At 38.8% G+C, this 144,179-nt stretch overlaps 1 protein-coding gene and 3 pseudogenes across 1 annotated transcript; 1 reads left to right on the forward strand and 3 right to left on the reverse strand.

Moving 5' to 3' along the window:
• Positions 1-20,728: 20,728 nt before the first annotated feature.
• On the reverse strand, positions 20,729-21,167 carry LOC130707176 (60S ribosomal protein L32-like; annotated as a pseudogene).
• A 12,362-nt stretch (positions 21,168-33,529) lies between these two features.
• LOC130706542 (protein FAM170A-like) lies at positions 33,530-39,016 on the reverse strand (annotated as a pseudogene).
• A 4,431-nt stretch (positions 39,017-43,447) lies between these two features.
• LOC130706532 (60S ribosomal protein L21-like) lies at positions 43,448-43,933 on the forward strand (annotated as a pseudogene).
• Positions 43,934-44,163: 230 nt separating this feature from the next.
• On the reverse strand, positions 44,164-111,240 carry LOC130707177 (peroxisomal multifunctional enzyme type 2-like). Its single transcript, XM_057540386.1, has 19 exons — positions 111,162-111,240; positions 93,340-93,447; positions 91,350-91,409; positions 90,050-90,071; positions 89,903-89,949; positions 88,305-88,389; positions 87,027-87,214; positions 80,470-80,561; positions 77,838-77,862; positions 76,125-76,253; positions 72,821-72,924; positions 71,140-71,376; positions 68,582-68,633; positions 62,366-62,437; positions 59,374-59,477; positions 54,943-55,008; positions 46,874-46,943; positions 46,066-46,172; positions 44,164-44,265 (listed from the first exon to the last, which is right to left on the reverse strand). Exons 2-19 carry the CDS (start codon positions 93,422-93,424, stop codon positions 44,164-44,166), a joined length of 1,647 nt encoding a protein of 548 aa, XP_057396369.1. The 5' UTR covers positions 93,425-93,447; positions 111,162-111,240.
• Between the last annotated feature and the right edge of the window lie 32,939 nt (positions 111,241-144,179).

Genomic DNA, 144,179 nt, shown 5'->3' on the forward strand with positions numbered 1-144,179 from the left:
TTTCCTAACATGGGAAAGGAAATATCCACCCAAGTCCAGGAAGCACAGAGAGTCCCATACAGGATAAACCCAAGGAGAAACACACGAAGACACATATTAATCAAACTAACAAAAATTAAATTCAAAGAAAAAATATTACATGCAGCAAGGGAAAAGCAACAAATAACCTACAAGGGAATCCCCCTAAGGTTATCAGTTGATTTTTCAGCAGAAACTCTGCAGGCCAGAAGGCAGTGGCATGATACATTTAAGGTGATGAAAAGGAAAAGCCAACAACCAAGATTACTCTACCCAGCAAGGATCTCATTCAGATTCGATGGAGAAATACAAAGCTTTACAGACACGCAAAAGCTAAGAGAATTCAACACAACCAAACTAGCTTTACAACAAATGCTAAAGGAACTTCTCTAGGTGGGAAACACAAGAGAAGAAAAAAACCCACAAAAACAAACCCAAAACAATTAAGAAAATGGTAATAGGAACACATATATCAATAATTACCTTGAGTGCAAATGGATTAAATGCTCCAAACAAAAGACACAGACTGGCTGAATGGATACAAAAACAAGACCTGTATATACACTGTCTACAAGAGACCCACTTCAGACCCAGAGACACATACAGACTGAAAGTGAGGGGATGGAAAAAGATATTCCATGAAAATGGAAATCAAAAGAAAGCTGGAGTAGCAATGCTCATATCAGATAAAATAGACTTTAAAATAAAGACTGTTACAAGAGACAAAGAAGGATACTACATAATGATCAAGGGATCAATCCAAGAGGAAGAAATAATAATTGTAAATATTTATGCAGCCAACATAGAAGTACCTCAATACATAAGGCAAATGCTAACAGCCATAAAGGCAGAAATCAACAGTAACACAATAATAGCTGGGGGGGAACTTCCCTGGTGGTCCAGTGGTTAAGAATCTGCCTTCCAATGCAGGGGACGCAGGTTCGATCCCTGGTCAGGGAACTAAGATCCCACATGTTGTGGGGCAACTAAGCCCATGTGCCGCAACTACAGAGCCCATACACTCTGGAGCCCATGTGCCACAGCTAGAGAGACTGCGTGCCGCAACTACTGAGCCCACATGCTCTGGAGCCCTGCACCACAACTAGAGAGAAGCCCGTGCACCGCAACAAAGATCCCGCATGCCACAACTAAGACCCAATGCAGCCGAAAATAAATAAATAAATATTTTAAAAATAATAATAATAATAGTGGGGGACATTAACACGCCACTTACACCAATGGATAGATCATCCAGACAGAAAATAAATAAGGAAACACAAGCTTTAAATGACACAATAGACCAGATAGATTTAATTGATATTTATAGGACATTCCACCCAGAAGCGGCAGAATACACTTTCTTCTCAAGTGCACAGGGAACATTCTCCAGGACAGATCACATCTTGGGTCACAAATCAAGGCTCAGTAAATTTAAGAAAACTGAAATCGTATCAAGCATCTTTTCTGACCACAACGCTATGAGATTAGAAATCAATTACAGGAAAAAAACCGTAAAAAACACAAACACATGATAGCTGAACAGCATGTTACTAAATAACCAAGAGATCCCCGAAGAAATCAAAGAGGAAATCAAAAAATACCTAGAAACAAATGACAACAAAAACACGATGACCAAAAACCTATGGGACTCAGCACAAGCAGTTCTAAAAGGGAAGTTTATAGCAATTCAATCTCACCTGAAGAAACTAGAAACATCTCAAATAAACAATCTAACCTTACACCTAAAGCAACTAGAGAAAGAAGAACAAAAAAAAAAAAGCCCCAAAATTAGTAGGAGGAAAGAAATCATACAGATCAGAGCAGAAACAAACTAAATAGAAATTAAGAAAACAATAGCAATAAATAAATAAGGTCAGTAAAACTAAGAGCTGGTTCTTTGAGAAAATAAACAAAATTGATAAACCTTTAGCCAGACTCATCAAGAAAAAAAGAGATAGGACTCAAATCAATAAAATTAGAAATGAAAAAGGAGAAATTACAACTGACACCACAGAAATACAAAGGATCAAAAGAGACTACTATAAGCAACTCTATGCCAATAAAATTGACAACCTGGAAGAAATGGACAAATTCTTGGAAAGGTACAACTTTCCAAGACTGAACCAGGAAGAATTAGAAAATATAAACAGACAAATCACAAGTAATGACATTGAAACTGTAATTAAAAATCTTCCAACAAACAAAAGTTCAGGACCAGATGGCTTCACAGGTGAATTCTATCAAACATTTAGAGAAGAGCTAACTCCTATCCTTGGCAAACTCTTCCAAAAAATTGCAGAGGGAGGAACACTCCCAAACTCATTCTACGAGGCCACCATCACCCTGATACCAAAACCAGACAAAGATATCACCAAAAAAGGAAATTATAGGTCAATATCAATGATGGACATAGACACAAAAACATTACAATTTGCATTTCTCTAATCATTAGTGTCAATGTTTTTCAAGTTGCCTAGGGCAAACAGGAATTCACTGAAGGGCAGAAAACTCATGTCAGTTTGCCATTCTGTGTTTTTTTTATATGTTGATCTTGCTGTTCCCTGAACATATTGTTCCAGAAGGCAGTATTAAAGGACAATTTCATAGGAGGTTGGAGCACTATATTTTCTTCATCGTGAATATGCTTTCAGGGTTCACACAGATGCAGGTTTTTTTGTTTAAACAGAAAAGAAGGAAATAATTAGTCCTTCCTAGATGCAGAATATAGGGATTTTGATCTGAAAAGAGTGTGAAGAAGTTATGGGGTATCACCTCACACTGTTCAGAATGGCCATCGTCAAAAAATCTATAAACAATGAATGCTGGAGAGGATGTGGAGAAAAGGGAACCTTCTTGCACTGTTGGTGGGAATGTAAATTGGTACAGCCACTATGGAGGACAGTATGGAGTTTCCTCAAAAAACTAAAAACAGAATTACCATATGACCCAGCAATCCCACTACTGGGCATATACCCAAGGAAAACCATAATTCAAAAAGACACATGCACCCCAATGTTCACTGCAGCACTATTTACAATAGCCAGGTCATGGAAGCAACCTAAATGTCCATCAACAGAGGAATGGGTTAAAGAAGATGTGGTACATATATACATTGGAATATTACTCAGCCATAAAAAGGAATGAAATAGTGCCATTTGCAGAGACGTGGATAGACCTAGAGTCCGTCATACAGAGTGGGGTAAGTCAGAAAGAGAACAATATCGTATAATATCTCTTATATGAAGACTCTAGAAAAGTGGTACAGATGAACTTATTTGCAAAGCAGAAATAGAGACAGAGATGTGGAGAACAAACTTATGGATACCAAGGGGTTTGGGGGGGGGGATGAACTGGAGATTAGGACTGACATATATACACTACTGTGTACAAAATAGATAACTAATGAGAGCCTACTGTATAGCACTATAGCACTAGGGAACTCTACTCAGTGCTCTGTGGTGACCTAAACAGGAAGGAAATCTTAAAAAGAGGGGATATATGTATACGCATAACTGATTCACTTTGCTGTACAGCAGAAACTAACACAACATGGTAAAGCAAATATACTCCAATAAGAATTCATTTTAAAAAATAACACTTTTTTAAAAAAGAAAAACATTAAGAAAAGAAATAAGGAAAAGTGACTCTGCCAACCAAATGTAAATTGGAAGAAAATCACAACGTGCTGGAGCTAAAAGCAATCTTAGCAGTTGAAATACATGGCATTAATGTCCTCAATTCTTTACCCTGCCCTTATCCACATCCTTCACATACCACCTGGCAGTACCTTCTCCCAGGAAAGAGACAGAAGATACTTCCCTACCCCTTGCTTTCGGGTTTGCCACATGATCTGCCTGGGTTAATGGAATGTTAACAGAAAACTGTTTGTGCTATTGTGCCTGCTCTCTTTCACACCTGTCAGAGCAGGAGAGTAAGCCTGGGCTAGCTGAGGAGGAGGATTAGAGACCTACAGGGCTGAGCCAGCCAGGGATGTACCCAGCCTAGAACAGGAGACCCTCAGGTGACCTATGGATTTGTGATCTAGGTAAATGCATGTTGCTGTGGGATACTGAGATTATGTGGTGGATCGTGCCATATATTAGTTGATGCCACACCCAACAACGTCAACTCCTTCAATTTATAGAGGAGAAAACCAGACCCCCAAGTGGAAGCAGATGGATAGTAGTGGCAGGGCTGGAAGTTAGGCCCTGAAACAGAACCTTGACTATCTGAATATTTACTCCAGGCTCAGATATGCACTGGCCACATGGACATTGGAAAGCCAATTAGTTTGTCTGAATCTCAGTCTTTTGTTTGAAAATGAAGGTAACATGTACCCTAAATAAAAACTAGAAATTGTCTGGTCTAAATAAGGTATTCGATGTGAAGACACTTTGTGAAAAAGGGATAAAGACGCTCAAGTGGTTAGTGTTTAATGGATGCCAAGTGCGTGATGAAACTTTTGCTTACATGATATTATTTTATCTCATTTAACCTTTTAAATACCTACCTATTAATAAGGTAGGTGTGCACTCATTTGTTGAAAATCAGGTGATTACCATGTGCTTACAGAGCCAGGTCCTGTGTACACGTAACGAATAAAAAATTCATGCTGAGGGAACTTAAGTAACTTACCCAAGTAACTTAACCTCAAAGAACTTGGCACGTTTTTATTAATCAGTAGGGAGCCTGATGATTGTAGCTCAGGAAAACTGTTAACTATTGCAAAATGACTTTCTGCTACTCGTCACCCAGAAACATACTACAAAGTTATTCAAATTAGAGTGTCTGCTTTTAGAGCTTTGATCTGAAAATTTTATTAAAAACATCTGTTTTTACTATCCAAATGTCATGATATATATGCCATGCCACCTACCATTAACAGTCACTGGGGTCTCTAATCACAACATTCCATCTGCTCTGGAAGATGATTACCCCTCTCTCTGGGGCACTCCCAAGGGCATAAGGTGCATTTCAAATGTGCCACATGGCCTATATTTTGATTCAAACTCCACCCAACATACCTTTAAAACTCAACAATATGTATCTTAGGTTTAACTTCTCGGCATGAGAAGGACTGACTCTCTTTTAAGGTATCCCATAACACTTTTCAAAATTAAATACATCAATATAGGCCCCTGCAAATGTGGGGGGGAAAACATAAGAGAAAAACAGATTTTATTTGCACCAACAAATATTATTTGGGAAAACAGGAGGTCAGTGCCCTAAATTACTGGGAATGCTTATTAGCAATAGAGAATCTTGCCCTGAGTGAGACTTAAGAAAAGCCACAAAAAGAATGAAAATTGTGTAAAGGCAAATAAACTTCTTTTCTCAGCTTCAAGAGTACTGAGCTCAAACTCCATTCCTGGCTTCCTAATTGCAATGTAGTTTAACATAGGAGAATGTTCTCTGAGGTGAAATCTCATGTAATTTCTTAGGGTCTTCAGGGATTTTAGTTAATCCAGATTAAAGTAAATCGATCAGAATATGAAAGGGTTAAGAAAATATGCTTTTATTCCACCTCAAAATCTCTTTCCCAATAAAACATATTTGATATAGATTCTACTAGCAGGTCTTAAAATTTACAATATTCCAAAGAAAATGAGGGATGATGCTGGAGGAGGACAGTGGAACCCCGCCAGCATTTGAGAGGACTTCCCTCTGGGCAAGGTTTCATTCTGATTATTTTCATTGCACTGAGTCACAAATTTCAGGACACAAAGAAATGAAGGGGCAAGGAGTAAGGGCTTCCTCTTCAACTTCCTGCAAAGCTTTAGTTTTGAATAGAAACACCTTGAAGTCATTATTGCTGAACAAAAATGTGTTGCGGACAAGAAGTCTGCAAACATTTCATATTCTTTTCCTTGTTGAAATATTTATAATGGGTATTGTGGAAAGAAGCACACATTTGGAAAGAATCTCTTTGAAAACTTGCTTAATTGTGATAGCTAAATAGCTTAATAGTAAATAACTAGTTTAATAGTAAATCTATTATGTGTATAAAACCACATAAATATAATAGTATATATAATGATATATAATAGTATAATAATAGTAGTGTAATATTAGTGTGTGTGTGTATATATATAGTATATAGGGACAGTATTCCTGTTCAGAAAGGGAATTTTAACTTAAAAGGTCTTCATTAACAGGCAAAATGCATGGAATTTTCAGCAGGCAAATATTAATACACATTGTGAAAGACAACTGTGACTTTGTGGTAGTATCCTACTTGCATTTTGTAAACTCTATGAAGTGCTTGCTTATCCCCTGCCTGCATTTCAAGCAACACTTACCAGTGACTGTACCAGATTTAAATCATAATTTACAGTCACCAATACAAAAGTGCTCCTGAAAAAAAATTATTCTAGTTTTTAGCATTACTGAGGTATAATTGAGAAATAAAACTAAGATATTTCAAGTGTACAATGGGATGATTTGATAAAAAATATTTATTTTAAATGGAACTCATCTATGGGTAGGAAAGTGAGTTTTGTATTTGTTATGTTTAATCTCTGCCCAAATCAACTTCCCTTTTATTTGAGGTTAAGGAACATAAAAAGTAGAGCTTGGGCTTTTATATCTTTTAAGTGGGTTTCTGCTTAAAGATACTAAAAGACAGCATCTACACTAAAATGCCTTCTTCAGTCGGCATGGTATTTATGTGGTGGCACAATATTTTGAAATATCAGCAGAAGTTCTCCTCTTTTAGTCTTTTTTTTTTTTTTTTTTGGTAAGACCGTGGCCTTTTCACCATTCACGCACCTAAACTGTGAGACATTCATAAAGAAAATAATTTTATAGCAAAAAGAAGCCATTTGGGATTCTAAAGGCAAAATCCTGAGTCTGAATAGATTTGAAGACAGAGAGTTAGAGATAGACTTCCTACCATGACACCATGACAGCCAAAGATTCTCCTGATTTGATGGTGGCAGGCAGGGGACAGGAAGGGCAGTAAAGAGCCCAAATGGAGAGGAAATAGGAAGTAGAACTTACAGTTCCCTAAGAAAGGTGAGTCCTGTTCCCTGGCCACAGTAAGCTGAATAATTGAAAACCAGATTGTTTGAGGATGGTGATAGATGCACCTGGAGATCATTAAATCTATTTCTAGTTACCATTAAAGGCAGGTGGGAAGGCAGCAAAGTATTCTAAGGAGCCTCTATTCCCGAGGCCAGCATGATATTGAGATCTACTTAGGTGAAACCTGAAGAAAGAAGCACACTAAGGCTTGGCTGTTAGCCTGCGCTGCTCCAGAAATAGTTCTCAGCTACAGAGACCACAGCAAATAAAAAAGGAGAGGACACAGGGTAGAAAGTGAAAGGTTTTCAGTTCTTCTTAAGGTTCTTGGCAACTGGTCTGCAATCCACAGAGACCCACCTTGGTGTGGGGTGGGTGGAGGGATAATTTAATGAGAAAGGGAGAAGCAGGCATGAATCCTCAAATAGTAAAGGAGATATTTGCATTTGAAAGTGATCGGTAGGGCAGCAAGCACAGAGCTGAAATAGGTGGAAGCACTCTAGGCTGGTGTGTGTTATGCCTCCCTTGAGGGTGACTTGGAGGCTCAAAAGAGCCTGACAACCAGGAATGTGTTGCTTACTTATGCTAATTATGAGCAAGAGCTCAGAGTTCACTGCCCCAGAGAAGCTGCTGAATAAATACAATTCATTGCCTCTCATAAAGCACAGCTGTGTGAAATACCCTGCAGAACCAGATAGAAGTTTGGGGAACTAAAAGGGAACAACTTTCTATTTTTCAATCTGGTCTTTGAAAATAGTTTTTATATTTAAAAAAGAATCCACTAAGTACTTTTCAAATGATGCCAATAAAATTTACCTGGGATTCTCTGTAAATATCAGACAACCTGTCCTTTTTTTTTTTTATCATAGAGACAAAATAAGCCAGACTATCTAATAAATGGTCAAAGAATTTGACAGCTCAGAGGCACTTCATGTTAGGAGCATGAAATATTGTACATGCTTTAAGAGGGGTGTGAATAGAGATTGATATTGCAAAAAAAAATGGAATTGTCAGTGTCAAAAAACTGGGACAGTGTCAAAGAAAAACTGCATTGATGGGGTTAAATAGGCAAGGAAGACTTCATTCAAGACTATTGCTTAGGGACTTGCCTGGTGGTGCAGTGGTTAAGAATCCACCTGCCAATGCAGGGGACACAGGTTCGAGCCCTGGTCCGGGAAGATCCCACGTGCCGCGGAGCAACTAAGCCTGTGCGCCACAATTACTGAGCCTATGCTCTAGAGCGTATGAGCCACAACTAGTGAGCCCACGTGCCACAACTACTGAAGCCCAAGCACCTAGAGCCCGTGCTCCGCAACAAGAGAAGCCACCACAGTGAGAAGCCCACGCACCACAGTGAAGAGTAGCCCCCGCTCGCCACAACTAGAGAAAGCCCGTGTGCAGCAATGAAGACCCAATGCAGCCAAAACTAAAAATTAATTAAAAAAAAAAAAAAAGAGTATTGCTTAGGGGTCAAGACTACTGCAATCACGGAGAGAAATTGAACTCAGCTCCGGAAACAAAAGGCAGGAGAGAACATTAAGGCCACCTTGATCAGAAGGTAGAGTTGAGTTTGGAGAGAATTCGGAAATATGTTCCCCTCCTAGCAGAAGCACAGTCATAGGGAAATGGGAACTCGGGACTTGTAGTGTCCTATTCTGTTATTTGGGAAAAGAAAAAAGAGGATTTTCTCTGTCTCTGCCTGGACTCTTGGCAGTGGTGTGCTAGTAAAGGGTTAACAATTTTTTTTCTCCCTCCAGAAGAAAACAGAGCCTTTTTTTGTAGTGTTTGTTAATTTCCACGCTATAAATTTTCCCAAGATGACCTATTTCAAGCTATCAATTTAATGACACTGCAATGTGAATTTGGGAATAAAGGCTCACAATCAGGTCTTCAGAGGTAGAATCAGCCAACTCAACCACATCACACTGCTTTTTAGCCATACACACTGGCAAAAAACGAGAAGCAACTAGAAATAATAATAATATATTCTAAGGATCCAACTCCTCATTAATGAGGTTTTACACACGTACATAAAGAGAAGACGTTTAGGGTAGGAATAGCTTAAGAATTATAACACAGACATTAATTTATAACACCTTACAAATTGCAGCTGATTTAATTCCCATTACTGAATTCTGATGAGAAAACCGAGGGTCTCAGCTTCACATAACTAGTAAATGGCCAAGCTGGGAATGGACCAGAGGACTAACTGCTTCCCAAACCCTCTCTCTCCATGAGCTCAACTCTGAACAACATTCACAAATCCTTTTCTCAAGACCTACATCCTCAAAAATATGTCTTACCTAGAGCCCACAATTCTTACAGGTAGATATATCCTTTAAGGATAAACACAACCCAGGATGCTAAAAATATGAAAATTTGTCTGTGAGGGACATCCTTATTCCATTAGCATCCCTTGCACATAAGTGGGACATATTCTGACGTGATCCAATGGAAGAAGAAAGGAGTAACTTTTTGATTTGGAAGGAGACAGTTACAGAAACTTCAGTAGTTTGAAGCCCTGTTGTGATAGATGGGAAAGCAAATGTTAAGTCTAAAATGAGAAGAGAGGCAAAAATAAAAGCCCCTGGAAACAATAATCGGCTGACTTATTCATCTTTGTATCCCTCCGGGTCAGAATGTGGCTGAACTCAGAGCAGGTGCTGGCTACTCGTTTGAAGAAAGGAGAGAGAATTGGAGGGAAAGCCAGATGGAAGGAAAGGTAGAAAGACACAAAGAAAAAAGGGAAGGAGAAAATTCAGGAGGGAGCGAGGGGGACCTGGTGGGTGTACTTTTAAAAATGTGAAGAGTGTCCAAAACTGGAGTAGAAAGGCTGTCGTCACAGCTGGGAAACGTGGCCTGACTTTGACATTCACCTGAGCACTGGTTTCTGCAGGCCCACAATTGACTAAATGTTATTTGTAATCTTCACCTTGCCCACCTTGTCACAACGTGGCACTCTCTTGGTCACACCCATTTATAGGACATAGTTATTAAATATTGTGCAAGACAAAGTGGGTTCTCATGTTATGTCTTTATATTTGTCTATTTAATAATAATTAAAATGAAGTCAATAAAATATGTACATATTTTTATTTTAAATTGCATAGACAATGTACATGTGTTTTTTTATTTTTCTATGAAAAATAAGGGCAATTGTCTTATTTAAAGCACATAGCAATGAGGAGTGAAATAAAAATGCTATAAAATACTCTCTTTTTATTCAGTTAAGTAAATGAACTTTCTACCTGGAAGATGATACTCTCCTTGGCATCACTGTCATAGATTAATGGCAGATTTTTGGATGCAACCATTGATAAAAGATTTTTTCTGGCTTTTAATAAAGTACTGTTCCATGAAGGATATTATAGTCTCCCAACATGGTTCTTTTGTAGAGTGGTTCAGTTTTTTTCCACTTGCATAATTTTCATTTGTTATCAGACAATAAAACATTTTGCTCAGAATATTTCTCCCCTCATCTTGCTTAATTGCAAATAAAATTAATGGGGATAGTATTGGGGGGCAGGGAAGAGAACCAGAATGTGAATACTCATATCATAATTCCTGTTACACACATACATCTTGAATGTGATTATCTAAACTGACTGAGATAGTCATCCCTGAAGGGGTCTTGCATGTCATAGATGTTGAACGTGGATTTGTGGGGAAAAAAAATGAACAGAAAATAGTTCTGTCTAGGAAGAGTTCTCCATTCACTAGACACCTCTGCCCTTCCCAAGTTATCGGCGCTACGTCACACTGTGTAGTCAGCCACGAGCATAGTCAACTATCAGAACTGGAAAAGAAACATTAATGAGCCAAATTCCTTTAGACTCACAGATGTTTGTTGCATACATTCTAGAATGGCAGTATTTTTTCCTCTTTTAACTGAATCTCCTAGGATGATAGAGTTAGTGCAAAGCTAGAGAAAAAAAAGAGCATTATTAAATTCACTCAGTAAACACTTTTCAATACCTACGATGTGCTGACACTAAATCACTAAAAATCCTTTTGAGAAGTAGGTAAAGAAGGATGCACCAGGCACTAGTCAGCCATTAGAGATGCTAGACAGGCAACGACGACTATCATACAGTATTGATAAGTACCAAGATGGGGATAAATGTTTGGGTATTAGCTATCGGCACAACACAGCATGACAGTGCATGCAGGGATAGGGGACAACTTTGGAAGTTTTTTGGATTTACTGATGCTGAGCTGAGTGAGTAGCAGTGAGCCCCTCAAAGGGAAGAGGGAAAGGGTGCTCCAGGCAGTGGTGGTTTAAACTAGTTATAAAGGAAACAGGCTGTAAAGTTATAAAGGGCAAAGGAGGATCAGAGTCTGAACTCCCTGGTTTAATAACTATTGGGTCTGGGCAGATGACTTTTCTTCTACGCATCTATCTACTCATAGGGAGCCTTAGAGAGAATGAGAGAGTAAAAAAGAAAAACAAAACAAAAAAGAGTACTTGGGGACTGCCCTTGTGGCACAATGGTTAAGAATCCGCCTGCCAGTGCAGGGGACATGGGTTCGATACCTGGTCTGGGAAGATACCACATGCCACGGAGCAACTAAGCCTGTGTGCCACAACTACTGAGCCTGCACTCTAGAGCCCACGTGCCACAACTGCTGAGCCCATGCACCACAACTACTGAAGCCTACGCACCTACAACCCGTGCTCTGCAACAAGAGAAGCCACCACAATGAAAAGCCCGCACACCACAATGAACAGTAGCCCCCGCTCTCCGCAACTAGAGAAAGCCCGCGCGCAGCAACGAAGACCCAACACAACCAAAAGTAAATAAATAAAATAAATAAACTTATTTTTTAAAAAGCACTTGGCAGCATGTAATTACTTAATAAATTGTAAAATCATCAGAGTACACCCAGAACTGTCTGTAAATGACAAAAGACTTAAAAATGACCATGGTTAAAGATTTGATGAAAGTTCATAATAACGCAGTTGACAAGAAAATTAGTTATTTCTGAGATATACATTTTAAAGTAATAACTAGGATTATTACTTATAACATTATACCAGAACATATAAGATTTTTAGACGTTTCCTGTAATGTCTGAAACATTTATATTAACATATTTCCATACATATTTCCATACAAATACAAATATAAGATTTTTAGAAATTTCATGTAATGTCTGAAACATTTATATTAACATATTTCCATACATATTTCCATACAAATACAAATATAAGATTTTTAGAAATTTCATGTAATGTCTGAAACATTTATATTAACATATTTCCATACATATTTCCATACAACTACAAATATAAGATTTTTAGAAATTTCATGTAATGTCTGAAACATTTATATTAACATATTTCCATACATATTTCCATACAAATACAAATATAAGATTTTTAGAAATTTCATGTAATGTCTGAAACATTTATATTAACCTATTTCCATACATATTTCCATACAAATACAAATATAAGATTTTTAGAAATTTCATGTAATGTCTGAAACATTTATATTAACATATTTCCATACATATTTCCATACACATATAAGATTTTTAGAAATTTCATGTAATGTCTGAAACATTTATATTAACATATTTCCATAAAAATAACCCAATGAAAGTTTAGTATTAGTTGTTTTGTTTGTTTTTTTATACTGCAGGTTCTTATTAGGCATCAGTTTTATACACATCAGTGTATACATGTCAATCCCAATCGCCCAAATCAGCACACCACCATCCCCACCTCATCGCAGTTTTCCCCCCTTGGTGTCCATATGTCCATTCTCTACATCTGTGTCTCAACTTCTGCCCTGCAAACTGGCTCATCTGTACCATTTTTCTAGGTTCCACATACATGCATTAATATACGATATTTGTTTTTCTCTTTCTGACTTACTTCACTCTTTCATCTTCAAGAAATTCATGGAAAAGACTCTGACAACTACAGGTTTCTGGTAACTGACTGTACTGCTGAACTGAATAAATAAGCATTTTCAGAACTCTAATGAAAAACTGATGAACTCATAAAAGTGATAAGAAAAGATCAAGATAAAAAAGAAATTAATTACATGGGACTGAGTGAACTGATGAGGATGAGTATAATTTTTGTGACTATCTGTCTGAATTAAAAAAAAAATCCCACAAGGACTCAGAGGCAAAGAATATACAAATCAATTTTCACTGCAAAGTAAAGGAGCTGTTACAGTGGAGGATTACTGGACTGAATGTCAATATTATGACATAGTATGAGTGTGTTTCATGTTTGGTAATTGCAATCATTGTTGCTTTTGTTGTGGTCATCCATGTACAATGCTTGGTGTCAGTCTATTTATCTCTTGTAAAAATAAAATACACTGTGTGTGTGTGGAAAAAAAAAAAAAAAAAAAAAAAGACCCTGCACTCCCAGTGCAGGGGGCCTGGGTTGGATCCCTGGTCAGGGAACTAGATCCCTGATGCCACAACTAAAACCCGGCACAGCCAAATAAATAAATAGTGGGAAAAAAAATTGAGGGACTTCCCTAGTGGTCCAGTGGTAAAGAGTCCACCTTACAATGCAGGGGATGAGGGTTTGATCCCTGGTCAGGGAACTAAGATCCCACTAAGATCCCAACTGAGCACCCGGGCCACAGCTACTGAACTCCGGCACCTCAGCTAGAGAGCCTGCGTGCTGCAAACTACACAGCCCACATGCCCTGGAGCCTGCGCCCCACAACTAGAGAGAGAAAACCCACATGCCACAACTAGAGAGAAGCCCATGCACAAAGAGCCCACAAACCTCAATGAAAGATCCTGCATGCCTCAACAAAGATCCTGCATGCCGAAACTAAGACCAGATGCAGCCAAAAATAAATAAAATAATAAAATAAATAAATAATTTTAAAAATTGGATCTACCAACATATTTTACTTGGATCGCCATTTGCTTCTTTAAAATTTTTATTTTAACATTTGATTTTGGAGAATTTTAAACCCAAAAAAGTAGCAAAATGTACTTCATGCCACTAAACTGTACACCTCAGAATACTTCAAATGGTAAATTTTATATGATGTATATTTTTCCACAATGAAAAAAAAAAGTAGATTGTATAACATGAACACCAGTTATCAACTCAGTCTTGTTTCTTCTCCCCCCAGATTCCCACTTCCTCCCATCTGGATTACTTTGTTTTTGTTTTTGTTTTGTTTTAAGTGATATTTTGGTGAAATCACATACAACTTTTTAAAAATAAACTTATTCATTTACTTTTGGTTGCATTGGGGCTTCATTGCTGCACACAGACAGGGCTTAGTTGCTCCGCAGCATGTGGGATCTTCCCGGACCAGGGCTCAAACCCGTGTCCCCTGCATTGGCAGACGGATTCTTGACCACTGCGCCACCAGCGGAGTCCCTGGATTATTTTGAAGCAAATCCCACATGGTCCCTCACCTGTAAATATTTGAGCATGCATTCTAGGAGATAAGGACTTTTTTTTTTTTAATCATTTCTTTTTAAAACACCCATAATAGCATTATTATACTTTAAAAAGTTATTATCATCAAATGTCCAGTATGTGTTCAAATGTCTAATTGTCTCATAAATGTTATAATTTGTTTTGTTATCTTTTGTTTTATTATTTTAGAGATGTTTTGAATAAAGATACTTAAATATCAAAAATAAATAAATAAATAAATAAATAAATTGTATTTTATCTGCAAAATTTTGGTGATGCATTCAGGTAACTGTATTTCTATAAATCTGGAGTGAAAAATTATCAACTTAGATAATGATCATTGAGGCAGAAAAGAGAGTTGAGGGTTAAAGGACTTTCTGCTAGAAATTACTAGTTGTTGCAGGTTGTAATTTCCAGAAGCAGATACCATGTAGAGTATGCGGTACAAGATGTTCATAAAGGATCAAAACCTATGAAAGAAATGGTGAAACAGGATAGAGAAGAGGAAGAAGTCAACTGTGAAGCAAGCACAAGGAAGCCCTGGCCACCCCAGCAGGGAGTCCTCAAGTGAGCAGCGCCTCTCGGAGTTATGTGCATGGGCCAAAACGGCCATGTCTTTATCCCTCTGCCTCACTCAGTTACAAGTGGGCTACCCCAGGAAAGTCGTGACCTCAGACAAGGCAGCTCTCAGCCACTGAGACAGACAAGTTCTCTGAAATTGGGCAGCAAGCCCTTCCTTGAAGGGGGATCTGGGAGGCACATCTCTGGATCTATTACAATAGTGTTCCCTAAAAGTATGTCCTCCTCCCCTTCCGGGTGAATGCCAGATGGTGCTTCTCAGCCCCTTACAGATGGGCTGGGCACCCCACTCTTTGTGGGCAATGGAGACCCTACTTGGGAGTCTTCTGTTTCTCTCCTCCTGCACCAAGGGGACTGCATGTTCCATACGGCAGAGCTGAAGGACAGAGAGCCTCCCTCCACCTGCACTGAAGAACAACTACATGGACATGATCCTGAAGAGTTCAACCTTCAGATGTAATGCAATGAGGAACTGTGATAAGCTCTTAAGGAAGATGGTGACATGATTAGATCTGCCTTTAGAAAGATCAGTTTGGGGCTTCCCTGGTGGCGCAGTGGTTGAGAGTCTGCCTGCCACTGCAGGGGACACGGGTTCGAGCCCTGGTCTGGGAAGATCTCACATGCCGCGGAGCAACTGGCCCGTGAGCCACAGTTACTGAGCCTGCGCGTCTGGAGCCTGTGCTCCGCAACAAGAGAGGCTGCGATAGTGAGAGGCCCGCGCACCGCGATGAAGAGTGGCCCCCACTTGCCGCAACTAGAGAAAGCCCTCGCACAGAAACGAAGACCCAACACAGTCAAAAATAAAAATAAATAAATAAATTAAAAAAAAAAGTTTAAAAAAGACAGATCAGTTTGGCTACAATATGAAAAAATTTTGAAAATCGATGAGGCTGGAGGCAGACAACTCATTAGCTACCACTTTTTGAGACAAACAGGACGACAAGGGAAAAGGATTTACAGTCAAGGAAAGAAAGTAAAGCTACAGCTAAGGGGTTAACTGTACTATTTGATGACAGATTGGATGGAGGTCAGAATACATAGTCTGGGGTGTGAGGCTGGGGTCTTCTATTGTGTTTCCCAGAAGAGCGGCTTGATAGGACAACAATAGCAGCTAATATTTACTAAATGCATTTGGGCACCAGCCACTCTGCTCATCACTGCGCATGCATTGCCCTCTCTTCTCAGCGGTCACAGTTATCCTTTCTGCTCTGCTGGCAGAAAGCCAGCTCTATTTAGGAACTAGTTTTTTGTGTATCTTTAAGGGGCTTCCCTACCCCCAGGGGTAGATGCTCATCAGTCTATGCCAGCCATTATAATTTCATTTCCCTTATCAGTGATTTGTTACACATGGTCAAGTATTAGAAAAACAAGACAAAGAGGAAAGTCTAGTGAGAGGCCTCTGGGATTGTTTTCCTCATAATTAAAAAAGGAGAAATAAAATAGGGACTTGCTTGTTCCTGCCTTTGACACTGCCACGTGAGGCCTTTATGTTAAGACCTACTTGTATTCTTTTTGTGCCCAAAAGGGGAAAGTCAAGAGACTCCCAGAGAGAGTGACCAGGAGCCCTCACATCATGGAGCTGAGGAGGTAACCAACTCTGATAGCGCCGACCTTGGGACTTCCTGTTATGCGAGGTAGCGAATTATTCTCGCTGTTGAAGCCACTTTTCATTTATTCAGCGACTTGCACCTAAAGGATCCTCGCTGATACACCTGTTTTAGTGTTATTATCTATGTTTGAAGGAGGTAGGAGAAGGAGTGAGGGGGTAGCCCAAGCTCCGCAGATCTACCAGCAGGAGTAGGAGATCCTCTCACGACCTTGGTGGTCACCCCCGTGGAAGTACTAGCAGCTTAAATGCCAGTATTTGGGAAAATAATCTGCTTTTTTCACTTTCTTTTTTCCTGAGACCCGACCTCAGGCTTTCACAGTCTCAAGTTTTCTTCTCATTTGTAAGACATCCTTTGTTTCTGGGGATTTTAAAGTCACAGCTTTTTTCCTCACTTCTTGCTCTGGCCCTTAAGTATTTCATTAGCTCCATTCACCACATTAGATGAAGAGTGTCTTTAGCTCCGAATGATTATTAGTGGCTGTTCAAGAACTGACAATAAAAAGTCAACATTTCGGACTTCCCTGGTGGCCCAGTGGTTGAGTCCGCCTGCCAATGCAAGGGACACAGGTTCAATCCCTGGTCCGGGAAGATGCCCCATGTCTCAGAGCAACTAAGCCCATGCGCCATAACTACTGAGCCTGCTCTCTAGAGCCCACGAGCCACAACTCCTGAGCCCATGTGCTGCAACTACTGAGGGCTGTGCACTTAGAACCTGTGCTCCGCAACAAGAGAAGCCACCACAATGAGAAGCCCGCGCACTGCAACAAAGAGTAGCCCCCGCTCGCCACAACTAGAAAAAGCCTGCACACAGCAACCAAGACCCAAAGCAACCAAAAAAGAAAAAAAAAAAAATTCAACCTTTCACTAGTGACTGGCGTGCAATGGTGTATAATTTTGTGACACCTAACAGGGTTCTATGCTCTGTAGATCACAGGACTGGGAATGGCTGTTACTATGGCTGCAGATTTTTCAAGGACGGTATTCTTTTGAACAGAAGACCCTGCAAACAAATTCTCAGATTCTGTCTTTTGTTTCCAGTCTCATTTGTGGCTCAGGTGAAACTATTTTTTCCATCAGGATAAAACTGTTTAGAAGTTTTTTTCCTTCAATAAATACAACCTTAAATAGTATATAACCTTTAGAAAATGCTCTCTTTTCATTTTAACTTTAGAGTAGTTATCTAATGAAGGCAAGATATTCCTGAAGGATAGGCAAAACTGGGAAAATTGTGTGTTCCAAACCAAAAAAGAAATCACAGAATGTTAACCAAATCTTAACTTGAACCAAATCTTATTTTGCTAAGTCTTCTTTTTTAGTTCTAAATTGAGTATTAAAGCATAGAGCGCAATGACATCAATACATTCTCTTAGCATAATGCTATGTATCCCAAAATGAAGCATGGTATTAAATACGAATTCCTCCACTTGGGGTTTGCATCCCATGTTTTCTCAAAGACTTTCCTCAAACACCCCCTCTCCTGCTTCAACCAATTCTCAGTTCTTGATGGAATATTACCATCAGCATACAAACAAGCACTAATACTGGTTTTTTTCAAATCAAATCAAATAAAACCTCCCATGACTTTGACCTGAATCATCTTCCCACCACTCTTCCATTCCTTCCCAATTCATTGTACGTTTTCTTGACAAATATAGAGTCATGTCAATATGATCTTCTACATCCAGTCCAATCAAGTTTCCACCCCTTCTATTCCAGAAAAAGATCTTGTCAGGGTCACACACACACAAATTTATCCAGTGGTCACCGTTCTTTCCTTAACCAGACCTTTCCATTGCTTTCAACATAACTGCTCACTTTTCTTCACAAAACTCTCTCATCTCTTAATGTCTAGGACCCCATGTGCTTGTAACTGAGTGCCTGCATTGTTAGCTGCTTCATCACAGTCTCCTTCGCTGGTCCTTTTCTCCTCCTCCACCACTAAATGTCCTGGGCTCTCTAGGTGACATTTTTTCAAGCCTATGGCTTTAAATAGAACTTGTCCGCTATCACTTCCACATCTGTACCTTAAGATTCAAACATGCCCTAGAACTCCAGAATCATATACCCAACACCCTGCTGGATATTTGTCCACAGGTTTTTTAAAAAGCATTTTAAAATTAACACAGCCAAAATAGTACTCTTGATTCTCCATAGAACTCAATTACCAAACTCTTTTCTCACATTAACTGTTCTGAATAAATAACACTATCCAATTTTTTAAGCCAAACTTTCAGGGATTTTTCCTTATTTCTCACTGTCCATCAGAATCCCCACTCCCAAATGTACACATATAAATTATCCACGTATCATGTAAAATTTGCCTTCAAAACATATCCTAAATTTATCTTCTTGTTTTCCATTTCTACTGTTTAAACCATCATTGCTCAGATTATTCACAGCACTTTAGCTAGTCTCCCTGCTTCCATTCTTCTCCCTACACAATAGTTTTCTGTTTGTTTTTCCTTATTAACTTTATTGAAGTGTGACTTACATGCAATAAAAAAGCACCTATTTTAAGTTTGCCGTTTGATGAGCTTGTCAAATGTATACACCCATATGATCATCAACCCCATCAGGATACAGAATATTTCCATCACCCCCCAAATTTTCCTTGTATCCATTTGCATTTTACCCACCCTCACCTCTGGCCTAGGCAACAACTGATATGTTATCCGTTGTTGCCTAGGCCAGAGATTACTATAGATTAGGTTTACCTCTTCTGTAATAGTATATACATGGGTTCATATGGTATGTGTTCTTTTGTGTCCTAGGTAGCTCAGCACATTTTTTGAGATTCGTCAATGCTGTGTGTCTAGTAGTTTGTTTCTTTTTATGGTTTGGCTATACCACAATTTGTTTAAGAAAATATCAAAGAAAATCTTTGTGATCTTAGAGGATGAAAGTACTAAATAGGCTATAATAAAAAATTAACACCATCAGTTCATCATGATGAACTGCCCAAAATTAATGTATTAAATAACTTAGAGCCCAGGGAGATGATGCTAGGAAATCTACCAAATAAACCATCTAGTCTAAAAATCATATAATCATGAGGAAGTATACTTATAAGCCCATTCTTCAATGGGGAAGTACTAAGGTTCAGTAATTAAACATAAGAAGTACATAAATAGTGAGTTTGGGGGAAAAGAGATTGTTTTCTGGGATAATCACACATAGGTGACAAGCTAAAAATGGCATAAAGTCCATTGAAATTGGTTACATAAAATTACAAGGTATCTGAGGCATCTGCATTCGAGACAATATTCTCCTCCAGTTAAGGTATGGAAAATTAGACATAGGGCATTTCCAAGTAATGTAGTCAATACTACTGTAGTATTAAGTGGACAGGAAGTCCTGCTTTTAAACTGAAATTGTTCCTATTAGCTTTAATAACTGATGTGAGCACTTTTAAAGTCTGGATAGCCATTAAGGATTCATTTCCACAATATGCCTCCATTTAATGTGAAATCAGATGGAAGGTGTCCCAAACAACTGTTCAGTTTCTTTTTTTTCAGTTATTCATTAATTAATTTTATTTTTTGTTCCCCCTGTTGAATGTGCTCTTTAAAAAGACTTTGTATGTTCCATTGTTCAGTGAATTATTCTATAAATTTCAGGTATGTCCTGCTGGTTGATATTTTATTCACATCTTTTATATCCTTAGTAATTTTCTGCAGAAATTTCAACTATAATGTGGATTTGTCTCATTTTGTTTGCAGATTTTTTGCAGTTTTTGCTTCATAGATTTATGAATCTCTGGTACTAGGTTCACAGGGATTCAGAATTGACACTTTTATTTTTATGAAATTCCCCTTCTCATCTTTGTCAATATTCCTGGTTGTGAGGACTTCTCTGTATATTTTCCCATTCTCTTACTGTTGGACTATCTGTAACTCCATATTTAAAATGCACTTCCTCCAGATGATATAAAATTGGATTTAGCTCTTAAATCCAGTGTAATATTCTTTGGCTTTTTTTAAGAAAGTTTAGAGCATTTATAATTAATCTAATGATTTACATGGTTGTTTCTAAGTGTACCATCCAGCTATTTGTTTTCAATTTGTCCCATACGTATACTTTTTTGAGTTTTATGGTTTTATTAACACGAATACAATGTGCACACAAGCTGCCTCTTCATTTTCTTCGCTGTGCAGCCTGGCATTGGGATTGGTACTGACAGCCAGCTAGGCTGCTCTTTCCACAATGGCTCTGTGGTTCTTAGAGGAGACGATGTGAGAAATCACAGCCCAGTAATATATGTTCCAGATCAGCAGCATTTCAAGCTCCTTGACATTGTGGACAGAAACTTTCAGAAGTCACTGGTCAGCAAGTGCTTTGTTTTCTTGTTGTTCCAGTAACCAAAGTTGGACATCAAAATCTGGCCCCTGAATCTCCTGCACACCCTATTGTCATGCCCCTGGGCTTCTGCCAGTTCTTAATTATGACATATCGGTCTGACTGGTGCTGGATGGATTTGTTGGTTCTCTTTTTGAACTTTGGCTTCATGAGAGGTCTGAGGGTGGCCATGATGCTGAGGAGGACGTGTCCCATATATTTTTTGTTCTCCGTCCCTGCATTTTGTATGACTATTTAAATATTTTCAATATTCAGTTTTTCTTTACCATGGTCTTACTAGCTATAACTTTTACGTTTATGCAGTAGGAGCTCTAGGGTTTGCAATACGCATCTTATCACAGTCTTTCTTCAAGTAATATTATGCCTCTTGAGTTTTAATGTAAGAAATGTATAACAGTATATTTCTATTATGCCCTCCTCTTATTTATACTTTTATTGTCAAATAATCTACATCTTCATATGTCATAAACCCCACAAATATATTATTTTATAATTTAAACAATAAAATACACTTTAAAGAAATTTTAAAATGAAGGAATTTTTAAAAAATTTACCTACATAGTGACTATTCACAGTATTTTTTATTTCTTAGTAAAACTCTGGTTTACTCTTTCTTCAGCCTGAAGAAATTTACTATAAATTTTCTTCTTGTGCAGATCTTTGGGTGATGAGTTCTCCAAGGTTTTCTTTTCCTGAACATATTTTTATTTTAGCTTCATTTCTGAAGAATATTTTTTCTGGATATAGAATTTTAGGTTGACAGACCTTTTTTCAACATTTTAAAGATGTTGTTCCAAAATATTCTGGTTTGCATTGTTTCCGATAAAAAGTCAACAACTTTCTTATGGTTATTCCCCTGCATTTAATCTCTCTTTTCTCTGGCTGCTTTTAAAATTTTCTCTTTAACAATGATTTTATAAAATTTGAATTATGTGCCTTTGCTTTTCTTTTTCTTGATTAGAATTTTTTGAGCTTCTAGGACATGCAGCCTTATAATTTTGAACAAATTTGGAAAATATTAGCCATTATTTATTCAATTCCTGTAAACCTCCTTCCTGGAACTCTAATAACACTATTGTTAGAGTTCTTAGTACCATCCCATATTTCACCAAAGCTAAATATATCTGTATGGATAATTTCTATTGTTATGTCTTTAAGCTCACTGATATGTTTTCTGTGGTGTTTAATCTGCACATAACGTATTTTGGGTTCTAGACATTCTATTTTGTTCCTTTTAATATATGGAATTTCTTCCTCACTATGTTCATGTTTACATCAAACCTTGAATGATCTGGACATTTCCCTTTTCCCAGTGCTGAGGCACCTGAATTAAAGTTCAGGGGTCACCTAGGTAAAGTACAGGGGAATTACTGTTATACATTTGTCACAGTGAAAAATGATCTTTCATCATAGGCCTCTCTTCCAGTCAATGGGTTCATGGTCTGAGAATCAGATCACATCTGGAATCTAGGGGGAAAAACTTGTGGGCAGCTTTTTAATGGGCAGCTTCCCTCTGCCTCCTTATCATTTATTTTTATTTATTTTGATTGTACATATTATGCAAAATGCTTGCTTGCTGCATATTCAGATTTCTGTAAGGACTAACATATCCTGTTAACCATTTCTATATCTCACTGTGAGTCAAGCTTCCTCATCTGCCACACAGATCTTGTTGCTCGTTGTGATCATTGCACTTACCTTGCTTTTCATTGCTAAGCACTACCATCTCCGCTTTGTTATTTTGAGATGCAATCAAATTAATTGCTATCAGGATTCCCAGTCCTAAAACAGCATCTTTTACTGTCATTCATAGCCTAGAGAGAACAGCCATCCCTGAGCTCCTAAACAATTTTTGTTCCCCTTTCACCAGTTACTTGCTTAGTACTGTCACCTGGCATGTCCTCTAGGCCTTCGCATGAAATACTGTCAGCTGTTTATCCAGCTTTATGTAATATATCCTACCTACCTCTCTTTCGGAATCCTTTTTCCATCATCAGCCCTGATAACTCCGACATTCCTACCTAATTTATTTTGTGTCACTATTTTTTTTTTACATGTTTCTAATAGCTATCCTAGGAGAGAATAGCATGATCTCCCACTGTAGATGCCAGAGTGTTAAATTCTATTTCACAGGACTATCTCCCATATTGATAAACTCCCCCATCCCCAACTTTCTTTTTTGTTCTGTTCCCCCTCATTCAGCATCCTCAACATATACAATCCTGTGCATCTACTCTTGTCTCCTCATGCTATATTGGTACATATTAGCCAAATCCTGCAGCAACGGCAGCACATAGTTTTCCTCATTCCTTAGCAAGCCTAATAGTTCTCCATATGGATGTTCTGGGATTTGTGCTGGTACTATCTTAGATCGGGTTTCCTGAAAATGGGGCTTTTTAATGGGAAAGTTAATGGACAATGCTCTTAGGAAGTTCACCTGGAAGAATGTGAGAAAGGCAGAATCTGGCAGAAGGAGAAGCTGAATCACAATGTACAGTTGACCCTCGAACAATGAGAGAGTTGTTGAACAACCCTCCACACAGTTGAAGATCTGAGTATAACTTATAATTGGCCCTCCTTCTATGTGGTTCCTCCTTATACACAGTTCTGCATCCATGGATTCAGCAACTGCAGATCGTATAGTACTGTAGTACAGTAATGACCTATTTCTGGATCTCAGTGCTGGTTACACAGTATGTTTAGTGTAAGAAAATCCACTGAGTTTTAAATTAACAATAGATGGAAATTAATGCAGCATATTGTAATTCAGTGAGTTTTTTTTATGGGTTAGAGGTTTAGAAAACAGTTTTTAAAAATCTTTATTAAAAGATACTTTTCAGAGCCAATTGTTTTCAGAAAAAATAGTTTTCTTAAATGAAAATAAAGATGAAAAGACAAAACTTTAAATACTCTAAAAAATTTCCCCAGAGTTGGATTTTTTCAGTTTATATAATGCAATCTGCTTAAGCTGATCTATTCTAAACAGTCTTTCACCACTGTGACAGTCCAAAGTTAACAACTTTTATTTATATATGTAAGGTCCTTCCAGGGTACATTTGAATCATCAAAGACAGACAAAGATGTGTTTAATTTCATTTAAGTCTATTTGGTTAAATTTTCTCTCTTTGAACATCAGTAGAGCCATGTGTGATATCTAATGGAAAATATTTCAGATTATTTGCTTAAGCAGATGGTCATGTGTGAGTCTATCGTCTATTATTTATATTTTAAAGTCATTTAATTTTAGAACTATATAATTTTGTTCTCTATTTTCTTCCTTCCTTCTTAGGTGTACACCTAATACATAGATGGATTACAAAAGTATAGGAACTAGAATGTTTATAACATCACTGTTTATAATAGGCCAAAACTGCCAACTACACTATTAATGCTTATCAGCACTAGAAGGGATAAATAAACTGTGGTATATGTCCATAATCGTAGTATGTAACAATGAGAATAAAAATCAAAATCCACGTACAACAATATAAATGAAACTCACAGACATATCAATTGAAAGAAGTTCAATTATTCATGAAATACTCATGAATTCAAAGTTCAATAATTCATGGCTGAATAATATTCTGATGTGTGTGTGTGTGTATCAAAATTTGTTTATCCATTTAGCTGTCAACACTTAGGTTGTTTCCATGTCTTGATTATGAAGTAATGCTGCAATGACCATGACACTGCAGATGTCTCTTCAACATAATGATTTTGTTCTCTTTGGATATACACCCAGAAATGGAATGGCTGGATCATATGGCAGTTCTGTTTTTAATTACGTGAGGAAACTCCAAACTGTTTTTCATAGTGACTATATTAAAACACTTCCTGATGTGAAATTCCTATACACTAGCAATGAAAGATCAGAAAGAGAAATTAAGGAAACAATCCCATTTACCATTGCGACAAAAAGAATAAAATACCCAGGAATAAATACCTAAGGAGGCAAAAGACCTGTACTCAGAAAACTATAAGATACTGATGAAAGAAATCAAAAATGACACAAACAGAAGGAGAGATATACCATGTTCTTGGATAGGAAGAATCAATATTGTGATAATAACTATACTACTAAAAGCAATCTACAGATTCAATGCAATCCCTATCAAATTACCAGTGGCATTTTTCACAGAATTAGAACAAAAAATTTTACAATTTGTATGGAAACACAAAAGACCCTGAATAGCCAAAGCAATCTTGAAAAAGAAGAAACGGAGCTGGAGGAATCAGACTCCCTGACTTCAGACTATACTACAAAGCTACAGTAATCAAGAGAATATGGTACTGGCACAAAAACAGAAACATAGATCAATGGAACAAGATAGAAAGCCCAGAAATAAACCCACACACCTATGGTCAACTAATCTATGACAAAGGAGGCAAAGATATACAATGGAGAAAAGACAGTGTCTTCAATAAGTGGTGCTGGGAAAACTGGACAGCTACATGTAAAAGAATGAAATTACAACACTCCCTAACACCATACACAAAAATGAACTCAAAATGGATTCGAGACCTAAATGTAAGACCGCACACTATAAAACTCTTAGAGGAAAACATAGGAAGAACACTCTTTGACATAAATCACAGCAAGATCTTTTTTGATCCACCTCCTAGAGTAATGGAAATACAAACAAAAATAAACAAATGGGACCTAACGAAACTTCAAAGCTTTTGCACAGCAAAGGAAACCATAAACAAGACGAAAAGACAACCCTCAGAATGGGAGAAAATATTTGCAAACGAATCAACGGACAAAGGATTAATCTCCAAAATATATAAACAGCTCATGCAGCTCAATATTAAAGAAACAAACAACCCAATCCAAAAATGGGCAGAAGACCTAAATAGACATTTCTCCAAAGAACACATACAGATGGCCAAGAAGCACATGAAAAGATGCTCAACATCACTAATTATTAGAGAAATGCAAATCAAAACTACAATGAGGTATCACCTCACACCAGTTAGAATGGGCATCATCAGAAAATCTACAAACAACAAACGCTGGAGAGGGTGTGGAGAAAAGGGAACCCTCTTGCCCTGTTGGTGGGAATGTAAATTGATACAGCCACTATGGAGAACAATATGGAGGTTCCTTAAAAAACTAAAAATAGAATTACCATATGACCCGGCAATCCCACTACTGGGCATATACCCAGAGAAAACCGTAATTCAAAAAGACGCATGCACCCCAATGGTCATTGCAGCACTATTTACAATAGCCAGGTCATGGAAGCAACCCAGATGCCCATCGACAGATGAATGGATAAAGAAGATGTGGCACATATATACAATGGAATATTACTCAGCCATAAAAAGAAATGAAATGGAGGTATTTGTAATGAGGTGGATGGAGTTAGAGTCTGTCATACAGAGTGAAGTAAGTCAGAAAGAGAAAAACAAATACAGTATGCTAACACATATATATGGAATCTAAGGAAAAAAAAAAAAGGCCATGAAGAAGCTAGTGGCAAGACAGGAATAAAGACACAGACCTACTAGAGAATGGACTTGAGGATATGGGGAGCGGGTGGGTGAGATGTGACAGGGTGCGGGAGTGTCATGGACATATATACACTACCAAATGTAAAATAGGTAGCTAGTGGGAAGCAGCCACATAGCACAGGGAGATCAGCTCAGTGCTTTGTGACCACCTAGAGGGGTGGGATGGGGAGGGTGGGAGGGAGGGAGATGCAAGAGGGAAGAGATATGGGAACATATTGTATATGTATAACTGATTTACTTGGTTATAAAGCAGAAGCTAACACACCATTGTAAGGCAATTATACTTCAATAAAGATGTTAAAAAAAAAAAAAACCAAAAACACGCATGCACCCCAATGTTCATTGCAGCACTCTTTACAATAGCCAGGTCATGGAAGCAACCCAGATGCCCATCGATGGACGAATGCATAAAGAAGATGTGGTACATATATACAATGGAATATTACTCACCCATAAAAAGGAACGAAATTGAGTCATTTGTTGAGACGTGGAGGGATCTAGAGACTGTCATACAGAGTGAAGTAAGTCAGAAAGAGAAAAACAAATATCGTATATTAACGCATGTATGTGGAACCTAGAAAAATGGTACAGATGAGCCGGTTTGCAGGGCAGAAGTTGAGACACAGATGTAGAGAACAGACATATGGACACCAAGGGGGGAAAACTGTGGTGGGGTGGGGATGGTGGTGTGCTGAATTGGGCGATTGGGATTGACATGTATACACTGATTTGTATAAAATTGATGACTAATAAGAACCTGCAGTATAAAAAAACAAACAAAACAACTAATACTAAACTTCCATTGGGTTAACTGTATGGAAGTATGTTAATATAAATGTTTCAGACATTACGTGAAATTTCTAAAAATCTTGTATGTTCTGGTATAATGTCATAATTCATAATTCTAGTTATTACTTTAAAACTTATATCTCAGAAAAAACTAAATTTCCTTATCAATTGCACTATTATGAAGTTTCATCAAATCTTTAACCATGGTCCTTTTGAAGTCTTTTGTCAGTTACAGACACTTCTGGGTGTACTCTGATGCTTTTGCAAATATGTTCCTATAAAAGGGTTTCATCTCCAAGGAATTCATAGAAAAGACTCTGACAAGTACAGGTTTCTGATAACTGACTGTACTGCTGAACTGAATGAATAAGCATTTTCAGAACTCTAATGAAAAACTGATGAACTCATAAAAGTGTTAACAAAAGATCAAGATGAAAAAGAAAATTAATTACATGGGACTGAGTGAACTGATGAGGATGATTATAATTTTAGTGATTTTCTGCTTCAAATTTAAAAAAAAATCCCCACAAGGACTCAGAGGCAAAGAATATAGAAATCAATTTTCACTGCAAAGTAAAGGAGCTGTTACAGTGGAGGATTACTGGACTGAATGTCAATATTATGACATAGTATGAGTGTGTTTCGTGTTTGGTAATTGCAATCATTGTTGCTTTTGTTGTGGTCATCCATTTACAATGCTTGGTGTCAGTCTATTTATCTCTTGTCAAAATAAAATACAGTGTGCCTGTGTGAAAAAAAAAAAAAAAAGAGAGGCGAACTCATAGAAACCGAGAGTAGAAAAGTGGTTGCCAGTGGCTGGTGGTGGGGGAAATAGGGAGAGGTTGGTAAAAGTAAAAGGGTATAAATTTTCAGCTATGAGATGAATAAGGCCTGAGGATCTGATGTAAAACGTGGTGACTCTAGTTAATAGCACTGTATAGTGTAATTGAAATTTGCTGAGAGTAGAGCTTAAATGTTCTCCCACACACAGAAAAGGTAAATATGTGAGGTGATGGATATGGTAATTAACTCACTGGGGGAATCATTCCACAATGTATATGTATATCAAATCAGCACGTATGCTTTAAGTATCTTACGATTTTATTTGTCAACTAGACCTCCTTAAGGCTGAGGTGGAAAAAAAGAACAGACACACGGGAGGAAGCCACAGGTGAGTGGGGGAGGAGCCTTCCAGGCAGAGTCCAAAGGTGCTCTAGGTAGAGGCCTAGAGGGTTTTGAGATAAGACGTGAGAGATAACGAAGGCATCAGCCATGCAAAGAGCCAGGGCAGAGGGCCCTGGGCAGAGGGAACAGCGTGAGGTGTGTTCAAGGAACAGAGAGGGTCCAACCAGGAGAGCAGCGTGGGCAGCTCTTGGTGGGGATCCTCCTCTGCCCTCTCCCCTTGGGCGGAAAGACTCGCTCCCTCTCCAGAGTGTCCTCACTGACGGAGCTCCAGCCACATTAAATAACAGTTAGTCTAGTAAGAAAGACAGTAGTTTAATATCCCCAGCAACCGCTCAGTGCCTGGAGCTTAGCAGGTGTCTGTAAGATGAGTGTTTGTTGACTGACTGACTGATGGACTGACTGGTAGATGGCAGGCTACTTCTATCTGACTACAGACAGCCTACGAGGAATAATGTCTGGCTCTAGCTTTACTCTCTGCTCTTGATATTTTCCCTTGTGAGAGCCTATTCCCCTGAGGCAGAAAGCAGCCAAGACACCAGCATATTCCTCCCTTTGAGCGTCCTGCCCGTGGCTGGAGGAAAGGCAGCAGGTGTACGCACTCCTGTGTGGAGTTTCTCTCCTGCCCAAGCGGCAGTCATGACCCCACCTCAGTCCTGCCCTTGTTCCAGGGTTTTCTGCCTTTTCCGGTCCTACCAGCCCTCAAACCGCCAGCTCCTGCCCCTTCCCTGCCTCTTACTGGTGACCAGCTTTTACTGCACAGAGGAGGCAGAAGCCACTGGAGGGAAGCCCACAGCCCCTCTCCCGCCCCCTCCTCTGCGCTCTGCCTCAGTCCCCTCTCCCTCTGGTACCGGAGAGGGACCTCCGGCCCGGGTCCCCATCTCCTCTCTCAGTGCTTAACACACCAGCAACTCTCCCCTCTCCACTGCAACCTTCCACCGCCACACAAACATGGTCTTATTTCTTCTCTTTAAAGGACAACGACCCTCTCCTAGCCCACTTCCCTCCCAGCTGTTGCCCCATTTCTCCTCCCCTTTGCAGCCCCGTCCTCGAAAAGCTGCGTGTAATTCTGTGAGAGAACGAAACCGCCCGCCTCGGCCCGGCACGACGATGACCACTTGCCTGAGGCGTCTCACAACAGGAGGTCCCGACACGGAACACGGTGCTGCCGAGGAAAACTAACCAGCAGGACTCGGGAGGGGCCAGAAGACGGCGGAGACGACCAACCTCGCAGAGCCCTTCGCACTGGAATCCATCTTGGCTGAGAGATGCGCGCGCCACCCGGAAGGACCCTGAGGCCGACTACAGGCCAAGCGAGGTGATGGGCCGGAGGCAACCCGGAAACTAACCCCGTTACCGTGAAGCCCGAGACTGCGAGGCACGTGGCAGAGCAGTCCGCCTGGGTTCCCTAACCCTGCTGCTCTCCGCCCGGGCGCTCCTTCCCAATAAAGCCTCTTGCTGTGTCAGCAATTAAAAAAAAAAAAAAAAAAGTCACAAGACCTATATAAATTATTTAGAGTTAAGCATATGTAAAAGTAAATATAACAAACTGAGTATGACCAATTAAACTCTGCCCAACCCAAGGATTAAAAAAAGACTGTTCTTACTTTATGAGAACAGACCCTCTTCTTAAGTAGCAGATCAGAAAGTGAGAGTGAATCAAAGAAACACAGCATTTGAAAAGTCAGCTAGTCCAAGCCTCTTGATCACGCATACAGAAGCTGAAGCCCACATAGGTTGAGTTACTTGGTAAAGGGCCCAATGTCCTGACTCAAGGACTAGCATTTTTCACTAATTCATAAGACACAATCAAACTCAGTACCTTGGAAAGAGATGGGAAAAAATGAAGAAATCAATCATAGAGTTACTCATCTTTAAGTAGAGAAATAGCCATGACAAAATTACAGGTATTGAGGGAAAATTGAAGTGCAGAGTTTAAAATGTCAATAATCCACAGGGAAACGGGAGACTATTTAAAATATTAATATTAAATCCCTATCTAAAAGACATTAAAAGATCTCCAATCAAAATGTTAATTTTAGAATAGATATGGTATGATACAATTTATAAATCAAAAATACTTAGAAGAAACACAATCTGGTTAACAGGTTAAGTCACAAGGCAATTGCAGGAGAAAAAGAGTATCTTTCTCGAAATGTCCATCAATAGGGGAATAATTATATTATGATTTGTCACTAGAAGTAAATAAATAACATTGGCCTAAAAAATGGGATAGACCTACAGCAAAGATTTTTTTTTTTTAATTTTATAGCTACTTTATTTATTTATTTATTTATTTATTTATTTATTTATTTTTTTGGCTCTGTTGGGTCTTCGGTTCGTGCGAGGGCTTTCTCTGGTTACGGCAAGTGGGGGCCACTCTTCATCGCGGTGCGGGGACCGCTCTTCATCGCGGTGCGCGGGCCTTTCACTATCGCGGCCCCTCCCGTTGCGGGGCACAGGCTCCAGACGCGCAGGCTCAGTAGTTGTGGCTCACGGGCCCAGCTGCTCCGTGGCATGTGGGATCTTCCCAGACCAGGGCTCGAACCCGTGTCCCCTGCATTAGCAGGCAGATTCTCAACCACTGCGCCACCAGGGAAGCCCTACAGCAAAGATTTATACTAAATCTCTATATTAAAGACATCAAAATATCTCCAATCAAAATGTTAATTTTAGAATGGACATGGTATGATATAATTTATAAATAAAAAATCTCTGTAAAGCTATAAATCACATATAAAGCACCTACATATGTAAATTCATGGACCAAAAGTCTTGAAATCAGACAGCTAGTGATCAATAATCTCTACAAAAGGAAATAGTCTTGACAGTGGGGTTGGGGGGTTATGAAGGGAGAATTTTATTGTACTTTTATACATTGTACCCTTTAACATAATTGTTTTTTTAATTAATTTATTGATTTTTGGCTGCTTTGGGTCTTTGTTGCTGCTAGCGGGCATTCTCTAGTTGCAGTGAGCGGGGGCTACTCTTCACTGTGGTGCACGGGCTTCCCATTGCAGTGGCTTCTCTTGTTGCAGAGCACAAGCTCTAGGCATGCAGGCTTCAGTAGTTATGGCACGGGGGCTCAGTAGTTTTGGCATGGGGGTTCTAGAGCGCAGGCTCAGTAGCTGTGGTGCACGGGCTTAGTTGCTCTGCGGCATGTGGGATCTTCCCAGACCAGGGCTCGAACCCATGTCCCCTGCATTTGCAGGCAGATTCTTAACCACTGCGCCACCAGGGAAGCCCAATAATTCAGTTTTTTTATAAAGAGAACATTCCTAATATTATTCCTAATTTTTAAAAATATATAGTTGGATAACACTATGAAAAATTAACTGATATATTTTTTATTATTTCTCTTTGCTCCCTGGATTTTTTTCCCCCATCCAGTCAGCTAGGCACTCTGAGTTCACTGCATTAGGAAGGTAAAGACTCAGCAGAAATGAGGGAGAAAAAAAGAAACTTCTCAGCTTTGGAATGTTAAAAACGGAGGCCACAGTAGAACAGGTGAGAATTCTGTGAACAAAATATAAATCTCATCTCAAATGTAAAAAGTATTCTCTGCACTAGGAGGCAGGAGAGGGAGGGAGGGAAGGACTGAAGGAGGGAGATCAGTGTGGCCAGGGACATGGAAACTGTGCTTGAGGACGACATGCCCAGGAAGAGAATCAGAATCTGGAGGAGATCCAGCCTGCACGTGATCATTGCCTCCAGCCAGCACCCCCATCTCAGGCCTCGGGCAATTCACAGAGTGAGTGGGAGTAAGTCAGGAGGGCCACGCACATAGTCTGTGTGGCAAGGGTTGTGGCCATTCCCTATTTGTGAGAAGTCCCCAGCAGTTTTCAGGCCTCCTTCTGGAAAATGCTGGTGGACGTCCCTAGTGCTTATGTGAAAGCTTGTTCATGAACCCTGAAAGATACAGATGTAGATGACTGATAGATAGATGCATAGATAGATAAATGTAATTAAATGAAACATCCAGGAAAGGTTTGGAAAATGCCCTTTATTGCCTATGATATTTAGACTGTCATATGATGTTAGACTGAGTGCTGGGCCCTTCATCCTCCTTCAGACCACTGGCACTCTGTCTGCTACTACTATCCCGAGGGTCCTTTCTTCTCCCTGGAAGGGATAAAACAAATGAGGCAGAACAGGAAGAGACAAGAAGCACTATAAGCTCTGCTGGTCGGGGTTACCCTCCAGCGTTGCCTTAAAGCTCAGAGCCACACACACCACAGTGAGCTTGGCTCCAGATCAACTACCGCACAACGAAGCTTCTGGAACATTTCCATATCTCGGGGGACCTCATTTCCACCTGACTCCCTTTCACATTTCCCTTTGTCCCAGAAGGCTAGGTACACTGGTCAGGGTGAGATCTCAGCTCAGGCCACAGGCTCTCAGACCTCAAACTTCTGGTCCTGCGGGGCCCCCTGTCCTCTCTTCAGACCACCCCTGGCTCTCTCTGCCGAGAAGGAGCTGCTGGCAGTACGTCCTCTTAAGAGCTGAGGTCCATCATGCAGACCCTGAGAAAACTCCTAGTCAAAACGCTCCACATTCTTGTTTAAGTCAACAGAGGTCAATTCCTTTGGAAGTGCTGGGTGTGTCCCAAGTTGATGCAACTGCAGAGCCATTAGATAAACCAGCACATCTCTGCGGCCCCTTCCCTTACACTCCTCGGGGCCCTCGTGACATAGGCTCAGAAGACTGTGCCAGCCTCAAGCCTTACCTCTTCCAACAGAAGGCCACACCGTCTTCTAGGATCTTGTCCCATGAATCTCAGTTGCTGTGTGGAAATCAAAAGAGAGAAAAACACTTCTTCGCTAAAGAGAATTTCCTGTGGAAGCTGAAAAGCTCAGGATCAATTCCCACTTACAGTCATGACTTTATTATTACATGACTGGGCCAGAAGCACGGGAGCCGGTTATCTCCCCTTCAGGTCCCCCTGAGGTGCTAAAGCCCCCAACTCTCCCTTTTGGAAGCATGAGTCTGGGGTGGAGAGATGGGACTGGCTCGGAGAAGGTACAGCTCCCTCCGCAGCCCCAGCCCCTGCTCACTTCCTCTCCTTCGGAGAATGTAACACGCAGCCTGGACATTGGCTCCACGGTCTCCTCGGGCTGAGGTCTTCCCCCGTGGGCTGCTCCTCCTCATTCTCCTTTGCTCCTTGCTTCTCCTCCTCCTCTCCTCCTCCTCCACCTCCTCCTCGGTGGTGCTCTCGGATTCCACATCGCCCATCATCTGGGCCATGGTGAGATGGAAGACATGGCAGCTGAAGCCCTCCTGGACGCCGTACCGCACGTGCTGCCGGAGGATCTCCAAGGTGGGGAACACCCGGCAGCAGGCCATGCACCTGAAGCCGGCCTCCATGGTCACCAGCCAGTCCGGTGTCTTGGCCCTGGGTCTCTCCTGGACTGCAGCTGACCCTGATGGGCTGTATGGCTCTGCCCTTTCCTCACACTCTTTCTCCGCCCCAGTGGGCTCACTGTCAGACAGGCGGTTTCTGGTGGACACAGCAGAGCGGGGAGAACCTACCCGCACATCCTCAGGAAGGGTCACTTCTTCTATCCTCAGCCGCTTTTCTAGCAACCCCAAGGGTTTCTCTGTCTCCCAGGAGACAGCTACACCCTTGATCGTTTTCACCCGCATGTAGTATATTTTCATGCCTCTTTCCTCTTTGTTTGTATACAGAGAGGTCTTACTGAATGAAGGGGATGAGAAGGCGACACACTGTGGTGGGGGAGCGGTCTCCCCTTGTTCCTGAACCCGGGCTAGGGCTGCTCTAGGCCGGGGAGTGTCTCGATGTAATCTCCAGATTCCTGGGAAAGGAAATTAAAAACATAATAACATGCGCGGGCCATGCTGGAAGCTGAGGGAGCAGGTGTGGTAGATGAGAGAGGGACATTTGCATGACGTAGCTGTGTCATGAGCTTGGTGTCTGTTGGCCGTAGGATGGAGTGGTGTATCTGGTGTCATCTGTGGGCTTTTCATCTGCGTGTGGGGGGATACTGGAGCGGTGTCTGTATACAGGGGTGTGGAGTATGGTGGTGAGGGCTGTGGTATGTGAGGGATGTGGGAGGATGCGTGTACTACGAGGAGTGTGAGTTTGGGAATATCGGTGGTGCATTACTTGTGGAATGGGGGTGTAGGAGAGGAGCACTGTGGATCACGTGCTTGGGGTTTACGTGTGCACTGAGAATGGCTGTGCCTGGAGAGCGGATGTATGTGTGAGCTGGGTGGACCTCAGCTGGATGGTCCTGCTCTCAGGCTGGAGGTCTATGATGAAGAACTCTGTCCTTCTCAGGAAGCAAAGGCAAAGGCAAACCCTACATTTTCCTCTGAAGATGCTTAATCTGGTCCCTCTGCCCTCCACCTCAAGCCCAGACCTTTCCGGCCCCTGCTCCTTAACTTCCCCACCATGGTGGTACCAGGATTCACACGCCCCCCGACTCAGCTGAGATCCACGCCCTCGTACAGCTCAGCCATCCTGCTCAGGCTCCTCCACAGAGCCCTCAGCGCCTCTGATGACCCTGGGTTTCCTCTCAGCCTCCCTGGGATCTGTGTGCCTCCTGCCTCCCAGCCAAGCAGCCCCTCACCTGAGGAGCCCCGCGCCCTTACCACCACGGATGAGCTTGCGTGGAGAAGAAGCACAGAAGTATTCAGAGGCAGAGGGGACCTCCCCTGCCCCTGGGCTGCAGCCTTGGGCCACCACAGGAGATCCAAGCTGAGGGGGATCCTCTTGTGACTTCGAGATTCCTGAGGGAGGAATGAAAGGCTCAGGGTGGGTTCCTCAATCCTCTGTCCACAAATATTTACTGACGGTCTGACATGTGTCAGGTGCAGTGAATACACACAGTTGAGAGTGTGGCTCCCAGTGGATACTCCAGTATTTAATTAAAATCAGTACTTATTCTGTCAGTGTCTTGTGGGTAATGTGGGCCTAGGTGGTGACTGTGAGTATGTGTGAAGAGTGAGTGATGTCTATCACTTAAGTCTGTGGTAAGTGTGGGGTTGGCGTGGGGAGCACAGTGCAGATGTGTGTATCTGTATCTGTGGCCTCTGTGTGCATGATTTCTGTTCACAAGTCAGGAATTCTGGGACATGTAACTTTTCCTCATCACACGGTGTGGCTTGTATTTATGGTGTGTGTTCATTCATTCATTCACCAAGGTTCAGTAAGCAGCTACTCCTATGTATCCGGCACTCTTCCATTGTTCTAGTCTCTGGTAAGGCTGCACATTCTAGTAGAGGAAGACAAACACTAAACAACAATACAATCAATATAACACATCAGCTGGCGGTAAGTATATAAGGGTTGCCAGACTTAGCAAACAAAAATACAGGGCACCCGGTTAAATTTCAATTTCAGATAAACCCAGAATAATTTTGTAGTGTAAGTATTCCCATGCAGTATTTGGTCTTACTTATTTTTCGTGTAAGTATGGCCCATACAATATTTGGGACATACTCATACTGAAAAATTACTTGTTGTTTATCTGGAATTCAAATTTAACTGGACAGCCCATATTTTATCTGGCAACCCTGACATGGGTTAGTGAGACTGTGCTTTACTGTGGTTTGTACAAAGCGGGTCTGGCATCACTAAAGAATGTGTTAGAAGTGTGGTGTGTATGACATGTGACTGGTTCTTACAGAGGTATTTAGAGATAGCTGAAGTTAGCTGTGTTTGCGAGAGTTGAGGAGATACATATATATATAGTGTGTGTGTCATATATATATAGTGTGTGTGTCTATATACATATCTCATCTCCAGCGTTTGGTGTTGGAGGAGAGGATTGTGACACAGGTGGGTTGTATGAGAACGTAGTTCAGGAGTGATGCGTGTATATACCTACATGTGCTGTGTGTGGTTTGATAAGGAAGTTATATGTGGGGTGTGTGATATATTTGCTGTATCAGAGTGTACATGGGTGTATGAGTTACTGCCTCATAAAACACCCCTAACAAGAATTCTGTACACACTCTTACATACACCGAGTGTCACCCAGCTCCAGGCAGGGTGACAAGAACTTTACCATGCAGACTTTATATCTGATGAGCACTCTACCCCCATTCATCCCGCTCTTCTCTCCACTACCACACACACACACACACACACACTCACACTCACACACACACACACTGGAACATAGAGAAAAATATTCTGAATGGTGAGACAGGGGCAGTCATTGCCTTCCCCAGCCTGTCCCAGCCACTGCCTGAAAATCTGCCTGCTGTCGAGACCTCCACTCCCAGGGCCCATCCTAGTCTCCAGGACCCTAGGCCTGGTAGGAGCTACTGGGCTCTAATCTGGGGCAGAGGCCTCCAGCTGGAAGTCTGGGGTAGGCTCCACTCTGCCCCACTTCCTCACGTGACCACCCCTCTCCCAGGGCAAGCTACTCGCCTACGTTTAAGGCACGCAGGCACCAGGTGGCCCGTGGCTCTCAGAGCTCCCCGCAGGACCCTGAGGACATCTCTCACCCCCGCCCATGCGGGCTCAGTCTCTGGAAAGCCCTTCCCTTCCCTTGATCTCCTTTGAGAAATTCTTCCTGTCGAAGGAATAAAACGTCCTTGCTTTCAATGACACCATCCCTAGACAAACAATCTCCTTTCGAACTGCATTCCACTTCTCAAGATACTTTTCAACAAGGCCTTCAACTCATGGGGCTTCTCTTTCCACTTTGGCAAAAGGGGCCAAGCAGCTCATGGGTCTCTCTCAGCATCCTTGCATCCTTCACACCCCCCACCTCGTGACCCCAGGGGAAGATCAAAGAGAATAAGAGAGAACTCGGGGACTGAGAAAAGCTGCACCTCTAGGTCTGTGCAAGCAGGATGCAGCCTGCTGTGAGTCCGACAAAGCTCCAGGCCCGGCAGCCCCAGGAGAGGGTCCTCAGACCAGCGGAGCTGACCTCCCATCTCCCAGGGGCACCTGGCCGTTCTGTGCCGTCTCACACCACAGGGACCCTCTGCGTGGATACGGCAGCATCAGTGAGACAAGGTCTCTCGCACCCTGCTTCACAGGTGACACGTTCTCAGTACCCCCCTTCCTAGAGAAGGCTCAGTTTGGCAGAAACCCATGTTCCCCCCACAAGTTGCCCCCCACATACCTCCTCCCTTCTCGGCAGTTTCCTGGGACTCTTCACTTTCCAGATGTTTCCTCTTTTGTCGCCGTCTCATCGTACCAACTGGAAGATTCCCTTAGAAGATGCCTCACGTCCAACTCCTCCTCTTCCCTACAGGTTGGCCCTTCTTGGCTTTTGGGAAATCCGTTGAAATGATTCAATACAAATAAAAATAGTCAAGTCTCCTAAATGGCTGAACAACTTGGACCACTTAGTGAACAAGCAGTACTGCTTAGTGCTCACCAGGGCTGTTAAGTTTCAAAGGTTGCCAGGCCTACAGCAGAATTCTCTAACCTCAGTGATGACATCAGAGCATTCTGTGGACCTAGGTTCAACAGTCTCTGCAACAGCACAGACCCCATTTTCAAGAACAACTCCTTTTTCCCAGCAGAACCTTTCCCATGAATTCAACTCTCACATCTTTCAAATGTGGCAGGATACTTTGAGATGTTAATCTGTTCCTGTTCATTTTTTTCCTTTTCTTCCTTTATTTCACGTTTTCCCTTCTGCATTCAAGTGGGTAGCAGACCCTATGTTCACTGGCCAGTGGAAGAGCCCGGCAGGGCATAGCAGAAATAGCATGCTGATCATCTTGGCTTTTATTTCTAAAATCGCAAACTCCATGGAAAAGAGAGGATACTTGAGCAGAAACATAACAGAAGCAGGTTTTTGAAATTAGGTACTGTCTTGTTTCCCTACTGGAGTGTTGAAATGTGCTAATTAAGTCAGAGAGAGATGTCTGTAAATCCTGGAGGAGAAAAGGCCTCTCAAGTGTGGCTGGAGGGGTAAATGGAGCAAAAATTCCAAAAGGAGATGGCTGTAGTGTGCATACAAGCAGAATCATGGCAACCTGTCCCACGCATGGCACAGGAGCCACCAAACCTAAAGGAGGCACGGCCCCCGAGCTGATGGGCATCTACACTTACAACTGTGGGCTCCAGTCAACAATGATCATGCTTCCACCCACTCTCTCAAAACCTTGGCCCTGTATGACTTCCAAATAGGGATGGCGGAAATCCAAACAGGACACCAGCAGGATCAAGGCTTCAAATACAAATTACATGGAGTTATAAAAAAATTTTCGTACTATTTCTTGCACACCTCTGCTTGTGGGCTGTAATTTATACCAGTTATAAGTGGCAATGCATCTGGATCCTCCTGATTCCACTCTAGAATTAGAGACACCTCATTTTGAGGTAGTGGCCAGGATGATCCAGTGGGAAGATTGGTGCACGGGATGAGGTAGCCTCCCAGAAGTCACTGCTTTCATTAGAAATACCACATGGACTGAGGCGGGTCCCAATTTGAAAAGGCACTGCAGAATGACTTAAAGTTTCAGGCACCGAGAGAGTGAAGAGAGGACAACTTCAGCCTTGTGAGGGTTTGCTGATGAGATTCAATCTTCCTGCTTCTTGGAAAATCTCTAGAAAAGAAGGGACAAGGAGGATTTTTTTTCTTAATTTTTTTGTGGTAGAAATTTTCAAACATACACAAAGTAAAGAGAATGATATAAAAGGAATGCAGCACCATTTACCCATCACCCAGTTTCAACAATTATCAAAAGTCTGCCATTCTTCTTCTGCTACACACACACACACACACAAACACACTCACTCACTTGCACACTTTCATTTCTTTGTGTATTTATTTTGGTTTAGGAGTTTGGGGAGGGTGGGGGAAGTGCTGTTTTTTATTGTAAATCTCAGACATTATGTCATTTCTCCTTACATGCCACAGTATTTACCTCCAACAGATAAAAACTTGTTTCTAACATAACATCATTCTCTCGCCCAACAAATTTAATCATCATTTCTTTTACCACAATAACTAAGCCATACTCAATTGCCTCCAAATGTGTTTAAATGTCTTTTTTATACATGATCTATTGAAATCAAGATCTAAAGAAGGTCCACGCCTTGCAATATGTCCATGTGTCTTTTAGTCTACAACAGTTCTCCCTCCCTTTGATTTGGCACCGATTTATTGAAGAAACTAAGTAATTTATCCTGTAGAATTTTCCACAGGAGTCTGTTGATTGTATTCCTGTGATGTCATTTAAGATGTTCCCTATTACCTCGATTTCCTTATAAACAGGTAGTTATAGCTAGAGAATTAATTAGATTTAGATTCGATTTCATGTTACTACAAGATTATTTTATAAGTGATGCTGTGTACCTTCCTATTGCTTTGCAACAGTAAGTACAAAAAGTTGTCCGGTTTTTAATGAAGTTAAGATTGATCAGTGAGCTCAGGTACTGTCAGCTTGGTCCCTCCATCCATAATGATGAGGAACCACAATGCTCCTCACCAACCATTCAACAAAGAGTATTAACAACCGGTGATAATCACCACTTCCTTAGGAGCTGAACTTTCATTAGAAGTTCTAATGCCGTCATTCCAAGGAGGATGATTCTTAAGGCATCTTTCTTAGACCCTGAATTTCTGAAAGAAATGAACCTCTCCTCAGAAAAGGAAAGATGATTCCAAACGTACCAGCTCAGGTTCTCCAACCTAGAGCCAATGGGTTCATCACAGCAAGCCCCAGCTAGGTTGGGACATACTTTTGTCATTCCTTCATTTCTCTGTCCATTCTTCATTATAGAAACCGTTATTTAGCCCCTACTATATGCCAGGCTCTCTAGATTCTGTACTTGAACATTTAAGAACAAAAAAGATGCAAAGAGTTTCTCTCAAGGAGCTTAATTCTAGAGGAGAAGATAGACCATTTTTTTTAAATAAGTAAAATACCTAGTAGGTTAGATATTTTCAAGTACCATGATGAAAAAGAAAACAAGCAACTGGATATGGGACTATAGGAAATAGGGCAATTTCTATGCTGAATGGGAGATCATGGAAGGCTTCACTAAAAGGGCCTCATCTCAGTAGTACCTGAGGGCAATAAGGGAGCTTAGAGCCAAGGTTACATTTTTCAGGCAAAAAGAGACTGGAGTCTGGGTCAGGGGTTGCCTGGCCTGTTTGAATACCAGGAAGAAAGCCAGTGTGGCTGAGGGAGGGAGAGAGTGGTAAGAGGGGAAGTCAGAGGGATAATGAGGAACCAAATTATATAGGGTTTTAGAGGCTACTGCTCAAACTTTGGCTTTTACTCTGAGTGACATGGGAAGCTTGGAGAGTTTTAAATGAGAAATTACATGTTAAAAGATCACTCTAATTGCTTTGTTAAGAACAGACTTTTAGGAGGCAAGGTCAGAATCAGAGAGAACAGTGGGCCTATTGCAATAAACCAGGAAAGAGATGAACCATAAAAGGAAAAATAGGTAAACTAGACATTATCAAAACTAAAATCATTTGCTACGTGAAAGATTCTTTTAAGAGTATAAGAAGTCAAGCTAGAGACTGGGAGAAAATATTTACAAACTACATAGCCAACAAAGAAGTAAGTCTATAACATATAAAGAACAGACATATGGACACCAAGGGGGGAAAACTGCGGTGGGGTGGGAATGGTGGTGTGCTGAATTGGGCGATTGGGATTGACATGTATACACTGATGTGTATAAAACTGATGCCTAATAAGAACCTGCAGTATAAAAAAACAAACAAAACAACTAATACTAAACTTTCATTGGGTTATTTGTATGGAAATATGTTAATATAAATGTTTCAGACATTACATGAAATTTCTAAAAATCTTATATTTGTATTTGTATGGAAATATGTATGGAAATATGTTAATATAAATGTTTCAGACATTACAGGAAACTTCTAAAAATCTTATATGTTCTGGTATAATGTTATAAGTAATAATCCTAGTTATTACTTTAAAATGTATATCTCAGAAATAATTAATTTTCTTGTCAACTGCATTATTATGAACTTTCATCAAATCTTTAACCATGGTCATTTTTAAGTCTTTTGTCATTTACAGACAGTTCTGGGTGTACTCTGATGCTTTTGCAAATATGTTCCTATAAAAGGGTTTCATCTTCAAGAAATTCATGGAAAAGACTCTGACAACTACAGGTTTCTGGTAACTGACTGTACTGCTGAACTGAATGAATAAGCATTTTCAGAACTCTAATGAAAAACTGATGAACTCATAAAAGTGCTAAGAAAAGATCAAGATAAAAAAGAAATTAATTACATGGGACTGAGTGAACTGATGAGGATGAGTATAATTTTTGTGACTATCTGTCTGAATTAAAAAAAAATCCCACAAGGACTCAGAGGCAAAGAATATACAAATCAATTTTCACTGCAAAGTAAAGGAGCTGTTACAGTGGAGGATTACTGGACTGAATGTCAATATTATGACATAGTATGAGTGTGTTTCATGTTTGGTAACTGCAATCATTGTTGCTTTTGTTGTGGTCATCCATGTACAATGCTTGGTGTCAGTCTATTTATCTCTTGTAAAAATAAAATACAGTGTGTGTGTGTGGAAAAAAAAAAAAAAAAAAAAGAAACTAAAAATGCAACTACCATATGACCCAGCAATCCCACTACTGGGCATATACCCTGAGAAAACCATAATTCAGAAAGACAAATGTAGCACAATGTTTATTGCAGCACTGTTTACAATAGCCAGGACATGGAAGCAACCTAAGTGCCCTTCGACAGATGAATGGATAAAGAAGATGTGGCACATATATATAATGGAATATTACTCAGCCATAAAAAGAAACGAAATTGAGTTATTTTTACTGAGGTGGATGGACCTAGAGTCTGTCATACAGAGTGAAGTAAGTCAGAAAGAGAAAAACAAATACCGTATGCTAACACATTTATATGGAATCTAAAAAGAAAAAAAAATTGGTTCTGAAGAATCTAGCGGCAGGAGAGGAATAAAGATGCAGATGTAGAGAATGGACTTGAGGACATGGGGAGGGGGAAGGGTAGGCTGGGACGAAGTTAGAGAGTGGCATGGACATATATACACTACCAAATATAAAATAGATAGCTAGTGGGAAGCAGCCACATAGCACAGGGAGATCAGCTTGGTGCTTTGTGACCACCTAGAAGGCTGGGATAGGGAGGGTGGGAGGGAGACACAAGAGGGAGGGGATATGGGGATATATGTATACGTATAGCTGATTCACTTTGTTATACAGCAGCAACTAACACAACAATCAAAAGCAATTATACTCCAATAAAGATGTTAAAAAAAAAAAAAAAAAAGAAATCATGATACAGTAAAAAAAACAAAAAAAAAAGTTAGGGCCTAGGAAGGAAGCCTTGAGCCAGGCAGGCCTGGGTGTCTATCCCAGCTCCACCACTTTCTACGTGACCACGAGCAAGTTATTTAGGAGGCCTGAACCTAGATTTTCCTAAATTAAATGTAGAGCTGTTACGCATAGTAGAAATAATGGGATAGCCTGCTTATAGGTACTCGACAACTTTAAGCTGTTATTATTGTTGGTGGTGGTATTTAAACTGCTCGACACAAACCATCAATGTAGTACAAATGATCAGGCCAAAAAGTGTCACCCTGGTCAATTGTATTAACAAAAATAATCTGTAAAAAACTTATAAAAGGCTGATTGCATGTCCTTTTAGTATTTTACTGGAGCACTGCTAACAGCCTCACCCCAAAATTACTTAACTCTATAGGGAGATATACTCTGTCTTGTTACTTACTATTAATTAAGCCCAGACTCTGTGACATAAGATGTTAATTTGTGTCACATTTTCATTTTATATCTGTCTGAGAGTCATGCCTTTAATTTTCTGAAGATTATATTCTGACAACAACTTGAATGATGGGTTGAGCCAAAAAGATATGGTTGGTTGGGTTTTCAGAAATGCTATGTAGACAGGCACCAATTTAGCTGAGAATAAAAAACAGAAAATAGCTTCTTTTCGGCCAGAACCTCCATCTTCCAGTAATTCGCCAAAATGACCAACACAAAGAGAAAGAGGAGGGGCACCCGCTACATGTTCTCTAGGCCTTTTAGAAAACATGGAGCTGCTCCTTTGGCCACATACATGCAAATCTACAAGAAAGGTGATATTGTAGATATCAAGGGAATGGGCAGTGTTCAAAAAGGAATGCCCCACAAATGTTGCCATGGCGAAACTGGGAGAGTCTACAATGTTACCCAGCATGCTGTTGGCATCATTGTAAACATACAAGCTAAGGGCAAGATTCTTGCCAAGAGAATTAATGTGCGTATTGAGCATGTTACGCACTCTAAGAGCTGAGATAGCTTCCTGAAACGAGTGAAGGAAAATGATCAGAAAAAGAAGGAAGCCAAAGAGAAAGGTACTTGGGTTCAGCTGAAGCGCCAGCCTGCTCCCCCCAGGGAAGCACACTTCGTGAGAACCAATGGAAAGAAGCCTGAACTGTTGGAGCCCATTCCCTATGAATTCATGGCATGATGGGGGTAAAGAAAATAAAAGACCTGGACTATAAAAAAAAAAAAAAAAAAAACAGAAAATAAAAAACAAGGTACGGAGGCATCTTATTTTCAATTAAAAGTTACTACTGCTTTTTTAAAAAAAACTTTCTAAGTTTTATCTCATATCCATAATATTAACCAAAAGAATGCTAGGATGGAACATAATTATAGGATACAGTGAAGAGGGTTAACGAAACAATGTACCTCTAACTACATTATCCATACCTTGGTTTGGAAATGGATTCTATTTCCTTCCTTCCACATCTCAGTTTGTAGAGTTTGTCCTGGATATACTGGTTTTGCAAAACGAACCTTTCAAAAAAATGTGTTTTAGGGTTAAGAATGTTTTAATATGAAACTTTTCCACTTTGCAGGGGGGTGGTATTTGGGGGGAAGGTTGGAGAGCATAAAAGGAAGAAACAGAGACTGGACTATACTTAAATTCATAAAAATAGTAGTATGATAAAATTAGTAGAGATATAGTTAGTAAAAGTTAATTCTTTGTCTTTCAAAATATAGAATCAATAAATAGTTTAATCTTGACAAATCAAAACACAGAAGAATAATCATATTAAGTAGAGTTATATAGGTAACCACCAAAACAACTTAAGAGAAGCAGTTAAAAGTAGCACTAGGGGCTTCCCTGGTGGCGCAGTGGTTGAGAGTCTGCCTGCCAATGCAGGGGACACGGGTTCGAACCCTGGTCTGGGAGGATCCCACATGCCGTGGAGCAACTGGGCCCGTAAGCCACAACTGCTGAGCCTGTGCGTCTGGAGCCTGTGCTCCGCAGCGGGAGAGGCCGCGACAGTGAGAGGCCCGCGCACCGCGATGAAGAGTGGCCCCCACTTGCCGTAACTGGAGAAAGCCCTCGCACAGAAACGAAAACCCAACACAGCCATAAATAAATTAATTAATTTAATTAATTTAAAAAAAAGCACTAATTAAGTCTGAGGAATAAGACCTGGGGTTGTTGTATAGGACAGAATAATTACATTTTTTATTTCCTAATTTTCTATACTATTTTATTTGCTCTGTGTATATATTATTCGCTGGTTTTTAAAATAATTATAGTAATAACTATAAAATAGTTATAATAATGAGAATAATCAGTGTTATCAAAGGCAAGACATCAGAAAATAAATTTCCACTGCTGCAAGGAGCACAAACTGATAAAAGCTTTTGGAGCTATTTGACACTGCCTTAAAGTTTTGTTTTGTTTTGTTTTAAGTGTATGTCTTTCGATTTATGCAAAACTGTGCAGAGTCAGTTTTCTTTGCAATTTATAATGGATGAAAACTTGAAGCTAACTTAAAAGTGCAAAACTAGGGCTTCCCTGGTGGTGCAGTGGTTAAGAATCCGCCTGCCAATGCAGGGGACACGGGTTCGAGCCCTGGTCCAGGAAGATCCCACATGCTGCGGAGCAACTAAGCCCGTGTGCCACAACTACTGAGCCTGTGCTCTAGAGCCCACGAGCCACAACTACTGAGCCCGCGTGCTATAACTACTGAAGCCCGCACACCTAGAGCCTGTGCTCCGCAGCAAGAGAAGCCACCGCAATGAGAAGCCCGCACACCACAATGAAGAGTAGCCCCCACTCGCCACAACTAGAGAAAGCCTGCGCGCAGCAAGGAAGACTCAATACAGCCAAAAAATAAAGAAATTTACAGTGACCACAAAAAAAAAAGTGCAAAACTAAAATCAATATGCAACCAACATACTGATATAGGTGCATGTTTATTAGAGTTCAAATGCAGCCACTTAACATTTTCAATTAAATTAAGGCAAATTATAAAACTGTAAAACATGAATAAATAAATTTTTAAAGGTAAATCTTGAGTTTGTTAAGGCATATATGCTGATATATGTATGCTCCTAATTAATTTACAAAACAATCAAATCAATCTGTTAAAAGTATAACTGTATATAATATCCTTCATGATGCATGTGTAATAGAGGCATTTATAGCTACAAAAAGAGAACTTGCGGATTGCCAAGTCAATGAAATAATAAAAATAATAACTTCGGATAGTACCTATTTTTAAATGAAGTCACTAAGACTCCTCTAAAACTAAAAAGGAACAAGTAGTTAAATTATTAATAATTTACACATACCTTAATTGCTTTGAATCTTGACACATCATTATCTGCAAACTGCTGTAAAACATGCCTGGCAGAAAATCCAAATGTACATAATCCATGTAATATGGGCTTGTCAAAACCTAAAAATGAGAGAGAGAATTTAGTTAGATAAAGGCACATTTCATGTTTAAAAACCAAGAACAGTTCATTCAGGACTTCAAAAATACATTTTTAAACTGCATTAGCCTGACTCATACCACCTAATTTAACACATTATTGACCAGGGGGATTTTTGCAGAAACTAACGCCTATGGCGTTAATACATCTCCAGTCAATAATGTGTTAAGAAACATGGAAAATATTTTATAAATAATACTTCCTGGGAAAAAAATTATGAAATAAACAAAAGAAGAAAAAAAAAGGGAAGGAATGTCAGAGATCTGGGGACACAAATAATTATTTTGTTTCGCTTTGGTTGTAACCACGAAATCATCCACAGTGATTTCAATATCCATGTATGTAGATGATCCTTCTTCAACCTTTCAGTTCTTTGCTCTCCCCTCCAATGGCCTTGACCTTCATGATAACTCAGACACCCATCCCCATGGTCCCATCCTAGACCTTGCACTAGCAGGAGCTACCTTCCACCATAATCTGAATTTCACGTACACCATTTTCTGAACACTACTTCCCACCTTTCCATGTCTTTTGCATAAACATATTAGGAGAGGGCTATTTTTAAAATGTTACTCAAACTTCCAGTCATAAGTAGCGACGGCTTTAAGTATTATTTAGATAACTGAGCTAATATTTTCATTGGCTCACATTATTAGCAACTCACCTGCTAAGTTAGCAAAGTCAGGATCAATGTGTAAGGGATTCCAGTCTCCACTGAGGCGGTACAAAGCAGCCTGTGGAGAAAGAATTATAAAAGAAACTAGCACCCAGTGCCTTCTTAGAATACATTAAAATAAAAACAGGAAATATGGCTGATTATTGCATAAGAAATGCATTATAATGTACCTCATAGTAGCTTTGATTAAAAAATAACTATTTCTAACAAAAAAAGATTAAGTGTAAATCAAATGCTTTTTGTAACACCTGCCACTGAGATCATAAGGCGTGAGGACTGTCAAATAATAGGAAGGGGAACCAAGAACTACATCTGGGAACAACACTGGTTACCACTGCCGAAGGAGAAATTCACAAAAAGGAATCCATCAATCTACTCTCGTTAAAACACAATGAAGGGCTTCCCTAGTGGCGCACTGGTTAAGAATCCGCCTGCCAATGCAGGGGACACGGGTTTGATCCTTGGTCCGGGAAGATCTCACATGCCGTGGAGCAACTAAGCCCGTGCGCCACAGCTACTGAGCTTGAGCTCTAGAGCCCGCGAGCCACAACTACTGAAGCCCAAGCACCCCAACTACTGAAGCCCACATGCCCTAGAGCCCACGCTCCTCAACAAAGGGAAGCCACCACAATGAGAAGTCTGTGCACCACAACGAACAGTAGCCCCCGCTCGCCGCAACTAGAGAAAGCCCGCGCACAGCAACAAAGACCCAATGCAGCCAAAAAGTGTTAATTAATTAATTAATTTTTTAAAAACAAAATAAAATAAACAAACATTTTTTTAAAAAACACAATGAAGATAAGGTGTAAATGTTTATAGCCTCTTCTAACCAAGCAAAATTTATGCCAACTTTCTTAATGGGGTGTTTTAAATTGAAGCCTGTAACCCAATACTAGACATATAAACATCACACACTTCTCACAAACTTTCATTCTACTGGGTATACTAAATCCTGAGATCAGCTCATCCTGCAAAAAAACAGACTAATAACTTGCCATTAAGATTATATTCCTGCTTACTCCAGATCTTCACATCACTTCTGTACTTAGATAAGGCACAATTAGCAGAAAGATATAGATAACAATAGGAAAAAAGTCACCATACTTCCCAGCATTGAAATTGTGCGTTGGTCAAATGAGAGAGTACTTTTCAGTACTGAAGGGAAGAAATTCACAAAAGAGCTAACAGTAAGTATTTAATGTATCTGTGTATTAACTTTGGGTCTGCCTCTAGACTTCTCTCTTATCAATTGCTAGGTTAAGCTTTCCAAGACTATTAAGATGTTGTGTAGAGACTAGCCAAGTCAGCATACCTGACTTTCTTAATGAGTTTTTGTTGTTTTTAATTATTGATTATTCTTTTTTAACACATTTTATTTACAGAAAATAACATCTCCTGTAATTCATAGGAAAATGTTGTTTACTTTTTAATGTTTTGTACAATTTTAATAAGCTCTTTCTCTTTCCCATCACTCTATATGATAGTTTTCTAAATTATTCACTTTTTTAATGACTCAGTATTTTTTCCCTTTATATGGCTTCTAAAAATAATTAAATCAAATCAACAATTATCATATAGATGTGACTTAAGATTCTGTATAAGATGGCAGAAGATTAAATGATAAATTTTAGAAAGCACTTTAAAAAAAATAAAACACTAGGCAAATATACATCATCATGTTGCATACAAATGGTAAAAGAATGACGAATTTCAGGGCCCAAAGCGGAAGGTGTCAAACACATAATAGATCATGGGCTTTGGCACCAGACAGACCTAGGTTCAAATCCAGCTCTGCCATTAGTGGGCAATTTTCTTTATCACCCTAGCCTCAACCTTCTCATTTAAAAAACTGAGAGGCTAATCAAACTCTTACAGAGCATTATCCTTGATAAATATTCATACCTCAATAAATGTGAACTATTATGATTATTTAAAAGATTTCAGCAACAGTATAAGACGATCAAGTTTTTAAGATTAGTGTCAGTGTACTTACCCCACAGATATCATTCCTATAAATGAAAAGAAACAACTTTTCTAAAGAAATCATATTAAAGGAATATGAAAATTTTCATATTATTTCAATGACAGCATTGCTTCCAACAGAAGGCAGAATTAGCAAAGACATAAAAGATCTATGATGAGAAATGACTAAAGTCAACTGATTGGATGTTTGACTAAATTCAATCATAATGCAAAATAACCATTCTCCAAACAATAAAGAACACTATCAAGGTTTATTTTCTGAATATCCTGAAGGACTTTCGTATTTCAGAAGAAAAGCAAAAAGCTTCGTGTTTTGGTGTTTCATTTCTGCCTAGATGTAAAAATCACTAAAATTCACACATACAAACTAAGAAAAATAGATCTATATTGTCTTACTTGAGTATTAAATGTAAGTGGGAGGATCTTCCATATATGAGTAAATTAGTTCCTAGTTTTATTTATTTAAAGTATACCATTAGGGACTTCCCTAGTCATCCAGTGGTTAAGAATCCACCTTCCAGTGCAGGGGACATGGGTTTGATCCCTGGTCAGGGAACTAATACCCCACATGCCAAGGGGCAACTAGGCCCTTGCGCCACAACTACTGAGCGCACACCCTCTAGAGCCCGCGCACCACAACTAGAGAGCCCACGTGCCGTAACTACTGATCCCACACACCCTGGAGCCTGCGCACCAGAACTAGAGGGCCCACGTGTCTCAGTGAAAGAGTCCGCATGCCACAACGAAGACCCTGTGTGCCACAACTAAGACCCAATGCAGCCAAATAAATAAGTAAATTTTTTTTTTAAAGTGTACATTAAGTTAAACCAAATGCTAAATAAAAAAGGTCAGGAATTAGTTCTTCCCAAATCCTCACATCCCCTAAAAAAGCAAACAGATCGACAAGAAAAACAAGTAAAACTACACAGATCCCAGGCCTACAGTGTAATTAGAAGAGAAAAACCACACACTTCAAATTCCTATAAGTAGAAAAAAAAACACCTATATCCAGCAGCACTGTCTTGTGAGCACCCTCTCAAAACTGCTAGAGAGAGTGGTAGGGGTGGGGAGGGGGAGTATAGCAGAAGCTCATGGAAGAGAAAAAAGGAAACAAAGAAAAATCACTTCGAGACACAGACAGTCTACCTCGAGGACAAAAATACTGAGAAGAATCCTGGAAGATTAGAATACTGACTACTGAGAAAAGAATTAAAAGTGCACGGGCCTCCAAACGGCAGTCCTAGAAAGGCAATACTTCTGAGGAAGAAGAGGATGAAACAAAGATGTCTCCTTCGAAGACGAATGGTGAAGAAAGAGAAGCAAGAGGGGAAATTTATGATCCTGCAGGATAAAGAGAACTACAAAAAATTTAATAAAACACTTCCCCACTATGCCTTACTCCAAAAAGCCATCCATTAAAGAAAAGGCACTTTGCTATACTGACAGATGACAATCTTGAATTTCTTTAAGAACCTTGTAAACTGTCCCAAACTACTAACTTTACCTACAAAATGCATATAGGTAAGTAATCTTCACCTGTACAAAGCTACAATAAGACTAAAAAAGAAAATAAGAACCAAAACATTATAATAAATAAAATTTTCCCAAACAAAACAACTAGCAAACAGAAGAAAACGATAACACAATACTCAAGCATTTGGGGATAGGAAATAAACATCTGGAATCTGAAATTCAAAAACCAAAAATATAAATGGACAACAAACATGAAGAAATGAAGTAAGAGATGATTAAACTTGGGAAAGAAATAAAAGAAAAATCAAAGTCATACCAGAAATTGAAGACTAAATTATAATGTTCCCAAAGGAGAACATATTCAAACAAAATTTTAATAAGGGGCATAGAAGAAAAAGAAGAAAAAAACCAAGAGAATGGAAATGAGATTAATAAAGAACTACAAAAGGACAGAAAATGGTTGGAAGAAAGATAGAAAAAGATCCAATGTACATAAAGAGTACCTGAAGAAATAAAAATAAAACAATGAATAAGAACTAATATTTAAAATTATAACCCTAGAAAACTTTTTGAAAATAGAAGATCTGAACACACATATTAAAAAGGCCCACCAGGTACATGGGAAAACTGACCTGGAATGAGCAACACTGAGACTTATCCTAGTAAAACTATTAGATTTTTAAAGATGAAGGAAAAAAAAATCCTAAAGCCCTTGAGGATAAAGATCAAGTAACTTAAAGGAAGATAATGACTGGCATCAGACTTCTAAACAGCAATATAGAAAGCCAGGCAACAATGGAACACCATTTTAAGAAACTCAAGATTTCATATCCAGCCAAGCTGTCCTTTGAGTATCCAGGGTATAGAAAAATAGTTTTAAATACATAGGAACCGGACTTCCCTGGTGGCGCAGTGGTTAAGAATCCGCCTGCCAGTGCAAGGGGACATGGGTTCAAGCCCTGGTCCAGGAAGGTCCCACATGCCGCAGAGCAACTAAGCCCATGTGCCACAACTACTGAGCCTGTGCTCTAGAGCCCATGAGCCACAACTACTGAGCCCATGTGCCACAACTACTGAAGCCCGCACGCCTAGAGCCCGTGCTCCGAAACAAAGAGAAACCACCACAACGAGAAGCCCGCGCACCACAACGAAGAGTAGCCCCCGATTGCTGCAACTAGAGAAAGCCCGCGCGCAGCGACGACAACCCAGTGCAGCCAAAAATAAATAAATAAATTTATTTAATAAATAAATAAATACATAGGAACCAAAGGAATACTATACACGAGGCCTTCTTGGGGAACCTACCACAGGAGGAGCTTTATCCAACCAGGAGATATGGGAGAACCTTTGGCAAAAGGATTGATATATATTCGATTGCAAATCTAAGACTAAAACAAAGGTGGGGAAGAGGGAAGAATAATATATAAATGTTAAATTGTTCTGAAAAAGTAAAATTAATGCATTCCCCAAAATGGGAACTGTAAGGGAAAGAGAAACAAGAAAATAAAATAGGCTCTTTAATTGTTAGAAACAAGTAGGAAACAAAGCACAGCAATAAAAACTGAGAAAACAAATAGTAATAAATGAGAAAATTGGGCACTATGGGCATATAAAAAGGTATAGGACTTCCACTTTCAGCCTAGATGGAATAAGTGGAATGAACTTACTCTTCCACTGTAAACAATTAGGAAAAAAAAAATTTTTTTAAGTGGGCGAGGGAGATACTGTTCTTAGACATTGGACAGTAGGCAGGACAGGATTATGATTCTTGATAGAAAAGAAACAAACAAGATGGACTCTACAATGGCCACAGCGCTCTGCCTGACAGCACTTACTAGACTGCAGTGCAAAAAGGGAAACCGAAACATAGCAAAACAGTCTCAAAGAGTTAAAGAGATAAAGATCAGAGTTCTGGGAGAATGGGCAGCTGGAATGCAGACGTACTGAAAGGGAGGAAGCTACACAGGAAACAGCTCCAGAAATTGAAATAGAAATCCCCTTGAGGGCCACAGAGAAAGGCCCTGGAAGATGAGACACCACCCGGAGAAGAAGCCAGGTGGAGATTAGAGGCACGCCAGCCAACAGGGAGCACTAAGACCCTGCACTTGTGAAAGAGCCATCCGGGACTTTCCTGCCCCACCCAGCCGCTGTCTGAGAACAGCCACATGAGTGACAGCCAACACCGTTTGTAGCACAAGGACCACCCAGGCGACCCAGAGTCATGCAAAATAATAAATCACTGTTTCAAAACAAAATTTTAAAAGTACTTACAATACACATGGTAATATAATAAAGAATTATACTTTAATGGATAGTATAACCAATATTCCAAAGATTAACTTTATTTAACAATGATGGTAGCTAAGGTCCTAATTGTTAGAATAAGTAGTAGGAGATATGTATCTAGGGAAACTAAAGATACTTGTTTTCATTCTCCTCAAATACAAAGCCTGACACCTGTTACCTATTTATTCTTTGGTCTTTCTAGATTATCGGGGAATAATTTTCTCTTTATTAATTATGAAAAACCATGAAGTATACTTGTACTATATACCAGTTTGAAGATGAAGAAATTTTCCTAAAGGCATGAAAAACAAAATATTCCAGAAGTGATATTGGTAGAGCTATGGTTGCCAGTTTCCCTACTGATTGAAAAGTTACTTATTTAATTTAAATACCTGGCACAAAGTTTAGGCTATAACAACATAATCTGTTCCATTTCCACTTCTCCTTAAAGGTCTGTTCGTCCACAATCATCTCCCACCACTCTCCGGTGTGAATGCTCTAATTCTTACTCCTTGTACATACATCATGCTCTTTTCTGCTATCATTACTAAGTTCTTATCCCCTTCCAGGCCATACTGCAAGCCTTATACCCCTGGCAAGACAGAAGATCTATACACCATTTTAGTTCAGAAGTCCCATCTTTCCTACCAAACTCTTCTGTATGTCATTCTCTAATGAGTAGCCCATCTCAGAATGTCTACAGCACTTACTCTATAATTCAAAGCCTTGTATTTAATCATTCGTTGCTTAGAATAGGTGCCCTAGAAATGAAGACATCTACGCCTTATATCTAAGTGTCCTTTCAGTTCCTTGTCAATAGATCACACTTCTTCTACTTGATTTGTATCTCCTATAGCACAGATCCAATTTAAAACAGCCCACAAATCCCCTGAAATTTATGCAAAGTTTTATGCAAAATGTTTTTGAAGAGACAGTCGGTAGTTTTTATCATATTCTCGAGTGACCATATGATACAAATGGTCAGGAACCTCTGTCAAATGATGGGTGCCCATTATTTATACAAAAAAGATTTGTTAACTTATAAACTGTCCTTTGTCACACAGCAAAATACTCAAGTCTGCTAAAAGCTAACAAAAAGTTCTATTCATCTGAAAAAAGAAAATCTTTCTGCTTACTGTATAAAGAAATTCAAGCCATGGAAACTATTCAGCTTTTCTTATCTACAGCAGATACATTTTATTATTTCAGTAACACAAGAATAATAATGGAGCATTTCTGGGTTTTCTGAACCATGAAACCATGAAGTCTTCTGTTCTTTACTGTGCTAATAAAATTAATTTCACTATGAAGCTTTAATTAAACATAAATATGAGTGCTCTCTTAAGAAACTGATAAGAAATAGGGATGGGAAGAACAATTAAAGGCAAAAACTAATCTGAGGTAGAAAGTATTGTTCTATCACCCAATTATATAGTGTATAAAAAAATACAATTAATATGTTCCAAACTTAATTCTTTCTGGCTCATGAAATTATATTCCTATTTGCCAGCACACATAAATCCTGCAGAAGTTCTCATATCAAGTATATCAAAATTAGTATCAAAAAATAAGTGAATTTTACAAATAATGTGCTGTCATCACCTGCTTATTCACAGCATAACTTCAGAGCTTTACATATTCTGCTCTATATTTGCATGGTTAGTATTCTGGCCATCTTAGGGAAGAATGGTCAGGTCTCTCAAAAACAAAGTTGCTTTTCTCATCTTTATGGTCACCTTTTGCTGCTTAGATAAATCTTTGCATGCTTACAGAATTTGTTAACTGACAGGGCATTTTAACTCCTCCATCAGAAAACATATTATTTATGCCAAACAAATGAGATTAAATCATCTACTCCTTTCTGAGATGCTTTATTGTACCTGTCCACTAAAGTTAGCATAAAATAATCTCTCTCGAAGCAATGTAGCTCAGTTTTCTTTTCCAATAGAAGAAAGGATAACTGAAATTTGCCTTTTATTTTATCCTGCTCTCTAAGGCTTTAATGAAATTCTTCACTACTAAGCTAGGCAGTCTCCTTAAGGCAAGCAATCCATTGCCAACAAAGCATGATGCTTTTTCAATTGACTAATGAAAAGCCATTTTACATTTTCTTTTGATACCTAGTGGAGAAAAAAACTGCTAAGTAAAAATTCAGAAAGAACGAATTTCAACTACAGAAATATGCCATTATTTTTATTACATAGAAGAACACAGCCACTACTTTTGGACTCACAAAATTACAGGGTATCAGAGTTATCAATCAAAAAGTGTCAGGAGTCAGGTGGCTTTATCACTTTTCGAAAATACATTCTTACCTGATTAAGTGAGGTGGTATCTGTAAGTACAGCATCAGGAGGTCTATTAGGTATGGCTACAGCTACCTGAGATCAAAAAACATTACACGTTAAATTATAACAAAATAATTGTTATTCTCTTTACCCAGACTGATATTTGATAAACAACCATGTTTCAATATACAGTCATCCCTCAGTTTCCAAGGGTGATTGGTTCCAGGACCCCTTCATGGATACCAAGATCTGCAGATGCTCAAATCCCTTATATAAAACGGTGTAGTATTTGCATATAATCTATGCACATCCTCCCATACACTTATAATACCTAATACAATGGAAATGCTGTGTAAATAGTTTGGGAACTTTCTGGAATTTTTTTTTTCTGAATATTTTTGATCCACGGTTGGTTCAATCTGCAGATGCCAAACCTGTGGATACAGAACCCACAGATATGGAGGGCTGACTGTAACAAAATCTGCAAGCTGGATAAAAAGTTTATTTTAATATTTTATTTTCAGCACATAATGACATTTAAAATTTCATAACTGCTAGCTTCATCTACATTATGATTTCCCTGAAATGACCTTGTTTAACGAAAGGAATTATATAACCAGATCCATTCTCTAGGCCACAAAGGAGAAAAAGGTAAAGACTCTTTTCCCAATGCAAAAGATGACAATAACTGTAAGAATTAGACCAACAATTCACATCTATATTGATTTAATCTTTAAATGCACTTTACTAAGGGTGTGGATCTCTTTGCATTTATTTTCTTTTTAATTTTTATTGGAGTATAGTTGATTTACAATGTTGTGTTAATTTCAGGTGTACAGCAAAGTGAAACAGTTATACATATATATATCTATATCTATATCTCCACTCTTTTTTAGATTCTTTTCCCATATAGGTCCTTACAGAATATTGAGTAGAGTTCCCTGTGCTATACAGTTAACTCCTTATTAGTTATCTATTTTATATACAGTAGTATGTATATGTCAATCCCAATCTCTTAAATTATCACTCCCCCACCATTTCCCCCCTGGTAACTATAAGTTTGTTTTCTACATCTGTGACTCTATTTCTGTTTTGTAAAGAAGTTCATTTGTATGTTTTTTTTTCAGATTCTGCATATAAGTGATATCATATGATATTTGTCTTTATCTGACTTACTTCACTCAGTATGGCAGTCTCTGGGTCCATCCATGTTCCTGCAAATGGCATTATTTCATTCTTCTTTATGGCTGAGTAATAGTCCATTGTATATATGTACCACTCTTCTTTATCCATTCCTTTTTTTTTTTTAAGTGCATAAATCTTTTTTTTTTTAATAAATTTATTTTTTTTTTTTGGCTGTGTTGGATCTTTGTTGCTGTGTGCGGGCTTTCTCTAGTTGCAGTGAGCGGGGGCTCTCTTCATTGCAGTGCGCAGGCTTCTCCTTGCGGTGTCTTTTCTTGTTGCGGAGCACAGGCTCTAGGCGCACAGGCTTCAGTAGTTGTAGCACGCGGGCTCAGTAGTTGCGGCTCGTGGGTGCTACAGCACAGACTCAGTAGTTGTGCCGCACGGGCTTAGTTGCTCCACGGCATGTGGGATCTTCCCGGACTGGGACTTGAACCTGTGTCCCCTGAATTGGCAGGCGGATTCTTAACCACTGCACCACCAGGGAAGCCCCCATTCCTCTGCTGATGGACATTTAGGTTGCCTCCATGTCCTGGCTATTGTGAACAGTGCTGCTATGAACATTGGGGTGTGTGGTTTTCTCCAGATGTATGCCCAGTAGTGGGATTGCTGGATCATATGCTAACTCTATTTTTCATTTCTTAAGGAACCTCCATACTGTTCTCCATAGTGGCTGTATCAATTTGCATTCCCACCAACAGTGCAAAAGGGTTCCCTTTTCTCCACACCCTCTCCAGCATTTACTGTTTGTAGATTTTTTGATGATGGCCATTCTAACCAGTGTGAGGTGATAACTCATAGTTTTGATTTGCATTTCTCCAATAATTAGTGATGTTGAGCATGTTTTCATGTGCTTTTTGGCCATCTGTATGTCTTCTTTGGAGAAACGTCTGTCTAGATCTTCCTCTTTGCATTTATATCCTAATTGGAGCAGTTGAGCTTCTTGGATGTGTAGATCAACGTTTTTCATCCATGCCATTGTTCCTTCAATTATTTTTTCTGCTTCTTTCTCTCTCCTCTCTGGTATGCCCATTACATAAAAGCTGGTGTACTTAATGGTATTTCACATTTCTCTGAAGCCTCTTCATTCTTTTTCTTCACCTTTTTTCTTTCTGTTCTTCAGACATAGATAGATTGATCGATCTTCAAGCTTTTTGATTTTTGATCTTCAAGATTTTTGATTCATCAACAGATGAATGGACTTTCAAGCTTTTTGATTAAAATCAAAAAGCCACTTCAAATCTACTGTTGAGACCCTCTAGTAAATTCTTCATTTCAGTTATTGTACTTTCAGTTCCAGAACTACTTCTATTTGGTTCTTTTTTTATATAATTTCTATTTATTGATTTCTTTCTCTTTTTTTTTTTTTTTTTTTTTTTTGAGCCACACCACGCAGCTTGCAGGATCTTAGTTCCCCGACCAGGGACTGAACCCATGCTCCCTGCAGTGGAAGTGCGGAATGCTAACCACTGGACCACCAGGGAATTCCCCAATTTTTCTCTATTTGATGAGACATTGTCCTCATACTTTACTTCTTTACACACTTTACTTCTTTAAGCATGGTTTCCTTTAGTTCTTTGACTATATTTACAATAAATGCTTTGAAGTCTTTTCCTATTAAGTTGTCTCAAAAGCAATCTCTGTTGCCTGTTCTGTTTTGTTTTGTTTTTTCCTATCTATGGGTCATACTCTTTTATTTCTTTCAGATCTTGTAATTTTTTTGTTGATAACTGGATACTTTAGATAATATATTGCAGCAACTCTGGATACTGAGACCCCTTTCCCCTTCCAGGGCTTGTTGTTATTGTTAACTTGTTCATTTGTTTAGACGATTCATTTGGCTAGACGATTTTAGTTAAGTATATTTCCCCCACAGTGTGCAGACTCTGATGTTGCTCCTCAGAGGGTACAGCCTTGGGCGAGCACAGTCAGCCTGGGATGACAGTGGTTTTAGCAGGGCACTCTGTGACCGTCTCTCCCTGATCTCTCTGTTAAACTGTCTGTCCAGCTGTTCGGCTTCACAAATTGCCAGATGACTGTTCTATTATTTTCAACAGTGCCCTGGGGCATAAATTGTTCCACAGTCTGATCCAATTAAAGTCAGGCCTTTTAGGAGGTGTAGTCTTTGAGGCCAGTCTTTGAGGTTTGTTATGATCCCATGACGACTCTTCTTAGCTGTCTCTTTCCATGGTTCTCTCTGGCAAACTTCTAGTTGGACTAGTTTAGTTTACTGCTTCCATGGAGCTACCAGCCTCCTCTTGATTATCACTAAAGTAACCTTGTTTTTGAAACCATCCTTACTTTTGAGCTTCCAAATACTTGCTACCAAAATGAGTCAGTTTCCGTGGGAAGGGCTTCAGAGCTCTCTATCGTTACAGCCTGCCTTGCCCCCCAGGCAAAACCTCTGCACCACTGCCACGGACATGAGGGCAAGGATAGTGGCCCACTTCTCTCCAAGTGACATCCTCACTTTACAAGAAGAGTCCTAGGCAGAGGTCGGAGCTTCTGGTCTTCTCAGCTTGCCTCTAGCAGCAGGGGATCCCCACGCTATGAGCAGCCTGGGCAAGAGTTATCAGGGCCCTAGTGTTCTCAGCCTGCCATGGTGGAACACAGTCTCCACCCTACAAGTGGGGGTAGGGTGGAGGAAGACAGCCCCGTAACTCTCAGCCAGTTTTACCTGGAATTGAGCTTCTGCAACACAAGCTGGGACCGGGGAGCCGGGGTGGGGGTAATAGGAAAAATGAGTGAGCTGCTCCTCCTAGGAAGACAGTGCAGCCCTATTCAGGGAACTGAGGGCAGAGGTAAAAGCTAGGTTAAATTGATGTAAAATCCAATTTACAAAATATTTTTAGGAAAAAAATATGTTTTTGGATAGAATTTGAGAACTAAAGAGTAACTAGAATTGTTTTATACAAGAGAAATGCTCAAGTCATTTAATGAATGATAATTTGCATTTATACAAGGATCACTTGTAAGTGTTAGGTTTTTCTAAAGAGTTTTGGATGCAGGCAAAGTTTGCATAAGAAAGTAAAGATATTCCCATAGTTACCTCAGCTACATTACACTTACGTCAGCCAGACTTTTCTATATATAACATATGTTATATATTAAAATATACAAATATAAACAGCATTTCAAATCCAAGGAACACATTCTGGTTCAAAGAAGTGTGGATTACTGAAATCCTACTCTATGAAATTACACATATGGTAAGTTCAAAATACAGATAAGGATACTTAACGACACATGTATCTCACTTATGAAGTCATAGCCTACATTAGCTTTGTCTGACGTCCGTTTTCCACCAAAGCCTCCAGCGCCAACAACAAAGATGGAGAACTGATTATAACATATAAGTTCCTCCCCAGAGTAAGAGTAGACTGAAAAGCAAATGAAAAAAAAAAAAGAGGTTATTACCAAAAGACATAACTAGTTACCCAATATGTGATCAACAATCCTTTTAAAAGTTTCAGAAACAAAATCCAATTACTAAAAGGCTTTGCAATTTAAAGACACCCAAGTTTGGGATACAGAGCACTCATTTTAATCATTCACTACCAGTCTCTGGAAGGCAGAGAGAAGAGGATCTTGACAAATCCTTTCTGGACTATGAAACAGCAGTTCATCTCACCTCTTCTTAAAGTGCCCCAACTGCCTTTCATATTTCAATTCTCTCCTTCTTAAACCTTTCAAACAATTCCACTATAAAATGCAGACTAACACACATGAAAAGATGCTCATCATCGCTAATTATTAGAGAAATGCAAATCAAAACTACAACGAGGTACCACCTCACACTGGTCAGAATGACCATCATTAAAAAGTCTACAAATAACAAATGCTGGAGAGGGTGTGGAGAAAAGGGAACCCTCCTACACTGTTGGTAGGAATGTAAATTGGTGCAGCCACTATGGAAAACAGTATGGAGGTTCCTCAAAAAACGAAAAATAGAATTGCCATATGATCCAGCAATCCCACTCCTAGGCATATATCCAGACAAAACTATAATTCAAAAAGATGCATGCACCCCTATGTTCATAGCAACACTATTTACAATAGCCAAGACATGGAAACAACCTAAAAGTTCATCAACAGATGAATGGATAAAGAAGATGTGATACACAAACACACACACACTGGAATATTACTCAGCCATAAAAAAGACTGAAATAATGCCATCTGCAGCAACATGGATGCACCTAGAGATTATCATACCAAGAGAAGTCAGAAAGAGACAGAGAAATACCATATGATATCACTTATATGTGGAATCTAAAATATGACACAAATGAACATATCTACAAAACAGAAACGGACTCAGAGATATAGAGAACAGACTTGTGGTTGCCTAGGGGAAGGGAAGGGAAGGTGGTGGAGGGATGGATTGGGAGTTTGGGATTAGCAGATGGAAACTATTATATATAGGATGGATAAACAACAAGGTCCTACTGCATTGCACAGGGAACTATATTCAATATCCTGTGATAAGCCATAATGGAAAAGAATACGAAAAAGTACGTATATATGTATAACTAAATCACTTTGCTGTACAGCAGAATTTAACACAACATTGTAAATCCACTAAAATTCAATAATTCAATAAAATTAAAAAATTAAAATAAAATACAGATAACCACACTCCCAAATTTTCAAACATTCTGCTGAAGTCCTCAATAGAGCCTGGAATGTAAAAGAAGAAATAAGTGAGAATGAAGGTATAAGCTTCAGGAGGGCAGGATCACGGCTTTTTTGCTCACCATCATATTTCCAGCAATTAGAATAGTAACTGGGACAGAAAAGGCACCTAATAAATATGTATTAAATTAATTAGTAAATCAATGAACAAACGATGTGACTGAGCAAGTTAGTGAATAAGTAAGCAAGTAATGAATGAAAGACAGCTGTCCCTCTTTCTACTGACTACTTTCCTGGTGACAGTTTGAGCATCACCTAAATCACCAGCACTATAAAACTAGGAATATGATTTTGAATTGTATAATAAGGAAAAATATAATTATAACAAAAAATAAGGGAAGTCATGGTGATTTGCATTTAAAATAAGACTTTTATCCTTATTACACAGAAAATTGGATATCTAATTTCATCTATATTTTATCTACAACTTCTAATACATTATTACCCATTACCAAGCTATAGCTAAATAAATGGAGTAGATCAAGAAAGAATAGTAAAAATTAAAGCTAAGGTTACTGCAAAACTTTTTTGTGGTAGACATTTGGTAGAATGGTGAGAAGACTAAAAGAAAACCAGGAGAGTTCCAGCCAAATGTTAGCCAATATTTGGAGTGGTAAGAAAATACCAAAACCTTAAAAAAGAAAGAAGAGGGGTAAGGAGGAAGAGGGAAAGAGAGAGAACAGACACATGTTCTATGTGTCTATGATGAAATACATAGTTTACTTTGTAAACTATGAGTTAACAAAAACAATGTAGTGGAAAAATATTTAAGAGCATTAAAAATGTTCTCAATATATTATTAAGTAAAAACAAGGCAAGTTCCAAAACAACATATTCAGTATAACCTCCTATGTATTTAGAACAAAAATGATAAAGCCTACATTCCAAATACCAGACAAAAACTTTCCACTGTTATTTCCAAAATTTTTTATAATGTTTATCTATTTCTATTGTTCTTAAACTTTAAAACAAATAAATTCTAAGCAATGTATCTTTGGCTTATGTTTAGTTACTAGTATTTCAACATTCATTAAACTACTATCATCTTTTTTTCCACTGCAAATAAAATGTGGTTATAGTGTTTAAACCCCATTTTAAGTTCAATAGGTTTGAATGTGCAAGGTTAAGAACCTAACTACCATTTATAAGAATGATTCAGGGGTCAAATACGTTTGAAGTTCCAAAGAGCTAACACAGAAAAGAGTATCTACAACATAGCCTAATTATCAACTGAGGGCAGTCTATGTATTCATTCCTGCCAAAAAACATACTCTAGGAAGCATAATTCTCCTCTATGTTTGCTATACCAGCTACATTTCTCACCTCTGTGCTTTGGTTATGTTGTTACAAATCCCCTGAAATGTCCCACTCTCTGGACCTCTACCCCAATCTACTCCACCCCCTCCTCCCTTATTTTCTAAAAAAGCTTATGAATTTTTAGAACACTAATCTTGCTTTCTCACAATTGGAAGATAAATAGAAACTTATTAATCAACTTCTGTGATAAAGTATTATGTTACATACAAAGCCTATGAATCTAACAATATTATTATAAGAACTAGAAATGAGTTACCATCCATAAGCATTATTAAACCGGATCCTTTATCCAGGACGTCAGCAACAATTGCTTCACATTTTAATTTTCCTAAAAATGGAAAGTAAATAAATAAATAATAAATAAATAAATAAGGAGACTGTTTTAAAGACCATAAGTTATATGAAGACATGAGAGAAATTAACATAACTTCCACTGTAAGTTCAGTAAAACTAAAAAATCATGATTTAGAATAATTTTCAATATAATGTTGAATCATAAACATTAAAAGCAATCAGAATACCTGAGTCACCAAATTTGAAACATCAATAATTCTGATACATTAGGTTGTAAAAAGTAACAATTTTCAATCATTCAATGAACACTTGTTAAGCATACAGCCAACACCAGCTACCCCATTCCTTCTCAAATCTCTACTCTATGGGCTTCAGTTAGACAGTGTTTCTTTCTAACTACTCTGTTCTTTTAGGGACTGTTCCATTATTTAACTGGTAATGTCTTGATGGATTAACAATTATTTGGGAGTGAACTCATAATCTTTTTCTCCAACCTGTTTTTCTCTTTTGTTCCCTATACGAATGAATGGTACTATCCACCCAACTGCCAAGCCAGAAACTTCAGCATGACCCCTGCCTCATAAAATAGTGTCTAAGTATGTGGCAAGACTGGAGTATGCAGAGACTGGGAGAAGCTAGATTATATGAAAAGTTTCTGACTTCATCCTGAAGTCTATGAACAGCCATCTGGTGTTTTTAACAGGGAAGTGACAAATACACTTGCATTTTGGAAATAATATTCTGGCTGCAGTGAGATGAGCAGACCTGAAGGGAGCAAGAATGGAGCCAGAGGGCTTCCCTGGTGGCACAGTGGTTGAGAATCTGCCTGCTAAAGCAGGGGACACGGGTTCGAGCCCTGGTCTGGGAAGATCCCACATGCCGCGGAGCAGCTGGGCCCGTGAGCCACAATTACTGAGCCTGCGCGTCTGGAGCCTGTGCTCTGCAACAGGAGGCCGCGATAGTGAGAGGCCCGTGCACCGCAATGAAGAGTGGCCCCCGCTTGCCGCAACTAGAGAAAGCCCTCGCACAGAAACGAAGACCCAACACAGCCAAAAATAAATAAATAAATAAACTCCAATCTCTTTAAAAAAAAAAAAAAAGAATGGAGGCAGAGAGAACACTTAGAAAGTGAGAGATGATGGTGGTCAAAGTGAGGGGGACAGAAATAGGATTCTAAATGTATTGAAGGGAGAGAATCAAAGAACTTGGTACCCGCCTGGGTATGAAAGATGGTAAAAGAAACGCTAAGGATACCTAGATTGCTGTCACTTTCACCTCCTAAATCTCTCTCTGCTTCTCCCACTTCTCTCCATCTCTCCACCACCACCTTAGCCTAAGCTACCATCATTTCATTTGAACTACCACAACAGACTTCTAACCAGGTACCTACATGTCCACTCTGACCAACTTTAAAACATGCTCTCCTATTATGTCTGAAGTTATTTTTTCCCAAAGTCAACCTGATTACCAACCTGATTATGCCAAATCCTTCTATTTTAAGTTCTAATGGTATCACGTATGTTTCATCTGTAATGTTTATCACATATAGTTGCAAGTGTACATTTATTTGTGTGGCTTTTTGACTATTGGCTGCCCTCCCCACCAGCTAGGTTATATGCTCCGTGAGGGCAGAGTCCAGATTTACTTCCATTCTCCATTTATTCACAACCCTAGCAGAAAGTTTAGAAGTTAGGAAGTAATCAATAAATATTCATTGTCAAATTGCTGGTGACCTCCTCAGGTGATCAACTCCACATCCAATCAAACACCAAGCCCACTCCCTACATATCTCTATAATTTCTCCACTTATATCCATCCCCATGCCCACAATCCTATTCAATCAACCACGGTCTCTAACCTAGATTATTACAACAGTCTCTTAGAAAATCTCCTTCTCTCTATCTCATTCCCTTAAAATCCAAGCATTACAAACATGAGCCAGAGTTGATGCTTTCTAAAATCCATGTTTGATCATATAATTCTCTCCTTTCAGTCCTTCAGTGGTTATCTATTGTCTTTAAAATAAAAGCCAAACTTCTTCACCTGACCACACACTGCACACTGCCTCAGATTAAAAAAAGGGCTGTGTGAAAACTTAGGCTGTAACACTAAACTGAAGACTCAAACTGAGACAGTGGAGCAGGAGGACACGGAACTCACCTCCCCACCAACAAACACATCAAAAATACATCTACATGTAGAACAATTCTCACCGAAAACTAAGTGCAGACTAACAGAAAGACCTGTACAACCAAGACTATAAGAAAGACCCACCGGTAATTGGGTAGAAAGGGAAGAAAAGCGATCAGGTCAGGACCTGTGTCCCTGAGAGGGGACTCAGAGGAAAAAGGAGATTACACGGGAAGAGACCTTCCCTGGGGAGTGAGCAGTTCAAGCCACACATTGGGCGCCCCAGCCCTGGTGTCCAACAAGGGGAACACGAGTCCCCTTGGCTGGTTGGAGGGCCAGTGGGATTAACAGGAGGGCTGTGGGAAGCCTGGACTCCGGGAGCACGTGAACACTTACGTGCCCCTGAGGCAGGGCAGAGAGGGCAGACTGAAACCACTTGGGTAGCTGACTGGTTTCCTACGACTGCCCTGGTCCCCAGCCTGAGCTGAGAGAACACGCCAGCACCATGTGCCTCATGTCGCAGCTTCACACTCTGGGCTGCCATGATTGAGGAAAAGGCTCAGCCATGAGACACTGAGGAGGTTCAAACTCTACATGGCAACTGAGCAGCGAGGGGGCAGCAATTACTGGTGGCTGCACAGGGGCCCCAGATCTCTGATGGTGGCCATGCCAAACGAAACCCATGCTCCGGGAATATTACTCAGCCATAAAAAGAAACGAAATGGAGTTATTTGTAGTGAGGTGGATGGAGTTAGAGTCTGTCATACAGAGTGAAGTAAGTCAGAAAGAGAAAAACAAATACTGTATGCTAACACATATATATGGAATCTAAGGGGGGAAAAAAAAAGGGTCATGAAGAACCTAGTGGCAAGACGGGAATAAAGACACAGACCTACTAGAGAATGGACTTGAGGATATGGGGAGGGGGAAGGGTAAGATGTGACAAAGTGAGAGAGTGGCATGGACATATATACACTACCAAACGTAAAATACATAGCTAGTGGGAAGTAACCGCATAGCACAGGGAGATCAGCTCTGTGTTTTGTGACCACCTAGAGAGGTGGGATAGGGAGGGTGGGAGGGAGGGAGATGCAAGAGGGAAGAGATATGGGAACATATGTATATGTATAACTGATTCACTTTGTTATAAAGCAGAAACTAACACACCATTGTAAAGCAATTATACTCCAATAAAGATGTTAAAACAAACAAACAAACAAAACAAAACCATGCTCTGACCGTCACTGATTACCCACACCTGCCCCTCTTGCTCCACCACTGCTCCCCTCTGGAGTAAGGGTGCCAGTGCTGGGAGCGGGGGGAAGCACACACTTAAAGGAAACTTAGCCAGCTCAGACCCGACCCTCAGGGCTTCTGCTCCAGCAACTTGGGACCTGCCCCCGCACCAAATAGTGGGGTAACAGCCACTAAGCAGAGGGGAAGCTCTACCTAACATCTGGCTTGGCCCTACCCCTCCATCTCCAGCCCCACCCCCTACCAAGATGACAGCTGCCAGCACACCTTGAGAAAAGACATAAGTTGTGCTCACATCAAATCCAGCTCTCCCATCAATGCCACTGGGCACATGCAGACTGTATAGGGACATGCCCACAAAAGAACACCCCTTCAAGACCACCATAGGTAACTATTTCACCAAATTTCAATAGATAAAGAAATAGATAAGCAAAATGAAAAGACAGAGGAATCTGTTTCCACTGAAAGAGCAAGAGAAAACTCCTGAAAAAAACAACTAATGAAATAGAAATAAACAATTTACCAGATAAAGAATTCAAAGCATTAGTAATAAGAATGCTAACTGAATTATGGAAAAGAATAGCTGACTACAGTGACAGTTTTAAGAAGGAGCTAGAAAATTCTAAAAAGAACCAATCAGAACTGAAGAATACAACAACTGAAAAGAAAAACACACTGAAAGGAATTAACAGCACACTAGGTGATACAGAAGAACACATAAGTGATCTGGAAGATAGAAAATGGAAATCACCCAATCAGAACAGCAAAAAGAACAAAGATGAGAACATTTTAAAGGATCTTTGGGGTAACATCATGCATACCAACTTTCCATTATAGGGGTCCCAGAAGGAGAAGAAAGGGAGAAGGGGGTAAAAATATATTTAATGAAAATTATGGCTGAAAATTTCCAAAGTCTGAAGAAGGAAACAGATAGCCAGGTACAGGAAACACAGAGGGTCCCAAACAAGATGAATCCAAACAGACCCGCACCAAGACATATCATAATAAAAATGGCAAAACTTAAAGAGAGAATTCTAGAGGCAGCAAAAGAAAAACAAAGAGCATATACAAGGGAATGCCCATAAGGCTATCAGCTGATTGTTCTGCAGAAACTTTGCAGGCCAGAAGGGAGTGGCATGGTATATTTAAAGTGCTGAAAGGGCAAAACCTACAACTTAGGATACTCTGCCCAGCAAGATTATCCTTCAGAATTGAAGGGGAGATAAAGAACTTCTTGAATAAGCATCAATACTAAAGCAACCCTAAAAGAAATGTTAAAGGGTCTTCTCTAAGTGGAAAAGAAAAAGCTATAACAAGAATTAAGTATCTATAGAAAAGAAAAAATCCCATTAGTAAAGGCAAATATATAGGGAAGGCTGAGGCTCAACCACTTAAATAAGCTAGTACAACGACTAAAACAAAAAAAATTGTAAAATCAAGTATAACTACAATAATCAGTAAAGGGATAAACATGAAGATGTAAACTATGACATGAAAAACACAAAGTATGGGGGCTTCCCTGGTGGCGCAGTGGTTGAGAATCTGCCTGCCAATGCAGGGGACACGGGTTTGAGCCCTGGTCTGGGAAGATCCCACATGCCGCGGAGCAGCTGGGCCCGTGAGCCACAATTACTGCGCCTTCGCGTCTGGAGCCTGTGCTCCGCAACAAGAGAGGCCGCGATAGTGAGAGGCCTGCGCACCGCGATCAAGAGTGGCCCCTGCTTGCCACAACTAGAGAAAGCCCTTGCACAGAAACGAAGACCCAACACAGCCATAAAAATTAATTAATTAAAAAAAAAACGAAAAACACAAAGTATGGGGGAAGCGAGTAAAAAATGTAGAGCTTTTAAAATGTGTTTGAACTTAAGGGACTACCTGGTTTAAAACAAATAAACACAGTCATAGATCAACATCTATGAGCCCCATGGTAACCACAAATCAAAAATCTACAACAGATACTCAAAAACAAAAGAGAAAGGAACACAAGCAAAAGAAAAGCATGAAACCACAAAGGAAAAAACTAAAAGAAGAAGAAAAAAACAGCGAAGAACTACAAAAACAACCAGAAACAAGTAACACTAACACTGAAACAGAATTATTCAGCATTAAGCAATACGAATTTTTTTTTAATCTCAAAAAAAATTAAAGCACAATTCTAGCTATTTGCTGACCTCTACATTATATAATGTGAAATGAAAAAGACTTTTTTTTAATTTTACCACCTTACATGGTCAGTATATAATTAATATTCTGACATCAGAGTAGCAACATAAAACAAACATATCAAAGTAAAGTGAAAAGATAATGAGAAGATTTACTGAACAAGTAAGATATTATTGAGAAAAATAAACTGATTATTAAGACAGCCTTGGTTTTACTTACTCTAAAAGAAAATAGAAAAAAGTTAATTACAAGACATCCTGTATCTTTTAACATTGTTTGCGTTATGAAAAACAGTACCAACACAAATACCTGAGAAAAGAATGAAGAATCATATTCATGGGAATCATAACTGATTATACACAATCACTAAGTTTAGGACACACACAGAATATGCTCCTTTCAATTGTTGACCAGATGTTTAGTATTTTGAAATAATTTATTAAATAAGACTATTCAAATAGGACAAAGTTTAAGGCAACCAAAATAGGTACTAGTTAACATCAATCTACTCTAATGGCTGACATGCACATGAATAACTTATAATATAGTTTATTTAGGTTGCTCTATGCCAGTTTAACACATTGACACAGTTTGGAAGGTTAGTCAGAAAATAAAACGATCAAGAACTCACCTGCTCTGGGAAGTGGTTTATATAACTCCAAGTACTGCTCCCCATGAAGAACCTACGTTAGGGTAAGCAAAATTTTATTAGTAGACTTTCTTTTTCCACAGCTTCTTCTGTGGATACCGCTAATCACAAGTGGCATTTCACTGTCCACACGTTCACGCGACTACTTCCCCCAAACTATCTGTCTCAATTTGGCTCCCACTTCTTAATTATATGATTCAGAAATAATCAGTCCCCCAATCTAAAGACTGTCAGCTCTCTAGAATAGAAAAGATACATTTGTGTTCTTTCTTGACATTCATAAATTTTTGTTGACTGATAACTGTGGATTATTTGCCAATGGAGACACTAAACTAGGCGTATTTCCAGTGCTCGTCACTGCGCCTGGAACACAGCAGGTATCCAATAAATATCTATTGAATAAAAATGAACAAATAGGTCAGTACTAGTAAAGTAATTTCAGGTCACACCTGCCAAATACAAATGACACAACCAAAACATTAATAGAAATCTTACAACCACATTCAAGTAAAAGCACTGCCAATGTCAACATTTCCTTAGTGTAAGAGTAAATACTAAAGACCCCGTGCAACATCAGAGCCACTTAACTTCAATGTATCAAAGCAAGAATATAAAAATATATGTAGGAATACAATAGGACAGTAAAAACAAAACCTGACCCATATATCCGAATGACCACACTCAACTGCTATGGGACAGTTTAATTCCCAGTCTTCCTCAGAACCCAGAAGGGAAAAAGAAAAGGGGTGAGGGTAGTGATGGGAGGACAAATGAAAGACTGCCTCACTATCATACGACCTGGAAGCTCAAGGTTAGGAAGACTGGGATTCAAATCCCAAGACGGCTATCATTCCCAGTGACAGATTTTGAACACTATTCATGATTTCCAACTCCTTCCAACTCTGAGGAAGAATTCTGAAACATTTACTTTAATTGTTTGTACTGACATTACCCAAACAGAAGAACTGTATGCAACAAATACCATGGGAGAGTGACTAAAACAACAAACTGCCTGGCATCTATTCCTTGCCTCCCTCCCAACTTCATCGAATACTTTAATAAAATAACCGTAGATTCTCATAGACTCAGAGCAGCAATGAGCTAATCGATCCTCCAGTAAATGGGTTCTCCAATCAGTCAAAATCACAGAAATCAGTTCAAAAGTCTACGATTCAACAGTTATCAACTGGACTCATGGCCTGACCCTCACTTCAAGAAATAAAATAACCCCAAAGCCTTCTCACAATTGTTTGCTCCTCCCTTCTTGAAACCATTTATTCACTTTGCTTCTCAAATACCACACTCTCCTGATACGCCTCATACCTCACCAGCCACTCCTTCCAAGTCTCTCTTGCTCACTCCTCCTCATCTCTTCCACCTCTCACCTCTCACCAAACTCAGGCTTTTCTCTACTTACGTTCACACATGGGTGATTTCACCCAGCCTCATGTCTTTAAATCTCACTTAAATGCTACCAATCCCAGTAGGGCCTCCCCCGCAAACTCTAAACTCACATATTTAACTGCCCACTGTATACCTCCACTTGAATGTGTACTAGGCATCTCAAATCTGTCCAAAACCAACTCCTGATCATCCCCACCTTAAAGTAACTGTATATATCTATTTTATTATACATAGTAATATATCATACATGTTACTACTACTATACATGTTAAATACATTGTACGTAATTAATTCTAAATATATGGGTATATATGCATATATATCATCCCAGTTAACCAGACCAAAAACCTTCTTCCTTGACTCCTCTTTCTTTCCATGCATATCCAGACTAGTGCTGGAATTACCATAATCAACTCCAAACTGGTTTCCCTGCTTCCATGCTTGGCTCCCATAAATCTATTCTCCACAGAGGAGCAAAAATGAGCCTGTGAGTGAACATAGCCAGATCATACCACTCCTCAGTTCAAACCACTACAAATGGCCTCCCATGTTAATCAGAGTGTGAGCTGAAATTCTTACGATGACTACAAGGCCCTCTTCTCCTACCACTGCCCCCTTGCTCATTCTATAGCTGTATCAACCCCCTTGCTGTTCCAAAAACAAGGTAAGTATGCACCTGCCTCCAGGCCTTTTACACCTGTTCTCTCTGCTTCAAATATTCTTCACTCTTGCTCCTTCATCACTATCGTCAGGTGAGGATTATCATACCCACTTTATAGATAAGGAAACTGAAGCTTAGAGAAGTTATTTACCCTTGGTCAAATAGCATGTAATGGCAGAGAGAGAATTAATAACATTATGCCAGGGTTATGGACTGTACATAATTATTGTTGTCTTCTTTTTGCTTGCCTTTTCAACTAACTCTCTACCCTTTTTTTCTTTTTAAGAAAAATCAAAAGACATGCTAAATCTTTATCCTTGAATCAACCACTATAAACTATTGTATTAAGACACCATACACACACACACACACACACACACACACACACACACACACACACACAGCATGTGACATTTACCAATCATATTTAAAGAAAGAGAAGAAGAGCAAAATAAAGGTTTCTTATTATGCATACCTTTGCCAAGTTGACTGAGAGCCCAGGAATCTCTGCTAATCCTCCACCCATTATAGATTTCTGAGCTAGAATAACTCCGAAGGTAGGCAAACAGGAGAAATCAGAACTCCCTTCATAAATAAATTTCAAATCTTTCGGTTCCTTGATAGATGCTCCCACTCCAAGGGCATACATAATAGTGTCCAGTTCCGTATAAGAAGAAGAAAATGGAGGAAGTTTATGGCCAATAGCTCCAGCCTATGGAACAATTGTAGAAAGTTATTTTTTTCACTGATATTCTTGTCAAATCTTTAAATTTCTGACTTTTCAAAACTATTAACTGCTACATACTTAGCTTTGTGAACAGAATGTCATTTTACTAAATCTGATAGGGTATCATAATTGTTTCACTATATTTTTTAAATAAAATCAATTATAATGTATGGAAAAAGACTTCATTTACAAATAAGTACTTTTTTCTTGCCCGCTTCTTGTTAACAGATAGTATATCTCATTTTCAACTTTCCTGTCTCTGATGATGGAAAAGCCTATTAATACAGTGACTGTTAGCTACTCAAAATTACAAAAAATAAAAAACTTATTATAAACAGGGATAATGAATGGCTCTATAAGATCTATTTTATAAAAGTCAGTAGAAACAGATGAGCAAAACACTGCTTAATGCTTGTAAATCAGACTCCCTCATAATGGTTTTGGTTATAATTAGATTTTACCATAAGCTCCTACCCAGGACTGTCCTTTATCTAATTGGATATTGTATTTTTCTATTTAGTGATGACATGCCTAACTAATTTGTGAAGCATATTTTAGGTTCTAAAAGAATCATGTCCAATTTTTGATCACTTTCATTCTAAAGCAAGAGTCAGCAAACAACAGCTGAGAATTAAGAATGGTTTTTACATTTTTTTAAGAGTGGTCTAAAAAAAGAAAAAGAAGATTATGTGTCAGAAACAGTACGTGGTCCATAAAGCCTAAAATATTTACCATCTGGCCCTTTACCAAAAAAGTTTGCCAACCCCTACTCTAAAGTAAAATCACATTTATAAACTGATCATATTCTCAGGGTTACAATTAGATTGTTTATTTCATCACTATGTCTCCCCTGAGTCACAAAACACCACAACTGAATGTGTCAAATGACTTATTTCTTATTATTTATGCACTATAATTTTTTTAAAAAAAAAGAAGTACTGGACATAGTTAATCAGCAAACTTCACAAGAGCTATAACCACAGCTCTCTTAGAATTTCTGACACAATGGGAGACTTTTTACTTGCAGCCATGTTGAAATATTTCCAAAATACAATCTGTCAATGCTTTTCCTTAAAAGAAATGACTCAAAAGAGGCACTAAGTTAAATATCCTTTTCTAAAGAGTTAGAAAGTGACTGAAGGACGATTATCAAAAATGCTCCAAAAACCAAAAAATACGCTTGTTTATTACACTGAAGAAGAGAAAGTAAAAGTTACATTTAATATTTTAGCTTTACGTTCATTCAAATTTTATAAACATTCATTACATGTTCTATAAAGTTTTATGGTCACTCACCTTTCCTATTTAACAATAAATTAATAGCTTGGAAAAGCATTTTTTGCATAAAAGAAAAGAAAAAAGAAAAAAAGGAAAGAAAAGAAAAAAGTCTCCAAAGAAGGCAAAGCGTTAGGCTTTCTCTTCAACTTACAAATCCTGATGTAGCTGTTGATGTCACATTACTGGTATGATTTGCCGAAACTCCTCCATCTGAATCTATTTTATTTAGAGCTTCAATTATACCGTCAATTGAGTCTAAAAAGAAAGAATAAATAACAATAATAATGCTTTTTTCCATCAACAGACGAATGGATAAAGATGTGGTACATATATACAATAGAATATTACTCAGTCATAAAAAAAGAATGAAATAATGCCATTTGCAGTGACATGGATGGACCTAGAGATTGTCATACTGAGTGAAGTCAGAAGGAGAAAGACAAATATCTATGATATCACTTATATGTGGAATCTAAAAAAATGGTACAAATGAACTTATTTACGTAACAGAAACAGAGTTATAGATGTAGAAAACATACTTATGGTTACCAAGTGAGAGGGAGACAGGGAGGGATAAATTGGGAGACTGGGATTGACATATAAACACTACTATATATAAAATAGATAACTAATAAGAACCTACTGTATAGCACAGGGAACTCTACTCAATACTCTATAATGACCTATATGGGAAAAGAGTCTAAAAAACAGTGGATATATGTATACGTATAACGGATTCACTTTGCTATACAGCAGGAACTAACACAACATTGTAAATCAACTATACTCCAATAAAAATTAATTAAAAGAAAAATCAGTCCCACTAGGGTGTGGGAAGAGCATCTGCATATGTGAAATATCTAGCCAGTTATTTTACAGTGCTATTTAAATAGTGACCCACAGGACAAACTTCCAGATTTTTCCTATATAGTTGAACTATATTTCATTTGTACTGAAAAAAAATTTAAATCATGAATGATTCAAGTCAATCAACTTCAGGATAAATAAGGATGAACGAACTGAATTTTCTCTTTAGGATCACTGGAATTTAAATAAGACAGAGTGCTTTGGTAAACCTATTACATAAAGATCATAAAAGCATCATCTTTCAAATATCCTAAAGAGCTAATATTCTCCTGGTGAAATCCAAATAAATGTAAGCTATTTCCAAAAAAAAAAAAAAAAAAGCTTTTGTTACAGACGTGACTAAGAAAAGCTACAATGCTTTAGACAATCATTCCTATAACATCCAGCAAGCCTGCTGCAGAACCTTCGCTGGCATTCATGAACTGACTGTACGATGTCAGGCTATTGCAGGAAAAAATCGTGAGACTCTGAACAGACCAAAGATAACTGGGTGTTTCCAACATACTCTCCCCACGTTATGATTCCAAAGAGGCTCTGAGCTTTGCAGTCTTTGAGTGATTTTTACAACTCTGTAAAGTCGGATCCTTGTCCACAGATGTGCAATTTCCATCTGGTGGAGGGACAACTAATTTTCCTTCTCTCCCCACCATCACCCCTCCTCCAGGATGCAACAATGTCAAGATTACCCCCCAGGTCTCTGTACAGGTAACTTGCTCAGAAAATATTACTGAAAATTCTTCCAGAGAAAACCACCATTATGACCAGTGACTATGGACAGAATTCAGAAGCTGCTATTCTGGGGTCTGAAAGGTTAATAAAGGAGATTCACAGAGTATCCACATATGCCATAAGGTTCCAAAAGCTCTGGGACCTTTCTAACAAACCTCCTTCTAAACTCAGACAAAAACTATAACTAAACTACAGAATGTGAGATGACCAGGGCTCTCTGCCATTCCTGGTGACACGAGGTAGGTTTCTTGCCTACCAATCTTCCTCTTACCACCCCATTTAGGCTGCTGCCTAGATGGGAGGCTATTTAACTGAAAGTAACCTCGGTACAGGCCGGCGGTACTGCACTCAAAGACAGACCACCTGAGTTAACTCTTGGCTCAAACACTGAGAAAGCTTGGGCCACTTACTCAGCTTTTCTGGGATTTAGTTCCATCATCTGTAAAATGAGAATGGTGAAATGGGTGCTTGGAAAGTCGTGATTCTACAGAAAGTGTAAGATTGTTTTTCTAACTGTACTTCAAATACTAGGGGTATCTTTTCATTTATAACTATATAGTTCATTGTTAGCTTTTTCTTTATATTAGTCTAATACTTTTAAGGCAATAAAATGGAATTCTGACCTCAGAGAAGAGTTTTTAAGACACTTCTTCCTTTTTCCTTTTCCTAATTTTCATTGATAGGTGATTGCTATTCGGAGACTAAATTTATCTCAAATATCAAAAAAAAGAATACAGAAAATGCTACCGCTAATGACATAACAATCATGTTATCCTCTGATTGAGAAAAGTACAATGAATATTTCAGTGAGTGTACCAGCAGACAGGAAAGTAACATTGGGATTAAAAAAAAAAAAAAGAAAAGTCATTTTTCAGATATATTCCTCTGTCAAACATTAAATATAATACTAGGAAGGGAAAAAAAGATTTTCCTATAAAATAATCCTGATTCATGATCCTTCCCAGAAAGGTCCTTTATATTTCATATACTATATACATATGTGAGTTATACTAGAAAAAATAATGTGACTTTTATTGGCCATCTCTTCCTGTGGCATATCATAGATGATTCAATAATTCAAGGTAACAAGCATTTACTAAATCCTTTCTATGAGTTCAGCACTATACTAGCACCAAATACAAAAGGACATACAAGATACATTCTCTGCCTCCAAAGGAACTTACTATGCAGCTAAGAAACCACACACTTATGAAACAAAAGCAGTGGAAAGCAGTCATGATTAGATGCTCAAGTTGTAAGAGTTCAGCTAAGAAAGAGATCAATGAAGCCCAGAATATCTGGGGAGGTTTTGTTGAACATCTGGGGCTTGAGTTTTTCTAAAGAAGCACCGAGATTAGCAGAGGTGATAAAAGGAATAAGAGGCATCTTAGAAAGGCAGAGAAACAGTAGCAAAGACAAAGTGCTAAAACAAAGCAAAATCTATTCACTAGAGAGAAAAGACCTAAGCCTAAATAATATAAGACTTAAATAAACTTTTGGGGAAATAAAGAAAAATCAGGTCAGACAAGGAGCATGTGATTAGATAAGGCAAGACTTTGAAACCAACCACCAGATGGGGAATAGATGCATTGAGCACAAATGGGTAAACACCTCCTACCGTCCTCTCAATCACACATATACCAAAAAATCAGGATCATAAGAAAACTGAAAAACTGACAGTGGGAGTAACATACATACCTTAAATTGGAGAGTTCTAATACCTACTGGAGCAGAAAATGTGCTCTAGATGATTTGAGCATCTAAGTTATCACAATTAAGAAGACAATTCCATAAGAGAAGAGAATGCTTTGTTGCCTCTGATTCCCCAACCAGGACTGAACTGACTTGGGACTCTTTACCTTGAATTCTCTGAGGCTTGGTGGCATTATCAAAGTCACAGATCTTCGTCCAGTTAGCCTTCACCGCCTCAGGAGTCATTGGCTGAGTCCTCTGTCTTACAATGGCTCCAAGGGTCCGCTCCCATCGTACTGGTTATAGAAACAAAACTAAGATACTGAACACACAGTTTAAGAGCGAGACAGAAAGCAGAATTCATGAGTCCCCTGCATTTTTTTTTTTAACTTCAAGAAAAATGGAATTTGGAAAAAAGATTCTAACTTCTAAAGATTTTTACTACAAAATTTTTTTAAAAGAATAACAAACCCATTAGGATGTCAAATTTCTTTTTCTAATATTTGAAGCTGAAGGGAAAACCTCTCCCTCCTCTGACTATGCCAGATACTACTAAAGGTAAGATGAAATGCTGAATCAGAAAGTTAAATTATGTATAATCACACCAAAAGACTGTCTTCATCACCACAGATCACTTAGATAATACACTTTAAGGTAACAGAACAGAGTAGAGCTTTGTTGAATAGCAAACTGAAAACTAGTGGTGATAACAGGCCAAAGACTCCAGATAATCAAATTAATATATCAGACAACCCCACATAATTCTCCCGTTTCCTCCCTTTGCTCTTCCTCCTTGTCCATGGGAAGTCAACTAGATTGCCCAGATTCACAAAAATCATCATTGCTGCATAAGTTCCATGAAGATAATTTTTAACATTGTGTCTTTTTTAAAAAGCCTGAGGAATAAACAGAACCTTATTTAAACAGAATGGTCAGACTTTGATGATTACTAAATCGAAGATTTGTCCTGGGGAATGACAGAAGCTTCTAGAGATTTCTTATTGATAAAGTCCCATATACAGCTTTTATTGCAACAACTGATCTTCCTTTCTTAAAAGATGTCATAAGACACTTAAAAATGTTTGAATAAGTTACTTCATAACTTAGAGAACAGTCATTAATAATATTCTACAATATGTTGTAACAATGTCATCCAGTAATGGCAGCCTTTTAAATAATTCAATTAATTTTGATACCAGCATCCAACTGAAAACTTGAATTGGGATATTGGAATGTTCACAATTTTTTTTAAACACCATAAAGTAATTATCCAATCTGGAGCTCACAAGGTTTAAGAACGGGGGGAAAAGAGGACTTAAGCCAGATGAATTTACTGTTGGGCTGAAGGAGAATAATTTCTATAGATCAGCTGCAATTTCTCTTCTAGAAAGCTGTCCTGTGTGATTCCCCACTGTCTCCTTCTGATGTCTCATGCTCCAAGGAAGAAAAGAATCACTGAGAGAATTGGAGAACTTGCCTAGGACAGAGCTCTTCCCATCTTCAAAAAACGCCCTCCCTCCCACTCACTACTCTGCTGAACAAGCATGTGGGGTGCCGGAGACATGGGAAGACAAACATCAATATAAAGAGAGACTGTGCTGTCTGAAAAAACAGCCAGTTCTGAATAGGACAGGACAAATATTGAATAAGCACTGCTAATAGGAAAAAAACTGAAAAGATCCTTGAAAATACCACAGGCCTGCAGGACAACTTCCATGTTTTAGAAGACCTGTTGCTATTACAATGTTTGAGTTTGATTATGCGTGCACTAAATCCAATGGTTCGGCATTTGACAAGGTCTTTACCCAGCTCTACCTGGATATGCAGGTTTAAAGATATGGAAATAATGTATGGCAAACCAAAAACCAAAAGGGACTTACATTTTCCAATCCATCCTGCTCCAACCTACCAAAAAGAGGAGGAAGAAGTTATACCATCTAATGTGAAATTACTAATAGAATTTTCATGAAATTAACAAAACAGGCAGCTATCTTTTTACGAGTATCAGAATGCTAGATGACAATGGATGAAAATAATGCAGCTCTACAAAACTCCGTTGGCCGGCATGACTTTGCACTATTCATGTTATCAGAGTAGAAAAATAAAGCAACACAATATAGCAGAAATGCATGTAGTAGAAAAGCATGACTTTGCACAGAAACCAAGGTGCGATACCAGTTCTTCTACAGACTAGCTGTCTGATTCCTGGTCAAATAATTTGACTTCCCTAAACTCAAGATTCCCCTTATATAAAATCAGGATAATAATACACTCTTCATGAAGTAACCATGAAGGTTAAACAATATAAATACCAAATTTGCCCAGCACATCACTTGAAATACATGTCCTTCTAGAAAGACTTAATGAATAAAAAAAAATAAAAAGCAAAGAAAAATAAAGCCAGGATTTGACTTAATGAACTACATATACTCATTTTAATGAAACACCTTTATATAGAAATGTGGCAAATGACCAAATACATTAATCACCGTCCAGAAAGATGGTATTTTTTCTAGAAGCCATTCAAGGAAATCCTCAGAAGAAAATGTCTGATGTAAGAAAATCTGTTTGTCATATCTTCAAACACCACAACTACAGTGTTCCACATGCATATAATAGAAGAAACTGTACCAGCAGACAGCACACTTCTCAGTGGCTCTACGCTCAAGGGTATGGCTTTTTAATCACTCATTCCTTTACATATATTAACAGGACAATCGGCCTTGATGCTGTCAGAGTAGTTAAAGTGGCAGTGGTACTGATAACAGGAAAGAAAAATATCATCTTTTATCATATTTGGGGAGTGAAGCAACAAGCTGCAAACTCCTCGCAGGTGCTAGAAACGACAGCTCCAGTCGATCCAAAAAATCTCTATCTGCCACTCTAGATATCTATCAAAACTTGGCAAACAAAGTGTCAATTTACATTCAAGGTTTAAGTCAGGATATTACACACCGCTCTTACTGTATTTTGCACTCAATCTCACACAGCAAATGTCCCTTACTAAAACTGTTCACAATATAGTAAAATAAAAGAACAACATACAAAACTTCATCTACAGCATTATCCTAGTTATCTGTGCATGTCTGGGTATGTGTGTAAATTGTATACTTAAAAAAAAAAGACTACTCGTGTAAAATGCACACCTAATAAAAGACTGGAAAAGAATATCCATAAAAATATTAATAGGAGTTATCTCTCGATAGTGGTAATGTGGGTGATTTTTATTTTCCTCTATAAACTCCCCTATATATTTGAAGTTTTCTACAAAAAGCATATATTATTTTTGTTCACAGAATTAATAACAAATATAAATGTAAAAGACAAAGAATTTTTGTTTAATTCCTTAATGAGATAAAAGACAGGCAGACCAAATTTGGAGCTCCACATGGCTTGATATTATTAAATTTCTCTTCTCTAAATCTAGAGTTGTAAAGTTCTTTCCACCTCTAATTTTCCACAATTCACAATCAACAACTGTGATTAAGAAAGCAGAGGTGCCTATCTCTGCATAGACAGGTGTAGACTGTTTTTCATTTACTAAACAGCTTTTTATTCAAATACATCAGGCTAATATATCATTCACTTCAAACTGAGCCAGGTAATTTTGCTACCAAGAAATATCTTTGGATATCATGTATTCCGCATGCAACAGGTTTATTATTATATTACCACAAAGACTCAAATAAAGGGGGGTGGTCTAAAATATAACAGTTTATGCTAGAAAAGAAAAAAGAGATCAAACTCAAATGAGGACCAAAAAATATATAAATCAGCATAAGGAAATCTAAAGGGACTTTGATTATAGAGTGAAAACTGAACCTCACTGGATAGTAGGATTATGTGTGGTTTTTATTTTTATAGCAAACTTGTAAAGCTTTGCGATAGGGAAACATAGCAAAGTTTATTTTTAAAGTTAATACAAATAATTTGTGTTTACTGATCTATCATACCCAGACTGAATTCCTGCTATACTGATATAATAGTTAAAATTGAGGGGTGACTGCTAGGTATGCTAAGAGTTTAAAAATATGATCTCCAGTTCTCACAACAAAACCCCAAGAAAACTAAAACTCAGGGAGGTTAATCTGTACAATATTCCAGCGAGCCAGCAATTACCAGAGCAAGAAATCAAAACCTGGCCTGGCTGACTTTAAACCATCACCTCTGTCCCTTCACTTTACTACTCAGCATCTCTAACCAAATGAGACTTTCTGTATCTGACTAAACACATCAAACCAGCCAGTCACATTTTCATTTGACAAGAATATCAGAAATGAAGAACTAGGGAAGAACAATTTACAAAGTTGCTGTTACTTTCTCAAAAAAGGACATTAGTCATACTTGTTCCTTAATTATAACAAATACATAATATTAAAAAATATACAAGTGATACCAACTGATGCAGATTTTTACAAATGTGAACAACTGGAAAATACTGATTTTTGAATCATTTTTTATATTTAATTACACAAATATTGCTTTGGGAGAAAGTGCAAAGGTGCAGAATACCTCAAACAAGCCACCATTTTCCTCACAACTCTCATGGCAAAGCCAGAGGACCAGGGGTGCCACGTAATCTGGCTTCAGAGCTTCCAGAAGATCTGAAATAAATAGCCAAAAAAAGAAAAAAAAATCTATCAATAAGAATATATACATATTCAATCAATCATTTTACTTTCTGAAAATTCCTCACTTATAAAATTATAGGTTCAGAGACTTTTTAAATAAATAAGAAAAAAATTAGATATACATAAATAATTAGTATTAACATCCAAGGCTTTTAGAAGAATCTTTTCATCCCAATGGATATATTCAGGCTTCTAACATAGAAGGCATCAGATATACCTTTCCAAGATGGGTAACATACTGTTTAGAAGACAAGTTAAAGCTGCCTTGGCAAAGACTGGTGAGCAAAGGCATACATAGCATAATGAACTTAGGTACCATTCATTCCCAAAACTATTTTGCTCTCCCAGAAGCTAGAAAACTACAAAACAGCCTTGACAACTGTAATGGCAGTAAGATGATGTAAAATGGACCTTGCAACCGTGACTGATGAGTCACAAAGTGTAAGAAATATTTTCCTGCTGCATACCTTCTGTGAGCAACTTAACAGAGCAGAAAGGTACTACACAAGGAGCATGAACACCTAGATTTTACTGCTGGCCCTGCCATGTAGGCAATTTAGGGCATTGAGCACAGCGCTCAACTCTCTTGGACGTGTGTCTGCATCTGTAAGATGGTAATTAAAATGCGTTACCTGCCTATTCTACTAAGTTGTTGCAAGGCTCAAAGGAGACACGATTTGTAAATACATCTTATAATCTTTAAAGAATCAAATAAATGTAAATTTTAACTGTGAAGGGACAAAATACAGTTTTATATTTTAAAGTGACAAAGATGACATTTACAGTCCCTGTAAATTAAAGAGCAGCTCTAAGAACCTTTCACTTTACAGTATTCCTGACCCCAGAAACTGTGAGATAATATATACTTGTTGTTTTAATCCACAAAATTTGAAGTAATCTATTACACAGCAGTAAATAACTAATACAGCTTGGGAAGTTAGTTCATGGGTATTCATCCTAAGATTATGTTTCATTTCATGTAAGAAACATGTAAGTCACATACATGACTTTCCATTTTTCAAATATATTTCAAAGGGGGAAATGAAATTGCAAATGTCTCCGCACATTACTCATAACACCTGGTTCTTTAACAAATAATTCCTTTGACAGCCTGTAAGTTAATATTTCAGAGGAAAAGAGGAAAAACGCTGAGGCAAAATAAATTTTCGGCTTTTTCTAAACTATAAAAAAGTAATAAATACCAAAATTTAAAATAACAGGAATTCAGAATCTGAAGGGCTTTTAAAAATGATCTGTAACAACTCTCTTCCTTTACAGAAGAGAAAGCAGGTCCAGAAACTTAAATTATTTGTCTAAAGTAGATCTTATTCTCCAAACATCTTTCACTAGGGTTTGGTGGACATAAAAGATACTACATTAAACAGTGACCTAACATCTCTAGAGGTCAAAATTAATGGAAGCTACATTCCCAAAGGAAAGCAAATTTAAAAGCTCAAGTTTTCAATATTTTCTTGGAAACTTGCTGCTTCCCCAAGAAAGTCTACAGCCAATGGCAAAAAGTGACTCAGGTAGGAGTCTAGCACAGAAATGATAAGCATAAAATTCTAAATAGTGGTTATCTCTTGGCATGAAGCAGAGGAACAGAATAGAAGGTATAAAGTTAGATGCAAGTAATGTTCCAATTCTTGGGTTGAGCAGTGAGTTCATGACTATGCATTACATTTTGATACTTTACTTCTTGCCAGTAACCTACACTGTTGTGCATATATATGTAGCATTATACTTAAATAATCCAGTTCTTTAACAAGAATTCCTTCAAAAAGATATGAGAGTATAAAGTTTTTTTAAAATAAGGGACTTTTTTAAATGGCCCTGTTGACAAAAGAAAAGGAAAAAAAAATTAGATCTCAGGTACAAATAGCTATTCTACACTAAAGCAAACTGGTTAGGCACAGCTCTTAGGAAAAGCTAGCAAGTACATACTTGGTATTACAAATCCCAAGTTCTAAAATGAATGTTAGCTCAAACGTGGAAAGTAAAATGGTACTGTGAATAAGCATTTGTATGCCATGAAGCAGCTAATTCTAAAGTAATTTCACTCATCAATTGTTTTGTACTGTTTCACAGAAACTATTTTTAAAGTATTACAGATATTTTCTTTTTAGATATATGTTAAAACCAGGAGTATCAAAAACCATACAGTTTTCCACCAGTCAAGTATTCTATTTCTTATATAACTAAATAAATAAGCATTGGCTCTCAATCATACATTTAAATTTTTAAATTTACAACTTTATATTTCATGTTTTCAAAGAACAAAGTTGGAAGACTCACATTACCTGATTTCAAGACTTACTATAAAAATATAGTAATCAAAACATCATGGTATTGGTAAAAGGACAGGCCCATAGATCAATACAACAGAACAAACAATCCAGAAATAGACCCACACATACATACATGGTCAACTGATTTTCCACAAAAGTGCAAAGGCAATCCAAATCAAGAATGAGGAATAGTCTTCAGGACAAATGAACTCGCAGTTTCTTCAACAAATAATTGGCACTTTTTCAAAAAGGAGAATGAACTATCATATGTTAAATAAAACTTAAGAGATACAGTAACAAAATGACTGTGAACCTTGTTTAGATCATTGTGGAATAAACTAACTCTAAAATGATATTTTTTAGATAACGAGGAAGTTTCCATATAAATTTGGTATTAGACAATGTTAATGAATTATTTTATTTGGTGTGATATTGGCATTGTGGTTATAATGTCCATATCTGTTAGAGACACATTTCCAAGTATTTATTAGGTGAAATGCAACATCTAAGATTTGCTTTGAAATGTTACAGAGAAAAAGGGAGAGGGTAACAAAATAAATAAATCAATAAGACAAAATCATTTTGAAATATGCCCAGAGCATTCTGTTCTCCTTAACAAAGGCCTATCCTCAAGGGAAGCTACCAGAGCCTTATTTGACCTAAGGGAAGAGCAATTAGACTAGTGGAACCCCTCTAGCCTTCCTGTCTCAAATAACGGGAGAAAAAAAAAAGGCTAAAAAACTCTACTGAAGCTCAGAGTCCAGAGACTTTGACCTGCTAAAAAACTTGCGGATTTAATCATAAGATTATAGAACACTTCCCCTCGCCATAATTTACAACCACTTCAACAGGCCTCCAGTATAACAACAGTGGATTACAACTGAGAGAGCTGCAAACACAAAGAGTACCTAGGGAAACCCAAAGACAACAGGGGACACAAAAACAACGACAAAGAGGAAAATGTAGCCTCTGACACCAACAGCTACAGCAACCAATAAACGCAACCTAACTCCTAGCCAGATAAACATGAAACCTCACAATAAAGCTCTGTATACCACACTTTCTACTACCCCAATACATCATGTTCAGTTTTCAACAAAAATTTCAAGGCATGCTAAAAGACAAGAAAAGTACAGGCTGAGGAGACAAAGCAAGCCTCAGAACCAGCTTGAAATATAGCAGAGATTTTGGAATTTTCAAACTAGGAGTTTAAAATAACTGTGATTAACATGCTAAGGGCTCTAATGGAGAATAGTGGACAACTTACAAGAACAGATGACTACTGTAAGCAGACAGAAGGAAATGCTAAAAAAATCAAAAGGAAATGTTAAAAAACAAAAACAATATAACATTTTGAAATGAAAAAAGAAAAATCAGTAAGCTTGATTTGAATATATGTCAATAGAAACTTCCCAAACTGAAATGAAATGCAAAGAGAAAAAAGGACAAAAAGATAAAAGGGAATAGAATATCCAAGAACTGTGGTATAATTACAAAAGATACATTGAGACTTCCCTGGTGGCGCAGCGGTTAAGACTCCACGCTCCCAATGCAGGAGGCCCAGGTTCAATCCCTGGCCAAGGAACTACATCCCGCAACTAAGAGTTTGCATGCCACAACTAAGGAGCCCACGTGCTGCAACTAAGGAGCTTGCAAGCCACAACTAAGGAGCCTGTGAGCTGCAACTAAAGAGGCCCACCTGCTGCAACTAAGACCCGGCCCAACCAAATAAATTAATCGATTAATTAATTAAAATAAAAAGATAGAACAGGCACATAATGGGAATACCAGAAGTAGAAGAAAAAAAGAAAACAACAGAAGAAATATTTTAAGCAGTGATGGCTGAGAATTTTCCAAAGTTAATCACAGATACCAACCGCAGATCCAGGAAGCTCAGAAGACATCAAGTAGAATATTGCCAAAAATCTACACCTATTATTATGCATACTATATTCAAACTGTGGAAAAAACAAGGAGAAAACCTTGGAGGAACACAGAGGGGAAAAAATACCTTATGCATAAAGAAACAAGGAAAGAATTATGTCAGACTTTCCTTCAGAAACCATGTAAGCAAAAGAAGAGTGGAGTGAAAGATTTCAGGTGTTGAAAGAAAAAAATTACCCACCCAGAATTCTGTACCCGGTGAAATTATCCTTCAAAAGTGAAAGAGACTAAAGAGAATAAAAAAACAAGCTAAAGACTGGGAAAAAATATTTGCAAAACACATATCTGATAAAGAACTTGTTTCCAAAATATTCATGGAACTCTTAGAACTCAACAACAAGAAAACAAAGAACCCCCCCCCCCAAAAAAAAGAAGAAGAAAACAAAGAACCCAATTTAAAAATGAGCAAAAAATAAGAACAGACACATCACCAAGGAAGACAAATAAATGGCTAATAAGCAAAGGAAAAACATGCATAACATCATAAGTCATTAGGGAACTGCAAATTAAAACAATGAAATACCCTATACACCTATTAAAAGAACTAAAATGCAAAAGACTAACAATAATAAATGCTGGCAAAGATGTGGAGCAACAAGAACTCTCACTCACTGCTAGTAGGATTGAAAAACGATACAGCCATTTTTGAAGACAGTTTGGAAATTTTTACAAAGCTAAAGACAGTCTTACCATACAATCCAGCAATTATCCTCTTTAATATTTACCCAAATGAGTTGAAAACTTATGTCCACACAAAAACCTGCACATGAATGTTTATAGCAGCTTCACTCACAACTGTCAAAAACTGGAAACAATGAAAATGTTCCACGATAGGTGAATGAAAAAACAAATTGTGGCACCTACATACCATGTAATATTATGTAGTGATAAAAAGACATGAGCTTCGGGCTTCCCTGGTGGCGCAGTGGTTGAGAATCTGCGTGCTAATGCAGGGGACATGGGTTCGAGCCCTGGTCTGGGAAGATCCCACATGCCAAGGAGCAACTGGGCCCGTGAGCCACAACTACTGAGCCTGCGCATCTGGAGCTTGTGCTCCGCAACAAGAGAGGCCGCGATAGTGAGAGGCCCGCGCACCGCAATGAAGAGTGGCCCCCGCTTGCCGCAACTAGAGAAAGCCCTTGCACAGAAACGAAGACCCAACACAGCCAAAAATAAATAAATAAATAAATAAATAAATAAAAGCTAATTTAAAAAAAAAAAAAAAAAAAAAGAAATGAGCTTCAATCCTCCCAGACATTTGGGAAAAAAAGGAGAGGATGAAGAGATGGAACACAGGGGATTTTTAGAGTGAAACCATTCTGTATGATCTATAATTGTGGGTACATAACATCATGCATTTGTGAAAACGCATAAAATGATACAACCTAAAGAGTGAGCCCTAAAGTAAACTATTAACTATAGTTAATGATAATCAATCAGGGACTTCTCTGGTGGTCCAATGGTAAAGAATCTGCCTTCCAATGCAGGGATGCAGGTTCGATCCCTGGTCAGGGAACTACGATCCCACATGCCACAGAGCAACTAAGTCCGGGTGCCACAACTACCGAGCTCACGTGCCTCAACAAGAGAGCCAGCGTGCCACAAAATATAGAGCCCACGCACCCTGAAGCCCATGCGCCGCAACTAGAGAGAGAACACCCACGTGCCACAACTTGAGAAAAGCCCACGCACCACAACGAAAGATCCCACATGCCTCAACGACCCGATGCAGCCAAATAAATAAATAAATAAATAAATAAAAATTGATCAATACTGGTTCATCAACTGTAATAAATGTAGCACACTGATGTAAAACTGTGTGGGAGGAGGAGTATATGGGCACTCTCTTTACTACCTGCTCAATTCTTCTATAAACCTAAAACTGCCCTAAAAAACAATCTATTAATTGTTTTAAATAATTATTATTATAAACCAGTAAGAATGCTATTACCTCATTCTGTAAAGAAAAAATGTATGTATGTCTACCTACACAAAGAGAAAGTTTATCTCAGTGTGGTAGAATTATGGGTCATATTTTGTTTGTTTGTGCTTTCCTAAATTTTCTATAATGAACATAAACTACACATAATGCTTTTTTAAATTGTAAGGAAATTTTTTTAGCTACTCAAAAAATTAAATACTTTTACAAAGCTCACGCCACACAGGTATGTGAGGAACAGCATTAAAAAAAATCTAAACTACTTACCATCAGGCAAAATGTTCTGGGTCAACCGTGATCCAGCAGTAGGGGCAATAGTGTTACAATGAATGTTGCTTTTCTCGCCTTCAACTGCAAGACAATTTGAAAGGCCCAGAAGACCCAGCTTTGCAGCACAATAATTTGCCTGGCCAAAGTTGCCATATATTCCTGAAGCCGATGAAGTCATGATGATCCTAAAAGGAAAATCAATCTCTCAACATCATCTTTTCTATATTTTGATACTGTTGCAACTCTAAGCATTTTTTTTTCTTTTTCATTACTATTATACCTGTCAAAAGCAACTCTGTATACTGCCATTAGGTTCTTAAAGTCATGATTCATATATCTAAATTAATATAAATAATAAAAGTAATCTCTCAAAATTCAACTGTGAGATTTTATTGTTTTAGAAAGAATCCCTGGTCAGGATCAAATGAATTCAAGTGTAAGAATGTATATTCATTATGTACTGAAAACAATAAGTATTTATAAACATAAAATAAACTGCCAATTTACAAGTTAAAATTTTAGTAAGAAATATTAGATCATGAAGTTCTAATTCTTTAGTCCTCAGAACTTTGCTCCTTTCCCTTTCTGGATAATATTAAATGCCTCATATTAAATAATACCATCTCATAATCTGACCTAATCTCACTTACTCTACTTAGTAGAACAAGTAAATCCTATCATTGACTTTCAGAAACTGCTAGTATCAAGATATACTAGAACTCTCCAATAAGAACAGATATCACACGCAATTTACTTCTAGTAGATGTGTGTGAACCCTGAGTTAACAGGAATAACTTTTATGTTAGAGAGCATGGGGCCACTTACTAGGTCTGCCACGTCTGAGTCACACAGACGCAACTATAAGAGTCTTACCGTTCCTAGTTTACAAAGACTAACTCATGTCTGACCAGTGTTAGCCAGTAGAAAACAGCCACTCATCTCTCCCCAGTTGGTCACTGGGCACAAAAAATGATATTTTGGTTAGAGAATAAAGTACTGCTGAATCCTCAATGTTTGTACTGCTAAAATATCAGAGAATAGCAGGAGAATCATTAATAATGAAAAGTAGGAGGTGAAAAGAAATACTAAGTTGTCCACCTCGCTAATCTATGACTGACACCAATGTAACGGGGAGGCATCTTCCAAAACTACGTTTAAAAAGCCTGTGCATATCTGAAGGTGTATTTTTCAACGTCAAAGCAATTCTTTTCCTCTGGACATAAGAACCCACACACGGCATCTCCAAACCCCCTTGACAGCCACATACAACTCTACCTTCCAAATTTCTGTTTCTTCATGTGATCCCACGCTGCCCGGGTCACCAGGGATGAGCCCCGCAAATGAACTCTCTGGATGATATCTAAAACAAGACATTTTTATCATGAATATTGTCAAATTTAGACAGACCTATCTCAGAATCAACATAAGCAAAGACTTACTTATACAAAGATGTTCATTTTATACCTAGCATTCAAAATCAGCTATTGTCACATTGCACTCTGAGTAATCATTTCTGCTTTAGTTCCAGTTACATAACCAATCAATAATTCATACCTATTTTGCCGATAATTTATGATTAGATTATTATCTAATATATCTAACTTTATCACAAATATAATGCCACCTAAATACGATGCCTATGCATATCTAAGTGCAATGCCATCTTTAATTTTTGCCTATTTTATATAAAAATTCATAATACAAATAACCAAGAATTTTACATACATAATTGGGACTCAACACAAACGTTAGTTAAAGCATAATCAAAAACCACTCAGTTCTTCATCAAGAAATGTTTATAAAATGTTCAGTATATCCCTAAATCCCTATTTTTAACAGGATTTGCAAATGAGTTAGAGAGAGCTGGGGGTCGGGGCGTGGAGGTGTAGGAAAGAGGGGGAGGGAAAGAGGGAAAAAGAGAGACAGAGAAGCCTGCTTTCTGAAATGTCAATCTAATGAACAGACAACTTGGAGGATGATGCAGATAAACAAACAATTCCAGATTTAATCTTACTCTGATGAAACCAGAAGAGGACACACTCCAGCCCCATCAGAGCTCAAAGCAAAGCACCGACTTAAGTCCCCTCTGCCAACAAATTCTATCTTTCTCAGCTCCTTTTTTTCTCCAGTTATTACAAGGGAATTGGAAGCTAAAAGCCGTCTTTGCTTAATTCTAAGTCAGAAAGATATCTTCCTTCTTCCAAAAGAACTTCTGGCAATATTTCCCAGAAACACACTCTATAAACAATGATGTAATTCATCTCAGTTACCATGCCTGCCACCGTCGCAGCCACCAATGCTTGTTTTAGTTCTGATAGCCAATGAAAGTAAGGGCAAAAAAGAGCAAACAGGATAAAAAAATTTTATAACTGTGACTGTTCATCATCTAAACTCAATCTTTCCAACATGACATTCCTAATGGAAATTTTTCCTACTTATTAGAAGTTTCAAAATTATATCTAGGTTTTTCCCACCCAGTTCTCAGATCTCCATCGTTTTTAGTTTTTGTTTTTTAGCATTTCCTTTTGATTTTTTTAGCATTTCCTTCTGTCTGCTTACAGTAGTCATAGCCTACTCTTGCTCTTGAAATAAGAATCACACAGCCAGACAAGCATGCAAAAGGCTGTTAGAAACAACTAATACTGCAAGAAAACGCTGACAATCTCTCAAAGAGAAAAAGGGAAACGAACGAAAGTCACAAAAGCCTTTTCTTCCAACTGTTCATTTTCAGTTGTAAAGCTTACTCATCACTTATATTAGCAGAAGCAAAAATAGGTAGAAGCAAGTTTTTCCTTAAGTGTGTAAATGTATCAAATATTAGAAGGCTAAATGGATAAGTATGTTCCAGAGAACGTATATTTAAAATAACTTACCCCAGTCTTCATCACTTATTCTACCAAAGGAACGGTCCCTCAAAATTCTAAAAAATTGATATTATATATGTTGAGAAGAGAAAGTCAACACTTAAAAAAAGTTTGCATGTACATTACTTTATTGGAAATTTAAAAAGAAATACTCACCCAGCATTGTTGATCACAACATCTACAATATAAAAATATTCAAGTCACAAATATAAAAGCAAGCATATTAATTTGCCTTTGCTTACAACACATTTCTTTCAAAAGCGTTCCCTGCCTCCCCCCTGCCCATGGAAAAGTAGATATAATAGGTAACAAGTGCTAGCAGAACACAATTTTATACCTATAGTAAAAAAAAATCGGATTCACAAAAGCACAATAAGTACCCCATTATATCAGTGCTTTCCTCTCAAGTCTACATACCTAAATGTTTCCACCTCTACCTCCTGCCAAAATTCTGTGAGCTTATTTACAGAATTAGCAGTCACACAACTCTTAGGTTCTTAGAATTCAGTGGTAATCGTAAACCATCCCTCAATTAACTTCAAAATTCACAGGGAAAGTTAAAAGTTTAAAAGATTTTTCCTTGCCACTCAAAAGTCAAAAGCCCAGAAAGGAAACCATTAGAGTCAGAAACTGATGGCCTGTCTTCATACATAATTGCATTCTCACTATAAAATAGAAGGGATTGTTTCTTAAGGTTCAACCACCATCTTGTGGCTATTTTCACCTTATGACTTCAGAACTTTGTGGTCTCTATCCCTGTGTCAGACACTATGTGAACATGTCTCTCACAAGCTCAACCAAATATAGCTAGAAAAATATATATGCTAGACCAAAAAAAGGGGGGGGAAACACATTCAAACTACAAAAATTAACATTTTTCAGATTATAAACATGTTGGGCTTATCTGCAGTAGTTTCCCCCTAGTAATTCAATAACCTTTTACTAACAATGTATGGGACTAAGTCAGGAAAATTAAACAATATATTTGAAATGCTTGAAATGCTTCTTAAAAATGAAGATTTTTATTTTATATAATTCATCTTAATTAATTTGCAAGATACTGAATCATTTTCATCTGAATCATTATAATTATCTAAAATATTCCACTGGGTCCTCTATTGCCAAAATACGGATTTATTTTTTATTTTCTAAATATATTTGGGGTATGATTAAATTATTATAAAAAGGAAACTTAGAGAATACTTACAAGTTTTTTTTAAAGGCTCTTAAAGTACAAAAAAATATAAAACAAACTCAACACATACATGCATAAAAACTGTCACCTCAAGCCCTTTGTGGAATAAGATTAGGGTATGTAAAAAAATTAAAATTTAAAACAAATCTAAAAATTTGATTACCAAAAAAGAGTTTTTAATAAACAAAAGTGAAATAAAAAATATTTCATTAGAAAGGTAGAAGCAGCTCTGTTAGTACCATAAATGCAAAGAAACATTACCTATTCTTCCAAAAGCATCCAGTGCTGTCTTCACAACCTTCTCTCCTGCTTCCACTGAATCTGATGGAAAGGGAAATTAGGACAAAACTTCAGTAATATCCCTTACAGAGGACTTCTAAATTCTGTGGCTCAGAGCACATGACAGATACTATTCATTCAACAGAACTCATTTCCAAGGAAAATACATTTATATTGCAGGCACGTAACAAACTAAAATATAAATGATACATGTTACAAAAGAAATTTAGTCCCTAAGGCAATCCTTTAACCTACCAAAAAAAAAAAAAAAGAGAGAGGGGGTAAATGAGAAGTATTTGACAAATAATATCCAAGACACCATGGTCCAACAGAACTTTCTGTGAGGATGGAAATGCTCTATTTCTGCACTAACATGGTAACCACAAACCACATGTGGCTCCTGAAATGGGGCTAGTACGACAAATGGAATAATCTATTTTATCTCATTTCTGTTGAATTTTAAATAGCCACATAAGCACTTCCCCTTAAGGATGCAAATGAGACTTTGAGAGGGAGGGAAGGAGAAGCATGTTTAATTTGAAAAAGCATGTTCAATTCTGTATCACTACATTTGGAAAACAAACCTACTGTTTTTGTAATACTAACTACAAAAAGTAAAGCTCAATGAAATATTACGGATTTGTGATTTTCTGCTAATCAGCCCAGGAGAAGGGCTCATATCCCCAGAGCTGTGTGTCAAATGGTCAGCTGTCAACTCAACATCACCATTGCCTCTTTCTACTTCCTCTGCAATCACAGGCGGAGCCAGGTCCCTTCCCTGGGACCCATAAGCTCCTGAGTTAGATCTGCCAAAAAGAGATACTCGCTTAAAGGGAGGAAAAGTAGGAAGAGACTGTAAACGCAGGCAATCTTGTGAGCAGGCTGCAGATGTGAGACTGACAGCACATCTAGGTGAGCTCTTGAAAACCACCTGCCACAGGCTGAGATGGTCATCGACAGTTTCCCTGACATGCACCTGCCCAGACCTTCCAATGGTAAGTCTCTAATTCTTTGTATAAAACCCTTCACACTTGGAAAACCGAGAGGGGCTTCTGTTTTCTTGACTGAATCCTGATTGATACAGGTGGAATATCAAAACTGAGGGGCAGGGAAGAGAGTCTGAAATCTTTATCTTTACAAAATAGGTTTTAAAACCCCAGAAATTTTTTTAAGTTGAAAACATTTTTCTAGACTCTCAATGTGGAAATAAGATACTAAAATGTCTGTCTCATTATTCCCTTGAACTCTCAAAACAAATCATATCCTATTTCCTTTCCTCTAAAATTTCAGAATAAAGTCACTGGCAATCTAATTTTCTCCCTGGTCCATAAAAACAATCTAATTTGCAGAAAAGTCAGTAAGCACTAGCTTTTTAAAGTAAATCTACTCAAGAAGATTCCTTACAAATACTATTAGAATCAATACATCAAACATAAAGGTTGTATTTGCTGTCTTTATTTCTAATGCCTAACTTTGACTCTTACATTTTCATAAAGATAAGAAAGTTACATACAGCAATGATCACCTGTGCAGAATGTAATATGAAGGCTGGGTGCAGAAAGGGGGCACTTCACTTCTTACACTATATTACTTTAAGAAATGTTTTTTAAAAGCAATTTTAAAACGAAGAATTTAATGTTACTCTGTAGAAATACATAAGACCTTTTAGCTAAGGCAGGTCTTTTAAGAAAAGACCATATTCATATTCACATCTACAGTAATGTACTGATTATATCATGCGCTCATTATTAAAAATATTAAATAGACAACTGAATAAAAGTTAGACTCATGAAATAATCTACATCAAAAGTTTAAAAAATACGTCACTAAACATCTTTGGCAGACTTAGGTAAAATCTAATTTCATAATTATACTGGAATGCCAAGATATTTGCTCAATACTTATTAACATGAGAAACAGCATCAGTGGAGGAAATATAAAACAAGCAGTATAGTTCTCTCAAATATTGTACCATAGTTGGCCACTGCTCTTCCGCCTTTCCTTCTTATTTCTTCAACAACCTTATCAGCAGCTAAGGAGCCTTTACCAACTCCCATGAAGTCCCCTCCTAGATCATTCACTGCGATGCAAAAATAAACAAATAAGAATTCAGTTCTAGACCTTAAAAATATGAGTTGGAAATGAAATTATATTATTAGTGTATTTCTTCAGTCAACTTCCTAATTCCCTACTACTATATTCCCATCTTACTGAACACACCATGAGATACGTACTTTCAAAACATGCCTCTTTGTTTTTAAATATAGATATGAAAAAAAAATATATATATATAGATATGAAGCAGAAAAATATTTAAACACAGGTTCATGTCATGAAATTTTTAACTGTGCAATGCTTCTCCTTTTTTAGAAAGAAAAAGACCATGATTCAAACCACTTTTAGCAAAAAGAAAGAAAAGAAAAAAACCTAAAGATCACTTTTAAGATTAAATACACAGGAAAACAGTATGGACATTCTTAAAAAAATTACAACTAGAACTGCCACAAGATCCAGCAATCCCACTTCCAGGTATTTATTCAAAAGAATTGAAATCAGGAACCAAAGAGACAACAGCACTCCAAATGTTCAATGCAGCACTATTCACAATAGCCAAGATGTAGAAATAATCTAAATATCAACTGACAGATAAAAATGGATAAAGAAAATGTGGTACATAAATACAATGTATTTATTCAGCCTTTAAAAAAAGAAGGAAATTTTGCAATATGTAATGACATGGATGAGCTTTGAAGATAACATGGTAACCCAGTCACAGAAGGCCAAATGCTGCATGATTCCACTTACATCAAAGTACCTAAAATAGTCAAACTCATAGAATCAGAGAGTAGAATGGTGGTTGCAAAGATTAGGGGGAGGAGAAAATGGGGAGTTGCTAATCGGTGGGCATAAAGTTTCAATAATGCAAGATGAATAAGTTCTATAGATCTTATCTGCCATACAACATAGTGCCTGCAGTTCATAATACTGTATTGTACACTTAAAAATTTGTTAAATGTTCATATTAAATGTTCTTACCATAATTAAAAAGAAAGAAAGAAAGAAAGAAAGGTTAAATACACAATGTGAAATATCTTCTCCACGTCAAGAAGGTCTTTGTTTACAGGAATGGTGATAAAGAACAAGCACGGGGCTTCCCTGGTGGCACAGTGGTTGAGAACCTGCCTGCCAATGCAGGGGACACGGGTTCGAACCCTGGTCCGGGAAGATCCCACATGCCGTGGAGCAACTGGGCCCGTGAGCCACAGCTACTGAGCCTGCGCATCTGGAGCCTGTGCTCCGCAACGAGAGGCCGTGACAGTGAGAGGCCCGCGCACCGCGATGAAGAGTGGCCCCCGCTCGCCGCAACTGGAGAAAGCCCTCGCACAGAAACGAAGACCCAACACAGCCAAAAATAAATAAATAAATAAATTTATAAAAAAAAAAAAAAGAACAAGCACAATATTAAACTCTTGGAGAAGCACACGTGAATTTTTATAAAACATAGTGTGTCATGGTCTACCAAAAAAAGAAATAAAAACTATTTATTGAAAGAGGTCAGAAATTACATACACAACTAATATGTGTTCAGTCATTAATTTATAGCATATATGTAATTTATATGTTTAACAACTGACCACACTTACCACATAACATCTCCCTATATCCAATTATATAGATACAAACATTAATTGCACATTTACTATTTGCAAGGAAATCTACAGAAATCTACAGATGTATAAGAATGGTGCCTATCCTCAGAGTTTATAATCTACTGAAAGTTAAGTATGTGGTAACTACACTAATGCACTAATTGCATCATAAAGTTTATAAAAGCCAACATAACTAAATAATATGATAACGAAGGTAATTTATACAATAATTTAATTATTTACAAAATAACATGCAAAAACAAATGAAAAGATATATAGATCAATGCCAAATAACTTGGAAAAAACAGAATTTCAAACAAATACCTGGGATAAAGAATTAATTTGCATTGCAAAGTGATCATTTTTGTAGGGTTATTGCACACTGTGCAGAATATAACAATTTAAAAATTACTAATTAATAAATGGCATAGAGGTATATACTAAAATTTAAAGTCTCTTAATATTACCAAATTGATAATTACCATACCTGGGGAAAAAAGAAAAACCCACAAGATCTTTTTTTCTTTTCAACAATGGTTCTCTTTTGGTGGGGGCTGGAGTGAGGGCTGCAAGTGGGGTTGGGTGGTAAAGGGAGATACAGGGATGGTACCAAGCAAAGCTAGCCTAATGTGCTTTTACTCTTAAAGGAAATGAGTTTTTCAAAATGTGGACTGGGATATATTTTTTCTAACAATATAGTCTTAACAGCCTTACTGCAAATAAAAAATGCCGCAAAGACACAAAATAATGGGGAAAAGGCTTACATTATCCGTCAGAGATTAAAAAAAAAAAGTGTTAAGCTTCTCAAGACTAAATTCCTATTAATTATTCATTTCTGTACAATTACTCAAATGACAGGAAACAGTTTTTAAAAATCAAGATTTTAAAACATGCGGCTAACAGTCTATTAAGACCCTTTTTAACTAAGCAAGGGAAAGTTCAAGAGCAAACTGGCAAAGGCCATACTTAAGTAAAGAAAGAATTGTTCAATTGTGAAATGAAACACTACCCCCAAGTGGAAACTGTTCAAAGTGCAACCAAGTGCAAGCAAAGGTAAGAACTGAAGACTGTATAAATAATTATTGAGATCAATGATGTGCAGTGAAACAGTTTCAGAATAGATTTATTCAAGACAAGTCTCTACCTTAGAGAGTACAAACTTAACACTGACCCCACTCAGTTATCCCACTATCACCAGAGCTAAATCACAGGGATTTCAGGCTTAACTAGAAAAGCACTGGTTACACGCTGAAGGGCTTGGATAGCAACAATGTTCACAGATTGTATACAAAGAGAAATGTATCCACACTATGTGACACTGTTCAGCTTAAATATATGACTAAAATTCTAATCACAATAATATTTTAAAATACCATTACCGCCTTATACTGGTATGTATATACTTTACATTTTCAAAGACCCATCTATGTACATTGCTGCATTTGATCTCCATACAGCTTTTTAGGAGTTTGGCAGGAACAGTTGTTCCTATTTTCGCAGAAGAGCAAAGTTTAGGAAAGGTTATGTAACTTGTTCCAGGCTCCAAAGCTTGTCCAGGCTCCAAGGCTGTATGAAATGGCAAAATTCAGACTAGAACCTGGACCTACCACAATACCACTCTGCTCCTCTAATGCTGTAAACAAGTTTCTTTTATCCTAATTATTTCCACTAAAAAAAAAAAAAAAAAAAAAATCACATGTGCTTGGGGAGAATATAGAAGGAACAGTAAATCAGCCACCCCAGTCAAACAAATAGCTTTAAATTAGGGAGTAAAAATGGTTAAGATTATGATAGTTAAGGACAGAGTCTTTTCAGCTAAAACCATCAAAATATCCCCCAAAGTGATATATTTGTAAATCCTCCATATAAAATCCAGTTTATAGCTCTGAAGAGTTTTGTTTTTTTTTTTAAGATGTAAAATCTTTTTCCTATTTCTGTCATTTTAAATAAATCAATGACTTGGATAGTCTACTAAAGACTACATAAGGTTTTTTACTAAAAATCCACCCCAAGATTTTACTAAATACCTGCAATATGCTAACCACTAGAGCAGGGATATAAGAATCCAGAGAATTCTAAAACACACTTGGAGCCTGTAAAAGTACTCTATTAATAGGTAAATGGATACCTAAATACAAAGTATCAAGTTATCAGCTATCCAAGCCTGAAAACAGAACCATGTTTGTGACAAGGCCTGTTTCCCCATATCCTCCCAACACTGGACATCATCATTCTTTTCAGTATAACAATTAAATGATTACAAGTTGTAGCTCATTATTTAATTTACATTTCTTTGAGCACTAGTAAGGTAACATTATTTTCATGGGCTTATTGGTCATTTATACTTCTTATTGTTTTGCCTGCTTAAATCACGTTTCATTTGGGGTGTTTTTCTTTCTTACAGATGTGTACGTGTCCCTTACTTATAAAAGATTTTAATTCTTTATATGTGTTGCAGATCATAAGTTCCTTTATTGAAATGTTGAAAGAGAAACAGAGGTAACATTGGAGCATTAATATTATTTGATGAGCATTACATACATTGTTTGCCAGTGTTTTGTTACATAAACCAGATTGAGAAATCTGGATTTGTCTTTAGCAATCCTATTTGTGTACAGGACTTTGCTCTCAGAAGTTGGTTTTCTTGTTCTTTCTTGCTATCCTTCAGCCCTGACTATTGGCTCCAAAGACTAGAGCAAGAAACATGCTTTGGGTCTCCTGATATCAGGGCTGCTAAACCAGCTGAGGGAATATACGTCACTTATAGTTTGATAGGAAAAAAAAAAAAAAAGCAAAGCAAATTGATTATCATCTTCCTCAAACTGTCCCATCTTCTCAACATCAGTTTGCTGGGTGAGTTATTTCCCAGGTACTCTTTCCTTTCTCCCATTTCTGAACAGCACATGTCACTGAGCCATCAAGGCTTGACATCAATTTCATTATGATTCTTCAAATGTTCACTCTGTTCCCACTCTGTATCCAGCACTGTGCTAGGTGCTTTAAGCTCGCAAGGTAGACAGTTTGTGCACTGAGGAGTTTCCAGTTCTTTCGAGGAATCGTTTACTGCCATTTCTTTCCTATTCTATAATTTCATGCCCAGATTACTACAGTTGCCTTCCCGGTGGTCTTCTGCCTCCAATCTTAATCTTTCCAGGCAATCAGCAGACTGTTGCTGGGTAATGGCCCAAAGGCAGCCTTTATACTACGTCATCCCCTTGCTCAAAATCTGCAGTGGAACCCTAATTATTCACTGCCTAACTTTCAAGATCCCTTAAAGTCTGCCCTCACTTTACTGTTTCACTTTACTATAAGTAGTTCGTCCTTTTTGCTGTAGCTCAGTGCGGGAAATTGCTTATATAGCAGTTTCTAACTTGCCACTTAATTATCAAGAGTAATAATGTTATAATGCTTTGTATTTGAAGAGTGCTTTATCACTGTGCTTACACATATTCGTGTTCATATATTTATTCAATCCAAGGGTTTGACACCAGCTGAGTCATATCCACTACCAATGACATATCTATATACGACTTTTATTTCCAAAGTAAAATGGTGCTTCCAAATTTACAAAATCAAAATAACTTGCATATGTATTGATTCTGTGAGTGACATCCTTTACAATGAGTAATCTGAGAAGCATATAAAAAGATGACACGGGCAATATTATACTACAAGTGTACTTATTTTTTGGAGAGGTTATTTACTTTTTTTTTTTTTTAATGCTTTCAAGAAATTCAAACCCTGCAGATTCAAAAAGTCGTTTTAATCCGTGTCTTACCCCAGAGGTAACTGCTATTAACCATCTCTTGGATGTTCTTCCAGACATTTCTGTTTTCTATGCTTGATGCCTTTCCTCCTATTTTGATAAAGTTTCCGATAGCAAACAATAGCATTAAGAATCATTTCATTGATTTTAGAGCTGTGGGCCCAATGGGGATTTCTTCCTGTATTCTGTTCATGTCCTGACTGCTACCAAAAAGTATTTAAGGTGGCTTAAATGTGCAAGGGCTATTAAAAAACGGAAAAATTAAGAAAACGTTACATCAGAGAAAGAGAAGCCTACTCAAACCATATGCTAATGGTAGTTACTCTATTTGGGGACAGTGTCAGGTTTACCCTCAAGCTTCTTGACAGCCAAAGAAAAGGCGGAAAACACAGAGCTGCCATACTATTTTCACGTTTGGTAGAAAGATACAATCACCCTAGTTCATCAGAGTCTTTTCCAGAATGGCCATAAATGTATCTAAATATTTGAAGACCTCCAAAATGTTGTGACAGTTTAGAAAGCAACGTCTTAAATTAGGGCTCTTTAATTTAAGGGACTTAATCTGTCTCAACAACAAGAAGGCATCAAAGGTCTCCTTAAAGGGAGAAGAAACTGAAAATGAGAGACTGAGTCCCCTCCAGAGTTCAGTCCTGGGACCCTATCTCCTGTTTATATGCACTCACCACCTGGGTAATCTAATCCAGTCTCCTGGCTTTGAATACCACCTAGAAACTGAAAACAGATTTACACAGCTTCAACCTGTCCCCCCAACTACAGAGTCCTACATCCCACTGCCTACCTACTATCCCCATCTGAAAGTCTACTGGGAATGTCCCCTCTCTGCGAATCCGGCCCTCCTCCAGTCTTTCCTATCTCGGTAAACCACCACTTTATCCTTCTCTCTCCCTTTCAACCCACATCAGCAAATAAGCAAATCCTGCCATACCTACCTTCAAAATATATCCAGAATTTAACTTCTTTGCACCACCTCCATCCCTACCACCTGTCTGAATCACCCCCATCTCTTATGTAGATTACTGCAATAACCTGACAGATCTCTCTGCTTCCTCTTCTTTTTTTTAACAAAAAATCACAAGTGTGGACAAGAATTGTTAATAGGATAATAGACCCCAATATGCCCAACGTACTTCTCCACTTCCACGCCTGCTCCCCTAGAACCTATTCCTCACACAGCACTCAGAATGATCCACTTAAACCTTAAATGAGGTCATGTTGCTCCTCCACGCTCTCCAATGGCTTCCCATCTCAATCAGGGTAAAAGCCAGTCCTTACTCTGAACTAAATGGTCCTACATGACCTGACCTCCTGTGATCTCTCATCTCTCACTTTGTTCCCCTAGACGACTTCACGCCAGCCTGGGATGCCCCCTAAGCTCACTTTGACATAATCTTGAGCACAGTGCCCAGCACACGGTAGGCAGTCACTATTATTCGCTTTTTACCCCCTTTACAAAAGGTTTTAATTCTTGATGTCATTTAATCCCCATCATAATCCTGGAAGTTATTAGGTGAGGTGGCTACTAATATTCAGAGGTCATGTAATTAGACAGCAGAAACAGGATTTATAGCCTGACCTAACTTCAAAGACAATTCACTTTCCCCACTGCAGTTCACCTTCTGGCTATCAGGATCACACAGCGGTTAAAAACACAGGCTCTGGCATCAGACCACAGGAACTTGTAACTCATCTTTACCAGTGATTATGCAACTGCAGTACAGAAAAGAAATCATGTCGATCTTACTTCAAAAGATTGCAGTTTCAATTACCCAAAAATGCTACTCCTCCAGTTCAAGAATAGAAAGCATTCTGCCTTTCTTACTGTCCAAAAAGAGGTTCTCCTTGCTGGAACACTTCCATCTTCTTTGTGTTCACACCCTCAAGACAAAACTTAATATTCAGAGAACTCGATACAGCTCACCTACTGAGGAAATCTCAAACCTATTCCATTCCCAACATTTCCTTCAGATATGTGCGAACATTTCTTGAAAGATGTAACGTGTACGAAACCAAATGTCCCTTGTTGTAATTATCAGCCACAGGCTTAGCAGTTCTTATACCCAGATTTAAATCTCCCATAATGCTTTATATTACGGAATATAAAACATAGCAATCATATTTACATGAAGAGAATATCTTAAGTGATACCCTTAACTTTGGGCTTGGCCAGGTGATTTCCTTTGGCCAATGAAAGGTGAGTAGAAATGACATGCCACTTCTAAACAGAAGCTTTATGAGACACCAAGGGGATCCATTTTTATTTTCCCTCTGCTGGAAGAACAGCCATGATGAAAGTTGCTCCTTCAGCTGGGATCCTGAAATTAGTACGACACATAAAGCAGAGACACAGCTGACCAGAAGCTGAAAGGTCAGATAGGTATGAAATTACCCTTTTTTTAAAAAATAAATTTATTTATTTTATTTATTTATTTTTATTTTTGGCTGTGTTGGGTCTTCCTTCCTGTGCATGGGCTTTCTCTAGTTGCGGCGAGCGGGGGCTACTCTTCGTTGAGGTGTGTGGGCTTCTCATTGCAGTGGCTTCTCTTGTTGCGGAGCACGGACTCTAGGCACATGGGCTTCAGTAGTTGTGGCACACGGGATCAGTAGTTGTGGCTCGTGGGCTCTAGAGCGTAGGCTCAGTAGTTGTGGCACACGGGCTCAGTTGCTCCGTGGCATGTGGGATCTTCCCGGACCAGGGCTCGAACCTGTAACCCCTGCATTGGCAGGTGGATTCTTAACCTCTGCACCACCAGGGAAGTCCTGAAATTATCCTTTATTATTATAAACCATTGAGATTTGTCTGTTAACTCGGCATAACCTAGCAAAAGTTGACTTATATGAGAAACAAGGTACTCCATTTCTTAAGGTCTTACTTCTTACTGGCCTCTGAGCTAGTCATAGGATTAACTGATTAGTAATTTTTCCACAAACAAGATACTCTGATGTCATAAATCCTAGGTTTGCTTACTCCTCTTTACTATTTTTTGCTTACTCAGGTAAAAATATGCTGAGCAGAACAAAATTAACACAGGAGAAATGTTAGTGCACATGATACAACCTGGACTCAGGGCATCTGTGTTTTAAAAAAGTTAAAGCAGAGCGTAGTGGTGGTTAGGGAAAAACAAAACCCATTGGTAGCCCAGAAAGTTCACAGCTAGGTCACAGGCTAAAAAGTGGTAGAAAATATCAGTGAAAAGTTCTACATTTTCACATAAACTAAACTAAACTAAATCTGGCTCTCCAGCCTAGTTTGGTAAATATTTTTCCCAAAACACTAATTTTCTGCCTTTTTGGACTCTCACAAGCACTTGCTGCGATACCATCCCTGAGGCAATGACAAAATAAACAGATACACTGTCCCTGTTTACCTTTTTCTTAGAACTGAAAAACTCCAATCTGAGTTCAACAAATTCAAAGGTAATAAATAAATACAGGAAAACTGATCCACATAAACACATACTGCTGCAAAATGTTTTACAAAACAAGTTTATAAACTAAGATCATAACTTAGTCACAACAAAAAAAGCAGAAATTTATTCAACCAATCTCAAAGACACACCAACCACTCCCCAGCCAGCCCCACCCCCAGAAAAGGGCTACAGCAAACAATAAAGGAAGGAATGAACAAAGTCCCTTCTTTACAAAAGGCAACATTCTCAGAACTTTAGGAGATACAAAAGATAAAATGAGATACTTGCACTTACGGAATTGAGTGGAAAAGATGTAAATAAATAAAAAGTTTTAAGTATTAATAAATAAATAACAATATTTTTTTTTTAAGAAAAAAAAAAAAGTAACAACATGTGCCTTTAAGCCCTGACATGAAATATTTTGGGGAAAACCTGGCAAAAAAGGCGTGAACTATACACGCCCTGACCAAATACCACAATATCAAAATTTGTCCTTGCCCCAAGAAGTAGACTGGATTAACAGCCAGTGGCTATGACCTTAAACAAGGAACATCCAAAGTCGCTGTGTCCCTTCCATAAAGATATATGCTAGGTCCGGGCAGCCGAAGAGTGTGGTTAGCAAGATGAACAAAGATGCGCAGATGAGAGCAGCAATAAACCAAAAGTTGATAGAAACTGGAGAAAGAGAAGGCCTCAAAGAGTTGCTGAGAGCTAAATTAATTGAATGTGGCTGGAAGGATCAGTTGAAGGCACACTGTAAAGGTAATTAAAGAAAAAGGACTAGAACACGTTACTGTTGATGACTTGGTGGCTGAAATCACACCAAAAGGCAGAGCCCTGGTACCTGACAGTGTAAAGAAGGAGCTCCTACAAAGAATAAGAACATTCCTTGCTCAGCATGCCAGCCGTTAAGATTGAATTAGATTGTGTTGTTTTGTGGTTTTATTTCTGAAAGTAAAACTTGCCATAAATTAGGAATTGATTTCCCAATATAAAATCCTTTTTTGTATGATGGTATACAGTTTTCAGTAATGATGTATACAATTGTATTGATATTTTTCCCTAAATGTGTTATTTTAATAAATATCTCATGAATGAAAAAAAAAAAAAAAAGATATATGCTGAGGAAGAAAAGTATATTCAATATCCTGCTTAGGTCTTCTTTGTTTAGAAAACCTGGCTGCTTGTTCAGTCTTTTATTACACATCTCCGTAAACAAATTGGGAGAAATTTGGCTCTCTGTATTCCCTGATAAGATGTAGGAAAACTCTATCCTTCTCAAACTCTTCCAAAAAATTGCAGAGGAAGGAACACTCCCAAACGCATTCTATGAGGCCACCATCACCCTGATACCAAAACCAGACAAATATACTACAAAAAAAGAAAATTACAGACCAATATCACTGATGAATATAGATGCAAAAATCCTCAACAAAATACTAGCAAACAGAATCCAACAACACATTAAAAGGATCATACACCACGATCAAGTGGGATTTATCCCAGGGATGCAAGGATTCTTCAATATATGCAAATCAATCAATGTGATACACCATATTAACAAATTGAAGAATAAAAACCATATGATCATCTCAATAGATGCAGAAAAAGCTTTTGACAAAATTCAACACCCAGTTATGATAAAAACTCTCCAGAAAGTGGGCATAGAGGGAACCTACCTCAACATAATAAAGGCCATATATGACAAACCCACAGCAAACATCATTCTCAATGGTGAAAAACTGAAAGCATTTCCTCTAAGATCAGGAACGAGACAAGGATGTCCACTCTCACCACTATTATTCAACATAGTTCTGGAAGTCCTAGCCACGGCAATCAGAGAAGAAAAAGAAATAAAAGGAATACAAATTGGAAAAGAAGAAGTAAAACTGTCACTCTTTGCGGATGACATGATACTATACATAGAGAATCCTAAAACTGCCACCAGAAAACTGCTAGAGCTAATTAATGAATATAGTAAAGTTGCAGGATACAAAATGAATGCACGGAAATCTCTTGCATTCCTATACAGTAATGATGAAAAATCTGAAAGAGAAATTATGGAAACACTCCCATTTACCATTGCAACAAAAAGAATAAAATACCTAGGAATAAACCTACCTAGGGAGACAAAAGACCTGTATGCAGAAAACTATAAGACACTGATGAAAGAAATTAAAGATGATACCAACAGATGGAGAGATATACCATGTTCTTGGATTGGAAGAATCAACATTGTGAAAATGAGTATACTACCCAAAGCAATATACAGGTTCAATGCAATCCCTATTAAATTACCAATGGCATTTTTTACGGAGCTAGAACAAATCATCTTAAAATTTGTATGGAGTCACAAAAGACCCTGAATAGCCAAAGCAGTCTTGAGGGAAAAAAATGGAGCTGGAGGAATCAGACTCCCTGACTTCAGACTATACTACAAAGCTACAGTAATCAAGACAATATGGTACTGGCACAAAAACAGAAACATAGATCAATGGAACAAGATAGAAAAGCCCAGAGATTAACCCACGCACCTATGGCCAACTAATCTATGACAAAGGAGGCAAAGATATACAATGGAGAAAAGACAGTCTCTTCAATAAGTGGTGCTGGGAAAACTGGACAGCTACATGTAAAAGAATGAAATTACAACACTGCCTAACACCATACACAAAAATGAACTCAAAGTGGATTCGAGACCTAAATGTAAGACCGCACACTATAAAACTCTTAGAGGAAAACATAGGAAGAACACTCTTTGACATAAATCACAGCAAGATCTTTTTCGATCCACCTCCTAGAGTAATGGAAATAAAAACAAAAATAAACAAATGGGACCTAATGAAACTTCAAAGCTTTTGCACAGCAAAGGAAACCGTAAACAAGACGAAAAGACAACCCTCGGAATGGGAGAAAATATTTGCAAACGAATCAACGGACAAAGGATTAATCTGCAAAATATATAAACAGCTCATTCAGCTCAATATTAAAGAAACAAACACCCCAATCCAAAAATGGGCAGAAGACCTAAATAGACATTTCTCCAAAGAAGACATACAGACGGCCACGAAGCACATGAAAAGATGCTCAACATCGCTAATTATTAGAGAAATGCAAATCAAAACTACAATGAGGTATCACCTCACTCCTGTTAGAATGGGCATCATCAGAAAATCTACAAACAACAAATGCTGGAGAGGGTGTGGAGAAAAGGGAACCCTCTTGCAATGTTGGTGGGAATGTAAATTGATACAGCCACTATGGAGAACAATATGGAGGTTCCTTAAAAATCTAAAAATAGAATTACCATATAACCCAGCACACACACACACACACACACACACACACACACACACATTCAGACACCAGTAGCAAATAATGCAGGTTTCCATCCTTCTGGTCCTTCTGACCAACCAGATGTTGCTTTCGGCTTGATTAATCCATTCACACAAAGCGGGTTCACAGAACTCAGAGAAACATTTTACTTACTAGATAACCATTTTACTTACTACATCTTACAAGTTTTATATATATATATATAGACTCAGGAATAGCCAGATGGAAGAGATGCATAAGGTAAGGCATAGGGAAAGTGTCTAAATCTTTCATGGTCTCTGAGCATGCCACTCTCCTCATATCTCCACATGTTCACTGACTCAGAAGCAATCCAAACCCCCTCCTTTTGGGTTTTTATGGAGGCTTATTAACATAAGCATGATTGATTAAATCATTTGCCTTTGGTGAATGATTCAACCTCCAGCCCCTCTGACCTCTTCAGAGGGGTGGGAATGTAAGTTCCAACCCTCTAATCACTTGGTTGGCTCCACTAGCAACCAGCCTCCGTCCTTAGACACCTTTATTGCTCTCAGCACTTAGGAAATTCCAAGGGTTTTAGGAGCTCTGTGCCAGAAACATTGAAGACCAAATATCTATTTCCTATTATATCACACAACTACCTTCAATTTCTACAGCACTGCCTTCAAGAGGTTGCCCAGTCCGTATTTCAGTATTTCCAATGATAGGAAACAATTCCCCTCAAAGCAGCTTTGACATTTATGTATAGAACACTTAAACTTTAATTTAGGAAAAAGAAGGATCTTCCATATCCATGGGGCTTTCCCTATGCATCCCAGTGATACTCTTTGAAGACCGTATCAATCAAGAGTAAGCTTGACATTTTATTGTCACAAATAATTCCTCCAAATCTCAGGGGTTTAAAACAACAAAGGTTCATTTCCCGCTCCTTGTGCATGGGCTGCACATGGGCTGGCTAGGCGTTCTGCTCTCCGCTCTCCTCATTCCTGCCCCCAGCTTGACGAAGCCACCTCTCTCAGTCATCTTTGTAGAGAGAAAGAGTTCTGGAGCCTCACACTGGCAGTGTGAGTTCTGGCCCAAAAGTAACACACATCACTTCCACCCAAAATTGTTGACCACCATCTTCTTTTTAGGGAAACCACTGCCCAAAACTGCCTGCCCTGACCAGGCCCGATAGTAACCACTTGCACAAGTTATCTTACAACAGGAGGTCCTGGTAAGGAACGCGGAACTAACAAACTACCACCAACCGGAAGAATTCAGGAAAGGTCAAAAGGAGAGAGGAGACTCCAGTCCATATGTCCTACCAACCTCCCAGAATCCTTCTCGCTGGAACCTATCTTAGCTGAGCAATGTGTGCACCACCAGAAAGGATCCTGAGGCAGAATGATCGGCCAGAGACAACCCGGAAACTAACCCCATTACCATAAAACCTGAGACTGTGAGCCACATGGCAGAGCAGTTCTCCTGGGTTCCCTTACCCTGCTGCTCTCCGCCCGGACACCCCTTCCTAATAAAGTCTCTTGCATTGTCAGCACGTGTGTCTCCTCAGAAAATTCATTTCTGAGTGGTAGACAAGAGCCCACTCTTGGGCCCTGGAAGAGGTCCCTCTTCCTGCAACATTATCATGTGTCTCTCCATTTTCTAGACTCCTTAGGCAAAAATCATTGTGAACAATACTACTGAAGAGTACAGAAACCATACAGAAAAATTCTAATCCCTCCCTGTTAAATATGACACTTGACAAAACCATCAAGCTATGCATTCACAAAACTGGGTCTAGAACTCAGATCACTTAGGTCATGATTCAGAACCTTTTCCCACTATGCTATGTTAGGACTTTTATACCAAGACAATGTAGTTGGGTTAATAATGCCTTTACTTCATTTTTTTTTTTCTATAAATTGATTCAGTAGGGAGGCTTTGGAAGCCCCTAAAACACTTGCCTTAAACTGAAAAGTAACTGGAAAATAATCCCACTGCCTTTTGAAATGTTTGACCTAGTAAAGATGAGATGTCTGGGAGGCTTTTATGTTCTGAATATAGGGAATAAAAAGGAAACAATCTTCCTAAGACTTTAAGAAACAGGCGGAAAAACTCTTGACTCCCACTTTGCTATTTTGATTAGCTTGTTGACACTTCAGTTCTTTGAGTAATAGCAGTGGCAACAGCTAGAGTTTAGCCAAGATAAAAGTATATATAATAGTGTGGCAGCCCCTGCAGAACCACATACCACTGTAAATGCTTTAGCTCAATCCTATTTGCTCATAGGTCTGTGCAAAGTAACAAATGGTTCTGAAACACTTATTCCAAATAGCTTTCTTATTATTACTTTAAAGATAACTTGGCTGCCAAATACTTGCTCCCTGGTGAAAAAGAATGCATATATGGGAGGAGGATTTATGTATCAAGATATGCTGCTTATTTTGCTCCTGCTGATACAATGCACATCTAATGAATTAGAGATAATCTTCCTCTCTTCCCCAAATTGTAGTCAAATGAGTATGTCATTCCTCCCTCCCTTCAATTCATCCTGGTCATAGTTATTTTCTTTAAGAATATTATTCCCCTGCTCAAATCTTAAATGGCTTCCCAATGCGAGAAGAATAATACCTAAAATATTCAACCGAACATTCACAGCCCTAGGATTGAAGACCCTGCTGAGTTTTCCAGACTAAGTATAACACTCACCTTCTCGCCTCCACTCAACTAGGCCAGACTTCCCTCCCTCCATCAGAGGACAGTCACTTACTCAAGTCATTTCTTTCAAAAGTATAATTTTTCAAAGTTCAATTAAAATCCCACTTTCTACAGGAAGCCCTTCCAGATATCCCAGTGAGAATGGACCCAGCATTTTCCCAGCATGCTAGTTGTACCTCTGTGATAACTCTTTTCCCATTCTCCACTCGGGCAGACTCTTCATGAATGTGTCTGATTTCCCCCACAACATAGAGTTGATCCCTTGTAAAGTAGAGGCCAAGATTCCTTATCTCTGGATTTTCCACATCTCCTTGCACTGAGTATGATCCCTAGCAGGACCCTGTGGGGCTCCTGGGCACAAAAGCCTATATCGGTGTCCCCCATTTCTTGATTACAGGAAATAGGCTTCATTCAGCCTCCATGACCTTCCCTGAGTTCCAACGAGAAGGTTCAAATAGTTGCTGATTAGGGAAGGGAGGGGATGCAGACAAGGGAGGAATAGTCAAAAGAAACAATACTGCAGCCTTGGGGCAGGGTCCTGGTTCCCCCTCAAGGGATACACATAACAATATCTTTGAGCTGTTTTGCAGATACTGAAAGCCCCACCAGAGGGGAGAAGTTAACTGCTACCCACAAACACACAAACCCCAGAACCAGTTGGAACCGTAAGGTTGATGATGCTGACTCCCACTTACCTCACCACCAACCAATCAGAGGAATGTCCATGAGCTGATCACGCCCTCCTCTTTGACCGATTACTATAAAACTCCTCACAACCCTCTCCGGGTCAGGGACACAGAGTTTTGAGGGCAATTGCCTGCTGTAGCCCCCTTTGCCTGGCAAAGCAATAAAGCTATTCTTTTCTACTTCACCCAAAACTCTGTCTTGAGATTTAATTCGGTGTTAGGGTACAGATGCCGGATTCGGCTTCAAGTATGAGCTCCCCTACTTGCTCCCCTATCCCGCAAAAAAACAAAAGCTTAAATAAATTGCCAAAGTACTCGATCTTCTTCCTCCCTAGGCCAAACAATGTCCTGACCAGTGGCCTCTCTTCTTTTTCCCCACACCAGCATAGAAATGCCATCTCTGCATTTATGCTTGCCTGTCACCATGTTCATGTGACTGAACAAAAGTGACAGCCCTGTTCATCCCATGTCCTGTGTAATCCACCCAACTCCCTTCATCTCCATCTAAAACTGTTTTTTACACTGCCTAAAATTTAACCATAGAGAAGCAGTACTTTGAATATTTACCCTTCAAAGATTTTTATTAAAATACAAGGAACCTCATGAGAAGTGGTGCCTTAATTTAAACCATCATCAGCCATTGTTTTAGCAAGGACTAGGGGAAAACAGGCTGAGGATTGGGCCATTTTTGAATGGGATTGGAAATGTAGAGACAGGAAAAAGAAGAAATGGTATCTGGTCAGGAGGTAGATGTTGGGGAGGTGGTGAAAAAGTACCAAAAATAAATATTCAACTTCCTCATAAATTTGCAACAGACGAAATCTTCCTGAGCTGGTGTCCCTGTGTGAAGCAATGTATTAAGGACATAAGACATACAGATCCACTGCAAATTAAGAATGTTAATAAACTGAGCTGAGACTCAGAGAGTTCAAATAACTAGGGTTGAGAAGAATATTCGAAGTTTATTTTTAAAGGAGCCCAGAGATTGAGGTAAAACCCACAACTGTAAAGAACACCTTTCCATCAGGGACTTAGCTTCTACGTATGAATTGTAAGTAAAGCAAGCAGCCTTAGAAAGCAGAATCAGATGATTACTGGTGCCTAGGAAAACCTCTGGCCTAAAGAAGTAATCTGAAGTTAGCCCCATCTTCCTCTAAACCCATTTGGTAGGGTTTTGAAAATCTCCTGCATGAACCTAATACACTTGACATGAATTCATGGAAGTAAATGAGGTTAACAGGATCTGACCGACATCTTAGTGTCTCTTCCAAAGGATGGGCAGTGTATCCATCATGAGGAAGGGAATATGAAATGCTCACAAATCCCATGATTAAAATGCCTCTTGGTCTATAAATCATGTTTCCCTGCTGTTCATAGCTCTGAAAAGGATTAGAGAGAAACCGACTCCTGGGTGTGACAACTGGGGTCACTGAAGATTAGATGTTGCCATGAGCTCACAGAGTCTGCCCTGCAGAAAGCAGTAAAATGATCAAACCCCCACTCCTTCTGCTGGAATATTTACTGTTGACACAAGAGTTCAGCTGTAGACTATGAGCAAAAACCTTCTGTCAATCACTTTCAGTCCTGAATTGGATAAAAAGAGCTAGAGATCTTGCAAAACAGTTGAAGATTGCTACCTGACAGGGAGCTGGGAGTAGTGCAACTAGCATATAGGTAATTTTTAAGGCTACTTTTAAGTGTGAAGCCCGTTGACTGGTTCTCCATCTCTTGGGTGCCCCGAAATTTCCATCTCACTGAAATTTTGGAAAAGAATTCAGGTTCTGTCTTTCCCCTGAGAGGGGAGGCAGCCACAAGCTTTACAAACCTACAGTTTGTACATACAGCAAAGTTAGATTCGCTTACTATTGGAGCCTGACAATACTTGATACCTGATAAAAATCATTGTCAAATAACATTTATAAGAACCCAATTGCATGAGATGGGGTACTATGTTGAGGATCACAGTTACAGCAAAGGCCTCCAGGTGCCCAGAGTTTAAGGCAAGCAAATGAGTACATAGGAAAGGCAAAATTTTTAAATGGCAGACCAAATTTGAATGGACCAAGTAACTGCTTTGCCATTGTACATTCTTCCTATTCCCCGTCACCCATCCATCTATCCATCTCCCCAAAACATACCCCAACCCTAGTGACAAAGGTGGAGGCAAAGCCCGGAAGGACAGTCCACAGGTACTGAGATGCTCAGGGTTGGGAAGGACTTTGATGCTTGTGAAATCCAATCCGTGGTACCTTTGAATTTCCTCTGCCATGGCTCCACCAAGTAATTACTTGGCACATGTCCTAGGACCTTCAGGGACTGGGAATCCACCACTTTCTAAAACAACAAAAAAAATCTCAACATGTTTAGGCAGATAAAACATATTTAGGCAGATATAACAAAAAATTCTTCCTTGTAAGGACAAATCCACTTCCCCAGAGCCTGTTGCTTCCGGTTGCATCTTTTAGGGCCACAGAGAAAAAAAAATCAACATTCCTCTTCCATAAGACAATCCTTCTAATGTTTGAAGACTGTTATCTCAGCCCTTCAAGCCTTTTCTTCAGCTGCACAGCCCTATTTCCCCAAACGTCCAGATTTCATTTCCCCACTGTGATCCAAACTTTCTCCTGCATGTGTCCTAGTTGCTTTATATTTATCTTAGTCTACATTCCCCAGAACTTAACGCAGTATTCCAACTAAGGTCTGACCAAGGCAAAGTAGAGTGGGGTTCTTACCTCCCCCACCAGAGATACTACTCTTAAGACTGGCTTTTTGGTAGCCGCATCCAACTGCTAACTGCTACGGGGCTGATACAGCCACTTTAAAGTAGCCAAGTCATACTTCAAAACCACTATTTCTTACCAAGTAATGTAGCTGTCTGGGTTATCCAGACCTCTTCTATCCCTCAACCAAAGACCATCCATAAGCCTCACTCCACCAACATAAAAGCACAAGAAATGGGTAAAGTTTTCTGTTTTGTACATTCCTTTGAAAAAGCTGAAAATTATTTGATTTGCCCAAGACTCCTCAAAATACCCCAGGTCAAAAATTGTCATCTCAAAACGTTACGCAACTTGGTGAGCTAATTTCGTGAATCTTTAAATCCCATGAAGGATACCTAATACGTTAAACCATTAAATGGATCCTGCCTAATTAACAGTAAATCCTAGGGCAAAGAGTGCAGGTCTGTCATTAAAGCCACCTGAGTCTGAATCTCAGCCATATTCATAAAGTGCTGTTGGCCCAGGACAACTTATTCTGAGTCTTGCTTTCCTCACCTAGAAATGGGGCTAATACACCCATCTTGCCATGTCCTTGTATAAAGTACTTGACACAATGCCTGGTCTGTGGCAGATGGGCAGTACATGGTATGTTTCCCCTCGCAGCACAGATTATTACAGTTTACACCCCATTTCCCTTAGTAGATACCTAGCTCTTAGAGAAAGAGCCTGGGACTTGCTTGTCTTCACATCCCCCAGACCCTCAACACCAGCGTAAGTGGACACACATTCCTCTTGAATAGAAATGTGAGCATTTGGCTTTAAATTCAGTTGTATATCACATAGAAATAATTACATTTCTGCTCTGGCCTCTCAGTTTCAAAGGGATATTTTTTAATTCCCAGGGAATAGCTAAGATTACCTATTATAAAAAAGCAAAAAGATAGACTCTACTCAAGTCTCGGGCAATCGTGTTCAAATGGTGCTCTAAGTCTCGGAAAACAGGTTGACGTTGACATTTCTAATATTCTTAATGTTGACTCAATTTTAAGCTCTATTTCTCTCCTCAAGCAACCGCGTTTCAAGACACAGCCAGAAACAGAGGGGCAAGACGAGGCTCTGACAGGGAAAGCCAACCTCTGATATATCCAATTTCTGACCTATGGCTCAGTCAGCTCAAGGAAAGTTTTGTGGGTCCCCAGTGTCTTCCCAGGGCAACAGACACTCCCACACGGCCTCAACCAGGCTGAGGTAATTGTTACTGTTATGGCTTTAATGATGGGAGTGGGAGAAGATGAGAATTCTGAAAGAGATTTATTTACTGCAAAGCATCCCAAATATCTCATTAATCTGCTTTTCATTTGGCAAACTCTTCCTTCATTAAAAGTGCCATGCTCTGCTCTGCGGTTTATGACAAAGCAAAAACGTCTCTGGGAGGCAAAGCAGCAAAATGGAAAGAATGTGGGCTCTGGAACAAATTAGATGTGAGTTTGATTTCCAAGTGTGCTACTTACTTGTTCTGTGACTGTGGGCAGTTTTCCTTAGCCTGTTAGAACCCCATCTTCCTCATCTGTCAAGAGAAGATGATTGTCCTGTCCTGGTTTATGAATATTGAGGTCAGCCCTAGGCCCTAGGGCACTATGTTTGTTTCTCCTTTAAGGTTCAGTGGTCACCTACAAAAGGAAGATCATAATAATACCAACTTCATACACTTCATGATGAGGATTTAAATGGGTGAATGTATGTAAACTAATTAGAACAGAGTCTGGCACAGAGGAAGTGCTATATAAGTGTGTGTTACCATCATCATTAAGGATTAAATGACACACATAAAGGACGCTTTGAATGGTGACTTGCACCTGTTACATACGAGGTGCTCAATAAATGTAGGGGAAAACATCTCCCCTCCCAACTAGAGACTTTTCCTTGGGGTCTGAAGAAACTCCTTGGGTGGGAGGAGCTTTTCAAAATTATATACTCAGAACTTTAGAGAAGGAGGGATCACGTAGATAAAACCTGTTTACAAAGAAACAGACCCACAGAGGCAGAGGGGGAGAGCAGGGATGAGAGGTAGAGAAGGGAGCTTCCCTGGTAAGGTGGCACAGTTATCAGAAAAGAAAATTCCAGGTCTCCTGATACCCAGATGACTACATTCTTTTCCCCAGGTCATGCTGCCTTTTAAGTGTTGTCTTGATTGAGAAACACCTTCCTACAAACAGAGTTCAAATTGTCAGGTGACCTCTGATCCTCTTTGAGGTTCTAATAAAATGAGAATAAAGAAAAGACGTGGACTCAGGATGGTTTAGGAAGATGCTGGGAATGTAAAGGGAGAGAATGGCTCCCCCCAAAAATCCCAATTCAGAGCAGGGACTATTTACCTCACTCTGGACAGTAAAATAGGGGCAGTGCACCCAGATACTTGCCACCCACAAATCCAAATCCAGGAAGCTCTGCCTCCCTTGGTTAATTTTAAACGCTGCTTTTATATCGCAGTTTAGATTTGTTTTGTTTTGTATGTACAGTATCAGTGAGCTCCAGATTCCTTATTCCTTAGCTCTAGGAATGAGAGCCCTTTCCAGCTGATTTGGTGTCACTCACCACTGAGGGAGGTAGAATATTCCCCTTCTGATTGGAAATACTCACTTTATTTCAGTGGATCTCCTTCATTTCTTTCCCTTCAATCAGGGAGATAGATCTCACCTAGGGCGTTCTCCCTTTCAAAGCAGTTTTCACTTCAATAACTAAGATTTAAAAAATTTTTTCAAGTAACCAAAGAAACAGAAGCCAAGAGTACAAGAAAGAGAGCACAGAAAAATAGAAGGGGAAAAAAATCAGCCCCAGGGTGAACACAAATATTGATATTTGGGGTCCCCTAAGCTTGAGTCTAGGCTCTATTTTGTGCTGAAATTCTGGGCTCCTCTGGCAGCTAATAGGTATTAGTGTTTGCCAGAAAACACTAATAAGTATTTTCATGAGGAACCAAGGGGAGGACAAGGTGATGGTCTTAATATAGTTTTAATGTTCCCCCACTCTGTCCATGGCCTACCTACCCTCATGGACTCAGTGCTAAAAAGAGAAGGCTGTCCATCTAAAAATAAAGAGAAGGCATACTAACAGTGCTGCCCTGCTATGAAATCCACGCACATCCCAAAAGGGAGAAGACTGCATGTCCCGCTTCTGCCTGGCTCACATCAAGAACTCCAAGAAAGAAATCAGAGGCAGAGGCAAGAACGGTACCCGGGAAGGCTGCCAACTGAGAGCAAAATCTGTGTCCCCTATGAGGGCAACCAGCCTACCACCACGGGGGCTGAAGCAGGGGAGGAAGGAAACGCATCATGGAACCCACAGGAGGCGGGCAGAACTGGAGCACATGTAGGAGACAACCCCTGGGACTCCGCTGGGGCTGGGTGGGGAGGACATGGAGATTTGTAATAGCCAAAGAGATAAAAAGCTAAAAATATGGGTTATTACCATTGCTGTGACCCCTTTTAAAACTCCAGGCTAGCGTGGCCTGAGAAAATGGGTTGACACTGGTAATATCACCTCCTTCTGTTATTTCTCTACAATTTAATCTGCACACAGTGTTGTAATGAGGATCCCTAGTGGGCTGTATTCATCCAGACTAAATCTCTTCTGACGCAGGTGTTCCCAGTAAAAGAAATACGATTCTTGATTCTTAGAATTTAATTATGTGCTGCTCTTTGTATATTAAAGTAATTCAAACTACTGTACCACTGGGATATATGATTTGTACTACTTTTCTTGTAAGTGGGATGGGCTGGTAAAGAATCATGCATTTTCTCACGAAGGTTCCCTTGCGACTAATCACACACGTTTGAGAAATAGAAGGTCAGGACTAGAGGCACCGTGTGTGTCCATGAGACAATTTCTCTGCAAAGAAGCAATATAATATGAAGAACGGTTAAATCAATTAAACAAGGAGACCATTTGACTGAGGTGGCTCTAATACATTAGCAGCCTACATAAGCAAACCAAAACCTAAGCCTGTAATGCCTCAAGGTTAAGAAAGTGAAACCTAAGGACAACCAATCGCAGACAGCCAACTCAGCTTTTCCAAATAATGCAACTGCTTCAGCCAATCGGATAATTCCCTCGCTTTGCTTCCCCTGCATCTTCTCTACAAAAGTCTTTCTCCCAGCTCCTGTATGGGGAGCATCTTAACCATCTCCCATCTGGTGCTGCTTGATTCAAATCAATTTTTGCTGAAATAAACTCTTAAAATTTGAATATGCCTCAGTTTATCTTTTAACAGAACTAAGCAACACTAGTCCAGAAGATACACCAAAAAGCATTATTATTAGCTAAAGCCTAGCCTTAACCAGTCTGGGTCTCAGTTTCCTCATGAGTTAAAAAAAAAATTTGCAGTTAAAAAGATTTCATATGCCTCCCCTTGGAGTTCTTGTGAGGGCCAAAAGAGAGTATTTGAAACATCTTCTAACCTGTAAATTACTATAAACATAAGGGGACACCTAGTCCACTGGAGTAATGGAACTTTGTTTTCAGGTAAGTTAAAATACCTGCTTCCCTAATTATTAAATTTACAATTTAATAATTTATAAAATGTATCACTCCAGCTCCTAACTCTTATGTGATGACATGAAGTACAAAGGCAAAGAAAAAGACCAAATCCCCTTCAATCACAGTATCTGGGCAGTTCTGGCTCATATTAGAAACCTCTGTATGATGTTACATTCTAACATCCGCTATTAAGCTCTCCTTCAGAGAGAAAAGAAAATATGTGCCAATGTTAAGTTACTCTTGCCATTGTGGTCTTAAATGAATGTGGGCGTCTTAAGGCACTTGATACAAATCAACATGCCACCAACCTAGTGAAAGGTGGCCCCACACACCAGAAGTACGACTAGAGAGAAGCATCCATCCCATGAAAGAAACTAGTGACTTTTAGTGAACAGAATAAGGAAGGAAGAAATTAAATTGGAGTCTGTGGGTGGTGACAGCAGAAGAAGGGGGTCATCCTTTTAAACCTCATTTCCTCCGAAGTTTTATGTTAATAGAGGCCCAACCACCAAAAAGTGAGTTTCCATATTGCCTAGGGAAAACGATGTCAAAGTAATTTGAATATTTTTCAAACAACTTTCCTTAATACCCTATGCAACTGAGAAATCCCACAGGCCTGTAAATCTTAACAAAGCCATTGTTTCCAGCTCTAAACCCTGCCTTTGGGTTTGGCTTTCTCCCTTTCTTTATGGATGAATAACATTTTCAATCAAGTTGTTTTTCTTCTTACTCTGGGAACCAAGCTCATTTTGCATAAACATAACCCTCTCTGGCATAAAGCCAGAGATTTTCCGGCTCTCTGGCTTTACCTTCCCTTTCTCATCACTACTAGAACACGAGAGTCACACTCCAGGAATCTCAGGGGGTGCAGGAGAGACGCTGTGCAGTGGGATGCAAGCTGCTTCTGAAATCTTAAGAGCAGGGTCACCTCAGAGAAGATGTTTCACGCCCAAGTCAGGTTCTCAGCTGTAAACCATGTATAATAGTGACACTAGTAAGAATCAGATAAGACTTCACTTAATGACTGCTCCTCTATGAATGCTCTCCTGTCCACTTTCCCCCTCCCTTAATGAGAATGGCCCACTCGCCACCTTTGCCTCCACCACTGAGGTGTACACAAGCTTCGATCACAACGTTTCCGTCATTTACTTGCTTTTTTTTTTTTTTGGCCGTGCGCCTTGTGGGGATCTTAGTTCCCCGACCAGGGATGGAACCTGGGCCCCCTGCAGTGGAAGCACGGAGTCCTAACCACTGGACCAGCAGGGAATTCCCTGATTTATTTGTCTATATTTCTGTCTACCCTCACCAGACTGAAGACTTCTACAGGGCAGTACCTTTGTCTTATTTATTTTAGAAATCCCCAAACCATGCTTGCCAATGTTTGTTATGTAATAAGCTCTAAAGAAATGTCTGTTGAAGGATTGATTTGTTAATTGACTGACTAGTTGATTGATTGAATGAATGCCACAGATGAAAGCACCTTAGAAACCTCCTATCGCTAGACAAATGTAAGTCATTATTACGTGGGATTCCATAAATTAGCTTTGAACTTGAGGTAATTAGGCAATTGCTCAAAGTCAAGAGGTAATGGACCTTTTAAATGTTCTTATTTCATATCATCCTTTGTTTCTGTTTATTTATTTAATCCAGACAGCTGCCAAGAATTTACACATCTTAAGGTAATAACACACTAAAAAAAAGAGAAAAAAAACAGTCCCTGCCACAGAAATACTGAGAAATATTCTGCTGGTTAAATTAGAACTGACTCTTAGAGACACAATGATGAAATTACAGACTTTAAGTTCTTCCTGGAGTACAAACTGGTGTCCTGGGGAGACCATTAATGCTAATGCCAACACAGAACAACGAGGGGACTGTCCTCAGATGCCCATTTTGTTTTTACCAGTTGCTCTCGCTATGAGAGTACTTATAGGAAGTAGCTGGGTGTTTGGGGTTTTTTTTTTTTTCACTATTCATTTCATAAATATTGGACACTAGCTGTGCATTGGCTAAATATAAGCGATGCAAACAAGGATTTCAAGGTGGCGTGTGGGTTGCATGAAATGGTCTTGACAAGATTACATATACCATAACCAAGGCAGAATGAAATGTCATAAGACAAACAGAAATACAAAACTCCCCAGTGCAGTAACAGGCCCCTGGAGAAGATCAGAAAAGACTCCATGGAGGAGGTGGTAACTGTGATAAAAGTTAAGCTTTGGACAATATGTCAATCCACATAGACAGGGAGAACAGCATGGTGGGACTGCGGAGGAGTCGGGATTCCAAGGAGGAGTGATGCTGTACAGAAACTCCAGAAGGGAGGGCCAGCTCCCATGGCTGTTTTTAGTCTTCATTTCCAGAAGTTTCCATTCCATCTGCTCCTGGTATGCTAATTTGACTCTGGTAATAACCAATTTGGCATTAGTGTATTTAATGTAAAATAACACTGATATCATTACTGTAAATCTCTCTCTCTTTTCACAGCAGCCATAAATATTATCTTGAAGCAATAGATCAAATACTACATTTATATAATATCCCTAGAGAGAGTATTCAAAATTGAAGTACATTTTGAGTATATTGTAATTACATTTTCTTTAATTTTCCTTGGAATTCAAAACAAATACTTCTCAGCGTTTTCTGAAAATGATCTGTGCTTAACATGGAAAAACCTTTTAATTACCATAGCATAACCTCTTGCCAACTTCTACATCATTTCATCCTTGCCAGATTCTGATTCTAGCATTAGAATTAGCTTCTCTGTTATATTTTTACGAGCTGGGAATGGACATGTTTAACTGTATAACATTTCTTAACTTCATCAAATTCTAGAACAGCCCCTTCAATCTGTGATAGAAATAATCAGTTTAATGGTATGTCTCTCAAACTAATGTTCTGAAGGACATTAACAGGTGTTTCATTAAAAAATGAGAAATGTTAATGGAACAAAGTTAAGTAAAGATTTCCACACTTATGTGTGGAATCTAAAACATGCAACAAACTAGTGAATAAAACAAAAAGCAGGCAGACTAGCAGATGTAGAGAACAGACTGGTGGTTGCCAGTGGGGAGAGTGAGGGGGAGGGGCATTATAGGGGTAGGGGATTAAATATGGGGTTATTATGGGATTATATGAAATCTTGTGTATGAAACTTTTGAAAATTGTAAAGCATAGTAGAATTTAAAGAATCTTTCATTCAATAAAAATAATAGTTAAAATTTTTTCAATTTTAAAAAATACTTAGATTTGAATAGGGCAGATTACCTGAATATATATTTGGACTGCTCATAGAGTAGGTGATTCAATACCTGACAAAATAAAGGGTATACCTTTTCCAACTAGGCACCTCAGGAGTCTGTAACTTTACTCCAACAATATCGCCTTTATTCAAAATATTTCTGAACACCTCTTTTAAATTTTCCTTTAGTTTATGACATAGACTCAGTGGTGACAACTTTTCATCATTTATGGGTAGATTTGATTTGGAGAATAGACAAAGACATTCAGAGCCAGATCTGGAAAATAAGGTAAATGGTCTTTTGATCAACTGGAATCTTCCTATGAAGTAATGACACCAACCTTCTTGTGTAACTTATGAAGTGGTTCTGAAACCAGTAAGATAGGAAGAATTCCAAAGTGTTTTAAATAATGGTAGCATCATTAGAAAAGATATCTTTCTCCAAAAAGAATGTGACAAACTCTTTGTTATGAACATTTAGATATGGTTGTTCAAAATAGTTCTCAATCCCTTTTTTCACATTTTGTTCAAAAGTAACCTGTCAACTTAAGGCAAATTTCTAAAGATACCTACCTACCTACCAAATGGGTTATTTCCCTTTCAAGTATTGTTTGAAAGGAGAAATGAGACTTAATTTATCAGCTCTGGCTCCCTCCCCTTTACAGGGTAGAAAAAACCTGAGAGGAGAAAAAGACAAGACAAGATTGCGGGTTGGGATATGGGAGGTAGTCAGCAGATATTATCAATGGCCTGGAGGTCAATCAGATTCACAAGGCAAAAGGATTGTTTCAGAATCTCCCAATACCTCTCAAAGCAACCAGGCAAACCTCTGATGGATTCCAGTCATAATAGTTACATTACATGAATTTTATATAACCTTAAAGCTACGGTCCTTTTGGCCCTGAGCAATACAGCAATGGGCATTTAAGACACCTGGCTTCCAACACCCATCCTGCCCCTGCTGGTGGGGCCTTAGCACCTGTTTTGCTCACTAATGAATCCCAAGCATTTACAATATATACTCGTAGGTGCTCAATAAACACTTCAAGTAAGAAGGCTTACTCTCACTAGGCCTCAATTTCCTTATGTGTTACAGAAGGATACTAGCTTAGACCAAGAGATTCCTATCATAACCATGAACTTACTAATGGAGACTCATCATCTTTCTTTCCTCTGCTTTCCAGTGGCAAAAACCTTTCCCCAAACTATACCAAAGAGCCAATGGTCAGCTGTCTCTTCCTCACGCCTGACTACCATCTATGTTATCAACAGACATTTTGCTTTCATAAACTCAAGATTTTCCAGAAATGAGGAGGTGTAGCTAAGATGATGGAGTAGGAAGAGGTGAGCTCACCCTGAGCTCACTTCCTCCCATGGGCACACCAATACTACGACTATTTACAGAGACGCTATTGATGACAATGACCTGAAGACTAGCAGAAAAGATTTCCCAACTAAAAATATAAAGAATCACAATGAGGACTTCCCTGGTGGCGCAGTGGTTAAGAATCCGCCTGCCAATGCAGGGGACACGGGTTCGATCCCTGGTCCGGGAAGATCCCACATGCGGCACAGCAAATAAGCCCGTGAGCCACAACTACTGAGACTGTGCTCTACAGCCTGTGAGCCACAACTACTGAAGCCCACATGCCACAACTACTGAAGCCCGTGTGCCTAGAGCCTGTGCTCTGCAACAAGAGAAGCCACCGCAATGAGAAGCCCGCGCACCACAACAAAGAGTAGCCCCCACTCACTGCAACTAGAGAAAGCCCCCATGCAGCAATGAAGACCCAATGCAGCCAAAAATAAATAAGTTAAAAAAAAATCACAATGAGATGGGTAGGAGGAGTGGAGATGTAGTAAACTCAGGAGCCATACCCCTGGGGTAAGTGACCCACAACTGGAAGGATAACCACAACTACAGAGGTTCTCTCCAAGGAGCAAGAGTTCCAAACCCCACATGGGGCTCCCCAGGGGTTCCTGCACTGGGAAGATGAGCTCCCAGAACACCTGGCTTTGCAGGCCAGCAGAACTTGTATATGGCAGAGCCAGAGGGCTCTGGTAAATAGCTTAAAGGGCACATGCAAAATTTCACATACTCCAAATCCCTGTGCAGAAGCAGTCATTTGAAAGGAATTTGGGTCAGACCCACTTGCTGATCTTGGAGAGCCTCCCAAAGAGGCAAGAGGCTAGTGGGACTCCCCCTGGGGACATAAACACTGGTGGCAGCCATTTTGGGGAGCTCATTCCACCAGGAGGACACTGGTACTGGTAAGCACCACTTTGGAGTCCTCCTGCTAGCTTATTAGCGCCAGGGGCTTACCGGCCCACCCAGTGCCAGTGGGCTGGCACCAGCCCTGACCCTCCTCGGCCCCACAGCCAGCCTACTAGGGACCCAGCCCTGACCATCAGAGAGCCAACACTGGCCCCAGGACCCACAAGGCCACACAGCCAGCCATGCTGAGACCTATCCCCACCCACCAGCAGGTCAGCATCTGCTGCACAAGGTGAGCCTGGCAGCCAACCTGGCTGGGGGCGGGTGGTGGTCAAACCCTGTCTACTAGCACACCCACAGTAGTCAGCCCCACCATAAAGAAGGGCCCACACAGCCCACATAAGGGTACCCCTAAAGCATATATCTCTGAAGACCAGAGGGGAACGTGCTGCTAGGCCCCATAGGATGTCTCTAATATGGCCACTTCTCCAAGATTGGGAAGCATAACCAATCTACTGAATACATAGAAATAAACAGAGAATTAGGCAAAATGAGGAGACAAAGAAATATATTCCAAATGAATAAACAAGACAAACATCAGAAAAAGAACTAAATGAAGTGGAGATAAGCAGTCTACCCAATAAAACGTTCAAGGTAATGATCATAAAGATGCTTCATGAACTCAGGTGAAGAATGGAGAAACATAGTGATAAATTTAACAAAAAGAAAATATGAAGAAGAACCAAACAGAGCTAAAGAATACAATAACTGAAATAAAAATACACTAGAAGGAATCAACAGTAGATCAGATGATACAGAGGAACAGCTCAGTGAATTAGAGGACAGAGTAGTGGAAATCACTGAAGGTGAACAGAAAAGAGACATTTTTAAATGAGGATAGTTTAAGACACCTCTGGGACAATATCAAGAGTAGGAACATTCACATTATAAGGGTCCTAGAAGTAGGAGAGAGAAAGGAACAGAGACTTTATCTGAAGAAATAATAGCTGAAAACTTTCCTAACCTGAGAGAATGAAACAGACATCCAGTTCCAGGAAGCATAGGGAGTCCCAAACAGGATTAACCCAAAGAGGTCCACACCAAGATACACTGTAATTTAAATGACAAAAATTAAAGATAAAGAGAGAGTCTTAAAAGCAGCAAGAGGAAAGCAGCTAGTTACACACAAGGGAACTCCCATAAGACTATCAGCTGACTTTTCAGCAGAAACTTTGCAGGCCAGAAGGGAGTGGCATGATATATTAAAAGTGATGAGAGGAGGGAGTTTCTTGGCAGTTCAGTGGCTAGGACTCCATGCTCCCGCTGCCGAGAGCCTGGGTTCAATCCCTGGTCGGGGAACTAAGATCCCACAAGCCACACGTCGCAGCCAAAAAAAAAAAAAAAAAAAAAATTAAAAAAAAAGTGATGAAGGAAAAAACACAACCAAGAATACTCTACCTGTCAAAGCTGTCATTCGGATATAAAGGAAAGATAAAGAGTTTTACAGACAAGCAGAAGCTAAAAGAGCTCAGCACCACTAAACCCACCTTACAAGAAATGTCAAAGGGACTTCTCTAAGCAGAAAAGACCAGAATTAGAAATATAAAAATTATAAAAGGAAAAATTCCATTGGTAAAGGCAAACATACAGTAAAGGTAGATCAATTACTTATAAAGCTAGTAGGAAGGCTGAAGACAAAAGTAGTAAAAATCATCTTTATCCACAATAAGTAATTAAGGGATACATAAAAAGATGTAAAATATGATGTCAAAAACATTAAGCATGCACAGGGCAACAGCGGGTGAGTAAAAATGCAGTGTTGTAAGAATGCATTCAACCTTAAGAGATCACCAACTTAAAATAAACACATATATATATGGTCACCACAAACAAAAACCTGTAACAGATACAAAAATAGATACAAAAATAGAGAAAAAGGAGTCCAAACACAATATAAAGGTAGCCATCAAATCACAAGGGAAGGCAGCAAAAGAAGAAAAAAAAAGAACTACAAAAACAACCCCAAAACAATTAACAAAATGGCAAAAAGTACATACCTATCAATACTTACTTAAAATATAAATGGACTAGATGTTCTAGTCAAAAGACATAAGGTACCTGAATGGATTAAACAAAACAAGACCCGTATATATGCTGCCTACAAGGGACTCACTTCAGATCTAATGACACACAGAATAAAAGCGTGGGGATGGAAAAAAATATTACACGTAAATGGAAATTAAAAGAAAGCCAAAATACAATACTTAAATCTGACAAAATAGACTTTAAAATAAAGACTGTTAAAAATCCACAAACAATAAATGCTGAACAGGGTGTGGAGAGAAGGGAACCTGTTGGTGGGAATGTAAATTGGTGCAGCCACTATGGAGAACAGTTTGGAGGTTCCTTAAGAAACTAAAAAGAGAGCTACCATGTGATCCTGCAATCCCACTCCTGGGCATATACCTGGAGAAAAACATGGTTCAAAAGGATACAATGTTCATTGCGGTGCTGTTTACAATAGTCAAGACATGGAAGCAACCTAAATGTCCATCGACAGAAGAATGGATAAAAAAGATGTGGTACATATATACAATGGAATATTACTCAGCCATTAAAAAGAATAAAATAATGTCACTTGCAGCAACATGGACGGGCCTAGAGATTGTCATACTGAGTGAAGTAAGTCAGACAGAGAAAGAGAAATAGCATATGATATTGCTTATATGTGAAATCTTAAAAAATGATACAAATGAACTTATTTACAAAACAGAAAGAGATTCACATACTTAGAGAATGAACTTACGGTTACCAGGGGGGAAGAGTGGCAGGAGGGATAGTTAGGGAGTTTGGGATTGACATGTAAACACTGCTATATTTAAAATGGATAACCAACAAGGACCTACTGTATAGCACAGGGAACTCTGCTTAATATTCTATAACAATCTAATTGGGAAAAGAATTTGAAAAAGAATAGATACATGTATATGTATAACTGAATCACTTTGCTGTACACCTGAAACTAACACAACATTGTTAATCAACTATACTCCAATATAAAATAAAAATTTTTTAAATAAAATTAAATAAATAAAATAAAGACTGTTACAAGAGACAAAGAAGGACACTACAAAATGATCATCGATCAATCCAAGAAGAAGATATAACAATTGTAAATATATATGCACCCAAAATAGGAGCGCCTCAATATATAAGGCAAATATTAGCAGACATAAAGGGAGAAATCAACAATAACACAATAATAGTAGGGGACTTTAACATCCCACATACATCAATGGACAGATCATCCAGACAGAAAAATCAATAAAGAAACACTCATTTTAAATGACACATTAGACCTTATGGAGTTAATAGATATATATAGAACACTTCATGCAAAAGCAGGAGAATACACAATCTTTTCAAGTTCACGTGGAACATTCTCCAGGATAGATCACATGCTAGGCATAAAACAACTCTCAACAAGTTTAAGAATATTGAAATCATATCAAGCATCTTTTCTGACCACAATGCTATGAGACTAGAACTCAACTACAAAAAAAAAAAACTACAAAAAAACACAAACATGTGGAGGCTAAGCAATAGGCTACTAAACAACCAATGGGTGACTGAAGAAATCAAAGAGGCAATCAAAAAATACCTGGAGGCAAATGAAAATGGAAACAATGATGCAAACTCTATGGGACACAGCAAAAGCAGTTTAAAGAGGGAAGTTTATAGCAATACAAGCCTACCTCAGTAAACAAGAAAAATCTCAAATAAACAACCTAACTTTACCTAAAGGAACTAAAAAAAGAAAACACAAAACCCAAAATTAATAGAAGGAAAAAGATCATAAAGCTCAGAGCAGAAATAAATGAAATATAGAGACTAAAAAACCAAAAGATCAATGAAACCAAGAGCTGCTTTGACAAGATGAACAAAATTGATAAATCTTTAGCTAGATTAACCAAGAAAAAAAGATAGGGCCCAAGTGACTAAAATCAGAAAGGAAAGAAAAGTTACAACAAACATCACCAAATACAAAGGATCATAAGAGATTACTACAAACAATTATATGCTAAAAATATGAACACCCTAGAAGAAATGGATAAATTCCTAGAAACACACAATCCTCCAAGACTGAAGCAGGAAGAAATAAAAAATATGAACAGACCAATTACCAGGAATAAAATTGAATCAGTAATAAACAAACAAACAAAACTCCAAACAAAGAACAGTCCAGGAATAGACGGCTTCACAGGAGAATTCTACCAAACATTTAGAGAAGAGTTAATGCTTATCCTTCTCAAACTATTCCTCAAAATTGCAGAGGAAGGTACTCATTGTGAGGCCAGCATTACCCTGATACCAAAACCAGGTACCAAAGACACCACAAAAAAACAAAATTGCAAGCCAATATCACTGATGAACATATAAGCAAAAATCCTCAACAAAATATTAGCAAACCAAATTCAACAATACATTAAAAGGATCATCCACCATGATCAAGTGGGATTTATTCCAGGGATTCAAGGATGGATCCATATCCACAAATCAATAAGGTGAACACCACATTAACAAACTGAAGAACAAAAACTATATAATTATCTCAGTAGATGTAGAAAAGGCTTTTGATAGAATTCAACATCCACTTAGGGTAAAAACTCTCCAGAAAGTAGGTAGAGAGGGAATATCCTCAATATAATAAAGGCCAAATAGCACAAACCTACAGCCAACATCATACTCAACAGTGAAAAGCTAAAACCATTTCCTCTAAGATCAGGAACAAGACAAGGATGCCCACTCTCACCACTTTTATTCCACATAGTATTGGAAGCACTAGCTACAGAAATCAGACAAGAAAAAGAAATAAAAGGAATCCAAATTGGAAAAAAAGAAGTAAAACTATCACTGTTCGCAGATGACATAATACTATATATAAAAGATCGTAAAGATGCCACCAAAAAAAATCAGAACTAATAAATAAATTCAGTAAAGTTGCAGGATACAAAATTAATATACAGAAATCTGTTGTGTTTCTATACACCAACAATGAACTATCAAAAAGAGAAATTAAGAAAACAATCCCATTTACAGTTGCATCAAAAGAATAAATACATAGGAATAAATCTAACCAAAGAGGTAAAAGACTTGTACTTGGAAAACTGTAAGACATTGATGAAAGAAACTGAAGACAACACAAACAAATGGAAAAATATACCATGCTTATAGACTGGAAGAATGAACATTGTTAAACTGACCATACTCCCCAAGGCAATCTACAGATTCAAGGCAATATCTATCAAAATACCAGTGATATTTTTCAGAGAACTAGTACAAATAATTCTAAAGTTTGTATGCAAGCACAAAAGACCTTAAATAGCCAAAACAATCTTGAGAGAGAAGAACAAAACCGGAGGTATCATGCTCCCTTATTCCAAGCCATACTACAAAACTATAGTAATCAAAACAGTATAGTACTGCCACAAAAACAGACACATACATCAATGGAACTGAATGGAGAGTCCAGAAATGAACCTACATTTATATGAACAATTATTCTACAATAAAGAAGCCAAGAAAATATGATGGGAAAAGATAGCCTCTTAAATAAATGGTGTTGGAAAAGCTGGACAACTGCATGCAACAAGAATTAAACTGGACTACTCTCTCACACCATATACAAAACTAACCTCAAAATGGATTAATGCCTTATGTGTAAGACCTGAAACCATAAAACTCCCAGAAGAAAACACAGACAATATGCTCTTTGACACTGATCTTATCAATAATTGTTTGGTTATGTCTCCAAAGGCAAGGGAAACAAAGACAAAAATAAATATAAAACAAACGGGACTACATCAAACTAAAAAGCTTTTGCACAGCAAAGAAAACTATCAACAAAACAAAAAGGCAGCCTACTAAATAGGAAAATATATTTGCAAACAATATATCTGACAAGGGGTTAATATCCAAAATATACAGAGAACTCATGCAACTCAACATCAAAAAAACAAATAACCCAATTAAAAAAATGGGCAGAGCACCTGAATAGACATTTTCCCAAAGGAGAGAAACAGATGGCCGACAGACACATGAAAAGATGCTCAACACCACTTATCATCAGGGAAATGCAAATCAAAACCACAATGCAATACCACCTCATACCTGCCAGAATGGCTATCATCAAAAAGATAACAAATAACATGTAATGGCAAGGATATGGAAAGGGAATCCTCATGCCTCATTGGTGGGACTGTAAATTGGTGCAGCCACTATGGTAAACAGTATGGAGGTTCCTAAAGAAATTAAAAATAGAACTACCATACAATCCAGCAATTCCACTTCTGGGTATTTATCCAAAGAAAACAAAAACACTGATTTGAAAAGATATATGCACTCCAACGTTTCTTGCAGCATTATTTAAAATAGCCAAGGTATGGAAGCAACCTAAGATAGACATAGACAAATGTATAAAGAAGATGTGGAATATTACAAAATTATAATGGAATATTCCTCAGCCATAAAAAAATTAAATCTTGTCATTTGCAACAGCATGGATGGACCTAGAAGGTATTATATTAAGTGAAATAAGTTAGAAAGAGAAAGACAAATACCACCTGATCTCACTTATATGTGGAATCTAAAAAACAAAAACAAACAAAACAAAATGAAAACAGAATCATACACACAGAGAACAAACAGGTGGTTGCCAGAAGGAGGGGTGGGGAGGTGAAGTAGGTGTAGAAGATAAGAGGTACAAACCTCCAGTTATATAATATATAATATATAAGCCACAGGAATATAATATACAGCATAAGGAATATGGTTAGTAATATTGTAAAAAGTTTGTACATGTACAGATGGCTACTAGAGTTATGGTGATCATTTTATAATGTATGCAAATGTCAAATTATTAGGTAGTAACCTGAAACTAACATAATAGCATACATCAATTATGTTTCAATATTAAAAAAAGGTTTTCCAGATATGAAAATAAAGTGGGCCAAAAACTACTTGTTGCCTACAAAATACCTATTCTTTTCTTCTTTCTCAGTAGCAGAATTCAATTTTGTTGGGACTGTGATACGTTCAGCTAAAACAAAAATCATTTCCCCACCTCCCTTGTGGTTGCTATAGTTATACAACACAGTTCTGGCCTAAGAAATGAAAACAGTAAAATTTCCTAAAAGAAAAAAGGAATCAGTTGGTAGTGCTGCATTCTGCTGAAGCATGGGCACAGTGCTGAGATGCTGCAGGTGGGAGCACCATTCTACAGCCTCGAGTAAATAGAAGGGAAGGGCCATTTGCAACAACATGGATGGATCTGGATCCATGTTCTGCTAAGTGAAATAAGTCAGACAGAGAAAGACAATACTGTACGATATCACTTATATGTGGAACCTAAAAAATACAACGAACTAGTGAATATAACAAAAAAGCAACAGATTCACAGATACAGAGAACAAACTAGTGGTTACCACTGGGGAAAGGGAAGGGGGAGGGGCAATATAGGGGTAGGGGACAAAGAGGTACAAACTGTTATGCATAAAGTAAGCTACAAGGACCTAGAGATAATCATACTAAGTGAAGTAAGTCAGACAGAGGAAGACAAATATCATATGATATCACTTATATGTGGAATCTAAAAGAAATGATACAAATGAACTTATTTACAAAACAGAAACAGACTCATAGACTTTGAAAACAAACTTATGGTTACCAAAGGGGAAAGGAGGGGGAGGGATAAATTAGGAGGTTGAGGTTAACATATACACACTACTGTATATAAAATAATCAACAAGGACCTACTGTATCTGGAACTCTACTCAATATTCTGCAATAACCTAAATGGGAAAAGAATCTGAAAAAGAATAGATACATGTAGACGTATAACTGAATCACTTTGCTGTACACCTGAAACTAACACAACATTGTAAATCAACTATACTCCAATATAAAATTTTTTAAAAATTTTGGGACTTCCCTGGTGGTGCAGTGGTTAAGAATCCACCTGCCAATTCAGGGGACATGGGTTCAAGCCCTGGTCCGGGAGGATCCCACAGGCCGCGGAGCAACTAAGCCCGTGCACCACAACTACTGAGTCTGCACTCTAGAGCTTGTGAGCCACAACTACTGAGCCCGCGTGCCACAACTACTGAAGCCTGCGTGCCTAGAGCCCCTGCTCTGCAACAAGAGAAGCCACTGCAATGAGAAGTCCGTGCACCACAGCAAGGAGTAGCCCCTGCTCACCACAACTAGAGAAAGCCCGTGTGCAGCAACAAAGACCCAATGCAACAAAGACCCAACTTATTTTAAAATAAAATAAATTTATTTAAAAAAATTCTTTTTAATGAAAAAATAAAATAAGCTACAAGGATACAACATAGGGAATATAGCCAATATATCATAATAACTATAAATGGAGTATAACCCTTAAAAATTGTGACTCACTACACTGTACAGCTGTAACATATAATATTATACATCAGCTATATTTAACTTAAAAAAAATAGTAGGGAAGGGCCAAGAGAAGTGCTGTCAGGACCTCCAGGAAGCAGACACTGAATCAGAGTTAGGAGTGCAACTCTGGCATTATTGGGAGGGTAAAGATCAAAAGTGGTATTGGAGGGGGGTAGGGGATTGGGCCACAAAGGCCTTCAGATTTTCTGATTTGAAAATCTGACCACGCTTATGAGAGGAAAGGGGGAAGAAGGCAGTATTGAACAAGAGGAGCCTTGAATTAAGATGCAAATCTCACAAAATTTCAGCAAAGCCAACAGGAACCTCCAGAGCAGAGACTGTCCATTTGATGAATCCTATATCAGAAAGAATGGCCATGCCCCAGTGTCTTCTGCTATGCTCAGTCATTACTTGGGGGCTGCCTGGGAAAAGTGTGGCCCTGCATCAAAAGCTGAGGCAGATCCTGAAAGCGTTGCATTTGGAGTCTCTCAAGACGGCAAATTCTTCCTTGAAGGAAGATCTAAGCAGTAGACCTGCATGGCCACCACCACAGTGAAGGTCTCAGCCCCGACATCGTTAAGCTGGGATTACTGCCGGCAACTCCCCATTTCTGGCTTCTCATTGTGTCAGGAAAATGAAACCACTAATTTATTTAGTCCTGTGTTTGGGGGTTTCAGTTCTCTGTGCTTCTATAAATTATCAACTCAGATTCCACTGGCTGAGTCTCTAGTTAACAGTAAATTAGGTGCCTGGGGAGATACATTCACCACCATTCCAGGCTATGAGAGCTCTAGTCAATGAAACAACAGCCTGGGCGCAATGCTGTCACCAGGCAAATATGAGCACCAGTTTCCAGAATTTTAGTGACAACAACTTGAATAATTGTTTGCAAAAAACAGAAATAATAGGCTCAATGAGTGTCTGCTTGGGGGGCTGATGTTTGGGCATTAGTGTAAGCATTTTCAGATAGCTACTCACATCAAAGAAATTACTGTTTTCTTCTGGATTCTTAACCGCATTGTCAGTGCTTGAAATGCTAGAAGTTTGACTTCCAAATAGCCTTAGGAAGCACACTTTTATCTCTCTGGACTTCAAATTCCTCTTTACAAAACGAGGAGGTTGATTATGTACCACTGCAAGTATTTAAAACAGAGGGCATTGAAGGCACAGAATGGGTAACACAGGTGATGGAGAAGCTGAGAGTCGAACAGGTGATGATGCCATAACCCAGATATTAGCAACAACAGGAAGCCAATACCACCTGTAGGGTGGAGAACAAAGAGAAGAGGTGGTACTGCTGGAACTCAGGACAGTCCATCAGCCAACAAAGCCTGACGCACGCAGAGCCTGTACAGTGGGAGCTGGAGCCACGTGATAAATTCACCTGCTGCCAGAGCATCAGCCCAAGGCAGAGGGAGGAGGCAAAATACCCTGGCTTCTCCCAACCTCCCTTGGGGATCTCACCAGTGCCTCCACTGGCTAAAGTCAGTGAGAAGCTAGCAAACACAAGACTTTGGTAAACCACAGCCTTCGTGGGTCAGCCCCTCCATGATAGAGAGCACAGCAGCAGAAGGACAAAAAAAAAAGGGAACTCAGGCAGAGCAGGTCCAAGACCATCATAGTCTAGATCAAAGGCATCTACATTTTTTCAGAAGTAGGTCACAAGAAAATAAAAACATAATTGGGAAGACTGCTTGAACTGTTGATAATGGTAGCTAGAGAAGATCAATGATTATCATATAAACATGGAACTTTACTCAGAAATAAGGCAAGTGTATACCAAGGCATTATTCATACTCATGATCTCTTGATTCATCAAATGGGTCTGGTGTAACTAGCTGAATTCAGATAGTTCAAAATTATATAATTAATAAAACTCATTTCCATCATATCTGCTAACATGATTCCTGCTAGCTGCCACCCATTCAGCATGAGCTAATTTGTGTGTGTGATTTTGTTTGGTGATTTTTTTTAAGTTAACCAAAAGTTCCAGGTAGCTAGGACCCAGAGGTGGGGTAGCTGTGCTGCTCTGAGGACCTCTTACTGGATGCTGGGCCAAGACACCACAATTCCTCCTAATTTAATAGTCCCCATTTCTCCAGGGTAAGAGCACCTTCCACTGAGGAAAGGCTCCCAAAAGCTTTAAGGAGGTGGTGCATCTGTCACATGGTCATGCCAACATCATCAGCCTCCACCAGGCCAAGGGGTACTGACTCTTGTCTAGGAAGTTCTTTAAGCCTAGTTCTTACAGTCACACAAATGATTCATAAGGGAGTTCAGAACCGCTGAGAGCTTCCTGGAGCCATAAACACTTATCCATCTCTAGACCTTTGGGGCACCAAACTTCTAAAATGAAATCTTTGGATGTCAAACAAAGCTAAGCCAAAAGTGAAACTCCTCAACCCCATCATCCTGGTTTGTTCTCTAGAATAGGGGTCCCCAACTGGTCCGCAGCCTGCTAGGAACAGGCCACACAGCAGGAGGTGAGCAGCGAGCGAGCAAAGCTTCATCTGCCGCTCCCCATCGCTCACATTACTGCCTGAACCATTCCCCCCAACCCCCCGCCACCGGTCCGTAGAAAAATTGTCTTCCACGAAACCAGTCCCTGGTGACAAAATGGTCGGGACCGCTGCTCTAGAAGCCTGCTGGGCACTGCATGTCAGCCAACTGTGCTGAAGGCACACAGTTGAAGCCTAGCACTTCTGTGTTTCATGAGCAGCATTTTAATGTCCCCCCCCAAAAGGATATGAGTTAAAAATGACCAACATAAACACAAGCTTGTGCTTTTCTCTATTCGCTCAAGGAAAGGGTATAATTCCATAACTACAAAGCCCCTGTTACCATCCTTCAGATTCTCCTCTGAATCCAGAGTTCCAGCCAAGGGTGACGTAGTAACTTCGGTTCCAGAAGGGCAATGCGATGGCTGAGTGGAGAGCATTGCATTTCAGCCTTAGCTCAATAAAGCCGACCCAGCAAAAAACAGAAGCGCTTATCAGTGAGGTAACAGACAAACAAAATTTTCTTTGTGGCTTAAAAACTATACTCCCATGCACCCCATTTTAAGAATTTAGGAAAGAGTGAAGCAACCTAAATGTCCATAGACAGATGAATGGATAAAGAAATGTGATACATATATACAATGTACAATGGAATATTACTCAGCCATAAAGAAGAATGAAATAATGCCATTTGCAGCCACATGGATGGACCTAGAGATTATCATACTAAGTGAAGCAAGCCAGAGAGGGAAAGACAAATACCATATGATATCACTTATATGTGCCGTCTAAAAAAAAAAGATACAAATGAACTTATTTATAAAATAGAAATAGACCCACAGACATAGAAAGCAAACTTATGGTTACCAAAGGGGATGGGGGCGATAAATTAGGAGTCTGGGATTAACATGTACACACGACTATATATAAAATAGATAGGGGCTTCCCTGGTGGCACAGTGGTTAGGAATCCGCCTGCCAATGCAGGGGACACGGGTTCGAGCCCTGGTACGGGAAGAGCCCACATGCTGCGGAGCAACAAAACCCGTGCGCCACAACTACTGAGCCTGCGCTCTAGAGCCTGCGAGCCACGACTACTGACCCCGCGTGCCTCAACTACTGAAGCCTGCGCGCCTAGAGCCCGTGCTCTGCAGCAAGAGAAGCCACTGCAACGAGAAGCCCATGCACTGCAACGAAGAGTAGCCCCCGCTCGCCGCAACTAGAGAAAGCCTGGGCGCAGCAACGAAGACCCAATGCAGCCAAAAATAAATAAATTAATTTATTTTTAAAAATAAACAAAAATTTTAAAAAATAGATAACCAACAAGTACCTACTGTACAGCACAGGGAGCTATACTCAATATTTTGTAATAACCTATAAGGGAAAAGAATCTGAAAAAATAGAGAGCTGAATCACTGTGCTGTACACCGGAAACTAACACAACATTGTAAATCAACTATACTTCAATTAAAAAAAAAGAATTTAGGAAGGAGTAAATATGGCCAACTGTCAGGTTAAGGAAAGAAATCCATGAAACTAGGTGGGAAAATTTATCTGAGAAAGAAATTTTTTAAAGGAAGGTATTTAAGGCACTATAAAGGTTTATCTTATTTACATTTAACATTTAATGGTTGGAAGGTTAAAGTTTGGGAACAAGAATTGCTGCTATTCGCCTAGAAGCAAATGATTATATTTTAAAGAACTTTACCCTCTCACAGGTCTTTGAGGAGACCTGTCATAATGTCAAGCCCTGATCTTTTTCTTGAAAGGAAGCAAGAGACATAAGAATTAACTCTATAGAATGGCACTGTGTCCAGTGCTCTCAAGGCAGCTAAAAAGAAGGAAAGAGCAGACAGCCAGTCTGAAAAGGACAAAGGGGAAGGGGCATCTCAGATTTCAAGATAAGTTCACTCGACAGAAAAACAGGATGTAGACTCTGTGATGAGGGGACTTCAGGTCATTACCTCTATTACAGGCTGGGGTCCTGCAGTTGATTCCTCTCTCTCTCTCTCTCTCTGCCTTTATGCCCTTCCTCCACCCAACCTCATCTTTTCTCTGCAGGAAGCAGATAATTAACAAGCGCCCCTAAATGGAGGCCCCTGTAATCATTCCTTAATGTGTTTTCCAACTAAGTAAACAAGAATCTGGGGCTTTTTAAACCAGTTCAACATATGGGCCCAAAAACAGAAAATTTACACTTACGGCTACTGTCAATGGCCTTTCCACATTTAAATGTGTTTTCTTCAATCTTGTGCTACTATTTAAAATGGCCAGTTCTACAGAAAACTGTCCCTCTGGAGAAAGTGCTGTGATTTCCAGTGTGTGAGGGCAACAGAGCACTTTAAGGCAACTGATCTCAAAGGGAGCAAAACACACCAGCACCCAAGAGGAAGAGGGGTCACAGGAGAGGCAACCAACTGTCTTCCACAAAGATGTTCTGGGTGGACACGGGGGAGAGCTTAGTTGAAAGAAAACATGGGGAGGAAAAGGAGGTCAGCGTCCAAAAGCACCTAAGCACCGACTCGATACCAAATAGGAAGTTAAAATAATATCATTTCCAAGATGAAAGGAAGAGTTTTAGGTTGTCAGACCCAACTTTCTTAACTTTAATTTTTTTTCTACAGTAGACTCTCTCAGTTCTGGGGGCACATTGGAATCACCTGGGGAGTTTTAAGCTTTAAATCTGATGTCTGCTCCCATGTGGAACCAATTAAAGAAGACTAAACGAGGGAAAGGGGCAAGCACAGGGAGCTTTAAACAACTCCCCAGATGATTCTAATGTGACAGGAGGGTCGAGATCCACGGGACTCCACCCCCCCCCCCCTTGATAAAGCAGCCACACGCGGAACATCTCCACTGACAAGGAATTCACTACCCTCCATGGAAACCCATTCCATGTTGAGACCATTCTGATTTTTCCAAGTTTTCCCTACGTTGAAGTTAAACCTGCGTTTTGTACCATCCCTCAATTTGTCCTTGTTCTGCCCAGAAGCACCATGGAAATCTACCCAATACGTATATCAAATTCTGGAATGACACAAACCTGGAGAGCTTCTTTGATAGCACAATTGACAGGCTGAGGGCAAACTGAACAAAATGAAATCCAACAGGTATCCACAACCTTTTTTCCTTGGGGCTAAGAAAGTATAGCACGAGGATGGGAGAGAAAGGGCGTTCGCTAGCAGCAGGAGTTACATGATAGATTTCTGGGGTAGGGATGGAGGGCTGGGGGGCAAGAACTCCACCCGAGTCATCAGGGTGACATGGCTTCAGAAACCCCTCGTGCTCTCCCAGGCTGCATCCATAGACATGAGATCTCCAGAAGAGGGTTAATCAGGAGACACACCTGTAGGAGAGAATACGTGACCACGCTTCAAAAGCGATAGAGAAAAACAGAAATGAACCCAACAGTGAAAAACTTTTGAAGGTTCAAATAAAGAACTGGTAGGGGGAAGGGGGATGAAAAAGAAAGCATTAAAGTGAGGAAGAGGAAACTAGCATTTGAGTATATACTCTGTGCCAGCTGCCCTACATACATCACTTCAGATAATCATCAAGACAGCCTCTGATACATGTAACTGTTTCACTTTGTTATTCAGCAGAAACTAACACAACATCGTAAAGCAATTAAACTCCAATAAAGACGTTAAAAAAAAAAAGACAGCCTCTGAAGTTACCTATTTAATGAGAAGATATTTACAGAGCCTCAAGGGATAAAACTAGAAAGAAAGGGTGGGTTTGGAGCTTTAAAAAAGACAGATATCTTCAATTTTTTTTGCTTTCCTTTTCTTTTTGGGTCTCCTTGGAAGACTGAGATTACAGGCCTCAGTTGGTGGGACTCAGTTTATTGGTCCACACAGACTCCTCTCTTATTTATTCGTTAACTCCTTTGTCTCTTCACATGTATATTTGTAAATCCCCATGGCCTACCAGCATTTCTCTGCCTCTTCATAAACAATGTATATTCTTTGATTTGCATATGTTCTTGTAAAATTTTGTATGTATTCTGTAAATTTTCTTTTCCCATACTTCACCACTTTCCACTAGAGTTTGTACCTCTTTCTTGTTAATTTGCAATAGTTTTCAGATATCAGTCCCTTGTTGGCATTAGCACTTTATTTATAATGTCTGTTAACATTCTAATCATTGTATCAACAATAACATTGCCCAGGTGTAATCGAAATCAACTTTTTTTTTAAAGATTTCACATTTGAGGATTTAGTTAATAAATCCTTCCCCACCTTAAGATCACAAAGAAATTGTACATTTTCTTCTAATAACTGGATAGTTTAAACTTTCACATTTAGGTCTTTCATTCATCTGGAATCTGCCTTTGTATATAGTGTTATAACAAGGTCAATCTTATTCTTCTCTGTATAATGTGCCTGTCCATCCAGTAGTGTACTACACAATCCTTCCTTTCCCCATTGACTTGTGGTGCCACCTTTACGATATATTAATTTCCACTCAATATACAAATCACATTGAGCTCTCTATTCTGTTCCATTGATCGATTTGTCTGTCCTTGTACCAATATCACACTGTTTTCATTACTATGGCTTTGTAGCATGTCTTAATATCTGCCAGGGAATGTTATTCCGTTTACTTTTCTTTTGCAAACTTGGCTGACTATGGAAAAGTTCGGGAAACCGGCTGTACAACATTCTGCTTATAGTTAGCAATACTGTACCGCACATTTGTTAGGAGCATAGCTCTCATGTGTTTACAATTTTTAAAAAGATATTGGTGTACTATTTGTGGACTTTCATTATTCTGTATAAATGTTCAAGTAAAGGCTATCAAATTCATCAAAAAATCCAAACAGAATTTTTATCAGGATTGAATTGAAATTATAGATAATTTAGGGAAAATTGCCGTCTTCATTATATTAGTCATTTCATCCAAGAGCAGGAAATGTTTCTCCATTTATTCAGATCATCCTTTATGCCTTTTCTTTACATTTTAATTTTTTCCCCATAGAGCATGTGCAGTCTTGGATAAATTAACTCCTAGATACAGTCTGTCTTGCAGAAATTCCTACATGCGGATTGATAGACAAATGATATCAGTATAACAGAGAAGCCTCTGGCTAATATGGGATTTTCCCAACACCGTTCATATCCTGTGCTATCCAGCCACAGCAGCTGTATGCTAAACAGCTAACCCAGCTGCCATTGGCTCCTCCAATCAAGACCCTTCACTATCTTGGTCTGTCCTTCATCTGCTTCAAGTCCCCAGTGTGTGGTAGCCAGTACCTCCCTAGACCTCAGTCTTTAACCTTAGCACCACAGATAGATCAGGAGACCCTGTTTCTTCCCAGCCAGTTGTTTACCTTCCCAGTTGGGCGGCTCAAGCAGGTCTTGTTCTCAGGGAGCGCCCCAGGGAAGCAGATTTCAACGCAGACCAAGGAAGGGCTTTCTCACCCAGCTGCCCTAGGAGGGAGTGGTGCAGTCCCTTCTCTCTGCCTCAGTTTCCTCTAATCAGGAGGTCCTGGTGTGACTTGGAGTCTCCACACACCAGCCGAGGTCTCTCATCCTGAGTACCCGGAGCTCTCGTCTGCTGGGGAGGTTGAGGAAGAAGGGAGCGGGAAGAACCTGGCACCTTGGTGACACATTTTTGGACTCAGTGGGCAAAGGCCAGGCTCCAATGTCTGCCCGGTGCTGAGGCAGCCGCCCCTCCTGGCAGAGGGTGCGCTCACAGACACACTGTGAAGCTTAGTTCTTACTCTGGGTCCATAAGATGAGTCAGGCAGTTTTTCTTCTCTTCCATTGTCTGGAATATCCAGTGTAGGTTAGAAAACAACTGTTTCTTGAAAGTTTCTTAGAATTTACCTGTAAAACAATCTAAGCTTGGGGTTCCAGGGAGGGGAAGTTGTTAAATGCCATTTCAATTGATTTCATATGTACGATTCAAGTTTTCTATATTTGTGCTAGTTGTGACATTTTATATTTTTCAAGGAATGTATCCACTTCATCTACATTTTGAGTTCTCTCACATACAGTCATTCACAGTAGAGAAAAAGCCATAATTGGATAAGTAGAATACAAACATTAGAAATTAGCCATGTAAATGAAGAGATGTTTAATTGTGAGACTAAATGAAGTGTCCAGGACGAGCTTCTAAACCACGGACCGAGAGTTGCAGAGTTGCACAGTTCAAATTCATCCTGGCTAGCTGCACTGTGATGCCATCTAGTGGTAACTGTCCACTCGGGCTTCATTATAGACGGTAACAATGCTAGGACCCAGGCTAGCCAAAACTTCCAGGTCACTGGCAGAAATGCTAGGAATTTCCCAGTTCGCTGGTTGCCCATTGCTGCAGATTTGGGCTAAAGGGACTCCTTCTCCCTTTGAGGCCCCTTCAAAGATTGCTGTTGCCCCCCAACCCTACCCTCACACCCCCAACATGGCCCTCCCAGGAAAGATAAAACCTTAAGCCCACAGCCATTTGAGAACACGGGCAGGATACGTCATCATTCCTGATATATCAAGCTCATACTACTGTGAGATGTTTCTCTAATCTTTTATTATTTGTTTTAATATTCCTGTTGTATCTGTATTTATTTGACCATTCTCTTTCTGTATCATATTTAATTTTATCGACCTTCTTTTTCCTCGACATTTTTGTTAGAGTTTGTCAATCTCATTTATCTAGTCAAAGAAACAGCCTTTGATTTTGTTAATTTTTCTATTGCTTTATTGAGCTATAAAGGGTTTTTTTATTAGTATATAATTCATATACCATCAAACTCATCCTTTTTAAAGTGTACAATTCACTGGTCTTTTAGTATATTCACAAGAATGTGCAACTATTATCACTATTTAATTTCAGAACATTTTTGTTACCCCAAGAGAGCACCCATACACATTAGTCATCATTTTCCATTTCCTTCTCTTGCTCACTGATCTGTTTTATGTCTCCATAAATTTCCTATCCTGGATCAATCACATAAATGGAATCATGCAATATGTAGCCTTTTATGGCTGACTTCTTTCACTCAGCATAACGTTTTAAAGGTTTACCCACGTTGTAGCAGATATCAGTGCCTCTTCCTTTTTATGGTGGAATATTATTCCATTGCAGGCATATAGCATATTTTGTTCATCCATTCATTAGTTGATGGACATTTGAGTTTCTACTTTTGGGCTATTATGAATTATACTGCAACGAACATTCATGTACAAGTTTTTGTGTGGACATATGTTCTCAGTTCTTCCGAGTATATAACTAGGAGTCAAATGGTTGGGTCATGTGATAAATCTATGTTTAACTATCTGAGGAACTGCCTAACTTTTCCACAGTGGCAACACCATTTTACATCCCCATCAGCAAAATGAATAAGGGTTTCAATTTCTCCACATCCTAGTGGCTATGAAGGGGTATCTCATTATGGTTTTGATTTGAATTTCCCTAATGACAAATGATGTTGAGCATCTTTTCACATGCTTATTGGCATTTGTATATCTTCTTTGGATAACGGTCTATTCAAATTCTTTGCCCGTTTTTATTTGGATTATTTGTCTCTTTATTGTTGATTTGTAAGAGTTATTTATATATTCTGGATACTGGACTTTTATCCACCTCCTTTGAACAATTTCTTTGGCCAAGATTTTATGAGTAAACTCAGGGAATAGCAGCATTGAGAGGAGGCAGTAAATGAGGAATAGTGCCAGTCAGTTTACGTATGTTTTTATCAACTGTTTACCCCATCAGAGCTCTGGCATTGCCTGGACTTTACCATCCCAGCACCGAAGATTTGGGTCTTTGATAAGATTTCTACAATAAACCCCTATTTTTAGTCCATGATCTTGAGGATATTCCTGATCTGTTGGTACTTCATCTGTAAAATGGAGATATTATCCTTGAAGCTTCTTTTGAGGACTATATGATATAATGTATACAAACACTCGGCTTATAGTTGAAATAATAGATCCTCTTCCTCTCATTTTAACGTTTTTTTTAATTTTTATTTTTTATTTTTTTATTTATGGCTGTGTTGGGCCTTTGTTTCTGTGTGAGGGCTTTCTCTAGTTGTGGCAAGCGGGGGCCACTCTTCATCGCGGTGCGCGGGCCTCTCACTACCGCGGCCTCTCCTGTTGCGGAGCACAGGCTCCAGACACGCAGGCTCAGTAATTGTGGCTCACGGGCCCAGTTGCTCCACGGCATGTGGGATCTTCCCAGACCAGGGCTCGAACCCGTGTCCCCTGCATTGGCAGGCAGACTCTCAACCACTGCACCACCAGGGAAGCCCTCTCATTTTAACGTTTATTCCCACATTCTGCCTTCCAAAGTCTTAATCTCACATATTCTCACTGTTTAAATACAATGAAGGTTTTCTTCCCATACTGACTTTGGCCTGCCATGGGAAGAAGTACTTTTGCCTAGTTAGATATGTATGTTAGATATATAAATATTATGTATGTATGTAGTTACCTATCGCCAGCCTTCTAGGATGACTTTATGTCCCACAAAGTTAAAAACCAGCCCTAAGTTAAAAGCTAGCCTTCTTTTCTGATTGCATTTCTGAATATGGCCTGTGGCTTATCATTTATTTCCCATAGACATTGCTGAATGAACTTTTATCCTGAAGCTTCATTTGTTTAAAAGAATATTAACATAAAAGAATCCTCACTAGAGCTGCGAGGAAGATATATTACTCCATTTTTTTCTAGACATCTAGTGGCAGAAAGCACATATTTTATTAAGAAGATTCAAAAGACTATTGTTTACAAAAATGACTCACGGAAACCTGATTCACAATTGATTTCTAAAACATATAATGGGAAGAATAAGTCATAGAGTGGACATATGAGGAACTGGGCAATCCTTTTTTAGTCAGTGTCTGATACACCCAATCTTCTAAAAATCAATTTCAGTCTTGACCATTCTGGGATAGTTTGATAGGGAAGCTATTCAGCCAAAAAGGATGCTCAATAAGGAATCGTTAGCTCAGCATATAATATCCACACAAGGGAAGGGGTAATTTTAGAAAATTAAGAGCCCCGTAACTCAAAGGTAAGGCATTCCTAAGGTGATATTTTTAGTTTTGTATATGGTTTCTCCTTTATGCATATAAGGGTTCTCATTTTCAAAAGCCTTGGTTTGGCTTGAGGTAAAGTTCGGTTACTTTTAATTTTGTATCTTTTCCATAGCGGTGTATCTCTGTGGTCAAAAAATCTTATTCACCCTTCATATGAATGTGGCTCTTTTTTTTTTCTTTCTTTCTTTCTTTTTTTTTGAATTTTTGAATTTTATTTTATTTATTTTTTTATACAGCTTTTTCTTATTAGTTATCTATTTTATACATATTAGTGTATATATATCAATCTCAATCTCCCAGTTCATCCCATCACCACCACCCCCTGAATGTGGCTGACTCTTCCTAACATTGTCTGGAGGAAGGGTGAGAACACTATTACTATGCTGTCCACATGGTAGTCACTTAAATTCTTGTTACATTGATGAAAGAAAATATTCATAAAATTCCATATTCTCATTGGAATTCCTTATATTACCGAATGAATTGACCTTAACGTGAAGAACACGTTACACATAAAACAATTTGCAAGAGGGCCTTCATATTTAATCTTTATACCATTTGATTCGCATCACAAACATGTTATATAACTGATCCAAGGCTAAAAATGACTAAAACTCCCATGACTCTTCCTGCTGATGGTTTCTCTGAGCTGGTACAGAGTTAAAAATGTCATTTCTACAAATGAAAAATTGCCTTTACTGAAATTCAACAATTTCATGGTAATTATCCATCCATATTTCCTTTTCATATGCTTTCATTTGGATAAAATTTCATTTAATATCATCAAATAAGTTTTCTTTGGGGCACAGTGATTTTCATATTGTCAACTAATAACCAGTCAGGTGTGTGTCCTGGTGTTTCCCAGAATCACCCTTTTTTCCTTTTCCATTTTAAGTCAGTACTTTCCTTCTTAGTTTCAGGAATATTTTGTACTGAAGAGGCAAAATATCTCCAGATTTTTAGAAAAAGAAATTTTGTTCTTAAATCTGTGGCCAACTTTAGCTGCCAAAACTCAACCTCCTATTTACTCATTCACTACACGAGAGCTTACAAACCAAGCTCCAATCTCACCGATTCACAAAGAGTTCTGGAAATCCCACACACCTATGGGTGGGATCCACTGAAAGGATGTAGACAGGTGGCTCTCCTACTTAAGCAGGCATCAGAATCACCTGGAAACTTGTTAAAGCAAACTGCTGATTCAGTAGGTCTGATCTGGGCCCAAGAATTTGCATTTCTAGCAATTTCCTGGATGATGCTGATGCCGCTGATGCCATGACCACGACCTGAAAACCGCTGCATAAATCCCTCTGCACTAACCTCCAATCTGGAAAGATACTGACTTTTCTCAACACACACCAACTTTAAGGTTAAAAAGGTTAGAAAAACAGCTAAAACCCTCAAGAATTCATTTGCAGCCCTCACCTACTCTAGAGATCCTGGATTCCATAATCACTTGCTAAAGTCACTGCTACTGATTCTGTGGCCTTCTGGATTCTGGATCCTGGATCCTTTTCCCTTGCCAAGATTTTCAGAATTTTCCACATTCCCTCTGCTTCATTACTAGAGCACTGTTGCCCTTGTCTCAGTATCACATCACTGTTACTGATCTTCTGATTCGGATAAAAGCCCAATGAAGGAAAAACTTAGCTCCTTTTCCGAAGGCAGATGCCAACTGCTCACCAGGTCATGATTTCTCTAAAGCACTTTTAAGAGTTCAACATTTACTAGCAAGTCAGTAAGTCCCTCTTCATTTTAAAACCTCTCCATACTCAGAGGGAGGGGGCAATCTGGTATTAGCCTCTCTTATTGCAAACACTTTAATAGCTCGTGAACAATTCTGAGAGGTAAAAACACGTCCTCAGTAGACTAACGACTGCAATAGAGAAAGCATAAGAGCAGGAAAGGTGAGAATGTGGCTGGACTCACATCCCCTTAGAGTCATCTTAATTTATTCCTCTGCACTCCAAGCCATTTACAAGACACTTAAAACATAGCTTAGGCTCTATTAGAGTCCCTGGCACAAAGCAGGTTTGCACAAAGCACTGTTTTTTTGGTCATGGAGCAAAATCATGTACAGATTACCTTATGTCTAATACTGTATGTGAGATAGTTCAGGGAGCAATCATGGGTAATCTTTATCAAAACAAAAAAAAAACAAAAAAAAACCCTTTCTGAATGATCTTCTCACAGCTAACACAATGATTTAAGACAATGCCAAAGCATATTAACAACTACAATTAATTTATGGTAAAGAGCAAGGATTTAAAAGCACCTTGTTAATACAAGGTAAAAACACACTGTATTAGGTATCAGAGATCACCTGTTTCACTTGTGCAGCCCAGTCTCCACGTAACAGAGTCAGAGAGGAAAACTCAGTGGTTAAAATATCCAAAATGATGTCGCCATCCTAGCACCTAAGTAGATGGAGGACACGTGTCAGCCATGCTTGCCATTGTCTGGTTCTAGCTCCCTAATTTACACTTGCCATCTCTGAACCTCTAAGGCCTCTTCCCCTGTCACATTTGGAAAAAGGAAAACCTCATACTGTA

This window comes from Balaenoptera acutorostrata, chromosome 2 (assembly GCF_949987535.1).
Source record: "Balaenoptera acutorostrata chromosome 2, mBalAcu1.1, whole genome shotgun sequence".
In the NCBI taxonomy this organism is placed as follows: domain Eukaryota; kingdom Metazoa; phylum Chordata; class Mammalia; order Artiodactyla; family Balaenopteridae; genus Balaenoptera; species Balaenoptera acutorostrata.

What these genes read in the sequence shown, in the direction of transcription:
- LOC130707177 (XM_057540386.1), bottom strand. Translation starts at nt 93,424, where the DNA reads ATGGGAGTTGGTAAAGGCTCCTTAGCTGCTGATAAGGTTGTTGAAGAA. An exon ending in GGATGCTTTTGGAAGAATAG is followed by an intron (nt 90,072 to 91,349) that starts GTAATGTTTCTT and finishes TTTATATTGTAG; the next exon opens with ATGTTGTGATCAACAATGCT. An exon ending in GTTGTGATCAACAATGCTGG is followed by an intron (nt 89,950 to 90,049) that starts GTGAGTATTTCT and finishes TCAATTTTTTAG; the next exon opens with AATTTTGAGGGACCGTTCCT.